This window comes from Triturus cristatus, chromosome 12 (assembly GCF_964204655.1).
Source record: "Triturus cristatus chromosome 12, aTriCri1.1, whole genome shotgun sequence".
In the NCBI taxonomy this organism is placed as follows: Eukaryota; Metazoa; Chordata; class Amphibia; order Caudata; family Salamandridae; genus Triturus; species Triturus cristatus.
This window is the reverse complement of record NC_140595.1, coordinates 853,882,831-854,027,009: the sequence shown is the minus strand read 5'-3', so window position 1 is coordinate 854,027,009 and position 144,179 is coordinate 853,882,831. Positions and strand designations below refer to the sequence as shown.

General features: G+C 44.3%; 2 protein-coding genes and 1 long non-coding RNA gene across 3 annotated transcripts; all 3 read left to right on the top strand.

Moving 5' to 3' along the window:
- The first annotated feature begins 37,596 nt into the window (after nucleotides 1-37,596).
- LOC146783091 (olfactory receptor 11A1-like) lies at nucleotides 37,597-38,604 on the top strand. The gene has a single exon (XM_085637284.1). It carries the CDS (start codon nucleotides 37,597-37,599, stop codon nucleotides 38,602-38,604), a length of 1,008 nt encoding a protein of 335 aa, XP_085493410.1.
- A 14,479-nt stretch (nucleotides 38,605-53,083) lies between these two features.
- Nucleotides 53,084-115,394, top strand: LOC146783089 (uncharacterized). The gene is made up of 3 exons (XR_014972183.1): nucleotides 53,084-53,306; nucleotides 53,506-53,724; nucleotides 114,435-115,394. It is a non-coding gene; the product is annotated as an uncharacterized LOC146783089 (long non-coding RNA).
- On the top strand, nucleotides 81,218-82,159 carry LOC146783090 (olfactory receptor 11L1-like). Its single transcript, XM_085638994.1, has one exon. It carries the CDS (start codon nucleotides 81,218-81,220, stop codon nucleotides 82,157-82,159), a length of 942 nt encoding a protein of 313 aa, XP_085495120.1.
- Nucleotides 115,395-144,179: the final 28,785 nt, after the last annotated feature.

Here is a 144,179-nt window from a genome sequence, read left to right as displayed (position 1 = left end):
CGTACAATTGTGTGTATATCCTACATTGTAAACAGCCCTAGAAGTTACATACCTAATGAAGGGTATATTGCTGTCGTATGCATGAGGTAACCAACTAATGCAGAATATACTATTGTGATTTTGTATGATTGCACCAATATTAAGGAATGACGCAACATCACACTGGCTTCTTCTGTTGCTGGAATGTTTTGTATCTTAACAAAATGCCAATAAAAAATAAAAAAATTGTTCCTGTGACTTGTGGTTGTGACAGAGTATGTACAACAAGCCCCTCTACTGTGCAGCTCTCCTAGTTTAAGGACACACTAGTTGTGCTGCTTGGACATTGTACAACACAATGTACAGCACAATGTGCTTGGCCAGGGAGAACAACCAACTTATGAGCATGATTGTGACATTTTTAATAATCAATTACTAGGCTGATACAGGCCATGATTGGTAATCATCTGATTATCGAGGAAGACTGTGTTGAATATAGTGCTGTGAGTATCAGCCCCTTTGGTGACTAACCGCGCGTATTAGCTTCTGTTTGAGACAGGCCACCGGAGAGGTGGTAACGGTAACTTTAAACTGATTTATGATGGTATATTGTACTGCTTTTGATTTTAGGGCAAGTCATGGATGTCAATGTGATCGCTCCATTATTGCACCCCTACACAGCAGCAACAAAAACACTGACTGAGAATCTGAACTTCAAAAGATTCTTTAACACATATAAATACCCAGAACCCGCAGCCATCTCCCTTCTTTGTTGCTGCTTAGACACACAGATAAGTACCACCACTTCTGAGATTTTACTGTAGGTATGAGAATGAAATATTGAGAGGTTTTAGAGTCTGAATGTAGATTGTGGATTGTGATTATGACAAGGAAAAGTACTTTTAGATAGAGGTATCAATGTTAAATTGCAATGTGGTATAAGTAACGGAAATGGATGTTTTGAAAAGGTTACTATGGTGTTCAGCTGCGTTTTTTAAATAAGGAAGAGACTTAATAGTGTTTAAGTAAATAAAATACAGCGTAAGGATTATTCAGCTGAGTAACAGTTGGCCGAGCGCGAGGCCGGCGCAGCTTATCCATTGAGCTGGTGCTTTTTGGGAGCACAGTGCGGCGTGTGAGTCAAATTCGAGCCACAATGTGGCCTGTGTTGAGCAGGGTTTCTCCATTGTGAACAGGAGGGAGGAGAACACGAGCCATCTGATTTATCGTGTGCCTCTCAGGATACAAGAAACAAATAGATTTGGAATATTGGGGCTACAGTATGCATGCAGATGAGTTGAGTGTGGCGGCCATTTTAAAACTTTGGGATACTTTCCAATAAGAGAAATGGAAAACAGAAAGCAATGATTTGGGGAAATTAGGACTTTAACAGTCAGCTTTTTAGCTATTGTTGTGAGGAGGCAGTTGTAGCAGCTGATAGTGGACAGAACAGAATAATATGTTAAGCGGAACTTGATAAATGTTGGCATGATGACTGAGTCAGTGGAGGAGCAGGAAATTGACCAAAGTGTTGAAAGTTATATGAAGAAGGCATTTGGAGATTTGCAAGATAAGTTAAGTAAGCAGATTGATGGTTGTGTAGAGAGGCTTATGATAAAAAGTGGAAGTTAGAGGATCTGATGGAGGAAGGGAGATATTGGTCAGTTGAGGAGGTGGGTTCTGAGGCAGGGATGTCAGGTGTGATTGGCCATAAAAAGAACTCAAAAGAGGAAACATATTGAGATGCAAAAAGATACAAAGGGTTCTGGGTGTAAGGCTCCAGAAGAAGGAGTTGAAGTGGCAGTAAAAAGTTACAAAGTGGTGGCTTCTGATGAGACTTCAAGTCGCGGACATGTTGATCTGAACTGTTGTTCAGATTTGGATGACTGAGATGAGGAGATCATTAAGCTGAAGAGACGTAAAGAGGAGCCCGTTGAGGTAGGATTAATCCTGGGCAGAGTTTGTGGAGTTCAGCTACGCAGAACTCCGCAAAGTACCCAAAAATGTGACTCTTTGCGTTGATTTTCAGTACCAGGTGTTTTTCCTGCACTGGAATATCAACGCAAACAGTATCATGCACAGCGCAAGAGGGTGCTGCTTTTTCCTGCCACTTGAGTAGATTTTCAATCCGAGCTGCAACTTCCTCAATGCAAACAGAATGTTTCTCAATGCGAACATTCGTGACCACCCACGACTGCCTGCATTGAGAAATGAGACACCAGCGTTGAGAAATTTCAGCAGGAGTTGGATTTTTCTCACTCTCTCGCCAACTTGGCGTTGGGGAGCACGAGCCTGCAAACATCTTGCTGGGAGGTGGATTTTCCTTGCTTGCGCTCACTAACTTGATTTTGGCGAGTGTGAGTGTGAAAACTCCTCAAACTCCACGGGCAGAGCTGAGTTCACCGCCCAAGCTTAGGTAGAATTTGACACAAGAGATTTTGTATATTCCTTGGGGAAGGACATTTTGATCCTCTTTTGATTTAATATTCTTTGCCACCGCAATGGACACCAGCAGAACATGTGGCACGATATGTTGAATATTGGATATTATGAGAAATGCCTAAGGAGATACAATGTGAGAAGTTGGCCTGGTATATGCTGTCCACTAGTTATAGTGGGCACCTTGCACCAGTCCAAACAACCCCTTATTGATGATTGGTTAAAGACAACCTTATTTGAAAGCTATCCTAGTGGTAGCTATGGAGAGCAGCCTTCAGGTTAAGTCTTGAAGGAATGTAAAGCAGCTTGTTTTACCAGTCTATTATCTCTTGAATGACGAAATGAAAGGAGAACCACACCAGGTATATATATAAAATATATGTATTTATTACTAAACACTCCCTACTAGTCTCTTTATGAGGCTAGAGGTCAAAGCACATATGTTACACTTCAAATATCACAGAAAATTTGCACAATATACGATAGGCCCTAGGGGCGAACCAAACCATATTTTAAGAAAGTGGTATAAGAACCACAACTTGACTAGACACAAGGCCTAGAGCCTGTAGAATCTCTGGGACCCCAAGGAACCACCCAAGGTAGTGACACAGGGAATCCACAGGGGACGTGTGCAGAAGTGAGGACACTTAGGAGTGGACTAGGAACTAATCCTTTTGGACTTAGATGGTTCTAGGGCCAACACCCACGGGAGCACCAGAGTACTCGTGTTACCTCAACCAGGGAAGCCGGGTGCATAGGTGTCAAATGGTGTCGGGTTGCGTCGTCGATTTCAATGGAAGGATGCTGAAAAATGCTGCTGCCGGGAAGCCAGGATCGAAGATGTGAAAAACCTAAAAGCAGAGGGGACAGAGTCTGGGTCACTTGCCAGTGATCAGGAGTACGATAGACGAATGCCCACCGATGTTGGGTGCTTCAGGTGCGAAGCGGGGAAGCTTGACTCTTCTGCCATGAGGACCAGGAGGTGTCAAGGACAAGCTGGACTCGAGCTGTCCCATGAAGGATGTCGAGTGCTACAGCGTCGGTGCCCGGATTGGACACAACAAGCCTTGGCAACAGCAACCCACGCAGGAGGAGGAAAGATGCTTCGGTGCGGACCAGCAAGGTTCTGGGGACTCCCCAAGTGAAGGAGAGTCAGGGCACATCTGGAGCAACCAGGAAAACCCAATTAAAGTTAAAGTTTCCTTCACAGGGACCCACCAGTCGACGGACCAGGGATTGCAAAAGTACCTCGAGCAGAAACACGAAGGGCCGGCTCATGGAACACTCGTGGAGTATAGGCCAGCATTCATTAGGGGAAAAGGTGCTCGGGTCTGGGTTACAAGTAACCCAATGCAAAGCCTCAAGGGACGTCGAGAAGCTAATGCACTTGCAAATGTGCACAGTGTCCAGGGGTTCCGGTTCCACGGTGCCCACGAGGGCTACGGGTCTCAGCTTTGATGGGGACTCGGGTCAGCCTCTGGGAAGTCTGGAAACCCACCTCCTGTGTTGCAAATACTTAGGAGTCCAGCGGGAGTTTCAGAGATGCAAACCGGTCAGATGCGTCTTTCGTGCCTGCCTTGCAGGGGAGTAACTCCTTTACTCCAAGGGATATTCTTCAGTCATGTAGTCGTGTAGATCGTCGAAGTTCTGTGATTTCTGTATCAGAGTTTCGTCCAGGTGTAATCTAAATTCCAGTAGCCAGGGGTTCCTTTCTTATACCCAAGGAAGGGGTTGGAAATTCTCTGGGGACCCACCTATGAGAGGGTCAGGAAAGAGGGGTGGCTACACTCATTTCTTTTGTCCAGGTTTGCGCCAGAGCAGGGGCTGGTAGCCCCTGTAACCGATTTGAACTGGACTATGCACAGGGACAAATAATGTGCCTCAAGTGCAGACATCAAAGCACTCCTGGAGTGCATTCACCCAGCCCTAATCCACTAAGGCCTGTCTGGGAGGTGATAACACCTCCCTGTGACAGGAAACCTATTGTCCAGGCCTACCCTGCCGGAGTTTCAGTCAGCAGCAGATGGCCAGACTTGTGTCTGTGGCTGGCAGCATCCATTTTGTGATGCCAAGGCTCTGTTAGCTGGTACTGGGTATACCGGTGCTGTCATGTCTCTCCCTCTAGAAGGGTGGGATCATAATCCCACACCATTTACTAACTGGTGTGGTGTGGTGGTATGATCCAAGGTGTTTGACACCAAACATGACATGTTTTTGTGCAGCCATCCCAAAGTTAGCACTTACCGCGAGGTTATAATGCACTTAAGAGTATATGGTCAGGCTGCATCACAGACAACCCCGGAGAATAGATTCCGAAAGCTGCAGAGGGGCTCTGCTCATGCATGGGCACCCTCTCACATAAAACCAAGCACCCTGCCTTCAGGATTGATAAGACCTGCCATTGAGGTGACTGATAGGTTTATATGTGCAGTGATATGGTGAGATATAGTGAACCTAGATCTCAGTAAGGGGTGCATGCACCACCTTACCCAGGCTGCAGTAGCAGACCTGTGGTGTCATTTTGGAGGGCTTCTTAGGGGAGGCATAATACATGTGGCAGCCCCTGGTAGGCCTCTGGGGTACCTATGCCCTGGGTACATAGTATGCCATATAATAGGGACTTATAAGGGCATCCAATAATCCAATATGTGGTGTACCTAAGGTACATGGAATCAAGTTAGAGAGGAAGCAGCTAGGCTGGGGTAGTAAATAGCAGGGCCCCAGCCAGACTAAAGTTGAAAAACGGTGAAACATCAGCAAAAAGGGAGGGTAACCATAAGAAGCAGATCCTACTCTCCTGCGATAAGGACATGTCTAAGATCGGAGCATCCATCTGGCTGTGATCCCAGGAATGAATTACATAAAGGACTCAAGGTTTGTCAGGATAGGCTCTTAGATATTTTGGGTCCATTGACTAGAGTTTTTGATATGTATAAGGAGGCATATGCAAATAATACAGGAGTAAATGTTGTCGAAATGCATGAATGGATTCAAAGGGTAATTTTTTCTTGGGAAATTCAAATATGTCCCTTTGTATGAAAAGGAGGAAATTTATTCTGATGAAAATTGATCCCAAGTTTCAGGATCTGGAAAGCAAGGAATTCCGAGCAGAATGTATTGGGATGCTTGTTAGAGAAGAATTTGTGGGGGACATTTAATATCGTCCAGAGGGCACAGAAGCATTTAAGGAAGGTTTTTGGAGGGGCCAGAAGAATGCAGGGTTGATTCCTCAACTGTGGACAAGGAATTACTCATGGATCTTTTTCAAGAGGGTATAGACCCTTTGGTTAACAGGCAGAAATTACACATTTTTATCCGCCAAAACAAAGGTAAAGTACTAAAGGGACACAAAGTGAAAGAAGAACTTGAGGTGGAGCAGGTATGACTAAAGCAAGACCATTTGTGTATTCGAGTAAATCTAGATAGCAGACAAGCTCAGTTTTTGGGGCGTTGGAAGGAAATCTCAGCAGATATGTTGGTTTTCTTGACAGTCCAAGGTTATCATATAGATTTCCTAAGCACCCCAGTACAGAAGAGAAGGCATGGGGCTGTTTTAAGGTTTTCAAGAATACAAGAGGAGTTGGTAATGTAGGAAGAGAAGGTTCTTCTAGAAAAAGGAGTGGTAGTAAAAGCAGTGGCAGTGTCAATGAAATTTGTAAGCAACCCTTTTTGGTAAAGAAATAGGACATGGTTATGAGTCCGGTTATAAATGTAAGAGTTAAATGAATGAGTGATTGCTTAACTAGATGGATACCTATTTGACCATTTCAGTGTGTCAAGAACACAGAGATTTCCTTCGGTTTCAGTGTCAAAGAGCACTGTGGTAGTCCAAGAGTCTTCAGACTTGGACTGACCTCAGTGCCTTGGGGTTTTGCAAGGATCATGAGACTGGTGATGGCTTGGTCTAGGTCAGGATGTGTATGCTTTATAGTATAGTAAGGAGCAGAGGGAATTGGCATTTTGAATTCTTCAGTATTTGGTTTTTTTAGTGAAGAAGGAGATGTCATGTTTAAATCTAAGTTATGAGACACTTCTCTTTAGGTTCTCAGATACACATCTTGGAAGGTGTGTTGAGATTTCCAATGGAGAAAATGAGGAAGCTTTGCAGGGAGTTGAAAAGGATAGAACGTGCAGAGTGGATTTCATTGTGTCAGTTTGTAAGGTTACTGGGGTTGGTTTTGGTGTCAATTCGGGTGATTTTCCCAGCTCCTTTACATTTCAGGCTGTGTCAGAGGTTGAAGGCTTACCATTTGTGCATGGGGAGAAGTAGGAGGCACTACGGGAAGTGAATTAGTGGTTGCTCAGTTTGGAAGCTCGAAATGGCGAGCAATGTTTGGGGAAATTCCAGAAGTGGTGATGGAGTCAGATGCAAGTCTGCAAGGTTGGGAAACGAGAAGTGGTCCACTGGCAACGGGACGTTGTTGGTCTGTGGACGAGAGCGGGATGCATATCAATTGCCTAAAGTTGTTGGCAGGATCCTTTGCTGTGAGGAGTTTTCTGAGAGTTCAAGTAAGACTTTGTGTGTTGCTGAAGATAGACAATGTTTTAGAGGTCAGCAGGTTGAGGGGACCTCGATTGAGGGCATTTCAGAGTTGGCAAAGGAATTCTTAAACTATTTTCTCGGTCACATCATTATGGTTCACGTGCAACATATTCAGGGACTGAGCAATGTGCCAGCAAATTGGAATTCAAGGAATTTAAGGGATTCACTTGAATGGGTATTGAACAGAGAGGTGTTCTTGAGACCGAATAGGAGCTGGGGACCACTAGCGATAGATCAATTTTCAAACTGGTTTAATGCCCAACTTCCGGTATTTAACCAATGGAGACCAGATCCGGATGCCAGGGTGGTGGATTATTTTCTATAAAGATGCCTTTTCACCATTTGCCACGATTTAAAGGCTACTTATAAAGGTCATGAAAGAAGGATTTGTTGATGTCTATTTTGGCAGTCTCAGATATGGGTTTCAGATTTGATGAGTCTGTTAATAGATGATTCAGTGTAATTGCCTCATTGTTTTCTGCTGTTGTTATTGAATGCTGTTGGGGAAAGTCACAAGTTGGTTGAAAAAGGTCTGTTGTTAATAATAGGTTGGATGATTTCTGGAGAGTTTGGCAGGTGTCAGGTTTATTGTCAGAGGCTTCTCAACTCATCAAGGAGTTGAGGTGACTAATTATTTGATGGAGTTTTTGAAAGAAGGCTTATCTTATAGTGCAGTCAACTAGAGGAGGTTGGTGGTTTCAGCACAATATGCTCTAGTGGATGGAGAACCAATAGGGCAGCATATACTGGGAAGAAGATTGATCAAAAATATTTGTGTAGAAGCACCACCTGTTGCAAACTATTCATCTTTATAGGACGTAACTGTGGTGCTGAAAGAAATTGTGAGTTGGGGAAGTAATGAGGTACTTTCTTTGAAAATGTTTCTTGGATGGTAGCAATGGTGTTTTGTTTAGTTTCTTTCAGATGGGTGTCAGATATAAGAGCTTTGGAGGTTCATCCTGAAAGTTATCAACCAGAAGGAGCATGTTATAATATCAGTAAATGAACTAAGACAACCTCAAGAACAATTCTTTATCCAAGGATAGAGGATCATGATGATTTTTGCGTGGTAAGGTATTTGAAGGACTACTAGAAAAAAAACATAGGATTGAGAATAGTGGATGGGGACTCCTTTGTTGATCTCTTTTAGACATCTAATTTGAGGAGAATAATCTTCAACCATGGCTAGATGGGTGAAAGAGATTATGATAAAAAGGCAGGTGGGGATGTGAGTCAGTTTGGGGCGCACTCCACTACCTGGGCTATGGCAAGTAAGGCTTTCAAGGTAGGTGATAGTCTAAGCAGTATTATGACAGCAGCAGATTAGGCTAGGAATTCAACATTTAAGAAATTCTGCTTTAAGCCAGTGGAGATGTTTGCGGAAAATATCATGTCAGAGCTTTGAACATGCATAATATTGGCCTCCAGCCTTGCCACAAAATACATCTTTGGTGGGTAGAAAAGCAAGGTTTTATTAAAGACATGGGGGGCAATTTTATCCCTCTCATGTAACCCTGCCCTATTCATGTGTTTTTTTTTCCAGTACAAAGTTAAGAAGAAGATCGAGAGGACAGAGAGAGGTTAAGAAGTTTGTAGTACGATTGAATACAGTCAAGGATGGACAGGAAATAGGATTGCTTTCTACCATGTTCTAGTTGATGAACTTTTGAATTATTTTCAGTAAAGAGAAGGAAGATGGCTGTGGGTTCTGAGTATGCATTTTCAAGACTGTTAAAGAATGTTTAATAGTTCTGATTGTAAGTCAGTGTTGTTTGTTGCTGCTGTGAATGGGTGCAGTAAAGGAACAATGTATAATATTAGCCTTTGTGTCTTTATCAAAATCTTATTTTCTCCCCACCTAAGCTGTGGAAAATCTGCATAAATCAAACAACAAAGGTTTTGTTATCATTAATACTAATATGATTTGAGGCCATGTCTTGCTTGCTGAGCATTCGAACCTTGCTTCCGCCAGCTGTTGCGGTTTACTCCTGAATAACACGTTTGCATCCCTCTTGAATTTATAAATGTTATTGTTGATAATGTGGTGGTCTTTGTAGTCTAATTCCCAATATCCCCTTCTGAATAGGTTAATTGTGGAGCAATTCACTGGAGACCCACCTGCCGTGTATTTAAGGAAAGGGTGCAGCTAATGCACACTACTCGCCTGAGTCTTAGCAGTACATGATAACAGCCTTGCTCAAAAGCACTTTCCTCCTTGCAGCTTTTTCCTGATTTCTATCTGTTCTCTCTAGCACCTTATGATATGAATATTCGAGAATTCTCCTGAATGGGACAAAGTTTGACGCCTTGGATCAATGACACGTGTAGAAAAGGTACCTTCAGCCCCAATCTGCAGCAACCAGATTTCAAAGCACTTTCTGCCCTCATGTGTGAGTGTGTGAATGAGTGAGGCAGTGCATTACCAAAGGATTGAGTCTGATGACCTTGAGTGCAAACCCCTTATGCGGAGTAAAAGAAAGTTGGGGACCCTGAGCCTTGCACTAAGAGGTACACAGTATTGCTTCTTGCAGCGGAGTCTGTGATCACGTGGTAACACCAACACAGATAGTTTAAAGTGACCTTCCTCCCGTGTCTCCCCTCTCTTTATGTTTAATGTTTATAGCGTACAGACATCACAAGTGAATGAGTGACCTGTGCTCCATGTCCAGGGTTATGGACCCTGACCATCACATGCTGACGTGCTTTATTCTTTCTGTTTCTGTACTTTAAGTATACATGCTCAGGATGCACCTGTGGTGTCAGCATCAGTTTCCTGGAACACGCTCTCTTGTTTTCAATTAGAGTTCATTCAATTGTGAGTTTGCATTGACGGGCCTGGGCTGTGGACTGTGGAGCCCACGCAGCTCTGAGGACTGCGCTGCTCCCCGCTGCACTGCTCTGGAACATGGGGTACATGTACAGCAGTCCAGTGTGCCCCCATCAGCATTGCCCTAACGTGTGCTGGGCCACATTGGACCACTAAATACAGACCCCTTCACACTGGGGCGTGGAAGCATCCACGGACACGCGGGTGACTTTCTACCGACACAGGAGCTCAGTCACAGACGCCCTCCATGTTCACCAAGTAATTGGCCGGATTATTTGCTACATGTTCACTCCAAGCAGTGCTTGTGTGTGCCAGCTTTTTGTATTCCGTGTAAGATAGATATGATTAAGTAATGACCAATGTCAATAAGTCATAAGATGTATTTTTGCGAACCTCTGTATTATATAAATGAAGATTTATCCTTTTCAATATAAAGTCCTTTTTTAATATATACACCTGCTTTTAAAATGTTTTTTATGCTATTTGAAAATAACCTTCAATTAAGTTATAATGTCAAGTTTTGACATATTTAAATATTAAGAAATGTATTTATAAGTGTTTGACCAATTGCCTTGTTTGACATTCTTCCCTGTTATATTAATTTTAGATAGTTGACATTTTTCTTCCCTTTGCCATTTGGTGCCTGCTTCCTCACCTGAGTCATATGACTGGGTGTGGTTGACAGTTACACCTTGTAGACCCCTCCCAGATAGTCACACAATAAAGGGATTATGTGTTCCTGAACGGTCCATCCACTGGCAGAATAGGGCAGAGTAGCTGGACTCAGCCCCACTCGCAACTGAATACGCTGTGCTCTGCCTTCACGCAAAGGGCTTGTCACCACTGCATTTTTCCAGCAGCCAGGTTGGAGCCAGGGAAAGGAAGTCAGGAATTACCAAGCACTAGAAACCTGTAGATACTTCTCCTAACTTCAAAGAAGGCACCTGGCATGAAAATAGAGCCCTAAGACGCACTCTTCAGTTCACTTTTAAGACCTACGGAGGGACACTCAGAAGCCTGCTTGCTGCTGTGGCCTGCTGTGTACTCTACAAGACTGCTTTGCTGCACTGGAAGGACTTTGTTGCTGACTGGAGCCTGTCTTGCACCCTCAGAGCCCTACAATTCTGCCTGAGCCCTGCTTCACAACTTGAACCCAGGATTACCAGAATGATTGCAAGGGCTAGTTTGCTGGCCCCCTGTTCACAGCCACTGTAACATAACAGACTCCCACCATCTTGTATCCACTCCTGGAACCAGCCTGTCTGAGTCCTAACCCCACAAATGTTGACCCTCCAGTCCTGGACCCTTGGTGGTAGTGCTACAGGTACCAAGTTAGCCAAAATCCAAAATGTTGGACTTAGGAATTGTTTTGCTAAAAGCTGCTCAGAGACCAAGGGAGTATCAGGATCAACCTGCTCGTCTATTGGCCTAAGATGCATCTCCGGTCGGCCTGACTTGGCGCATGCTCCCGCTATGTTCTTCTCCGAAGCAGCTAAACCTGTTCAATGGTCCTCCGCCAAAGGGGTCTCCAACCCCCTAGAACTGTGTTCAGCTACAGCCTCCAGCCACATCTCAATGGAGATTTTCATCTTCCTAAAAAGTGACTAAGGACCTTATTTAGATCTTGGTGGATGAGTTACTCCATCTCAACGGTGATGGATATCCAGTCTGCGGAAATATAAATCCCATTATATCGATTGGGATTTATATTTCAGTGACAGAGTAACCCGTCCACCGAGATCTAATCATACCCTAAGACTGAATGTATAAATCTTCAATGCATCTTCATTCAGCGGCTCCCCCATTATAACGCTCCCTCTACAGACACCGCCTGCAACCTTGCCCCGCTGAACTTAACCTTCTCAAAACATTTGTCTTATAACATAACATGTGTATTTGTACAGCACACGTTCACCCATAGGCCTCTTGGAGCTGAATAACAGATGTTTATTGTTACCCAACTCAATGGTACTCATTCTATTGACCTCAGATAGATGAAAGGCTGAGTGGACTCACCGGGATTTGATCCTGTGACCATGCGGTTGAACGCCGGCCGCTGCAGTGGATGCATTAGTCCACTGAGCCACCAGACCCGGCTACCCTTCTTGAAAATTCTTCTAAAGGTAAGTGAGGATTGCCCCCAATCCACTTCTTATATTTGACACACATTCCATCGCGGTCAGCCATCTGTTTGGACTTTGGACTATGCCTGGTCTCATGCTACTAGATGTCCCCAATTGGAGCTTTGAAATTTTAGGTGTTCATTTTTACTAAAAAACCATTACAAATTCATGATTCTAGTTCTACTGATTGGACTTGTGTTATTTTGGTGTCAAATAATGTATTACAATTTACTCAATTTCCTAAATTGGTGTGTGATTTTTCTTGTGTTGCGTTTTGTGTGCTGCATAAATACTTTACACATTGCCTCTAAGACAGGCCTGACTGTCTTTTTTTGCCAAACTACCCAGGGTTAAGCACAGGTTAATTTAGTGACTTTTTGTGGTTCACTCTGCCAGGGATTGTGGCTGTTGCTTGACCAGGGCTAACACCCCGATCAACCAGCAGCCCCATCTTTTTACAGAATGAGTGTCTATGCAGTCTTGTGTCAAACTTATGGTATTTTTTTTCTCTCTCCCAGCACTGGCGGGAGACCCTTATAGTACAAAAACGATCCTTTTTTTAGTTTTCTCATTTTGTACATGTGACATACAATGCAGCACACATGCAAAGAGAGAAGAACGAGTAGAAATGAAAACATTTCTCTTTGTTACGCCAGTCTCGAAGAAGTGTAAGGTTTTGGTGCAAATACTTGACCACAATTGTTAGTAGATAGGAATTTGTGTGAAAACACATTGTTGGTTGCATCTGGACAACAATGTACCACCCGTGGAATGTCTCGTGGAAGCAAATTAGCAAAAAGGTGCCCTACTCTGGGATACATTCCAAGGCAAACCCTGGTTTGTGTTGGATGTTAGAACACAGGAACGATAAGAGCTCCTTCGAAAACAATAGAGTAGTTCGGGGCTTATAATGGTCGGTATAAACCCAGGGCTCCAACATTCGAATGTTTTTCATCATATTGTTCCCTTTTTAATATAGAACATTCTGCCCTTATAGGGTGGAATGTTCTAATAGCCTTATATCCCTTCTGCCTCGGGCTTTACTGGTTGTTAAAAACCTCTCCCTCCTTATAGGCCGTCGCCTGCGGTTCGGTCCTACAACTTGGGTTCAGGGCCTTTAACAGCCAGTTTTGCAGGCTCTGCAGTGGGCTATAATGGTATAGTAAATGCCAACACAACAATCTGCACTGGGTTTGCACCACAAAAGTGATGCAAATCTGGAGCAAAGTGTTAGTAAATCTGAGCCACTATGTCTGCTCATTAGTGGCATTGTAGTCTTCATTAAAAAAGTGATGCTTACATCTATGGGAACCTGGATAAACCCTAATATGTTCAAACAGTGCTTCTCATTGGTATCAATTGCACAGTTTCCAATAATCAGTGGCATCACTGTCTGCATTCCATGCATTGAAATAAAGTAAAGAAAGAACCACAGCCAAAAAGAATAAAGGGGCATATGTATCAAACGATTTTTTAATCGCAAACGCTGCGATTCGCAAAATAACAGCGTTTGCGATGAAAAAATCGGTAATCGGGATGTATGAGACAAATCCCATCGCAAAATTAAGGAATTGCTAATTTAGCGATTTCTTAATTTTGCGTAAGCATTTAAGAAATCGCAAATTGCGATTTCTTAAATGAGATGTAAAAAGCACCCAAGTTGTGCAAATTATCCTTAAGAAATCGCAAATTACCACCAACTTCCAGTTGGTGGTAATTTGCGATTTCCTTTCAAAATGCACTTTTTTTAATTTTACAAAGTGCCACATGGCGCTCATACATGCCCTTAGGGCATGTATGTGTGCCATATGCACACACATGCTCATTTCAGGGGTACATCAGGGTGTCATCATGACACCCTTGCACCTTTGAAATTATTCCCAAATTGCGATTAGCAAATTGCGATTCGCTATTTGAGAATTACTTCCCATTCATTCCTATGGGTCTCCTGGCCCATAGAAATGAATGGGCAGGTATTCCTTAATTGCGATTTTGCAATTTGCTAATCGCAATTAAGGAATTTTAAGAAATCGCAAAAAGTTTGCAATTTTTTAAATACATCCCGTTTTGCAATTCTCAAATAGCGATTCTTTAAAAATCGCTATTTGAGAATCGCAAATGGTGATGTTGATACATATGCCCCATAGTATAAGAGACACTACTGCAAAATTGAGAAATCTTTACTGAGTTGAATCTTTAGTTTATTTTTACCTTTTGTTGACAATATTTTGACTCTCAACTCGATATAGTGTTCTCCTCAGGATACTGTTAATAAGGGAGAATAAAGCCCGGCTTGAAATTAGAGGGATATGCTTGTCCCATTTGGTAAAGAAGTGAAGGAGTTGCTTGAATCACCCGCTAGTGGTAAGCTATAAGGCTATTCTCACTCAAGGATAAGAACTCACCCGGAGTGAAAGCACTTGGGGGCATATCTACAACCCGGCGATAGAAAATTATCGCCACTTTTGCGGCCGTTTTTGGCTGAAAAGCGGCGATAATTTTATCGCCTAATTAGCAAGGCCACGCTGACGCGTGAAACCTTGCTTTAGCGCACAAATTCCTAACGCCCAGCTTTGCATCTCTAATGAGATGCAAAGTGGGCGTTCCTGCCCTGACATGACAGGAGAAATGTCGCTAAGCGACATTTCTCCTAGAAGCAAGCCCCACGCGATGAAGCATAGTGTCCCCTGTTATCGCTACTTTCCTTACGCCTGCTTCAGGACTGACTTAGCTATGATATCCTATGGAGGGTGGATATCATGGCTAAGTTTGTGAGTCCATATTAACAAGCTAACGCCACATTTCGTGAGATTATCGTTGGGTTTCCAGCGATAATCTCACGTTAGGCAGTTAGAGCTAGGATTTTTATCGCTTTTGAGATAAGCGTTGCTAATAGCACGCTATCTCAGCGATAAAAATCCACGTTAGCCGGCGATAATGATCCTAGCGCTAAGTGCGCTTAGCGATAATTATCGCCGGTTGTTGCTGATATGCCCCTTGATCGTGTGCTGCAGGAGTGCACCAGTATCAGGAGGGCGGCCAGCCCTGCGCTCACACCTCCACTGATGTGAAGTTTAGCCCCAAGGTATTTTGGGAATACGATGACCATCAGTGTCCAGCTGACAGTGTTACAGTTTATTTTGGGTTTGTGGCTCTCTTCCTTTCACTGGGGGCACATTTCACTGTAACAAGCTGTCATGTTTTTGTTCGCGTGCTTTTAAGATTTCATGGCTGTCTGCTCATGAACTTTGTTTGTCCTTATCTAATCGTGGGTGTTGGTCTTCTATTGTGATATGATAAGCTGTGATTTCATGGAATATTTGAAACTACAAATGATACCGATCAGACCCACTGTTATCAGATATTATTTATTACTTGCTGCATATCAAACTATACAAAGTATTTGTGAAACAAAAAATTGACTTGTTTGTTTCGTGTTAACCTATTCCTGTCCATTGACACTTGCTACATATAACCGCAAGTTTGGCACTAGAAAGCTGGCCTTGAATAGCTGAAGCCTGCTTCTGAACACTTCAAATCTCCGAAAGTTCACAAGTCAGGGTCTCGATGCACCTCCCCAAATGGCTGCTACACACACATGTATGTGACATTGCAAGTGCACGCCAGATGTCTCAGAACTTTTGCGACATCAACATTTAAAGGGGTGCACCGCGAGGCAGATACATTGTCTTGTAAATTTTATGCAGATTTTTATGTTATTTTTTCAAACAAATCTTTGTTTTTATTATTGATTGTAGGGGGGAATGGGGGATTTAATGGGGGAAAGTGAGTTTTGCACTATGTTCAGCACAATTTAGCAATCAACCACAACCATAGAGTGGGACAAACAGGTCAGCGCTCTAGTAGTGGGACTTTAACATTATAAATTGAAGACAGAGCAGCAGGCCCACCACTGGAGCACCAAAGGGGTGCCAAAAGCTAGCCGGTTTGCTCCTGTCTGCGCCTGAAGGATTCTAGAGGCCAGAAACCCTGGGGCAGATTTACAAGCCCCTAGCGCCTCTTTTACGCCGCTGTTGCGTCACTTTTTTGATGCAGCGGCGGCGCAAAGCCAGCGCCATGGTGCGGGGTTCTTACAATGTGCCGCATCTGGGAGATAGGTCACGTTGTAAAGCCCTGCGCCACATGTAGGTGTTCCGGCACAGGGGTGAGGGTGTTCCGGAGCAGGAACGCCTCCTAAAAATGACTGAATGAAATCTACAAGATTTTAAGGCCATGCTGCGTAAAAACCCTGGGCCTGCTCGAAGCAGGCGTAAGGATTGATGCAGCATTTTAAAGATAGGGCACCCCCGAGCCTTGCTGGAGCTGCGTCGCACCTGCGACGCAACTCCAGCAATGCGCCGCCTTTACGGCAGCAGATGCGTCACGCATCTGTCCATTTTTGCCCCATGGTGCGCCGCATTTTAAATGAGGTGCATCCATGGTGGCGGAGCCGTTACGCACAATAACTGGCGCATCGCTGCTGATCTGCAAGGATGCGGCAGTTATTGTAAATCTGCCCCCCTGTGCCTTAACACCCCATGCAGGGACGTATGCAAGGGACCATCTACTCCAACTTCGAAGTTGGCCCAACGATAACTGTCTTCACGTAATGGACTTAACCAGGGACCTTATTTCCCGTATGTACTGCTCCGTCTCCCAGAACTGGAACTCATGAATGCCCCCCGTTTAAGACCAAATTTAAAATCTTCCTCTCTCGCCAAAAGTGGGAAATCATTTCCTTCCTGGAAAACAAACAGCCTGAAATGTGTTTCCTAAAGGATACTTGTCTCCTCGCAGAGTTAGTTCCAGACATCATTCAGGCACTTCCCCCAAACCAATATTTAGTTTACAAGGATAGAATAGACAGAAAGGAGGGGGCCTTGCAATTGATTTGAAGGCCTCCCTTACCACCCTTACCTGCCTCATCGACTCCCTCCTCCTACCCCACTGCGAAAGTCTCATCTTTTCAATTTCCCTGTCAAAGACATCTATGTTCGTGTGTGCTTTAATGTTGGAAAAGCGCTATGGTCAAGGTGGTTGTAAAGAAACCCAACCTTGATCCATCATGTCTGTGAACGTTTGGCCAATCTCCCTGCTCACTGTCATCTTGAAAGTGGTTGAGAAACATGTTAAAAGACATCTTTCAGAATTTCTGGAGTCCAACTCTTTATTGCACCACATGCAAACCGGCTTTCGGCCCAAGCTCAGTACTGAGACTGCCCTCTTGGCAGAGGTGGAAGAAGCCAAGAGGATATTGGACCAAGGGGCCACAGTTGCTATTGTGCTCCTGGACTTGACTGCTGTTTTTGACACCGTGGACCACACCACACGTTTGGAACAGATTAGCAGGGAAGGTGATTCTGGCAAAGCCCTAGATTGGCTGAGGTCCAATTTGAATAAGAGTGCCTTCCAGGTATTTGACAAAGACTGCTATTCAACGTCCTTCCAGTCACCCGTGGAGTGCCGCAGGGATCTTCATTCAGCCCCACGTTATTCAACGTGTACCTGCAACCTCTGGCCAATGTTATCAGTCCCTTTGGGGTTTCAATAGTGTCCTACGCTAATGATACCCAGCTGTTTTTTTATTTGCTCCTGATGGTGACCCTACATTGGGCCCTTGTCTGGAACAGATCACTAGCTATATGATCACATCATGCCGAAATCTCAATTGATCAAAGACAGACCTCATGATCCTTGGGAGGAAATCTTCCCTGGAATGGGCCTTGGGCTAGCCAGGAAGTTTCAGCCCCCCCCAAAGTTATTGACACAGCTATAAAAAGTCTGGGGTGTGGCTTGATAAAACCTTGACTATGGAAACCCAGGCCAGTAAATATTCAGGCAGTAGTTATGCAATCCTTCGCATGTTACTCAAAATTCTGCCTCTTCTCCCTCAGACGGTGAGGAGGCTGGTAGTTCAGGCCTTGATGCTCTATTGCCTGGTCTACAGCAACACTCTGTGTCTGGGCATGCCTTTGTCCGTCACTCGGAAATTACAAGTGGTGCAAAATGCTGCAGCATGCCCCCTACTTGGAATTTCCAGATATGAGTCATCCAGAAATGGTTTGAAAATTCTTCACTGGCTACTGGTCACTCATGGAAACAAATTCGAATCTCTATGTATAGCCCACAAGCTGCTAAATGCACATGGACCATCATCTTACGTCAACTGGTTACCCCTCACAGTACAAATTTGCCACTCAGATTCCCTCGTCCACATTTAACATTCATGCCCTTAGAAAGAAGAGCTAGAAGAGGAGCTCGATCTTTTACTTTCAAGGCAGCGAAGCTTTGGAAGTTCCTTGCCTTATCCATCCACTCTATTGGAAGACCCGTAAGACCTGCCTCTCCAAGAACTAGCAGGTTGATTACGAGAATGGCAGTCATTCACCCCTGTACTCGCGGTGGCACAGTGGTGGTGGTCCTGCAGCCGCCAAATTATGAGGGCCTTTTAAGAAATGGCGCAATGCAGAAGGCCTATAGAATATGCAAGGCTAGACCACCGCAATCCGCCGAGCATATTATGAGCTTCCCCGCCGCCAGCCTTTTCATGGCAGCGCTCTGGCCTCTGCACTGCTTCTGACGTCCCATATTCCATAACTCATGATATGATCAGTGATGACATCACTGTCCCTGATTACATGATCCAAAGAACCACTCACTCACCCACTCACACCCCTAAGGTTTTTGAATGTTATTACCTAACTATAATGTCGCTGTAACCTTTGTTTTTTGAGTGAATTTCTAAGGTTTTTAAAATTTTAATTCCTAGTTGTAACCTGTAATCTCTAAGAGTTTTTTTTTTTTGCAGAGTTTTATATAGCGCGAACTTGACCCAAATCCAATCATGTATCAGAGTGCTTTACATAGCACCAGTTACGTTACATTAAGACACTCATTCATTCTTTGTTAGGCACGGGGAGATTAAGTGATTTGCCCAGAATCACAGGATGTTCAGCGCCATTACCATGACTCAAACCCAGTTCCCCAGGTCCGAGGTCGAGCGCTTTAGCCGTTAGGCCAACTCCTCTCCCAAGAGTTAATGTATGACTGAGTGTATGAGTGTCTCAGTGGGTGCATGAGTGTCTGAGTGGTCTGTGAGTGTGTGTCTGTATCTGAGTGGATCTGTGAGTGGGTGCATTAGTGTCTGAATTGGTCTGTGAATGGCTGTGTGAGTGACTGTATGGGTATATGAGTAGGTGCATGAGTAGGTGCATGAGTGTCTGAGTACATCTGTGAATGGGTGTGTGTCTATCAGTGTGTGTGTGTTTGGGTATGTGAGTGTCAGTTCAAGGTTCTGTGTGGGTGTGGCCAGATCTACGACTATTTCATTTGGCAACTTGAAAATTGCGATTTTTAGTGTCTCACAATTAGCGAGTGGCAAAATGAAATGGTATAAAGTGTCTCAGACAAATTTGCAATTCACAATGGGTTTGCAAATTACCTACCTCATTAATATGCATGAGGTAGGTTCCATTGGCGATCCATTGGGAATGACCTGTAATCACAGGGATGGTGTCCTGCTGGGGTCAGCAGACCACCATGTCTGTCATAGGTTTTTAAATAAAGCATTTGTTTCTGAAATGCAGCCTTTTTCCTTAAAGGAAAAAGGGATGCATTTAAAAATTAAAAGGTAAAAGTTTCTTTTCATTTTTTAAAAGTAGGCAGTGATCCATGGGACAAATGCCTGCTCTTAAAAAATGTTGGTGCCCACATTAACATTGGGGACCTTATGGTTGCAAAACATTCATACATGCCACTGTGAGTCGCTAGCAGGAAGGGACGCTCTTGAAACACTGCTTCCTGATAGCGACACACAAACCCTATTGTGCGAGTCGTAATAGGTTACTAACTCACAACATAGGGTTAGTACATTGCAAAAGCTGTTTTAGCAGTCACAAATGGCTCAATTCACTATTTGCAACAGCTAAAAATGGTTGTACATCTGGTCCCTTGTGTGCATTTGGCAATCTGATTGTTCCTTATATGTCTTTATCCAGAAATCTGTGATGACATGAATCCTCCAATAGAGAGGACAACGGGACTACAAGAGGTAAATCTCTACCAAACAATGATACTACCTCTTATCTATCTGAAGTAAGTGTTACTTTGTTTTGTGGAGATCTCCTCGTATTCCTCCTGCAGGAGTGCCATTTCAGCAGCACGCACTGAGCTGCTGGAAATGCAGCTCCCTGCGTGCAGAAGCATTAAGACAGGGAAAGAAAAGAAATCTCAGCTTCCAGCATGAGGGAGATGTTTGACAGCTCCTGCTTGCTGGAGGCCCAGTGTTTGCTTTTGCATTGCGGGAGCTGCAAAAGCAAAAAGGTATGTCCCGGGGGTGGGCAACCTGGGACCTGAGTAAAGTGTAAGTATGTGTTGTACTGAGTGGTATATGGAGTGTTACTTTGTTGTGTGGTGCAGAATTGGCACTTAAATTGTGTGGTTTGTCAATTTAAGTGGGGTGGTTTCTTGTGGCATTATGTGGCAAGGTTTTGAATTATGTTGCATATTTCAAGGTTGAATTATTTTATGAATTGTAACTATGTGTCTTGGAATTGAGTGGACATCTGTGCTGTGTAAATATGTTGTGTGAAATGTAGGTTGGAGTGTAATTATGTGTAGTGGAATTATGTGGATTTGAATTCTGTTCTAATTATATGTTTTGGAGTGAAGTGGAATTATATACCAGAGTGTTATTATGTGAATTGAAATTTTGTGACATGGAGTGGAGTTGAATTATGTGTAGTTTTTTTTATTGGTTTGTAATTATGTATTTAATGATTTGGATTTAAGCAGAGTGTTACTGTGTATTATGGAGTGGCATGGAGTAGAGTGGAATTATGTGGCATGCTGTTTAATTAAAAAGTGGGCCTTGTATTTATGTGGTGTGGAGTGGAAATATGTGGGTTGCAATTGAATTGTTTGCTGTGGAATTGTGTGGTCTTGAGGGCTGTTATGTGTCGCGGAATATTGTGGCATGGGATGCAGTGGAATTATGTTGAAATCTCAATGAGTACAGCTAACAAATCACACATTATAAATTAAACATGGAAGCACATAAAGAGAGCATATGGAATCAACAAATGAAAAGCTGATGCTCCAGCAGCTTGGGTGATTTATGATGCTTGAGGTCTGCCATGGCATCTTTGGCCATAGCAACCACATCTTGTGAAGTAGAGAAAACTACAGCACACAGTCAGCACCAGAATGCCCCAGTTAATAAAAGACACACATTTATCAAAATATCTCCCATATGAGGGCACCAATACAAGTGTGCCTTGCTTGTGAGACACATACACACCAAACTGGTGTTCATGAAGTGTCCCTCAAAATCCCAACGGAGCTCAAGTGACTCTTTAAATGACAGCACTTTCAGTAAGAGTTTCAACTGTGGAAATCAAACAATCCAATCCAAGAAGTTTCATGGCAGTCTGAATGCTGCTGTAAATAAAGTAGCACAGAGGATCAATGGGCCTGCTACAAAAAATGAAAATTAAAGATGTGTATTTTATATAGCTACATCAGTGCATTACTGATTTATGCATATCAATCCCTTGGTCAGTGAATCATTGGAGGCGGTTATAATGGGGGGGACTTTGGAGTTCGCACTAAGATTGTTGCTTCCGGTGCCACCAATACTAAAGTGGGCCGCGCGCAGAATACCAAAGTGAACTGGGCCAGAGTCGCCCAGGTCAAACAGGATTACTTTAGAAGCCATCCCAGAGTAATTGGATGATCATCCAACTACTGTAGAAGTCATTTTCATGTCATCAGACATCATCAAGGTCTTGAAGTCATCAGCAGAGCTTAGAAACTTGAGCCTGATGATTGCAGGATGACTTGAAAATGAGTATCTGACGACTTCAAAAGCTGTGACTATTCGCGATGACTTCAGGAGGATTTAAGAATGAGCAGCTGATGACTTCACAAGGTGTGACTATTCCTGATGACTTCAGGAGGATTTAAGAATGAGTATCTGATGACTTCAAAAGGTGTGACTATTCGCGATGACTTCAGGAGGATTTAAGAATGAGTATCTGATTACTTCATAAGATCCAATGGTTGTTGATGATTAGAGGATGATTTGAAAATAAATATCCAAAACTCAACAAGCATCATTTATTTTTAACATATTGAAATTCATCCTGATGTTTTGAGAATGATTTGCTGATTACCCCAAGAATGCACCCACTATTTTGGTTTAATTTTTTGTCAGAAAGATCCAACCTGCTGTGTGATTTAGAATTATTTGCTGATTACTACTCAGTGAACACTATTTAGGTATTAAATGAGTTTTCTTTAAATGTAAATTAGCAAACATTAGATATGTAATAACAATCACAGGTAAATATTTTAGAGTCTTTTTTATATTACATCATTTTTAGGGCTTGCGCCCTGCGTTGCAGAGCGCAGCCCTGCTCGCGCAGGCGAGAGCCTTTTTTTCTGGGGTGTGAAAACGGACCCTGGAATCGCACACGCTTGTGTGTGTGCTTTTCCTTTTGGGTTCCGCTATTGGGCTTTGATTGCGTGTTTTTTTAAACAGAGCACGCAATAGGCCAAAGGCGGGCGCATTGCTCCGCCCATGGCCTATTGGTGTCTGTTACGCACACCAAAGCCCATGTGGTTTCAATTATCGAGCCCAGACACGGGCGCGATAATTGAAAACATATGGCTCGCTGTGGCGCGCGCGCACCACTCGCGGGCGTGGTTTTTTTTTGTGCGTCAGTTTCAGGCTTTCCTGTTGAGGGTATAATTAGGGGGAGGCCGCTCCCAGGCAGTAGCTGCTGCTCTAACCTCCCTGCTGCAGGCAGCAGCCAAAGCCCCTCCCCAGCCTTCGACAGCGGTTCCCTCCCTGCAGCCGGCCGTCATGGCCCTTCTCTACACTGTAATCAGGGTGCTGCTGGGAGTCTTCTTCCTGCTAGTGGGGGCATTGAGACTGACGGATCACATATCAGCTGAGATGAACCAGCAGCTGGTGAGTGGAGGGGTATTGTAATGATGATAGGAGTGAGCAGCCGAATGAGTATGTAAGTTTGCTGGTGGGGGCGTGACAGGGTCCTATCTCGTGGGGCTTTTAAAATGCATTGACAGTCCTGTTGTTTGCTGGGCTTTCCGAGGGGGCGTGTGTGCTTCAGCCATGTTGATCATGTGCGAGGGAGGGGTGTGTTTTAAGTGACTCCCCCTTTAACGGACTTATATTTTAATCCTGCAGGGCTGCATGTCTATATTTTTGTCGTGGGGCGGGGCATCAATTTTTTCCCCGCATTTGTTTCAATGCCGTGATTCTTTCTGGATTTCCTCTCCCTCCGTCTATGCCTTTGTCTTGGCGTGTGCTCCGATTGCTCCTCTTGCCTGTGTTTAAACAGGGCTCTCTGCCACCCCCCTTTCCTGGCCGAGCTTCTTGGCTCGGTAGCGACAGGGTCGCTGGCTGCTCGAGTCTACCAGTGAACGTAAGACTAAAACCATGCCCCGCTGCCAGAGCTCAAACACGCCCGCCCCCGACGTACATCCATTAACAACCTACCTATCCTTGGCGATGCATACATGATGAGAGCAAACTCTGCAGTGTATTCCTCACTCGAATGGGTACGTTAGACTTTTTGATGTAGTGTCCTCACAACTAACTGGTGCCTCAATCTGAGGAAGGTGGCACGTACCAACGTAGACCCTACCCACCTCACAAAAAAGTTCTAACTGTTCAAGGACAAGCGGGACAGATTAGGTGCAGAGTTGGTCTCTTCTAGACTTTCCCAGACACCCAGTGGTAGAATGTGCGGCCTCGGGCCAGAGCTGGTCTCTATAGGCAATTCTGGCACGGTGCCTAGCGATACAATCAGCCTCTCCCTCCCCAGGGACACCGGACCTCCCACAGCATGCCCCAATCCGTCCATCACTGCTCTGCAGCTCCTACCCTGGCACCCAAGGCGCTGGAGGCGGGGGTGCTGCACCTACCCTGGTTTGCAAGGTCTTCAGGCTCCTGGGAGCAATAGATAAGCCTTAGAAAATCCCAGGAATCTTGCAAGCACTGCGCCCCCTCCCCCCCCTGCCCACAATACTATTTATAGTATCTATAGGTTTCCATGCTTGTAAACAAACCCAAACACAGTGCTAACCTCTCCGGAAGGGGTGATAAATAAAAATCTTTTCACTCTCAATCCACCATGTCCTCCTCGGGGAAGGGCGCCTATGAAAACAATAGGAGACACCTGGAAGGGCTATAATTGCTGGCATTTAAAGCCAATAAATCACGCTCGTTGTGCGGACAGCCCCGAGCACCTTTGCGCAGTAACATCTTTTACACAAAGGCGTTCATGTGGGAAATGTGTGCCTTCTTATTAATTGAAAAACATGGTTCATAAATGAAATTTCTGAAAATGGCTGGCTGAACCCAGATGTTTCCTCATCGGTCAGCGCTGGACAGCGGTCAAATTGCATCCAAATGCCCCGCTAAATTGAGACCTTTGTGTGCAGGCTTTTCCTCCTCGTATTGAAAAGTTGATGTATGTAGCGCGCAGGAGTGTGACAAAGCTCCATGACGCTGAAAAATGTATTTATTTGTCAAGCAGTTCCTTCCTCTGGGTCCCCCCTTAAAAATAGTCCAGTCCCGGTCCATCTAGCGCACTACTCCTAAAAAATGCAACACAACAGATATGTACAAACCTCATGGTTACACATGACCTTGGAAAATAAGTCTGTTTTTTATAATATTAAAGCTGATGAAAGATGTCTAACAAACACTGCTTTAATTACTGTCAATAACATGTTTTAGTGCCACTCAAATATGTTTTGAGAGTCAGCCCTATTTGTTTATTTTGCCAACTACTGCCAATGGGCAGGATGTTTCTAAACTAATAAAATGTGTAAAATAAATGACATCTAGTTTGCCGTTTTTTTATTACAATTTGGACAGCAGAATCATATAGAGATTGAGTAGTTCTTAATAGTTCACTTGTTGCTGTGTTTTGTTTTTTGCATTCTTTAGATTTGCTGCTGCTCTGAAAAGGGTAGATACACTAAACGGTCATTCAATTATAAAATCTAAGCAACCTCCGAAAATCTGAGTAGAAAGCACACTGTCGCTATCTGACCCGAGTGACCTCACAGGGAGGCAAGTCCCAGGAGGCACACGAACTCGGCTTGGAGTACTCTGCAGATATCCGGGACAGAAAGTGTCACTGGAGACATGAAAGCCATTCCCTCTTTGCAGTGACACGGGACTTTGATAACACAGCGCAGTCCTTTGAGCGCAGATCGAGCTACACTCCTATGTAAGGAATGCTAGCGCTCACATGCACTTCCAGACAGCTCACGTTAGGTTTGTTTGCAGACAGTGCGAGAGTTAACTTCTTGCTTCAGCTTGCCATAGTGTCACTTAAAGTGTCACACATAAGGCAATAAAATGGCACATCGGCAATCCGTTAGGAACTGAATCAGTTTGCCGTCTTGTTGTTACGCTTATGTGTTCAATAAAGTTATTTGGAATGAAATGTATACGGGCTGTCCTGCAACCAACCTTGCCGACCTGTCCCCGCCCTCCTAGGCTCTTTCGGCCAATCAGTGAAGGCAGTTGCGGTGTCGAAACAAGCATGCTCTTACACGACGACACTACGGCGTGCAGGCCGCGCTTTGTCCCATGGAGCTGAAAAGGAGGGAAGTTTGGAGCTGCACGCGCGGAGCTAAACCCGAAGGAATTGCATCGGCTGCCCTCTCTGGCTCTTTAGAGAGACAAAAGAGGACATCTAGGATTTTAAACCAAGTACAGCGTTCTGGCAGGAGGGAAGAGGTTGTAGGAGAGATAGTAAGGAAAGAGGAGATGACCGAGGTGAGTGCAGGCACTGAATCGACCCACCCCCTTGGTGAGAGCTACACCAATTTGGTATTTTTTTAATAGGAGGGTATAGGAATGCCCCTCACTATCGTCCTTTTAGTACGCTTCATTTCTCTCCTATCAGTACATGTTTCTCTTTCGACCTACATCTCGCTTCAGCACGGCATTATTCTATTGACGCTCATATCTAGACATTAAACCATGTTCTATGTTCCTCATGCACTTTTCACCCTGCTGCATCCACACATCTGCGCACTACATCCTTCATCATCCACAATTCCTTGTCTACATTCTGCTCTCAACTTTCCACATACACACTCACAGGGGTGTGGAGTTAACCCCTGCACTTTAGCAGCTACAGTGGCGGTGGGGTTTTTGCTGGGCATCTTCTGTTGTCTGTGACACAGCCCTCCAAGTCTCATAATTAACGCAAGGGGGTGGGGAGGTGAGGGAGTGAAAAGATGGATGTGTGAAATGGTGGATGGGTGGGTGAGTGAAGGGCGGGATGGACAGATGCATGGATGAATTAAATAGTATAAGGATAGCTGAGTGGAAGGGAGGAAGGATGAATGGTTGGATGTGTTAAAGGATGGATGAGAGAAATGATGTCTGGATGAGTGACTGGATGGATGGATTGAAAGGGTAAATCGATGTTGGATGGGTGGAGTGAAAAGCTGGATGGATGAACGGGTCGAACGGATGAATGTAAGGATGGATAGGTGAAAGAATGGATGAATGAATGAAAGGCATGATAGATAAGTGAAAGGGTGGAAAGATTGAAGAATGAGCGAAAGGGTGAATGGATGAGTGAGTGACAGCATGGATGCAGAGGCGTTGTCAACTTCCTGCTTTAGCAACAACAGTAGGGATGGGGTTTTTGATGGCTTTTTCTACCTGCAAGGTGAGTGAGTGAAAGGTTGGATAGATGGATGCCTTGATGAATGAGTAAAAGGATGGATGAATGGATTGCTGTATGTGTTGATGGATGGATGATGAGAGAACGGATAGGTGGGGTGTACGGGTACATTGATGGATGAATGAGTGAACAACTGGATGGTTGACCGATTGAAAGAATGGCTGAATGAGCGAGCGAAAGGAAAGATAGATGGGTGGCTGCGTTAAATGGTGAATAAAAGAAAGGATGGGTGAGTAAGTGAACAGGTAAATGGATAGGTGAGTGAAATGGTGGATTGATGCATGGCTGAATGAGCGAAAGGATAGATTTAAGGATGGGTGAGTGAAAGGGAGGAAGGATGATGGCTGAGTCAATGGGTGAATGGATAGATGGATGAGTGGAAGGTTGGATGGATGAGAGAGTGAAAGATTGGATCGATGAGTTAAAGGGTAAATGGATGGATCAATGGATGGATGGATAGAATAGTGAAAGACTAAATGAGTATAATGGATGAATGAGTGTAAGGCAGGGTAGATGAATGGTTGGATGAAAGGGTGGACGGATGGATGATGCAGATTACACATGTTCTCTACCCTATACAGCAACATATACGCTCCACCTTTTATATCCACTCTCCGTTAACTACATTTTTTGTCCACCCTGTACAGTGGCATAACATAGCCCCACCGCGGTGCGGGGGGCCCCTCAGCAGTGAGCACTGGCCTCAGGCCTCTTGATTGAGTCCAGAGGAGGGGCCTTCCCTGTACTTTGCCACCATGTACATATGCTCCAATCCTCCAGACAAGCTCCCCATTCTTCAGGTACAATTTTCACCCACTTTGCGATCTCTCAGCCTCCATTTCCTCTCCACTGAGTACTTCTCTCTTCAGCCTCCAAATGTTCTTGCCACTGTGCACATGCATTATCCACTCGGTTCATTCACTGTGCAACCTCAAAACCTTTCCTCTACTCTTCACACCAATTCACCACATCTTGTGTGCAGGCTCTACATCCTCTTTTCACCACACACATCTCACAGCCCGAATTCTCTCTCCATGTTGCACTTTTCACATGTTTCCCAATTTCCTGCACCATATTGTATATTCACTCCTCCACCCTGTTGCGACCATCAGCTCTATGCTCTTCAGCTGCTACCTTTACACAGCTGCCCTCAACTCTAGATCTCCACACTTGCTCATCATCCTTCATGTGGAAAAGCAATCATCCATGTGTGTTTTCCACCGTTCGCTTGTACGATTCATTGTCCTTCTATATTTACATCTGTGTTCCACCACCTATATCCCCTACTTATACACTCTTTGCCCTCTAAAACTAACCTCTTTATCCACGCTACACCCAAATGTCTCCCAATCTGCTGAACATCCACTTACTCCCCATCTCTGCTCACCTCCAGCCTCTACAAGCACTCTCCATTCTTGTATAGGTCTCGCCTAGGCACCACTCCGCTCAGCTTTACTCTGCTCAGCTTTACTCTGCTCAGCTTTACTCTGCTCAGCTTTACTCTGCTCAGCTTTACTCTGCTCAGCTTTACTCTGCTCAGCTTTACTCTGCTCAGCTTTACTCTGCTCAGCTTTACTCTGCTCAGCTTTACTCTGCTCAGCTTTACTCTGCTCAGCTTTACTCTGCTCAGCTTTACTCTGCTCAGCTTTACTCTGCTCAGCTTTACTCTGCTCAGCTTTACTCTGCTCAGCTTTACTCCGCTCAGCTTTACTCTGCTCAGCTTTACTCCGCTCAGCTTTACTCCGCTCAGCTTTACTCCGCTCAGCTTTACTCCGCTCAGCTTTACTCCGCTCAGCTTTACTCCGCTCAGCTTTACTCCGCTCAGCTTTACTCCGCTCAGCTTTACTCCGCTCAGCTTTACTCTGCTCAGCTTTACTCTGCTCAGCTTTACTCTGCTCAGCTTTACTCTGCTCAGCTTTACTCCGCTCAGCTTTACTCCGCTCAGCTTTACTCCGCTCAGCTTTACTCCGCTCAGCTTTACTCCGCTCAGCTTTACTCCGCTCAGCTTTACTCCGCTCAGCTTTACTCCGCTCAGCTTTACTCCGCTCAGCTTTACTCCGCTCAGCTTTACTCCGCTCAGCTTTACTCTGCTCAGCTTTACTCTGCTCAGCTTTACTCTGCTCAGCTTTACTCTGCTCAGCTTTACTCTGCTCAGCTTTACTCCGCTCAGCTTTACTCCGCTCAGCTTTACTCTGCTCAGCTTTACTCTGCTCAGCTTTACTCTGCTCCGCTCAACTACGCTCTGCTCTGCTTTACTCCGCTTAGCTTTACTCCGCTTTGCTTAGCTTTACTCTGCTCTGCCCTGCTTTACTCTGCTATGCTTTACCTGCTCTGCTCCACTTTGCTCCACTCTGCTCCACTCTGCTCCGCTTTGCTCCGCTCTGCTTTACTATGCTCCGCTCTGCTTTACTATGCTCTGCTCTGCTTTACTATGCTCTGCTCTGCTTTACTATGCTCTGCTCTGCTTTACTATGCTCTGCTCTGCTTTACTATGCTCTGCTCTGCTTTACTATGCTCTGCTCTGCTTTACTATGCTCTGCTCTGCTTTACTATGCTCTGCTCTGCTTTACTATGCTCTGCTCTGCTTTACTATGCTCTGCTCTGCTTTACTATGCTCTGCTCTGCTTTACTATGCTCCGCTCTGCTATACTATGCTCTGCTATACTATGCTCCGTTCTGTTATACTATGCTCTGCTATACTATGCTCCGCTTTACTTCGCTCAGCTTTGCTCCGCTCTTCTCTGCTCCACTCTGCCCGCTCCAATCCCCTGCTCCACAACTGCACTCCACTTTACGCCACACCACAAAACTCTACGCTACTCCATGCAACACCACTCAATACAACGCCAATCCATACAACCACACCAGGCAATATAATTACAATCCACTTAATACCACTGAACACGACCTAATTCAACTCCACCTAATTACACACTACTCAATACCACATAAATACACCCCACATAAAAACACTCCAAACCATGCCACATTATTCCACTCTACATAATTTGACTCTATACCACTGTTCCATGCCACACTATTCAACCCCACACAAATCCATTCCACACCACATAATTAAAAAAACTACCATTATTCCACCCCACAATTCCCCTACACACCACATATATCAAATTTACAGCACACAATTCAACATCATGCCATAAATTCAACAGCACACCACGTAATTAAACTCCACAACACTCCACTGCACAAAATACCATTCATCATAATTACACTCCATTACACACAGTCCCACTCCACATAACTGCAATACACTCAAACACACATAATTGCTATCCACATAATACAATTGCACATCATGCCACATAATTCCACTGCACAAATCCACTCTACACCACACAATTATACTACACAATGCCACAAAGAATCATTCCAATTCAACCCACTTAATTGCACTACACGCCACATACATCCACTCCAATCCATAACATATAGGTAAGAGACATTTACATTCACAACGCCAATAGCTCAAACTCTGTTTTATTTTTTTTATTTTAACACCCAAACACACCGCTCTGAAGCTTAGCTCCTATCTATTTCTTCTTTTTCCTCACCAAACAGGTAAAACTAGCAATACATTTCCCCACCACACAATTCAACTCCACACTTTTGCAATCTACACCACATAATTCGACATCAAACCACATAATACAACACAATTACACAACACACCACATGCATCTAATCCTCACCACACAATTCCACCCACATCGTGCCACAATATTTAACAGCACACCATATAATTAAACTCCACTACATAACACGCCATAACTCACAATCCCACTACACATAATTCCAGTACACTCAATACCACATATTTACTATCCATATAATTCCACAGCACACCATGCCACATAATTCCACTACACAAATCCAGTCCACGCCACACAATTCCATGCCACACAATTACACAACTAACTAACCCAATCCAACATACATAAGTCCCCTACACACCAAAAACATACAAAATGAGCAAGGGACCCACGTCTGGGCATAATCTGCCAACTTAGGGCAAACAAAGGAAACACAAGGAGATGGACGGAGCGCTGAAACATTTCATACACTCACCCCCCACTCACCCCCATCTTCAAATCTGCTCGCCACACCACATTGCCTTCACTATATCCATAGTCTTGATTCCATGTTGCACTGCTCCACTCACTATTCACAACCACTTCGAGTCTGCTCTGCACATTCAGTCTTCACATCCCACGTCACACTCAACAGTTCTTTGCACTTTTGTTCCACACTCCACAACCCCTAGTCATAGCTACTCCTTCCACTAAACCTCTCTAAGCATATCTTCTCATCTTATACGCTGTCTAGGGCAACATCCACACTTGACACCATCATTTGCACTTACGATCCATGATTATTCAGAAGTTTAAAAAAATTGGACAATTTGTGCTGCCATTTAGAATACTATTCCCTGCATTACTCACCGACAGCCACTTTAATAGTACCCTTACCACTTACCCATCATCCAACAGACTAACGCTCACCCATGTACAATATGGATTCACTTACAGCCAATTACATCATTTGCTTGCCACTCACTCATCCCAAGGCATTGGTACTCACAGCACTACCTAATAGCCCACTCTTACCACCACTTGCTAAGAGGTACTTACAGTACCATTTGCTCACACCCTCTGCTCACAGACAACCAATAGTTCTAATTTTTCACACCATTCATTCACTACAACCACATAGCACCATTCACCCCAAACAGCCACTTGCAACACGTCAATTTTTCTCAGCCACTTAAAGTTCATATTCTCAACCATACATCATCACTCGCATTGCAGTTGCTCTGAATATTATTCTTAACCAGTCTCCAACACCTATTCGTATCAGTCTCCAAAATCCACAGTCGAGACGCCCACTGACAACTCATCGGTGTTTCACATCATATAAATTCATCCACTCAAAATCCCCACTTTCATTACATTCTCTTTACCCTACTCACACTAGCCACTTACAAAACCATTTGCTATGCTGTTCACATGTTTCACTACACCATTCACTTGCATAACACCACAAACTTGCAAACCCATTAAGTCATAATTGACCTGCTCCTTACCCAAAGCTATTTACAATAACGCTCACATCTGTTACCCTCTCACACTAATAATATTACTCACTGGCACTTATCAGAACTCCTATAACATCCTCTGACCACACTTACAAACACCTTCTCACTCATAGCCTCTCTATTTGCTCCTCTCCCACTGTTGTTACCTATCACTGCGGAAATACATCAAGTCAGAAAAGGGACGATGGTTAGGAAGATTGAGATAGCTGGGTTGTAGACATGATGGTAGTTCTCTCTGGTCCTCTGTAACAGATGTTTTAAGTAAAATGCAATAAGGCCATTTCAGTTCATTGAAAGCTGATGGTCACTGTGCATCTTTAAATGAAGTGTACACCTGTTATTCCCCAATGAAATCTACATTTGCAGTTGTTGCAATTAGAGATTGTGTTGATATACTTAGTGAAATTGTGTTATTACCACAACAATATGTCAGGCAGGTATCTGACATTCACTGATTAACGGCCTGTATGTTTTTATTTAACAGTACATTCCAGTGCTGTTAAAGTCTAGTGGAATGACCCTGGGAGAAAGACTCATCACCCAAAGTGAACGCCTTAAAAGGAATCCTCTTGAATTATTACTGGAATGGGGAAAACTATCCAGAAGTCCTCATGAGATCATAGTGAAGTAATAAAACCACACCGTGAATTACACATGAAGTAATGCAAACAACACCTGAAGTAGTAATGATGTAATTGTGAAATAGTCTGCTCCCATCCTCTAGTTGCCATGGAGTCGTCATGAAGTAATCTACTCCCATCCCCTAGTTGTCATGGAGTCACCGTGAAGTAATCTGCAATCATCATCGTGAAGTAATCTGCTCCCATCCCCTAGTTGTCATGGAGTCACCATGAAGTAATCTACTCCCATCCCCTAGTTGTCATGGAGTCACCGTGAAGTAATCTGCAATCATCATCGTGAAGTAATCTGCTCCCATCCCCTAGTTGTCATGGAGTCATCGTGAAGTAATCTGCCCTCATCCTTTTGTTGTCATGGAGTGATCCTGCAGTAGTTAAAGATAATCACACATTTTCCAAGGAAGTAATCAGGAGCTCATCCTGAAGTAGTTACTGTGATGACTCTGGATCTGGAATCATCTCATTTAAATATTCCACCCTATAGGCATACTTCAGGATGGCTTCTGATGACTTCCCCAGATAATTACAGGAATAGCCTGGCTGAAGTCATCGGATGGCTTCAGAATGACTCCAGGATGATCTTCCTTTTTGACTTGGGCGCCCTTCTCGCTTGTCACATTTAATCCCTCATGCTCTCAGATCAGTGTCAGATTACAAATGATTGAACTATCACTTAAAGAGTTTGTATTATCAAACAACAAAGCCAGAGCTTGGCATGCAACTGAAGCAATGTAGCTAATATTGGCGACAAAACTCCACTAGTCAGCTGGCCATTGGCTGAAAGAAGACACCATTAAGATAAACTCAACACTTTTACCAGCACTCGCCTTAGGCAGCATTTTAAAATCATTTACAGCTCTGAAGGTAATAATATCAATGATGCCCCACACTATTGAAGCTCAAAAGAGAGTGCCATACAAAATTAATCAAATATATTTAATGGCATTTAGTAAAATTACTAATTTTTGCCACCTTACTCCCTAAAATACAGCTGCACCCACCGCAGATATTCCACGAGCACAAAATGCAATATGAGGAGTTGCATAATTCAATGCAGGATAATGTGTTTCTAAGACTGTTGATGTTTTCAAGCTACAGATAATTGTACAGAGATGTGAGAAGAATACTAGCAAGCAACATCAGATTTATTCAGCGAGAGGTGATGCACATTTGTTTGATCTTTTTTTCCCTTTATTGATTGGAAAAAACTTCAGTAAAGAGATCTTTCTACTGAGGAATTTCTCAGAACATCTTCAGATAAGAAACGAAGGTGGATATGTACAAGCCCCTATCACCATCACCGAGTCACTTTCAGTGAGGTTGTGATGGCGATAGGAGCCTCACCGTATTTACAAGGCAGAGTTAAGCCACTTAAGGTAGCTCAACGCTGCCTTGTAAATACGGCCCCCATTCACACTTTGCTTAGTGTGAAAGGTGTGGGCAGTGGGTGTTGAGGTGGGTATTCCACCGCAACAGCCATTGTTTTTGACGCTGTTTGTGACGCTGCCCCCTATTTACAAGGGCAGTGTTAATAAGAGGCAGCACCACAATTAAGACCAGGAAAAACCTGGTCTTAAGTTGGCGAAATGCTCACAAGAGCTTTTGGGTGGGTTGTGTATATATGGCAGAGGTGGGCGGAATTTGCGAAATTGACTTTCGCAAATTATCACGAAATTGCGCAAAATCTCCGCGAGCAGGCAAAACTTTCGCGAAGATGCAGAGATTGCTTTTCCTGCCCGTTTGCGATGTGTTTTTGCGTGCTCGCGGGGAAATATATCCCCAACTTGCCCATGCGGTCGCTAATGGGCGCGGCCATCTTGCTTGCGATGTTTATTTCCTGTTTGCGATCGCAATGACGTGTTTGCAATCACAAACTCTCACGGGATAGCGCGACTGGCTACCAACAATCCAACATCTTGTGGCACGCGCGAACGGATAGGAAAACACGTCGGCAAGCGCAGGGACCCGGTAAGTCGCGACCGCGTGCGCGAGAATGCGTTTTTAATGCACGAACAAGAAAAATACTTCCGTTTTGCGGGAGATGTCGAAAGTTTTGACATTTTTGCGCTCTCCGCGGAACGCGAAAATGTCAAAATATCGAAAATTCCGCGAGCGGAACAAAATTTACCGCTCAGGCCTAGTATATGGCTGCTACACATAGGACCGAATGTAGAGTTTCAGGTTACTTACAAACACCCTGTTGCCTTCATCTGTAAGGTGCACTCTATCATTTCGATAAATTCCTTGCATGTCAAAGAGTAGATTGTTGTTATAGATACAGCCCATACAATGGTCAATGAGGTATGCAGAAACAGTTTTATTAACATGTTTCCTGGCGTTGTCATTTGGATTGTACTTTTTTGAATCTCTGAGATTGTAATAAAGTTAATATGATGATGTATTGTCTCTGGATTTGACCATTTCTGTCTTTGGCATATATTAGAGTAATACAAAGACAGTGAGAGGGAAAAGCAACATCAGTTCTGCAAAGGTTTCTTTCCAACCCTAACCCAGTCAATGTGCCTACGTCATTTCCACCACAGTGCACAATCATGAGGTTCATGGGTTCAACCAGTGGAACAGACTCAAGCCGCAGGCCATGCCTCTGAGGGTTCACGGCATACTTCAAGCAGCAGAACAGTCCTTCTTGGCGCAGAAAAGCACACAGAAGTATGCAGCAGGCAGTCCTCTGAGAGTCTTTACAGAAATCCAGAAAGTGAACTTAAGGGTCTGAGGGTCATATTTTTTTAAACCTGTGCCTTTTTTTGAAGTAGGAGCAGTATGTAGGGAATTCCATTTGAATAACTTAAAATCTCCTGCCTCCCTTGCCTTAGCTTCAGACTGGCTGCATGAATAATGCAGGGGTGACAACTCCTTTGTATGAAGGCGGGGCACAGACTATTCATTTGCAAGTGGCTCTGTGTCCAGCTCTGCCCTCCCCCATCCTGCCTGTGATGGTCCATCAAGCACACCTAATCCATCGACTCTGTGGCTGCCTGGGAGGAATAAATAAAGATCAACTGGCAACTGCAACTGCAACCAGTCATGTAACCCAGGAACAGACTGCAGGCACCATATAATTATGGCAGGTAAATGTCAACTTTCTAAAAGTTGCATTTTCAATCTGACTTTACTGTTAATGAGGATTTTAAATGACAATTTCTCAGACACCAAACATTAAATGTGTACCTGTTCTCAATTAAAAGTCAGAACTAATAAATAGGGGTGGGTGGCAAACTCCGCTCCCCTGGAAGAGTTTGCGGAGTTTTGGTCAGTCCATGCTCTGCTTGGAGTGCAGATAAGTTTGGTGAAAAAACTCAGCATATTGCTGGCAGAGTAGAGTTTACCGGCATGCCTGCCGCTTACCCCAAATTTACTGCACAACTAACTGTACACTGCATAACTACAACTGTACCCAAAACCCTCCAAAGTACAAATTAGTCGGTACCTCCGTACAACTTCAACCAAAGAGCATACTTTGTGACCTCAAGTAGAATAATATTACATCTCTGTAGGTCCTGCCTTGTTCATGATGTCTATCTACTGCATTATTCCTGCCGTAGAAAGAGCTGTGTAGTACATGGTTTCCACGCTCTGTTTCAATGTGACCTCGACATCCATGTGCTGACAGGCGGAAACAGTGTGAGTGACTCTTAGGAGCGGTGGACAGAGAGCGCTCAGTCTGCGAGCCTCATGAAGTAGGATGCTGCTGCTCACGGCAGTCTGGCTACAGTTGATCAGTGACAGGCCAAAATGACAAGTTCTACCTGGGTGGCTTGCGACAGAGCACGCACCATGCATTGATTCAAGGTTATCAGGCAGGCATGGGTGACAGAAGGCCCCGCATTGGAGCTCATCCTACTTCTCCATGTCCTGGAAGTGATTATCTGCCTTTCCTGGTTGCTGTTGCAGAAGGAGGGAAAGGGGACAGCTGACAGCATGGTCTGCAGTACAAAGCGCCTTGTAGCTTTTGCAAGCAGCCATGCTCTCCTGCGTACAGGGCATTCTCGACTTAAGGTAAGGGATGCACTATTATCCATATGCATGTGAGCCTTGTAGCCAGCGGTGCCCAAAGCTCAAGGTTGCTGTAAAGGGGTGAGGCAGGGTCCTCTCTCCCAATGTTCATTGTACAGTGCAGTATCCTGGTGCAACTGCGCTTGGTACTCTTCACACACACCTAGGCACTGCCAATTTGGGGTAGCAACACTGGCCGAGCAACACTCCACCTGCCCACGGAACTCCAGTCCTGAGCTGAAACTCCACTAGCTCTGCCCAGGACAACATATTATATAAAATTAGGCAACCCGATGTTACCCTATGGGAGAACGAGGCATCACAGTAGTGAGACATTTATTTATGAGTTTTTCAGTACCAAGACATGTGAACCTTAAAGGTACATGCCTAACCTTTTTTATTAAAATGCACCCTGCCTTATGGACTACCTAGGGCCTACCTTAGGGGTAAGACATAGGATAAAAGGGGAGTTTAAGGCTTGAAAATTGGGTTATATTGCTAAGTCAAATTGGCAGTTTAAAACCACATTTGGGCTGCATTGCCAGGTCTGGGGCATGATTTAGGAAGCTATTTAAGTGGGGGGCACAATAGGTGCTGCTGGCCCACTAGTAGGCTTAAGTGTAAATGACATACCCCTTTACTAGGGACTTATGGGTAAATTAAATATGCAAACCAGTTGTAAACCAATTTTACTATGTTTTACGGATAGAGCAGAGGCACTTTAGCATTGGTTAGCAGTGGTAAAGTACACAAATCCCCAAAGCTAACAAACATGAATTCAACAAAATAGGAGGGTGAAGAGAATAGGTTTGGGAGAAGACCACCCTAAGGGCTGACAGGTCTCACAAATATTTTATCACAAAAGCAGCATATTCTACATTTTGTGAGTTCCTTAATTTCACCTGTGTTCAGATCTTCTCTATTGAATTAGTATAATTCTGCTTTTTTTTATTTCATTTACCATCACAAACTGCTCTTGTTCCTAAATTCTACCATCATATTCGAAAGGAATATTCATTCCCTTAGGAAACTGTGATTGAGGATTAACAAAAATGTACTTCTATGTCAGTTGAATTGCTATTTACTTTTCAAATCATTGCTATTATTGTCATGTTTAAACAACTTCAATCATTGTAACTAATAATGGATCCATTTTCTCTTCGATCCTCTTCGTAGATGATGTACAGAGCAAAGTCTATTTGTTTAGACAACAAAACTGATGTTCCAGGATTTATCCTTCTTGGTTTCCAGATTCTGCCTGAGCTGAAGCTTCTCCTTTTCCTCATTTTCCTGTTGATTTACTTATTAACAGTGGTCGGGAACATCGTAATACTTGTTACAGTGTCTGCTAACAACAGCCTCCACTCTCCCATGTACTTCTTCTTGGGCAATTTGTCATTTTTGGAAATCTGGTATACAACAAACACAGTGCCCACCATGCTGGGTGGATTTTTATCAGACAATATCACACTTTCTCTTGCTGGTTGTGTCATACAGTTAAATATATTTGGTTGGCTTGCAATTACTGAGTGCTTTCTCTTGACGTTGATGGCTTATGATCGATATATGGCCATTTGTTACCCATTGCATTACAGTACGCTCATGAGCCAAAGACTTTGCCTAGTCCTCGTCCAATGCACCTGGGCAGCTGGATTTTGTATTGCAATGATTACAAGCATTTTGATTTACCAGTTGAACTTCCCAGCTCACAATTTGATTGACCACTTCTTTTGTGATAATATGCCTCTTTTAAAATCTGCATGCTCAGATATTTACATAGCTGAGATGTTTTGTGTTGTTGTATCATTCACTGTCACACCAATTCCTTTTCTGTTAATTGTTATCTCATATATGTATATTATTGTAGCCATCATAAGAATACCTTCAGCTACAGGGAGACAAAAGGCTTTCTCCACCTGCAGCTCCCACCTCCTTGTAGTTGCCATGTACTTTGGGACTTTAATAGCTTTATATGTGGCACCATCAACTGGTCATTCCCTCAATATAAACAAAGCTTTGTCCTTGCTGTACACTGTGGCAACACCAATGCTTAACCCGGTTATATACACCTTGAGGAACAAGGACATCCGGGGCGCCATGAAAATCACTTTCCAAATAATTTGTAGCCGTCATGGAGATGACCCATCCCAACTTGTATTTTGTCACACAAAAACAACATTCTAAGGAAAGAGGTGTCGACACATTCAGAAAGTATCTCTTCTAGTTACTATTTTATGATATAACATCCATTGGCAAAGCACTCTCTTCTGCATAGAACACCAGCTGACCTGCATGCAAACCGAGCAACAAAGAAGAGACAGCAGAAACCACCAGAGAGAAGCCAACAACAGTAATGGAAGGATGATGGCATTAAAGGACCATGATGAAAACATTTAAAAACATATGGAACCTGTGGCCTTTAAAGTAATTGAATCATATACTCAAGTTGACTTACAGCTACACTGACAACTCTGTCTCCCAACTCACCTCACCTATCACTAACAACAACTTCAGTGATATTCACTATTCACGTAAAAGGTTTATTCTTGAAACCCCTCAACATGTCAGGCCGCTTCCAGATCTGCTTCTCTTCCTTTTAAGTACAAATCCATGTCTCTGTCCAACAGAAATGTGGATGAGGTCTTGTTTATAACCTTAAAAACTTGGACCATGAAGGCCTCGGTTTGATTTCCAACGTGCCCAACACAGCTGCTGACGCTGACCCATGTATGTCTAACTATAATGAGATCAAGACCAACATTGTTGATGATCTTCCCTCTCTTAAGCCGAAAAAGAAAAAAAATCAAAAATATTGCCATGTGGTTCTTAGCAGAATTAAATCAAGAATAAAAAGAAAACCTTTGGAGGAGAAACAGCAACGAGATCAAACCAAACAGAAAGTACAGTAAACTGCCCTTCCCACTTCAAATGATCATTCAAGCACTGAACCACAGACATTCCTCTAACGCATGGGTACTCACAAACTTTCTCTCGGGGGCCACATTTACAGTGTGGTTTGTGGCCGAGGGCCGCACCGGAGGGGGCGGGGTCAGAGGGGGAGGGGCGGAGCTAAAGGGGAAAAAAATTGTGACCATGAGGTTGAACACAGGTCCCTGCAGCAGATGCCTTCGTCCACTGAGCCACCAGACCCGGGATATAAACATCTCTCTCTCTCTCTCCCCCTCTCTCTCCCCCCCTCTCTCTCTCTGTCTGCCTCCCTCCATCTGCCTCCCTGTCGCCCTCCTCCCTCTGTTGCCCTCTCTCTCCGTCTCCCTCTCTCTCTGTCTCCCTTTCTCTCCGTCTCCCTCTCTCTCCATCTCCCTCTCTCTGAGTCCCCCTCTGTCTCCCTCCCTCTGTCTCCCTCTCTCTTTGTCCCCCTCTGTCTCCCTCCCTCTATCTCCCTCCCTGTCTCTCTCCCTACCTCTGTCTCCCTCCGTGTCTTTCCCTCTGTCTCTCTCCCTCCGTCTCTCTCCCTCCGTCTCCCTCCCTCTCTGCCTCCCTCTCTGTCTCCCTCTCTCTGTCTCCCTCCTTCACTTCCGCTGTCACCCTCTGTCTCCCTCCGTCTCCCTCCCTCCCTCTGTCACCCTCTGTCTCCCTCCCTCTCCCTGTCTCTCTCCCTTCCTCTGTCTCCCTCTGTCTCCCTCCCTCCCTCTGACTCCCTCCCTGCCTCCCTCTCCCTCCCTGTCTCCCTCCCTCTCCCTCCCTGTCTCCCTCTCCCTCTCCCCGTCTCCCTCCCTCTATCTCCTTCCCTCTATCTCTCTCCCTCTATCTCTCTCCCTGTCTCTCTCCCTCCCTGTGTCTCTCTGTCTCCCTTCCTCTCTCTCCCTCTATCTCTCTCCCTCTATCTCTCTCCCTGTCTCTCTCCCTCCCTCTGTCTCTCTCTGTCTCCCTTTCTCTCCCTCCCTCTGTCTCCCTCCCTCTGTCACCCGCTGTCTCTCTCCGTCTCCCTCCCTCTGTCTTCCTCTGTCTCCCTCCCTCTCTGCCTCCCTCTCTGCCTCCCTCTCTGCCTCCCTCTCTGCCTCCCTCCCTCTGCCTCCCTCCCTCCCTCTGTCACCCTCTGTCTCCCACCCTCCCTCTATCACCCTCTGTCTCCCTCCCTCTGCCTCCCTCCCTCTCTGTCTCCCTCTGCCTCTCTCTGTCTCCCTTCCTCTCCCTCCCTCTGCCTCCCTCAGTCACCCTCTGACTCCCACCCTCCCTCTGTCTCCCACCCTCCCTCTGTAACCCTCTGTCTCCCTCCCTCTCCCTCTGTCTCCCTCCCTCTGTCTCCCCCAGACTGCCTCTCTATGTATCCCTCTCTCTGTCACCCTCTTTCAACCTCTGTCTCCCTCCCTCTCCCTCTGTCTACCCCAGACTGCCTCTCTCCCTCTCCCTCCCTCTGTCACCCCATCCCGTGTGTGTGTCAGCCCTCATCCCGGGCTGAGACAGCTTCCCAGCGCACACACACAGCCGCACCCGAGTAATTCACAGGTCTTTAAAAGACCATTTACATGTTAATAAAGCTTTGTTGTATTTCACCTCTTAGCCCCCTGCATCTCCGCTTTGAAAAACCCTGGAATTCCCCGGCCCCCACAGAGCAGAGTCTCAGAGTCCGGGCTGCTGCAACCGGCAGTGTTTGCTAACACTATTGAATTTTTTTTTTTAAACACAGGTAGGATGTCTGCAAGGTCAGCGGGCCTCCAAGGAAGGCTTGCCGGGCCGCTGGCGGCCCGCAGGCCGTACTATGAGTACCCGTGCTCTAACCCTACTCCAGCGATCTCTCATCCTTCTTCTTTTATAAATTTGAGGATTTCGGAAAGTTCTCATGCCCCTTAACATGAATCAACCGCTCCCTTCAATTCAGGATAATTTCACCCATCCACTCATTTACCTTCACTCCTATTGCTCTACGTCAATAACATTTTGAGTTTGTGAGCTTTCAGCCATGTGTTTTTCCCCATCTGTGTCTCCTTACCAAACATACAAGCAATCAAATAGGCCATATGGGAACGGCATTGTGATTTCCTCTCTGCATCTCCTGGTGAATTCATTGCTTGCCTGAAAGTAGGACATGGTAATCCACTACTAAGTAAATCAATTGTCAATTTAGAAAGGCTCAATGATTACCAACACCTAAATGGTCTCCTCTGTGAGATCTGAGATTAATTGTTACATCCTAGGCAATAATCCATGTCATGATGTGATACGATAACGACGTAAAACAATTGGCAAGGTAATAGATGTGAGGTTTGATCACTATACTTATACTCCACTATGAATTTATAACTTGACAATATGGTGTACGTTGATATTTGTGATCTATACCTTTGCAGGTCAATGCTGTGTGAGACATTTTGACATACAGCTCTAATTGTCAATAGTTGAGTCCCTATTCTTGACATGTCTGCTCTGTTTGAATAAGTGGGCCATACCTTCCTCCATGATACATTTAAGAAGTGCATGGTCTCAGAAAGACAATTACTCAATTGATTCTCCTTGAATCTAAATGGCAGCGCTCAAATAGCAAAGATCCTTTCTAGCGTACCTCAAGAGTCTATCGTAGCCCAAACCTTGTTTAAGGAGCTGCTGTATGAAACTATCATCAATTACCACCGACATTCTGAAGATACTAGCTGCAACCAGACACTGGAACAAGGCTCTGATCCAGCCTTTGATCCATTGCATTAATTGTCCATGTTAAATTCTAGCTGCCCAGATGACATCTTCTCGTGCCTACAGAAATCTTCAACATGTCCCTTGCCACCAGAAGTGTCTCTGATAACTGGAAACCAAAGACCATCATCATGTTACAAAAAATGGAGAACTTATAAAGCTAGGTAATGGTATTTCCATATAATTTATTTTGAGGAAACTACTGGAAAAACAATGGCTGAACACATGGTGGCTAAACCACTCTCCTCTTTTCTTGAAGGTACAGGTACCCTTGATCGGCTATGAGTTTTTGTCCAAGGCAGAGAACTGAATCTGTCCAGATTCTGGTACCTGACGAGCTTTATCAAGTCACTGCTGATGTTTGATGTTGGCTCAGCAGATCTCATCCTTCTGCATCTATCTCTGCTGATGTTTGATGTTGGCTCAGCAGGACTCATCCTTCTGCATCTATCTCTGCTGATGTTTGATGTTGGCTCAGCAGATCTCATCCTTCTGCATCTATCTCTGCTGATGTTTGATGTTGGCTCAGCAGGACTCATCCTTCTGCATCTATCTCTGCTGATGTTTGATGTTGGCTCAGCAGATCTCATCCTTCTGCATCTATCTCTGCTGATGTTTGATGTTGGCTCAGCAGATCTCATCCTTCTGCATCTATCTCTGCTGATGTTTGATGTTGGCTCAGCAGATCTCATCCTTCTGCATCTATCTCTGCTGATGTTTGATGTTGGCTCAGCAGGACTCATCCTTCTGCATCTATCTCTGCTGATGTTTGATGTTGGCTCAGCAGATCTCATCCTTCTGCATCTATCTCTGCTGATGTTTGATGTTGGCTCAGCAGGACTCATCCTTCTGCATCTATCTCTGCTGATGTTTGATGTTGGCTCAGCAGATCTCATCCTTCTGCATCTATCTCTGCTGATGTTTGATGTTGGCTCAGCAGGACTCATCCTTCTGCATCTATCTCTGCTGATGTTTGATGTTGGCTCAGCAGATCTCATCCTTCTGCATCTATCTCTGCTGATGTTTGATGTTGGCTCAGCAGATCTCATCCTTCTGCATCTATCTCTGCTGATGTTTGATGTTGGCTCAGCAGATCTCATCCTTCTGCATCTATCTCTGCTGATGTTTGATGTTGGCTCAGCAGATCTCATCCTTCTGCATCTATCTCTGCTGATGTTTGATGTTGGCTCAGCAGATCTCATCCTTCTGCATCTATCTCTGCTGATGTTTGATGTTGGCTCAGCAGATCTCATCCTTCTGAATCTATCTCTGCTGATGTTTGATGTTGGCTTAGCAGATCTCATCCTTCTGCATCTATCTCTGCTGATGTTTGATGTTGGCTCAGCAGATCTCATCCTTCTGCATCTATCTCTGCTGATGTTTGATGTTGGCTCAGCAGATCTCATCCTTCTGCATCTTTCTCTGCTGATGTTTGATGTTGGCTCAGCAGATCTCATCCTTCTGCATCTATCTCTGCTGATGTTTGATGTTGGCTCAGCAGATCTCATCCTTCTGCATCTATCTCTGCTGATGTTTGATGTTGGCTCAGCAGATCTCATCCTTCTGCATCTATCTCTGCTGATGTTTGATGTTGGCTCAGCAGATCTCATCCTTCTGCATCTATCTCTGCTGATGTTTGATGTTGGCTCAGCAGATCTCATCCTTCTGCATCTATCTCTGCTGATGTTTGATGTTGGCTCATCAGATCTCATCCTTCTGCATCTATCTCTGCTGATGTTTGATGTTGGCTCAGCAGGACTCATCCTTCTGCATCTTTCTGCCACTTTATAAATGGTGGATCAGAAGACTCTGAGCAGGGGTGTTCAGAAAATTCCGCTCTGCCGGCTGAGTTCACAGAGTTTTGTCACTCTGCGCTTCGCTTGGAGCACAAAATTTGCTAAAAACTCTGCAAACTGCAGCGTAGCAGAATTTATTGGCACCCACCCCTAGAAATGAAGGGAGAACTTCACTCTGTACAATGAACGCTGCAAACATTAAAAGGGGAGGGGTGTGACATGAGTACTTTTAGTTTTAACATACAGAAGAGACGTGTTCAGTACTTTATTTGAACAACACTAATTAGCAAGTGTTTTGTTATTGTTTTCAGTACTAACCATTGGCATTTGTTAAGCTTGAAAGGAATGCTGAATCCCTTGTAGTAAAGTACTGGGAGAGTCCATTTTGTGCACCTGTTGCTGCAGTCCAGAGCCACAGCGCTGTGCATGGCTGTGGTCTGGTTGCTGGTGTTCTCTACTGTTGTGTCGGTTGGAGTGCATTCATTTGGGGGCCAGGGCTCCCTTTTCCTTCACTGGGGTTTGATGCTCCAAACTGTTGTACCCACCTAAACCCCTTCTCCTTGCCATGTCAGCTGGATCCCCCAGTTGCTGTGGACAGAGGAACCCCTTTTTCCCCCGGGTGAAGCACACGGATCCTCTGTGCTGTGGAGAGCAGGCACCATGTTCATGTGGCTTTCAGGCACCCTGTGGCCACTCTCCTGAGAATGGAAGACCACAAGCAGCAGGTGCTGCACATCAAAGGGGTGGTGCAGCCCTGTGGACGGGAGTGATGCAAGCTGAGTGGCTTTGACTACTCTCAACAAAAGCCAAGGTGAGCCTACCGGGCACTGTGGAGCCTGAGTGATTGCATTGCATTACAGCAGGGTAGTAGTACATCTAGGGGGTGCCGCAGAGCATCTACATGGAACATTAGGATTTGAGGGGTTTGTGAATTGTCAGCGCAGGTCCAGGGTTGCACGGGAATTATATCTAAATGCCTCTGTTGGAGTAAAGGGGGTGGGGCACTAGTTGGTTAAAGATGGGTATATAGGGTAAATAGAAAGCCAGGCCCAGGAATAACACTGACATATGTGTGGTGTAACTCTATAACTGGGCACCACATCACATCACACAGGGCAGCTAGCTAGAGCCCTATTGTTGTACATTAGGACTCATTGACGAGTTATTACCTTTTTAGTGCCTCGAGTACTAGCATCGCCGTGCTGCACATGCAGCCTGTATGCTAGACACGCACCCCCCCCCCCCCCCCAAGGTGCAGTGTGGCCCTGAGAACAGTCACAGGCGCCCAATAGGACCAAGCAGTCACGTCAAATGGCTATCACTAAACTTTTCAATAACAACATATTGAAAACCCAAACCTACAACTGTGTGACCTCGTGGACTCTGGAAGTAAGGCACCAAAGTCCCTATATGTTTGTTTCCCCACTTGAACAAGCTTTGTTTCCTTGCCCAAACCTCAGTGCACTGTATTCAACAAGAAAAAACATTGGAATTTCTTTGCTTCGAATCATTCCAAACCGTATTTTTGTACTTGTTCTCCGTGATTGTCTCATTTTTATGTTCTCTGTGGCTTTTTTTTAAATGCTTGTTGTTGGACTTTGTTATCGCATTGTGACAGGCAAGCACATTTTTTAACCACATAACAATACAATCAATCAATCAATCTGGGTTTGAAAAGCACTGCTACTCACCTTTGAGGGTCTCAAGACACTGTGGAGGGGCGTATGCAGTGTATCAGACTAACTGCTGAGTTCATCTGAAGAGGCAGGTCTTGAGGTTCTTCCTGAATTGTGTCGGTGAGTGTTTTTTCCTAAGGTGGATGGGCAGGGTGTTACATGTCATCGAGGCGAGGTAGGAGAAGGACAATCGTCGGGTTCTGGTCCTGTGGATGCATGGGACGGTAGCCAGGGAAAGCTGGACAGAGCAGAGGTGTCTGTTGGGTAGGTGAAATGTGCGGCGGTGACCCAGGTATGTGGGTCCGGCTATGTGCGGGTGAGGAGTTTGAGGTCATTCTTCTGTCGACTTGGAGCCAGTGGAGGTTGCTGAGGTGTTTTAGTGATGTTGCTGTGACGTGGGAAGTTGAGGATTAGTCTTGCTGTGGCATTCTGGACATTCTGGAGTCTTCAGATGAGTTTCTGAGAGATGCCGGCGTAGAGTGTGTTGCCGTAGTCGAGTGGGCTGCTGATGAGGGCATGGGTGGCTGTCTTCCTGAACTCAGTGCAGATCCATCTGAATCTGTTTCAAAACAGGAGGAGTGTGTTGAAACATGCCAAGGATAAAGTGTTTATCAGGCGGTCCATTGTAAGCGAGGAGTCCAGTATGATGCTGAGGTTTCATGCGTGGTTTGTGGGGGTAGCTTCCTAGAGCTGAACATTCTAAGTGGAGGGGGAGGCTTCAAGGATGAGTACTTCGGTCTTGTCGGTGTTGAGCTTCAGGCAGCTGTCCTTCATCCAGGAGGTGACGGCTTTCATACCTTCATACAAGTTGTTCCTGGTGACAGTGGGTTCTTCAGGGAGGGAGAGGATCAGCTGGGTGTCATCGGCATAGGAGATGATGTTGAGCCCATGGTTCTTGATGATGGCTTCAAGGGTGGGCCATGTAGACACTGAAGGGGGTGAGGCTGAGGGAGGAGTCCTGGGGTACTCCACAGCTGATCTCTGTCGGTTTTGAGAGGTACAGTGGGAGTCTAACTCATTATGTTCTGCTAGTAAGGAAGGTGTGGATCCAGTTGAGGGCCTTGTCTCAGATACCAGCCTCGTGGAGTCATGTGGCTAGTGTGCGTTGGGAGATGGTGTCAAAAGCCGCCGAGAGGTCCAGTAGAATGAGGGCCATGGTTTTGCTCTGGTCGAGGAGGGAGGGGATGTCATCAGTGGTGGCGAGGAGGGGGGCCTCAGGCTACAATTGTTTTAGAATCCGGATTAGGAGATTTCCAGGACGTGGTTGGTTTCGATAATTTAGGTGAGCTGAGCTTTTATGGCCTGAAGTTCTTGAAGTCCCTCAAGTGAGCGGAGGGTTTCTTCAGGTGTGGGTTGATCTTGTTGTGTTTCCAGTCATCGGGGAAGGCAGCAGTCTCATCTTGAGGGAGCAGTTGATGGTTCAGCATACCTCGGGTGCGATGGCAGAAGCAGCTCTGTGGAAGATGCAGTGCGGGCAGGGGTCTTTATGGTGTCGTCCATGGTGATTGGGGACCAACTGTGCAGATTCAGTCGGGCAAGTCGATGTTGGTTGTGGTAGTTGCTGGCTTGGTGATGTGATCCTGGGTGTCAAAGTTGTCATAGATAGTCTTGATCTTGTGGTAGAAGAAGGTGCCAAGTCTGTTGCAGAGGTCTTGGGAGGGTGGGATGTCTGTGGCCTTGCTGTTGGGTTTGGCAAACTCCTTGATGATGCTGAGGAGGTATTTGCTATTGTGTGCGTTGTTGGAGATTCCGTTTTGGAGGGCCTTCTTCCTTGTGGTTTTGATGAGGTGGTGGTATGTGGGGGTGGCTGCTTTGATGGTGGTGTGGGCTTCCGGGGTTTTGTTGTTCCACCATGTCTACAGGTGCATCTAGATTCTTGAAGCACGAGGGTGAAACAGCTTGCTCTCTTGATTTGTTGTTTACCAGTGGCTTTCTTAAGGGGGCAAGGTTGTTGGCGCATTTTGTGATCCATTAGTGGAAATGGTGTTCTGTGGTGTTTACGTCTGAGGATGTCGGTGATGAGGTGTCATTGAGAAAGGTGTTGAGTTGATCTCCTGTAACCCTGTTCCAGCTTCTGCGGGGTAAATGTTGGGTGTGCTGTTGTGCGGTGGGTTTGTTGAAAGAGAAGTGGTTGCAGTGGTGGTCGGTCCAGAGGAGTTCGGTGCTGGTGCTTTACGACATGCTGTTTCCTGCAGCAAAGATGGGGTCGAGTGTGTGTCCTGCTGTGTGCAAGGGAGAAGGGAGTAGCTGTTTAAGTCATAAGTTGGCGATGTTCTCAAGGAGAGAGGAGGTGTTGGGAAAATTTTGTTTTTTCCAGGTCGGAGTTGAGGTCTTTGAGTAAGATGTAGTTGTTGGATGCGAGGGCCTGGGGTGTGATGAGGTCAGCGATGGCATTGATGAAACAGATGGATGGTCTGTAGCTGAAGGTGCTGCGGGTGTGGTTTACGGGTTGGTCTGGATCTGGAAGCGGAGGTGGAGGTGTTTCATGTGGGTTGTTGGTTCGTCTGAGCGGGTGGTCAGGCTAAGGGAGCTTTGTGGAAGACGGTGATGCTTCCTCCTCGGACCAACATACAAACATGTTCCCTCCCATTTCTGTGGTCTTGTAAGGACTTAGTGCTCGGAGCCACAATGACACTCAACTCCTGTCACTCTGCAATGGATGTTTGTTTGGAAGTACCCAAACCTTTGTGTTTTTTTACCCTTGAAGTATTATGTTTCATTGTTTTGTAGGATGAGAGGAACTCCACAGAATATTGTTGAATTTTTCGTAACTCTGTGGAATTCCAGGTAGTCAAACTTCCAGAGTTATGTCCACTCTACCCTACCAAAGACTTTTCTAACAATTTATGGCTCTGTGATCACTGCATCACTTCCCTCCATTTGCAAGCTATGGCTATATAGTGGCTCAGCTCTTGCTTAAAAAGGTCAACCATTCCCTTATTTTCATCAAGTGGTCAGTGGGTCATGGGCCCGAGGGCACAGAACATGTCCCTCTTTGCCTCTCTGAAACTGGGCCACTGTTTATCCCTCTGAGTGGGGAGTTTGAGGCTGATGTCAGTTCAGTCAATGCCTGGCTCACATAGTCGGCCGATTGCATTGCACCCATCAAACCGAGAAACACCACGCTTTAACGAAATGACAGTCTGCTCAATGGTACAATGAGGACCTCAAGAAGCTCTGTAAACATTGCAAAAATTCAAAAGGAGCTGGAGGTGCCTGTACCTGCCAGAGGATTCATTCTGTTACTAGAAGGCTCTAAATATATATAATCTTGTAAGAAAGATAGCACAATCTGATTTTTTCACAGTTCAGATCGATACTTTCCATAATAAACCTGCGAGGTACTTAAAATCACCAATAAATTCACTCATCCTGATGCCCTACAACAGCCACTCAAACTCTCCCTCAAGCTTTGGTTCAAACTTTGGATTTCTTCAACATTAAAATCAATTGGTATTGTTGGATCAATGGTTCCCACAATCCCTGAAACTGGAAATCAGGGACTTCCCAGATGGCTTCACTCTCCCCATGCTGCTGCATGCTGCAGGAACTTGCTCCCATCTCACTTGAGGAATCAGCCCACACACTCAGAGCCTGTAAATCAGAGTCCCTTGATGACCCTTGCCCCCCTAATATTCTTGTGTCCAACTGTGTGGCAATACACCACCCCTTAAACCAGCTACTAAATGTGTCCATTTGGTTGGCTACAGTCCCAAGTGGATGGAAACAGGCCAAGCTCAAATCATTTGTGGAAAAAAAACATCAGCAGACTAATCCAATCCTGCTAATTTCTGTCCAGTCTCCATGTTGCCGGCCTTCTCCAAGATACTTCAGAAGCTCGCCAATAAACATCTCTCTGCCTATCTAGAGCAGAACAAGTTACTCCTCCAAGCTCAGTTGCTGGAGGTGACTGATATGAATAAGTTATCGGTGGATCAACTGATTCACCTTAATCTATCCGCGGCTTTTGACTAGGCCTGGGCTAAATTTCCGTTCCGCTCGCGGAAATTGCGATAATTTGACATTTTCGCATTCCGCGGAGAGCGCGAAAATGTCAAAATTTCCGCATTCCGCAGCTTAGCGATAATTTGTTTCTTGCTCGCGCTTTAAAATAATACATTTGTGCGCGCGCGCGATCGCCTTACCTGAATCCCCGCGTTCGCCGACAAGTTTTCCCGATCCGGTCGCGTTCTCCACAAGATGTTGGATTGTTGGTAGCCATTTGTGCTGTCTCGCGACAGTTCGCGCCCGCAGTAATGTCATTGGTCGCGTGATCACGTCTTTCTTCTCGCGATCATGCACCGCGAGAAGAGTGAAAACAAGATGGCCGCGCCCGCAAGCAACCGCATGGGTAAGTTGGCGAGCAGCGACCATGCAGAAAATACCACGAACGGGCGGGAAAAAGACTTCTGCATCTTCGCGATATTTTCGCGTGTTTGCGGAGATTTTTAACATTTTCGCGATAATTTGCGAAAGTCACTTTCGCAAATTCCGCCCACCCCTACTTTTCACACGATTGCGCACACTACACTCCTACATCATCAGAGACGTGCCATAGGCATTTGTGGGTCTGCACTGACTTGGTTATTCACTTTTTAAAGATAGATCCTAATCTGTTTGGATGACTCAGTCCACCTCAGAACCAAAACCCTTGGGTTATGGGGTTGCGCAGGGGTCTGCACTGAGCCCCACATTATTCAATGCCTACCCCGCGAGTGACCTTGATTGAAAACATATGGAGTACACATGGTATCATATGCCGATGATACACAAATGCCAATGGAGTAACTAGGGGGGGCAGTCCGGCCCGGGCTGGTGAGTTTTCTTTATTATTCATTATATTTATTTTATTCTCCTTCGTTAGTTGTCTGTTGCCACACCCACCTGCTCTTACCTTCACACATACCATCACTGGGTAGCAAACTCAAGGACTGCCCCATGTGGCAGAAGCTCTAGCTACACCACTGACAATTGCTCCTCATTCTACATAAAAACACCCCCAATGCACAGTGCAATTTCAAAGCCTGCATGTCTGCAGCATTGCAATGGATGCGCGATAGCAATTAAAACAGAAATCTGGCTCTTTGGAATTCCACCCCCCAGTTGGGACAACAATCTCTGCCCAAATGATGTCCTGCACCCTCCTGCCCCCACCACCGTGGCTCTCAATCTGGGGGGGGGGGTTGAAAGCTCAGCATCCCTGCCCCGCAGGCGGGTAGCATGGTTGAATCCTGTTTAGGACTTTTAATACTGTTAAAAGTTCCTTTACCTCCTCCCCCTTCTACAGCAAAAACAGTGATCCAGGCCCGGATCTCCTCACTTAAGGCAACGGGCAGTAGTGGTTCCTCAAGAGGAATTCTACCTCACTTCAAATATCACTATGTTATTGTCTGTCCATCAACGTGTGAATATATTATGGAAAAAATGCTTGTTTACGTTGAGGTGCTACATTGGCTCAAACACCCTACTACCAAGAAGGTGCTAAATGCAAATTATAAAAAACTAATATGCTCTAAGATGTATACAATTGAACCATTGGTTAAGCACTCACATAGGTAAGCACCAATGACCATCCAGTCATAAATCACATACGCATAGATAATTCCAATGTCCTTTGTAAAATCACAAATTGCAAGATAAGTGATCTCCTCACTGTTAGACTATGTAAAATGGCGACACTGGGGCTTGCCGGCCCATCATTTGAAGAGACTGCAGCTGGTCCAGTTTATCTATGATAAGGTACCCCCTGTACGTACTTCTAGGTCTGGGAGAAGGGGAAAACCAACAAAAATACAACAAAATACTCCCACACGACCTATAGTGATTTCATTGCGGCTGTCACAAGCTCCAGTGGACTTTCTATTCTGTGCGGATCAAATCCTACTACAAGATATTCATTTAAATATTTTATTCAAAACAAGCTGCTAGGCTTCTTCTTGGAACCTTCCAGGAGAGCCAACACACAACCTTATCTGAAAGAACTGCACTGGATGCCTATCAAGGACTTGGTAAAGTTCAAAGAGCGGGTTCTTACACACAGGGCTTTCTACCGCGCTGACCCTCAGTATTGGTCCAATACACTGAATCCCCACCATCCTTCTAGATCACTCTCATCCTCCAACTTCCTGCTTGTAGTGATTCCTCAGTTCAGAAGGAAAAGAGGGGTGGCAGTTCCTACTCCTACATGGTTGCAAAGCAGCGGAATGCCCTCTCGCAACAGCTTCTTGTTCCCTCAAAATCTGGTTCTTTGTGTCTGCTTTCTAGAATCACATATTAGCTGACGTTTGGGTCTACTGGCAGCATCGGGACAGTCATTGAGCAGCTGTTGCGCTTTACAGATCCCTTACCATTAAAACCTTTAATATTTATATGGCCCCTTACATCAGCAAGTTAAATCCATGGTGCAGCAATGCGCCCTGAGAACAGCAAACTAAATATCAGACTAGACAAAGGACTCCTAAGTTCTTGCAGAATCGAAGCAAACCAGTAGTAGATATCCAAGCCTGGATGGGTCAGAATTTTTTGTAATGATATATTATTATTAGGTAATGACGGTAGGAGAAGGCAAGACTTAACATGGCAGAGCTGCTTGGCTCGTCGCCCTCTCAGCAGAGAGGGTCAAATCGCTGGCTCTATAATGATGATACTCTATCGCTTAATGACCATGTAAAGCGCATCTTCTCCAGTTGCTTTTGTGTTTCTTAAACAAAATCTGGGAATTATTCCCAAGTCCATCCTCAAAGTAGCGCACACTCTCTGCTTCCCTTTGCGCCTGGACTATCACAATTGTCTCAGCCTAGATCTTCCAGCCACAAAGCACTGGACAAGCTGCGATGCATGTAGGCATTGCAAACAGAGTGGCTTCTGAAAGTTTGACCATCTCAGTGAAGCTAGAAGGCTCCACCGCCTCCTAGTGGCACACAGGTTAAAAGCAGCTCATGAACAGAGCCTTCCATCGACTTTACCTTCAAAGAGGGCTCTACCAAATACTATCCTCAGCTGACCCCAGGTCTACCAACCATTACTATTTTAGGTACACAGGCTACAGGGCATGCGTTCTATCCACCAGGACCGACACTTTGGAGCTCTCTTTGCATTTGGCTTTAAAGATAGGAAAGCTCTTTCCCCTTGGGGAGTTATATCTGTTTTGCTTATCAATGGATTGGAGAGCTTAGGCCAGCATTCTTTAGGTGTTACTCTTTCAGAGCCATGACACTTCTTAAAGTGTTTGTGCTCATTGTAAATAATAGCTAAAAAATCAACTAAATAAATAGAAATATATTTGAGTACATCCTGAGCCTGTTTTGATCACTATGACTTTAATATGTTTTAGTTTGAGTCTGAGCCAGCGCGCAAGCGCTGCTCTGGTAATCTGCTGTAGTACAGTACGGAAGTGAATCCCTGCCCACTTTCCGCCCATTTTTTTCATTGGCTTGTGTCTTTGTCCATTGTAAATGGTGGCTACTGATTCTGTAATTAGCTTGTTAGTCCCTCCTTAGTATGGCCATGTCTTCATTTGTAGCCTCTTATGGCTACTGGCCCCTTTACTTGGTTGTTACACGGTACGTGTACTATTTCCTCGATTGAGTTTCTCCTACGTTAGGCACGACGGCGTGCTTTGCTTACATTCAGCGGGGCATGCGGCTTTCACTTTCGAAGCAGCTGGAACAATGGCAGCAGCTTGTTCAATCTCGCACTCGAAAGGAGGGAAAAAACCAAACAAACACACCAATCCGAGATGGGCCTGCCTCTCACACAGCCAGAGGTTGGTTCCTCACAAGCTTGACTTGGCAACCATGTTAAAATGGCAATTATAACAGTACACTCAAGCAAAAGAAAACTATTAAAAAAAGATGGAATGCCTTACGAGTTCTTTATCTTAAAAATGAGAAATGTAGATTTTTGTAAGTAATAGCGTCCAAAAAAGTATTTAAAATATTTTTAAAATGAATCTACTTTCACAGGTATTTTGTGAGATGCAGCGCCTTCACCGAGCCTCATCAGGTAGGAAGGGAGGCCCGAGTTCAGAGGAAGGGTCCTGTGATGGCGAACATGGCTGAGCACCGAGTAAAGGCAGCAGCAAACATCCCGTCATTCGGGGCTGGCTCCGGTTCTTCGTCTTTGTTTCCAGCTCCGGGGGTTCAGAGATGGCGGCGCTCGGGAAGGTCTTTGCTGTTCCCCAGGTGAGTCTCTGAGGGGTAACGGTGGAGTCGAGAGTGACACTCTGTGCCTGAGAGCAGCAGGGGTAACAAGGCAGAGAAGGATAACGGGAGAACCCTCGCCAGATCCTCCTGACGCCCACCTGTGCTGTCCCTAGCCTGCAGTGACTCCTGACCTGGGTGACACGCAGCCCCCCTCGGTGGCTCTTGGCTGCAGCACAGGCCTGAAATTATATTCTAGGGATAATTTATAATTTCACATTCAGACCTGTTCAGTACGCAATGCATTCTGGGAGCTGTAGTCTTCGATTATCTTTTATAGAATCCGACTAAAACACATGACAAGCGTAATCTTGTGAAACAAAAATCAGATTATAAATTTGGGGGAGACTAGTTATCGAAGCAAACCCCAGATTATAAATTCCCCTAGTCCAGTTCCGAAACCCACAGCTATTGAAACGTGCCCAGCTGTCCACGCCCGCCATGAGCATGGTAGTGTCTCCCAGCCTGTGCCTTTGGGGCCGCACAGCTGCAGCAGCGGGCAGTGTGTATACAACAGCTTTGGGGGTGGCACTGCCCAGATCTCTCTTGCTAGCGGCACACGTGTGTGATAGCTAGTTAGAGGCCTGAAGAGTAATCTGTAGGTGTGCATACTGCGGCATTGCATGTCACATACAGATAACCTGCCCTGCTTGCAGTGGGTGCGGGGTGTTCAGATGTTTGCTCTTCTCAGGGATGCTGTGTGCCTGCTGCTGACAACATCCTATCTTGGAACACAGTTTAGTGCTCATTTCCGGTGCTTCTTCCACCCCCTGCTCACCTCCACCCTCCATCCTAGCGCCCCTTGCCAGCCTTCCCCTCCACTGAAGATGGCCAACGTTCTGTCATCACTTCAAAGGACACTTTACATACATGAAGACACTAGAAGGGATTTGTTTGGGAGCGGGAGCACAGCGTGTGGTGTCACATGTTTGCAATTTTTGAGAGGCAAGTTTACAAAATGAACAACTGGTATTCAAACAAAATGAGATAATCCTAAACTTTGATAAACCACCAGTAACCATCTCATACCACCCAGTGAGCACCTCCTGCACAGGGCAGTGGGAACCAGGATCCTCGACATCTAATCTCAGCTTTACCATTTCACCAGCATATATGGGGCCAAACGCCATATTCTAAAGCTGGGCACGGACCACACTCTGGGGCATATTAGCAACGGCTGGCAATATAATTATCGCCGCTTTAGCGTCCGTTTGTGGGCGAAAAGCGGCGATAATTATATCGCAACATCATCAAGGACACGCTAGCGCGTGTTTCCTTGATGTAGAGCCCGTTTTTTCACAGCCTCGCCTTGCATCGCTAATGAGATGCAAAGAAGGCGTGGCTGTGAAAACAACACATGTTAATATCGTGAAGGCAGCTTTGCGATATTAACAAGGAGGTGCAGCGATAAAAAAAATCGCACTACCTCGGCCTTAACTCAGGAATTTAACGTCTGTTAAATTCCTTGCTAAGGCATACTTTTAATGGGATATGGATTATGCTGATAGGACCACAGGGTCCTATCAGCAATGTAATCGCTGTTTTCAATGGAGTATTGCTAGAAAACCAGCGATGTTCCATGGTAAACACCGCTATCGCTGAAATATTATTGCCATAGCGCTATGCGTTGTAAATATAGCGTTATCATGCCGATAATATTCAGCGATAGCTGGCGATAATATTTCTATCGCTATGAACGGCCAGCGATAATTATCGCTGGCCGTTGATAATATGCCCCATAGTGACTTACTTGGGAACAGCAGCCTGTTGTAAGCTTTTCCTTTTACTTCTAAGTTGTTAGGAGTTCACTTTTCATCGATGTATTCCTTCCTCCTATTCTCCTTCCTGTTCTGTACCATTTCCTCCCGAATTACATACTCCCTTCCCCCACCCTGCCTCTCCATGCCTTACGATCTGTTTGGTACGTTCTCGGCTGTCATCTGACATCTTAGAATGTTTTTGAGTGACAGCTGACCTTACCATCAGAATCACTGCCACTCCAGTTGGGGTCTATTGAACTAGTTGGAAATGTGGAACCCGGAAACATGCTTTTTAATTCCAGTGCCCTATTTGGCCAAATTGTGTGCTCTGCGCGAGCACTTTTTCAGCTTATTCCTGCGCTCCCTTTTGCCAAGAATGCATACCTGGCAACATTTGGGGACAGGAAAGTGGGGACTTCCGGAAAAAAAAATGGGGGAATGTGCGTGTCCAATTGACTTCTATTGAAGCTGAAGAAATATTAGGTAAAACAAAGCTAAAAGAAAAAACAAGCATTTACAATGCAATAGGTCTCGCATTTACGCGAGTTTAAGCTATTGGCATTGCAAATGACAATGCCTTTTATTTATGTTTTAAAAACCAAAACTATCCAACACTTTCCCTGCTGTTTCACTCCCTGGAGAGGGAATAGTATTTGTATCCCTCCGCTATCCAACACTTTCCCTGCTGTTGCACTCACTGGAGTGGGAAAGATAATTTTTACCCCTTTGCTATCCAACACTTTCCCTGCTGTTGCACTCACTGGAGTGGGAAAGATAATTTTTACCCCTTTGCTATCCAACACTTTCCCTGCTGTTTCACTCCCTGGAGAGGGAATAGTATTTGTATCCCTCCGCTATCCAACACTTTCCCTACTGTTGCACTGACTGGTGTGGGAAAGATCATTTTTACCCCTTCGCTATCCAACACTTTCCCTGCTGTTTCACTCCCTGGAGAGGGAATAGTATTTGTATCCCTCCGCTATCCAACACTTTCCCTACTGTTGCACTGACTGGTGTGGGAAAGATCATTTTTACCCCTTCGCTATCCAACACTTTTCCCTACTGTTGCACTCACTGGAGTGGGACCAGCCGCGGCCGCTGTAGGTAAGTGCAGTGGGGCCGGGTGGGGGTGGGAGTTCCACAGACGACTACAAGGGAACATTCATTATTTATATATTGTTTCCTCGTGATTGTCAATAGAAATCCCCCCTGCCCGGCCCCACCGCTCTTACTTGCAGCTGCCGCGGCGAGTGGGAATAGTAATTTTACCCCTCCACTATCCAACATTTTCACTACTGTTGCACTCACGGACGTGGGACAAGTAATTTTTACACCTCAGCTATCCCACACTTTTACAGGTCCAGCTTATCCATAAAGGCTATAAGGCTACTAATTAAAGACCTCAAACCCTTCAGTGTACAGGACATCAGGACGGCGTAAAGCAGAGCAGGTTCTAAAGTGTGCACGATCTTGAGCAGATCCTTCCATAAGCATTAATTTGAGCCACTGATGTAAAGAGGAAGCAGGATGGATGGCAGAACATATACCTGGTGCACGTCTCGCTGTAGATCCAAACAAATCAGTGCATTTCCTCCTGATCCTTACATAACAGTTGCACACACTACACACTGTAAGGCCCAAAGAAAAACAACCAGATTCTTGTCCGGCCCCAAGTCAGACAAAATATCCAAAGTTTGCTGCGATTGACTCTATCCAAAGTGCTGCTTGAGTCCATGAAGGAAAGAAGCCGCTTACCCCCTCTGGCAATTGTGTAATTATGGCTAATTCGGTGAAGAATGTGGAATTGTTCTAGGCTGCTAAGCCCTTCTCTAAACCAAAATTGTGCAGCGGAGACCACTTGGTTGAGGTAGTTCACCCCCTCAATCCTGCTATAACTTTGACTTAGAGTCTAGAAGAGAGATTGACTTGTAGCAATGAGGGTCTTGTGTGCTGCCTATCTTTATAAATGGGGATGATCGCGGCTGAGTGCCGGGAGCATGGTATGCTGCTGATAATGACACTCTTAGCCACTCTAGTGACAACGGGTGCCCAAAACTCAATGTTCTCCTTATAGAGATCCGTTTGGACTCCGTCAGGCCTGGGTGCCTTCCTCTCTGATGGACAAGGGAAAGGCAGGTGGCTCTTCTCAACTGCAATCCGTAGGGTTCGCGCAGGATTAAATAGTTTTCAAATGATTAAGGCAAAGTTTAGCGCTGATGGTTGACCCTACACCTTCAGTGAGGGCTACTGTGATTTTGGGGTGATTGACAATCGTTCAAAAAAACTACTTTGTGTCCTTAACTACAAGAGCAGTAGCCAAGTTGTCTCACATTTTCTGTGTCATTGTCCGCTTTTTGTACTTTATTGCTTTTTTATATGTGGTTCGGCAGGCCACCAATTTGGGTCTATCCATAGTCACATATGATGGCTTTGCGTAACCACTTCTTTGCCACTCTGCACTGCTTGTTAATCCAGCCAGGGTCGGAGTTATTACTAACTTGCACCGGACACAGAAGGCTGCCTTTAATATTATCAATCAGGGTGTGAAAAGCTAGAAGGATGGCATCACAAGGTTGGGTTGGCCACAAAAGATAATCCATAAATAACAGTAGGTTAGATTTCATCACAATGGTGACAAATGTAGAAAACACGACATTCCATCATCAGAACCTTAACCCATGGTCATGCTAGGAGATATCCAATCAGAGTAGGTAGGTTGAGGTTCCCCGGAAGGTTAAGAAGAAACTCAATGAGGTTGTGGTTGTTGACCGCACCCTTGCCACTGTCCCCCGCATCCGAAGGGTGACCGCAGGCGGCAGATCATTCTCCCACCTCGCTGCCAAGACATGGAACACCCTCCCCATCCGCCTGCGGCAGACCGAAGACCTTCTAACCGTCAGGAGACTTCTCAAGACCTGGCACTTCGAACAGTAGCAGTGTCCCCTCCCCCCCCCCCCAGCGCCTCGAGACCCTCACGGGTGTGTAGTGCGCTTTACAAATGTTATGATTGATTGATTATCATTCAGATAGGACATCTGGCCCAATAAATTCCAACAGATTAGTTTCAACAAAGTACCTAAGCAACCACCCCCAACAAGGCTGGGCAGAGTAGCTGTAAGGGTTGGGTTAGGAGGCACAAACGCTCCAATAACCTTACTGCATGGAGAAGGGGAAGTCATAGCCACGTAAAGTTAAACCAATTAAATTAGACATACCCCAAAAGGGTTCTGGCCACCTATGAGTACAGATCTATCTTCCTGAGTGCTGTTGACGTCAGTCCATAGCATAAAGGTCTGTCAGCGGATGTTAGAGTAATCAACCTGAATTGAAGTTTTGCGTGTAAGATCCAGGCCATTGTGTGAATGTATGTAAAAGAAACCTACGGGTAGCATGATCTCTGTGAAGCACATTATACTCCTTCTAACAGATTGAAGAGACTTCTGAAGTATGGTGGGTACATTTATTTTAAGGAGAGACTTATTGAGCTCAGGAGTCACTGGAGCCATGTGGACTATTTCTAAACTCATTGCAAGGGCAGAGAGGATTAGTGCTTATAATCACTCTGCTTCTTCAACTGAGTTCGAGGCTAGAGGGCATTTCCAGCACATACAAGCACTTGCCCTATGCATGTTGCAGGCAGTAAGTCTCGGATTTCAAAAAGGACTAAAGAAATGTCTGAGAAACTATTGGCCTAAATCCAACAGATTTCAATTTTGGGAGCTTCATAATCAATCAATCAGGATTTTATATAGCGCGGCTACTCACCTGTGAGGGGCTCAAGGCACGGGGGGGCTGCTAATCGTCTGGGGGTGGAGGTTCAGTCGAAGAGCCAGGTGTTGAGATCCTTCCTGAATTGGGTCAGTGACAGGGATTGCCTGAGGTGGAGAGGCAGGGTGTTCCAGGTCTTGGGGTGAAATAGGAGAAGGATCTTCCTCCTGTTCTGGTCTTGTGAATCCGTGGGACGATGGCCGGGGCAAGTTGGGCGGAGCAAAGTTTTCTGGAGGGTACATGGAAAGAGAGGCTGTGGTTCAGATATGCTGGTCTTCAGTCATGGAGAGCTTTGTAGGCATGTGTGACGAGCTTGAAGGTGATTCTCTTGTTGAGTGGGCGCCAGTGGAGTTTTTGAAGGTGTTCTGTGATTTGGCTGAGGTTGGTTATGTCGAGGAACAGGCTGGCTGCAGCGTTTTGAATGCTCTGTAGTTTTCTGAACTGTTTCTGGGTGATGTCGGCATAGAGTGTATTGCTGTAATTGAGTCTGCTGGTGATGAGTGCATGGGTGACCATCTTGCTGGATTCTGTGGCGATCCACCTGAATGTCTTTCAAAGTAGGCAGAGTGTGTGGAAGCAGGATGAGGATACAGCATTGATCTGGCCGTTCATTGTGAGCGAGGAGTTCAGTATGATACCAAGGTTGCTTGCGTGGTCTGCGGGGGCAAGAGAAGTTCCCAGTGCAGTGGGTCACAAGAAGTCTTCCCAAGCTGAGGGGGTGGGTCCTAGGATGAGTGTTTTTGTCTTGTCCGAGTTGAGCTTGAGGCAGTTGTTTTGCATCCAGGTGGCAACGGCCTTCATCCCGCTGTGAATGTCGATTCTGACAGGTGTGGGTTTGTTGTTGAGGGAGAGGATCAGCTGAGTGTTGTTGACATAGGAGACAATGTTGAGTCAGTAGTTCCTGACTACAGGGCCACAGCCATGGGGGGCCAACAAGGGCAGGGCCCCTCTTTATTTCTGTGTGCACCCCCTAAAAATGACAGGTTTCCTGTTGCTTAACAACAGAACCGGCTGCCCACTTTCAAATTTAAAGCGGTACAAAAGGGGGTGGTGATGGACGGAGCATCAGAACCAATCAAACACTCACACCCAGTCAACAGATCCGGGTTTGATCCATCACCGTTCTTTAGCCCACTCTGCCACCCCAGTTCAGACATGGCCATATGCAAATCAGTCTGACCCTGTGCCTCATGGGAACAGTCCAGCCCGAACTGCCAAGCCATGCCTTCCCTGGACCGGAAACAAGCTTCCTAGGACCGGTTTCTGGCATTTCAGCTGTCTTCAGCCAGGCTTGCTTGAATCCAGTAGCAAAGTGAGCAAGGGACTCACGTCTGAGCATACCCTGCCAACTTATGGCGAACAAAGCGGTACAAAAGGGAGTGGTGATGGACGGAGCATCAGAACCAATCAAACACTCACACCCAGTCAACAGATCCGGGTTTGATCCATTACCGTTCTTTAGCCCACTCTGCCACCCCAGTTCAGACATGGCCATATGCAAATCAGTCTGACCCTGTGCCTCATGGGAACAGTTCAGCCCGAACTGCCAAGCCATGCCTTCCCTGGACCGGAAACAAGCTTCCTAGGACCGGTTTCTGGCATTTCAGCTGTCTTCAGACAGGCTTGCTTGAATCCAGTGGCAAAGTGAGCAAGGGACTCACGTCTGAGCATACCCTGCCAACTTATGGCGAACAAAGCGGTACAAAAGGGGGTGGTGATGGACGGAGCATCAGAACCAATCAAACACTCACACCCAGTCAAAAGATCCGGGTTTGATCCATCACCGTTCTTTAGCCCACTCTGCCACCCCAGTTCAGACATGGCCATATGCAAATCAGTCTAACCCTGTGCCTCATGGGAACAGTCCAGCCCGAACTGCCAAGCCATGCCTTCCCTGGACCGGAAACAAGCTTCCTAGGACTGGTTTCTGGCATTTCAGCTGTCTTCAGCCAGGCTTGCTTGAATCTAGTGGCAAAGTGAGCAAGGAACTCACGTCTGAGCATACCCTGCCAACTTAGCGAACAAAGCGGTACAAAAGGGGGTGGTGAAGAACGGTGATGGATCAAACCCAGATCTGTTGACTGGGTGTGAGTGTTTGATGGGTTCTGATGCTCCGTCCAATTCTCCAAACACTGTCAAAGGTCACGAGCCACCATTACTTGTAGGTAACCTTCCTACTGCACTGGAAACCACACACTTCACTTACAGAGCTCACTTACTTGTGCTGTATAGGGCTTGTATAAGAATTCTTATCAGGGCTGCCTTTAGTGCCCAGCACCACCATGCCTGCATCTGCTGGAGGTTGCATTGTTGTAGGAGAGTAGGATCTGCTTCACATGGGTACCCCCACTTTTTGCTGGTGTTTCACTGTTTTTCGTCCTTAGTCTGGCTGTGGCCCTGCTAATCAGGGACACAGCCTAGCTGCTTCCTCTCTAAAATGGTTTCCATGTACATTAGGTACATTTCTAATTGGATTCTGGAGTGCCTTATAATCCCCTAGTATATGGTATACTATGTACCTAGTGCATAGGTACCTCAGAGGCCTACCAGGGGCTGAAGCATGTATTATGCCACCTCTGGGAAGCACTCCAAAATGGCACCACAGGTCTGCTACTGCAGCCTGGGTAAGGGTGTGTTTGCACCCCTTACTGTGGTATAGCCTACCTATATCGCTACCATTGCGCACACACATAAACCTATGAGTCACTTCTATGGCAGGCCTTAACAATCCTGAAGGCAGAGTGCTTGGTTTTTATGAGAGAGGGTGCCCCTGCATGAGCAGAGCCCCTCTTCAGCGTTCGAAGTGCCTCCTCTGATGCTGTTTGTGGTGCAGCCTGACCATATACTCTTAAGGGCATTATAACCTCGTGGTAAATGCTAACTTTGGGATGGCTGCACGGAAACATGTCGTGTTTGGTGTCAAATGCTCAATTCTGGCGGGGGGGTAGCATTCCACCCTTCTAGAGGGAGAGACATGTTCACACTGGTCTACCCGGTAAGGACTTTCTACAGCCCTGGCATCACAAAATGGATGCCACTGCCACAGACACAGGTCTGGCCTCCTGCTGCTGACCGAAACTTCGTCAGGGGAGGCCTGAACAATAGGTTTCCTGTCCCAGGGAGGTGTGACCACCTCCCCAGAGAGGCAGATGTGTATTGGGGCTGGGCGGGAGCACTCTCTGGTGCTTTGAAGTCCTGCACTGGGGGCACACTTGGTGTCCCTGTGCATAGTCCAGTTCAAACCGGTTGCAGGGGCTACCTGCCCCTGCTCTGGTGCGAAACTTGACAAAGGAAATGGGTGTAACCACCCTTCTTTCCAAACCCTTCTATAGGTGGGTCCCTAGAGTATGTCCAACCCCCAAACTTGTATAAGTAAGGGAACCCAGTTCTTGCGATTCTAGATTACCCTGGACGAATCTCTGCAACATCAATCCTGGACCTTCGACGTTCTACTTTAACTAGAAGACTGAAGAAATCTCCCTTGGGGTCAAAGAGTGACTTCCCTGCTTGGCAGGCACCAAATAAGCAACTGTCTGGTCTGTAATTCAGAAGCTCCCGCCAGATGCCAAAGTCTCTGCATCCCCAGAGGTGTATTTCCAGACTTCCCCGATGCTACCCAGAGTCCACAGCAAAGCTGAGGCCCGTGGCTATTGTGGGTGACATGGAACCGTGACCCCTGGACACCGTAATCTTTTGCTGATCCATCATCTTCTTGGTCTTCCTCGAAGTTGTGCTTTGGGCTCTGAGTAGCCCCAGCCTTGAGCACCAGTGGGCCAGTTTCCAGTGCGATCGCTCGAGACTCCTTTGCAATCGCTAGCCCATTGGCTAATAGGTCCCCATGAAGGCAACTCGTCTTCTGATTGGGCTTTCCTGATTGCTCCAGACATGCCCCAACTTACCCTCGCTGGGTGAGTCCCCCAGACCTTGCTGGTCTGCACCAACGCCCCTTTTCTATTTCCAAGTAACTTGCCGTTACCAAGGCTTGTTGGGTCCAATCTGGTCGCTGACACCACAGCACTCGACAGACTTTGTGGGACAGCTCGAATCCAGCTCCTGGTTGTTGTTGTCGACACCTCCTGGACCTGAAGAATCAAGACACCTGTCAACTCACCTGAAGCACCCGACATCTTTGGGCATTGGACTATCATTCCCTTGGTCACTGGTAAGTGACCCAGACTCTGTCCCCTCTGCTTTCAGGTTCCTTCCATCCTAGATCCGGGCTTGGATCTCTACGGACACTTCTCCTCCTCACAGCAGCAGCACTTCCTGAGCAGCGACGTGACCGGACACCATTTGACACCTATGCACGAGGCTTCACTGGGTGAGGTAACTCGAGTACTCCGATGCTCCCGTGGGTGTTGGCCCTAGACACCTCTACGTCCAAAAGGGCTCGCTCGTAGTCGTCGCTCGTAGTCATCCTCTAAGTGTCCTTAAACTCTTAATTTCCAACCGCGACTTTCCCCATATATGTTAACCGCGATTCGCGGCTGTGTTCTCACACTGCACGCATCCCCCGTAGGTCCTCTGTGTCACTATCTTGGGTGGTTCCTTGTGGTCCAAGCACTTCTACAGGCTCTAGGCCTTGTGTCTAGCTCAGTCGTGGTTCTTATACCACTTTATTGGTATATGGTTTGGTACACCCCTAGGGCCCAAACGTGTATTTGTGCTTTTACTGTTGAATACTGATTTGTAACTTAAGTACTTCGAACTCCAGCCTCTTAAAGAGACTAGAGGGGTGTATTTTATCTTAAATACATATATTTTAAATATATACCTGGTGTGGTTGTCCTTTCATTTGGTCATTCAAGAGATTATAGACTGGTAAAACAAGCTGCTTTACATTCCTTCAAGACTTAGCCTGAAGGCTGCTCTCCATAGCTACCACTAGGATAGCTTTCAATAAAGGTTGTCTTTAACCTATCACCATAAGGGGTTGTTTGGACTGATACAAGGTGCCCACTAGAACTAGTGAACAGCATATATCAGGCCAACTTCTCACAATTGTGATCTGGGCAAAGCATTTTGTTATGTGTGTCATGTAAGCCTGACTGCAGAGTTGGTAACTTTTAGTTTGATAGAGAGTAGCACAACAAGGGATGAACCTGAGTGCCAAGGCAAGGGTGTGTACAAACATGCTCCTGCTTGACTGTCTACGCAGACTGTTATCATCAAAAACTAACCGGGCACTTTTGCCAACAGCTACCATTATCCCAGAGCAGTCTGTGTGCTCTGCTCCATGTATGCAGCAAGTCACATGGGTCTGCAGTCAGGCAACTCACGGATCTTGACAATAACCTCACCCAGCAGGGGCGTGTTCACCGCCAAATCTTGACTACCGTGCTTGCAGTTGAGTCAGTGCATCTGGGACTGGAGCTGGATGGACACCGCTACCAGAATCTCTGGACCAGATTCAAGGTCCACCTTATTATAAGTGAAATGACCTGCTGCCCACAGCCAGCCGAAGTGAGGGGGAGAATAAATGCTCATGAAGTAATGCCCGATGGGTTTCCTATTCCAACTCTGGGCTTATTTGTGTTTGGTATATAAGTTTAATCCTCAACCAAATGCCTTTCTTGAGTCTACCTTGGATTTAAACTGCTAATAAGCATTGCAAACTAGCAAAGATTGCATTGTTTGTATGTGTCACACAGGACTGACTTTTTACACTGGCAACACCAACACTCATTTTTCGGGCGTGGTGCGCAATATTCATCATCAGATTGTAACCCAGATCAAGAAAGAAAAAGGCAGAATTTGGAAAATTAAGCAGGAAGACAAATATAGTGTACCAGGACAAACGAGGAAGGCAGTAATGCCAGAGAACCAGCAGCACTGAGATAAAGAGCCACAAAGTGTACAATGATGGAGGAGGAGGCATGAGGCTGAGTCATGGCTAGGCAACCTTGGGATTCAGCAGCCTCCACTTTCAGCAGTCCAGACGGCTGGCTTCCAAGAAAAAAACTGTGGCCCCCACACTTACTTTGTTAACAAATTACACATCTGATAAGGAATACTACCTGAGGCACTTTTACAAAATGTGTCCTGTCTCACACATGGAGACTTTGTTTTTAATGAATATATTTTGAGGTTCAGTGTTGTTCTTTGATATCATTGGTGGCAGGTGTTAATCTGACCCTACAAGCTATAGACGAGCTATGTTACGCAAAATAGATCCACTTGACGAAAAAAGAGAGCTTCCCTAACACCCCCTCTCCCCAGCCACCGGCGCTTTGATATGGACAGGCAATAACGCTTGTGTTAGCATTACTTCTTGAATAACAATAACATGAGGAAGGCCTTGCTTGGCAGTAGTTCATGCCAGTGGGATTCACATTGAAGTCAATGTTTCTGTGAGTGAACATCTTCCCTGGTTGGCGCATACATGATGGATTGTGTTAGTGCCATTTGGGTAGCACACGCTGTGCATCAGCATGGCCTCGTAGCACTGTCCTTTGCTCGGCTTGCTTCACACAGCCTGCTGCTGCGGAGCACTTTATATTGATAGAAAAATGCAAGAAAATTGACAATTTAGCTCCATTTTTTAGCCCTTTTTCACTAACACTTTTTCATGGTGGAACTCCCAACAACCGACGGTCATCTACTGAGGTCTGTGCTCACTTACTATTGCCCCCAAAACCAGGCACATCTGATAAAGCTTCTAAATGTATGTTCTGTTTAATGTCACCTGGCAGAGGGGTCTCCTCGTCATTTTTCTCTGTTTTACCCCCCTGCCTTAGAATGGCATTACGGCTTCTGGTACTTATAAGGGTCTCTAGTTCTTGGACCTGTAAATCAATAGGGTGGGCAGAATTTGCGAAATTGACAATTTGATGTCCTTCACACCAGAACGTGGTCTTCTATTGGAATTCTCTAGGGCATATTATTAAGTCCCTTATCGTCTCTATTTCTTCGACCTGTAAATCAGGGCAGATGCTTTTTTTAACCGATTGGTGAGAAGTACAGTGAAACAAGGTAAGTTAAATAGCAAAGGCAAGAGGTGACTTTGAATGTGAAAAGCGCATGGGAGCTACTGAACACAAGGGAGCGAAGGCTATGTGTTAACAAGAAAGAAAAATAGGGAGAAAGAAGTGAAGGGGAGATACATGCAAAGAAGCTGATAGAGAGTAACAACCTTTCATAGGTCAATAGGGACAGTGTTTGTGCCAAGTTGTTGTAATTAATCATATTATATTTGTGCAGACAAACCCCTCACATAGGCAGTGTTCTGACTTTATCACGTTTTGTGTACAGAGGTATTTATATAGCCAATGAGAGTCTGCTAAGATCTTTCATGAGTTTGAATCCCTAGCTGGGCCAACTCAGCCTCTTATCCTTCTCAGACCAATAAATTGACTACCATTAATGTGAATAAAATTAATATCTGTCATTTAAAATAATATGGCACTGAACAACTGTGGTACTAGTAGCTATGTGAAAAGTAAGGTATTATTACAAACAAGTATTACTGTGCTTGCTATGTCGTTCAACTTTGTTCATTCCTAAAAGGGCTTGCCAGACTGGTAACCCAGGACTCTGATACATTCACAGCAGGAACCTGTGTTTAATCATTGATTCACAGACTACAATTTTAGGGTCCACCTAGCCGTTTATTCTTCCTCTGTCGATAAAAGGAGCACCAATGAGATGAGTAACATTGAAAACAACTGCACATCTGATGGGCGAGGGGTCCACGTTGGAACAGTCCCGCTTGAACCATTTGTGATCTTTGGAACACGGAGGCACTAACGGTCTGTAAAGGAGAAGACTCCAGAAAACATGTCAAGGCAAGACATGTGCCACACCAGTGTGTCTGACAAGGCAGAGACTATAAAAATATCGGATTATATGATTGAAGCCATGTGGCGAGAGGCTGTATAACAGGCATTGAGCTGTCAGTCGCAGTATAACCGTGAGGGAGGGCCTGACAGGTCGTGGGAGACAAGCGAAGAACGTGATCCAGAAGGCAGCTCGAGGGAGCCACGGTGGCAGAGTGACTATATAAAAATGGTTGAATGGTGCTGGTGTGTGTGCTTGTGAATTTGAGAAAGTGCATAAGTGTGTGCTTGCATATGTGTTCATCCTTGAGGAAAATTGTTCAATTTGTCTGCCCCTTCACTCCTGTTATAATGGCGACCAATATACAGGAGGTGATTCCAGGCTTATTGTGGGAATCCATGGCGTGATGACGCCTACCTATGTTATTATCTTGACCCTGTCATACTGGTGTCCTTACTGTGAGCATCTATGACATGATGGCACCCGCTTCTAGCATAGAGCTGGTCATAGTGTATTGAAGGTATTTTCTTTTATATTATGGGCTCACAATGCTTGACAATCTTATAACATGGGTCCAAATATATTAGGGGCATCCTTGCATGAGATACTGACAAATGAACAAGTGAGGTGCAATCAATCCATTTGATGTATTAGTACTTGCACATGCTTGATGAAAGTCACACCAAACACACTTTTCCTGAAAATGAAAAACTAAGGGCCATATTATCAAGAACGGCAATAACATTATCTCCGTTTTAGCTGCACGAAACTGCCGCTAAAGTGGCAATAAGGGGCTTGATAATATGCCCCAGAGAATTCCAATAGAAGCCCAGGTTTGATGTCCTTCACACCAGAACCTGGGCTTCTATTGGAATTCTCTGCGGCATATTATCAAGCCCCTTATCGCCGCTTTAGGGGATGTTTCCTGCAGCTGAAACGGCGATAATGTTATCGCTGTTCTTGATAATATGCCCCTTAATATTTAAGGATGTCAATTATTATTTATCTACTGATATATTTTTGGGGGAACTGAGATAAAAGCTTGCATTTTATAGTAAACTATGTGGATTTGTATTAACTGAAAACCTGATTGATTTTAGCATTTTCTAATCTATATTGTAAATACCATTTTATTAATTATTGGTGTCACCTTTCTTGAGAATATTCAAGGGAGTTGCTAAAGGGTACTGGCACGGAAATATGTTGTTAGAGGACTTGGAATATTTGATTAGTTTGGCATCTTTAAAGACCTATTTATTGATGGCCAAAGATAAGGTACTATCACATACACTGGAACCCACAGGAGCTGGCACTAATGTGTATCAACTCCAAACCCTTTTCTCTATTAGGATTAGGTCATCTATAGAACTGATATTGTACCATACCAAGTGCATATATTTTACTCTTGGATTCCTTAAAGTAGTAACTCCTGGCCTGCAAACTTGTCTGTTCATTCTGTCTCATTTTCAGCAATGTTACTGGCTGATTTTACTTCTAAATTTGTCACTACCCTCAATGTTTTCAAACAATTATTAGGTTGGAGGGTATATCACCAAATCACCTGTAAATATGTATTTAAGTTATTTGCAATATTTTTTTATTTTAATTTATATAAATTATTTGAATTACAGTCATTCACAACAACATAACTCATACTAAGTGCACCACATTGTTCTTACAGTACACTGGACAGTTATACAGCATAATGTTTGCTATACGTATGTATGTATGTAGGCAGGCACATTTATAAAGCGCGCTGTAGCCCTACAGGGATCCTGGCGCTGCGATACATGTGTGTTACCAACGGGGGATGCTATAGAACATAATCAGAACAGATTATATTCTGGGAAAGAGCCAGGTCCTAATTTTCTTACGGAACATCATCACATCCTGTATCTGTCTCAGCTCCATGGGGAGACTGTTCCAAAGACGAGCAGCTGCCACTCCAAATGCTCTCCCCCCATTGTTGCTCATGTTATCTTAGAAATAACTAAAAGATTGGCTGATGAGGAACGAAGGCTGCGTATAGGAGCATACCATCCAAACCTGTTCTGTATTGGTTTAGGCCCAAGTCCATCTAAAGCTTTAAATACGATGCAGAGAGACTTAAACTATACCCTTTGTACCCTTATACAGCATAAAATATTCATGAAAGGAGCAGGGCTTGGTCAGAAGAGCCACCATCAGGCAAGTCATCAGGCGACTGTTCACATTGACTTGTCAGCAAGTATGCGGTAAAGGGGGCCCAAATGTCTTTAGGTCTAGACAGTACGGGAAGTTCTTCGGCATACTGGGATAACTGACCCCTACAATATGTGATATCCACTAACCATTTCTGCAACTTGAGGACACCTCTGCCTTCCCAGTTTTGAGCCACTTTCTATTTTGGTAATAAAAGTGCTATTGTCACTAGTCTCTGGTTCTGTGTCTTTAAGTGTTCAATAAGTCCCAACAGACACACTGGCGGTTGCAACCCACAGGCTCCAGGATCATATCAGATAATGCCTTAGTTACCTGTACCCCAAATTCTTGCACTCTTTCACATTACCACACCGGGGGGCATATTATCAAGAAACTGCATTAATATTATCGCAGCTTTGGCGGCAGAAAACTTCTGCTAAAACGGCGATAATGGGCTTGATAATATGCCCTTAAGAATTCCCATAGATGCCCATGTTCTGGGGTCAACATGGGCTTCTATTGGAATTCTCTGCGGCATATTATCAAGCCCATTATCGCCGCTTTAGCGGCAGTTTTCTGCCGCTAAAGCAGCGATAATTATAACGCCGTGCTTGATAATATGCCCCCAGGTGTATGAAATCCTCATCTGGCCTTTTGCATCGCTTACAGCTGGCTTACTCTTTCAAACCATATCTTTGTAGATGCTTAGTTGTACAGTACAGTTGTATATATTTAAAATTAATAATGTACAAATTACAGTTAGCTGTTAAATATCGTGTTAAGATGCAGCAGTATTCCCAGTCTTTCCCTGTTAAGGGAGTGTGCAGCACCTCATTCCACCTCTCCAACCCTCTACAATGTTGTGGGACAGTGTCTACGTTATGGCCATGGTTATTCAAAGTGTGCAGGAGATGTTGATCGCCTAGAACTTGGTCAGTTACATTGCATATTTTTCAGTGATTCTTTAACTGCACCCTGCTTAGTGTAAATCTTTGCTTTGCTCTCGTGAGTGATTCTTAGATGAGCAGGGTACATCATTGCATATGGAATGTCTGCTGCGCAAAGTTTCTTCTTGACCATTACAAACTCTATGATCTGCAACAGTAAAGTCAGGGAAAAAAGCTACCTTGTTCCCTCGATAGCTGGTGTTCTGCTTTTCCCCTGCCAGCCTTAAGACAGTCTCGCGATTGAGAAAGTTAAAGAGCCTGGCTATGATGCGCCTAGGGGGGAGCCCCGGTGGCGGTCTGGGGCCAAGTGATCTGTGTGCTCTCCCTATGATTAGGACCTGGTAGAGATGCTCTGGGCCAAAGACTTCCTTAAGCAACATTGTCCTCTAAGTGGCCTGTGTTAGTGCTTTCTGGGACCCCCATGATGCAAAGATTATTGCGCCGAAAGCACGCCTCCAAATCTTTATTTTATTTTTCACTGTTATAGCTTCCAGGATATTCTCCATATCTCAGCACTTGCCTGCTGTCTCATGGGATTCATCCTCTACTGTGGAAATGTGCTGTTCCTCTGTAGCAAGGCGAGCCGCCTGTTTATTCAACTTGGGAGCCATGCTATCCATACGCAGCATTAGCGTATCAATCTTGCCATTTATGGCCTGGAGGCTCTGCTGCATCACCAATAATGTGGACTCTAGTAGGGGTGTGCTCAACTGCCCGACCTCCATTTCTGTATTTGAATGTATCGATGCAGGCCGTGCCGAGCACTGAGATTCAAAGGTTAACGGTGACAGCTGTTTATCGGTTTCTCCCATACTTGCAGATCACTCAAAACTAACTATCAAGCAACTAGTTGTAAGCCCCTGTTTGTCCAGATGCCAATGACGGCTGCAACTCACTCGCAACGCACAGCAACTCCAACTGCCACCAGTCTCCTGCACACCACATTAGCACAGCGGTAGAACTCGGGGGTTTCCTTGAGTGAAGCGGTTACCTCTCCCCACAACTGTCCACTAATCCATCAGGTGCAGTCTGCTGTATGTGGTAGGGTGATGGGGGAGGTGCACCGTGGTATCCAGGCCACAGCATCGACGACCAGGCTGCACAAAGCCGCTATGTAGGCTCTCACCATCCAAAGATGGCAGAGGGAGCCCTGTGCTAGTTTCCTTAGAGCACACAGGGGGCCGTGATCCACAGCAGCCATCACAAACACCCCTCAAAAACCCTCTCATCACCTTGAAGCAGATCTCTCCTGCAGGACTGATGCAATTATCACTCCGGAGGGATGCACATTGCCTGCGCTGGTGGTATGTAGGAGGTAGCATCCCCCACCTCTTGTTCCACCACTCTGCTCTCTGCCCCCCCCTTAGAAGAAATGGATGCATTGTGCAAGGTCTCGGGCTTCAAGGTCATCTGGGGTGTACTACTCCTGAATACCTAATATTCCCACCTGCCCAGGTACAAATGCATGGGGGCAGGGTTAGGGTTACTTCCTCCTTTGGACGGCAGCCTGGTTATATATCACAGGCTGTGCAGCTTTTGAAGCTCACTGCCTTGATGTGCCACTTCACTAGCCATCCTGCCTGGGAGGGAGGTAAGAACTCCTTCCCATCCAGGTGATTTTTTCTGACTCCTGCAAGAGTTCATACCTCCTGTTTAGGGGGCCTTGTTCCTTTCTATGTGGCAGCAAGTGCAGGCTGGCAGCCAGAGCACAGGAAAGACTGGGGCAACTTTAAGGTAGCGACCTGGGCGCATGCCACATTATCCTCAACACAAGATATGTTTCGGGGGGTATGAGGCACATTGTTTGATACCAAACACAACATATATTAGGTGGTACCATAATGGAGCTGCAAGCCACGGGTTTGCCTGGATGCTGCCCCATATTGTACTATGGACCGTGTATCACTTATAGTGTCCTTTAATGGTAAAGCCCACTATAGGGACATGTCAGCTACATTTACATGTGAATACCCTTAATATTATGCACCCTTCTGTAGGGGTGCCTGGCATATATTAAAGATAGTGCATTGACTTTGCCTCAGATGGTGAGGCCAAAGTTGAGCAGTTTGCGCTGCTCCTGCAGTCGGCAATGGCAGGCCTGATGTCAGTAGGTTTAGTTTCAGGGTGACACAAACAGTGCTTCAGGCCCTGGTGAGCCCTTTAACACCCATGCCATGGGTACCACTGGTACCATATACTAGGGACTTATAAGGGGGTTAAAGTCATTTGCCAATTAGCGTTACCAATTTACATGTATCAGTTTTTAGGGATAGAGCACTGGCACTGGGGCCTGGTTAGCAGGCTAAAGTGCACTGCCAGAGTTGAAAACCAGCATCTAGTAGTCCAAACGGGGGCTAAAAGTGGGGGGCACCTGCAAAAAGGCCATCTTTCTAACACATCTTCAATGTATACAGGTGTGGCATTCAGAATCCCAAAACATAAAAAATATGTACTTAGTTCTGAATATCTTAGTTGTAGGTATTCTAGGTAATATTTTTTCAGACACTATTTGTGTACTTTATCATCTCTCATATAATCTAAAGTTTCACTACTCATCTACAGGGAGTATTAGGTTGGGGGAAGATTAAGAGGTCAAGTAGGAAGAAATCGAAAGAAATTCTAGCAAATTTTCAATTAGTCTCTTTACTTGTTTTGTCATCAAATTTTCTATTTTTTTAGTACACAGCTTCTGGACTGTGAAATGAAAAATATTTAAGTGACTAAAATATTTTGAGATTCATAAACACAAGTTCTTTGGTGGGTAGAGTACAAGTCCCAGGGCATCTCATTTTATGAAGAAGATGAAAGGCTGTCCCTTGGCACAAGTATGCCCCAGAGGTGACCCACAGTGTATAAGATGTTGCTCTTCCAGATTGCCTGTTCAGCCAGCAGCTGGCTAACAGGAGAGATCACCACATTTACTAAATATTACCGGATATGCAAGACACTTCCTGGATGGAAGGTGGGGTCTGTAGCACCACCAGTACCCTACCCTTGTGTGCTCTGCTGACAGCTCCAGGGACATATCCATCATAATTCACCGTAGGTGGCTGAGAGTTTAGCAATCTTGGTCAAGTTTGGGGCGTCAACCAAGAAGGGGGTTGGAAATGTTAACCTACTCAATAGGAATTTGTTTGAGTTTATTTTTCTTTACATTAATGCTCTCTTGGATTGTGAATAAACAAGCTTTAGAATCTTTAGTCTTGAGTTTAGTCTTAAGTTTTATTACAAGAATAGTCTTATCTTGTATTGGTGAACATCTTGCACTCTGGTTTCCCTTCTGCACAGTAATGCAAACGTGGCTTTGTACAAATGCATTACTGCATCCATGCGAGTACCTATTAGCAGAGGGTGGGAGAAAGGGCTTGTTGGTTTATGGGGATGTTATATAGGGGTGTCTGTATACCAGAGATGGGAACACCAGGGGACGGTGGACAATCTCACTCACAGGCCTTGACAACACTACTGTTAGGAGCCTTCACTTTTCCACCTCCTCTATTGTGGGAAGAGAGAGTGCCATGAGGTATGAAATAATTCCTTCCTAATTCTGTGAGAAGCTTGACCTAAGGTCTGGGTGTTGGCTGTAGATTAATAGGTGACTCCACATCCATGCAGCATATTTCCCTCATCAGGTGGATTTTCATGTCCAATGGTCCAAAGCCCCTTAACAAAAGATATTCAGTGACTGCTGAAGTCACAGGCACCAAGTCATTCTTTCCTATGTGGCTCTTCACCCATTGTCTCTAAACTATCTTACTACCTCAGCTAATAGTCACAATACTCTTTTGATGGTTGATCTGCCAGATTGATTGAATTGCTTTATGACTATCAATACTTATGATTATTTACCAACTCCATCCTTGAGTGGTTCCCTAGGCGAGTTGTTTATGGCGAGTGTAGAACTCACCCTTGTTTAGATATAGTGAAGATTAGGTGTACATAGTATTTATTCAGCTAGTGACCCCCATGGGTTGGCTTTTCTATCTTCATTTTTTAAATCATTTTTGGCTAATAATTTTCCATAAGAATAATGGAAATCTCAATTGCTGTACACCTGTTCTTTTTAGGTCTCGCCTTGGCAGCGCATGCGCTGCATGCGCTGTCTCAGCGAGACCTAAAGTAATCTCTATATGTTGGCAAGCAGCAGGTAGCTTCTCCTGCTGCTTGCCATTGGCTTAGTGTTGTTCTCGGATTTCTTACTTTTGTTTTCAGTGGCCCAACTGACTTCCGTGTAGTCCGGAAGCAGCAGCCACCAACTACATTTTTAGTCCTGACTGTTCGGACTTTTTGTTTGTCTTGCACTTCGCTGCCTGACCTAAACATGGCAGCAGAGCATGCGCAAAAAGCCGGTGTGCGCGAGGGGTGGGCAGTGCATGCTGCTTGTTTCTCTCTCCAGTCAAACTGGAGGCACATAACTAGAGTATGTTGTGTTTATATATTCTGCTTGAAGCTCGAGACATGTAGGTACCCTTCTCGCTAGACGCTCTCAGGAATTTCAGAACTAATATTATCTGTGCTTGGAATTCCTGAGAGCAGTTGCTGGTAGGAACTGTGAGGAGCAGTGTATTGCTGCAGTGTGATCCTCTGGGTGTTTCAGACATGGACCCGAGCTTCAAGAAAAAAAGAAATTCTGTTGGACATTTGCTTTACAGGGGCCTTACCTCCCGCCAGAGGACTCTTAAAATCGGATTGCCTGTGATATGCGTCCGATTATAAACGTCTCGGCATTAGGACTCCAAACCGACTTCAATACACGAAGACGGTGAGACGCAATTGAAAAGCTAGTTTCTAGTAATTGAGAGGCAAACAAAAGTAATAAGAGGGACTTCATGACTTTGCGGCTCTTAGAATTCTCTGATTGGTAAGAAAATGGCTACCCGGAAGAACCAGTACACCGGAACAAAAATATCCCACAGCCCGGAAGAGGTCAATCTGTCACCTCCCCCCACACACAAGAGCCGTTCTAAAATATTTCCTATCCCAATTGAGAATTGTAAATATCTTTATTTATCTTCCGTCTTCGGAAAATAAACTGGCAGAAACAGCAGTCTTCAGAGCTGTGTTTCTTGCCGATCGTGTTTTTAGTCCACAGTAATTGCCATTTTAACGTTAACGTCGTTATTACACACATTCCGTGGTTGTGGCTATGTGAAGTTACATTTTTGTTTTAGATGAGTTGCAGAGCTTGATTTGCAAGGGTTCACTTGGTCAACACGCTGGCGGCTTTAAGACAATGTATACACTAGATAGGAATTGCACTTTTCAATAAGTACACCAAGAAGCGAGTGTTTGGTTCTATTTTTATTTGGATTGTTAATGCAGTAACTGCAAGTGAATTCCATACCTATTAAATTATTTACAGCTTGTGCTACTCTGCAAGTTTGTTAAATTTTTTAGACTAATCTTTTAATAAAGTTCTTTATATAAGTCGGCGCAAAATCAGGGAAGCATGTATTACTTAAATGTTTGCTTCAATATTATTGGCAAGTACTGGATCAAAAATGGACAAGGAGGCATTCGTTTTTACCAGAATGTGGACCAGACTCGCACCCGCCTATGCTACGACATGCACCATATAGATTACATAGATGATCCCGTTACCTTCACATATTCAATGTTTTTTTAGACTTTATCTCCTTCCTAACCGCCCATGTGTTTACTCCGCCAAGTTCACGGATAGCTAGGAAAGCAGGAAGTGCTGGGATGGCAGGCCTAATTTTGATCATCTGCTTCTGAAGTTTGGTAAGGAAATTATTTTTGTCAAAATATGCAACAACAATATTGTCTTTAATATCAGAACACGAGATCGTATGCACAGCTTCCTAGATATGAGTCAGCATAAATAGTCGTGATACATTTGGGGTACAAATAAGTCTTATGGAGCTTTAAGTAGCAGTCGTATTTGGCAGGTTGCAAGGTGTGTTGCCTTGTTCGAAGACAGGACTGCCTAAGGTCCAGGGAAAGGAATAGATATGGCTGCCTCAGTATGACATCTTAGATCTTCAAGGCAATAGGTCTCGCATTTGCGAGAGTTTAGGCTATTGGCATTGTAAATGACAATGCCTTTTATTTATTTTTTTAAAACCCAACACATAAATGAAAAGCATTGCCATTTACAATGCCAATAACGCAAACTCTCGCAAATGCAAGACCTATTGCATTGCAAATGCTTGTTTCTTTATTTTTGGCAAATAAAATGCTGTTGACTTCTTCTGCTTGTATATTTAAAAAAATAGCATTCATCTTGGTATTATCACTTAGGCCAGTACTTTTAATTCTTTCATAATTGGCATAGAGCATCACTCATTTCAGCCATTCTAGTTCCTCCTCTGGAGATATATTTCTTGGATTATATATTCTGGAGCATATTTATGAAAAATCACGCAGTGTAGCACAGTGCAGCAAGTCATTGTGTTGTGCTGCGTGATAGGGAAAGGGGAGGAAAGTGTGGTATTTAACAAAGTGCTGTATTTAACATAATACTTGCATTCCTGTCTTTCCCCTGCGCTAGCTGACAATGTGTTGCTCAGCTCCAACACAGGCACCCTTGCAGGATGGAAGAAGGGCACATGCATATTCCTTCTAATTACAAATCCCCCAGGAGAGGCGTAGTATTTTGACACATTCCCGGGTCTACCAGTAATGGTAAATTTAGGTATGTGTCAGAGTCCATGGGAATATGCACGGAAACACCCACACTCCACCAGTGGAAAGCCTTCCTGGGTCAGAGTAATGCAACGCAGTGATTTGCACTTTGTTGCGTAGCTCTATATTTATTAAGCCATACAGGGCCACACAAGGTGGCTTGATAAATCTAATATAAGAGTTGCGTTGCTTTTGTGCCCCATTGCGTGGTGCAAGAGTGATGTAACTCTTTAATAATTATGCCCTATATATTTTAATTCTCTCCAGGCTTAATATATTTTCTTTGCATTGAATTATTACATGCGAGTGAATCTGTAGGATCACACTTTGTGATGTGGTGCTGCTCAGGATCTGAATATTTTTTTCTGATTCCGGATATCTTGTTCATTTGGATGTTCATTGTCCTGGTTTCTTATTTTTAGGTCTCGCCTGAGACAGCGCTTTAGCGCTGCTCTGGCGAGACTTATAGTAAGCGAGTTTTGGAAGTGCAAACAGTGGCTTTTCAGGCCTCCAAATACAGTGCATGTGCGTCGGCCGGACGCGCGCACCATTTGGAGGCCTGAAAGCACTCGTTTGCTTTCACTTTCGCGGGCCGCACGGCCGCTTTGATGTGATCGCGATCGCAATTACTTTCACACACGCACATACCCTACCACGGTCAGTCATTCCCTCGTGAGTTTAGCAGAGTGCACTTCAACCAGCTTGTTTCGTTTGACAGTGAGAGTACCAGCACTTCTCAGCACTGCTGCAGTAGATTTAATGCGAGAGTCCTGGCACTTTTCAAAAGCAAACAGGCACTCTAACGAGTGAGTACCTGACCTAGTTATTCCAAATATATTGTAGCAGTGTAATCAGTTAAAGACCACTAGACTCCCACTAGGCAAAAAAGCTAAAGCTATTATGTGAATACGTTTTTATCTTTGAAGGGGCAGCACAATTTTCGGTCTGTAAGCCTTCAAGGTGTTCCTGCATTCACCTGGCTATAAAATGGCAGCATGCTGGGAAGTGTTGTCGTGTTTGCACCATTGTAAAATCAGGGCTGCAAATCCCAGAATGCAAAGCAAACAAAACAAAAACAACAAGCATTTACGATGCAATAGGTCTTGCATTTGCGAGAGTTTATGCTATTGGCAGTAGAAATGACACTGCCTTTTATTTATTTCAAAAACCAACACATTAATATAAGGCATTGTAATCTACAATGCCAATAGCTCAAACTCTAGTAAATGCGAGACCTATTGCATTGTAAATGCTTGTTTCCTTTGCTTGCCCACAGTTGCCACCCCTCCCCCAACTCCCCCACTTTTTACTCACCAACTTTAGGTCCTTAGGTAACCTTTTACAATATAAAAATTTAAAGTATACTCAATTGTGACCCGGAAAATGCCCTTGCCTCCTGGTGGACCAAAGGTTCATTGTCCTCTCTCAGCTGGGCTAGTGCCTGTGCTTGCTTCACCGCCCATCATGTTGCCTAATCTGCCTCCCCTTCCATCATATCCCACTACAATTCCTTCACCTTGCGTAGACTCTCTTGCTTTTTCCCAGCCACATGCACTATCATATGGCTCTGCACCACGGTCTTCTAGGCCTCTCACAGCATGACCCCCATAGACATTGTCTTCTCATTCTCCTGAAAATACTAGGCTAGTCTTTTCTGTGAGCAGGCACCTGATATCCCAGTCAGTCAGCTGCCAAAAGTCCAGGCACTACCTGTGTTTATTTGCACTCTGGGCAGCCACAACTCTATGGTGATTGGGAGTGGCTCAAAATCCTCCTTGAAAGGTAGCACATGTTCCTATATCTGGAACACTGAGACCCCAATTTCAAAAAATATCAGGATGGGCCAATGAGCAAGAAGCGTTGGCTGCTTGGGAAACTGATGTGCGGCCCTCCACTTGACCTGCAGTCCCATGGCCCCAAAAAGGAGCAGAGACGTGGTCATCCCTGGGTTTCCCCGTGTGCACCATACAATCCATCTCACCATGAAGGGTCAGATTGAGGTCTCCCAATCAGCAGCGTTGGCTCTGGAGATTCAGTAATCCATTTCCCCAATCCCGCCAGGCTTGGCCCCTGTAGCTCAAGAGGCCACAATCAGAGGCTCCACATTCAAACACCCTCTACAGCTGCCCAACAACCTAAAGGATCCACCTATGTTTTTGTAAATTGAAAGGGGATGGACCTCTGGACCAGAATTCCCACTCCTCCGGGGTCGGGGGAGTAGCCTGCATGTAGCAGGCCCTTGTAACTTCCCTGTCCTAGAAAGTCACAATGGGAACCCGGCCAATCTGTCTCCTGAAACAGGATCAAATCCGGGGAGTGCCGTAACAAGTAGCGAAGTAGTCCTCCCCCGGAACCACCCCTTGTCCATCCCACGGTGCCTCCTAGCAGGAGCACCTTGTTAGCCTGTATGGGGGTGACCCTTGAAAAAGACCAGTTCCCCTATGTCCACCTCTGACCCCACTGATTTCCCCGCTGACTTATCAACATCATTGCGGAGTAGCTCCCACCAGTTCCCGGACAGCCACAACAACATGCCTTGCTGCAGCTCCATGGCCACCTTGACCCTCTCTGTATGTGAGTCAGTGTTGGTGGGTGTGGACCTGGGCCTCCAGCGTGAGCATTTGCTAATCAAAGGAGCACTCGCCTCCCTAGTCCTGTGGCAGCAGATGGCCTTCTTGCTCTAACCATTCCCAAACCTCCTTTGCCTCAGTAAAGCAGTGGATAACATTCTCTGCAGTGACTCTCAAGTGAGTTTGAAACAGCAGGGCATATTGGAGGTTTAGGTACCGCACGTGCATTTTCACTGCAAGGAAACTATCCTACTGGTGCTGAACCAGAGTGGTGTAGTCTGGATAAATACTCACCGTGCACTTCTCGATCCATCTGAGGCCCATGAGAGTGCACCAGCTGCAAGATCTTGTCTCGGTCTCCAAAGTTGAGCAATCGGGCCATAATAGGTCTAGGCTGTGCCCCAGGATGGGGGCCTCCCCAGGACCAAGTGCACCATTTCCACTGAGAAAACTGTTGATACACCCCCCTCCCCAGAACCTCAGAGGGCAGCCACTGCTCCACAAACTGTTCTGCCAAGGTTCCCTCTGCACTCTCCAGCACTCCCACCAACCGTATACTGCTACAAAGGGATCGGCCCTATGTATCTTACACTCTAGCTGATAAGGCTTCCACTTCCCATTGTAGCTGAGACAATCTGGCCTTGTGCGCCACCACTTCTTAGAAAAAATCACCTTGGCAAGGTGAATCATAACAAAACACAGACACATATAATAACCATCAAATGCTTCAGATGACCACACACATCTTGAATGCACAACAACCCTTAATCAAATAGATTTGTTTTTATTTTATTTTTTTATTCTTTATTTTGTTTAATAACAATAATCACTTTTTTATATATAGATAAAACACAATTGATACAAAAAGATGTCTATTCAAAACAATTTTTCTTGTAAAAACAGAGTTGTTGCAATATACATACATTTAATACTGATTAGTACTCTCGCATTTTTTTCTTTACACAAATCTATCTGTACAAGTATTTTAGTCATTTATAAGATGACATTTGAGCATATTCATTTCATTTCATCCTGTAACGGCACCATTTATCTCATTTATACATTCAATACTTTTCTTGTTTAGAGGAGACTGTTTGTCCGAAGGTAAGCACTGACCAGGCCCAATCCACATCTTGAATCCTAACTGTTTGTTCCATCGCAGTCAGCCTTAACTTTTGACTTTGACCCAGTCTCACACGAGCAGACTCTCCCTATCTATATGATGGACCCAGAAGAGTCAGCACTCCTGCTGGTTCCCCCTGGGGGAGACTCTCCCTATCTATATGATGGACCCAGAAGAGTCAGCACTCCTGCTGGTTCCCCCTGAGGGAGACTCTCCCTATCTATATGATGGACCCAGAAGAGTCAGCACTCCTGCTGGTTCCCCCTGGGGGAGACTCTCCCTATCTATATGATGAACCCAGAAGAGTCAGCACTCCTGCTGGTTCCCCCTGGGGGAGACTCTCCCTATCTATATGATGGACCCAGAAGAGTCAGCACTCCTGCTGGTTCCCCCTGAGGGAGACTCTCCCTATCTATATGATGGACCCAGAAGAGTCAGCACTCCTGCTGGTTCCCCCTGAGGGAGAGTGAAAGAAACACTTATTATGATCCACTTTATGGAACACGGTGCAATGTGGCTTGTCACCATCATCAGAGCCAATGAAACTAAAGATCAAGAGTGTGGCAATGGAACCACAGGGGTCATCTATAGCACTCGGCCTCCACATATTTTGTTTAGCCTAAAAGGCAATTCTTTCATTTCTATTATTAATTCAATACTTCAATTGTTTTAAAATGTTACTTCTTAATTTCGCAGAAGCCCATCATGACTCCTACAATGTGTTCAGAAAATGTTACAAGTGCCAGCGAATTCCTTCTTCTGGGACTTCACGTCATTCCAGAGCTGAAGCCCCTCCTCTTCCTGCTGTTCCTCACCATCTATGTGTTAACTATTATTGGTAATAGCCTCATTGTTGCCACGGTATCTGTTAGCGAACGCCTCCAGTCCCCTATGTTTTTTTTTCTGGGCAATTTCTCTTTTCTGGAAATCTGGTACTCCACAAGCACAGCTCCCAGCATGCTCTCGGGCTTACTGACAAACAGCAGCTCAATTTCCTTTGCCGGTTGCCTCATGCAGTTCTATTTCTTTGTTTCCTTGTTGACTAGTGAGTGCTTCCTTCTGATGGTCATGGCTTACGACAGGTACACCGCCATATGTTTCCCCCTGCATTATAGCACTCTCATGGACCGGGCAATTTGTGTTAAGCTACTTGCTGGTGCTTGGGTTGGGGGGTTTACACCCCCATTTGTCACAGTAATACTACTGCAAAGATTACGATTCTCAGGTGAAAAAGTTATAGACCACTTTTTTTGTGAATTTGCTCCAATTCTGAAAACAGCCTGTTCGGAAACCTCTTACATTGAAGTGTACGTGTTCATCATGTCTTTTCTAATTTTATCAATTCCTTTTCTGCTGATCATCTTGTCTTATGTTTACATCATGTCGGCCATCTTGAAAATCCCATCAGCCACTGGGAGGAACAAAGCATTCTCCACCTGCAGCTCCCACCTCGCTGTGGTCAGTACATATTTTGGCCCGCTGATTGCAATCTATGCCACGCCAAAAACTGAGAGCTCCCTTAACTTAAGCAAAGCCTTGTCCCTCCTCTACTCTGTTGCAACACCGCTGCTCAATCCTATCATATACACTCTGCGGAACAAGGAAATAAGGGAGACCTGGATGAAGGCACTGCACAAGATATCTTAATCTACAGAATCCAAGCAATGTCTGTTAACTGACTGTTAACATGGATATAAAGAAGCTAGTTATTCAAATATTTGTTTGTGTTTTTCATTTACAGTTGCCTTTTTAGATGCCATAATGCGTCACATGTGAAACATTCTATTACACACCTTAAATTCTTGATTTGTTTACATTATTATTTTTCTAACCATAGTTATATACATTTCTAAACTCACATTGTCTCTTTGGTTCCCTTTTGATATTCCCTACTTTGTTGAACATGTGAATGAATGAATGAATGAAGATGTTCTTATATAGCGCATGGCTACCCGGAAGCATCCCAGCGCTGCGGAGAGGGCCAAGGAGAAGGTGGAATTTAAGGGAATAGCCAGGTCTTAAGTTGTTTCCTAAATGCCAGATGGTTGGCTTCCTTACGGATCGAAAGAGGAAGGGTGTTCCAGAGTTTGGGGGCATTATAGGATAGCAGGCGACCTCCTGATCGAGCCTTTCTGATTCTAGGGACTGCTGCCAGATGAAGTTGATCTGAGCGGAGGTTTCTTGTGGGTTTGTAAGGTTTGAGGAGGTTCTTGATAGAAGGGGGTTCTCTGTTGTGAAGTATTTTATGTGCAATACAAAGGGTCTTGAAATGGATTCTTTCCTGTATGGGTAGCCAATGGAGTGTGTGCAGGGCGGGCTTGGCTGAGCTACGGCTGTTAGTTTCAGTGAGAAGCCTGGCTGCAGAGTTCTGCACAATCTGTAGTTTGGCAATCACTGCTTTTGGTGCCCCCAGATAGAGGGCATTGCCGTAGTCCAGCCTGGAGAGGACAAGGGCCTGGACCACAAGCCTTCTTGAGTGGGTGGGTAGAAGGGGGAGTACTTTTCGTAGCGTACGGAGTATACCATAGCAGGTGGCCGCCGTTTTCCTTGCTTGGGTTTTTAGGGTAAGCTCATGGTCTAGCCATACGCCCAGACTTTTTATTTCATGTTTGGGTGCTGGTGCAGGTCCCAAGCATAGTGGCCAGGATGTGTTCGGGTTGAAGGCAGCTTGATGACCCAGTAGCATAATCTCTGTTTTATCGCCGTTGAGCTTAAGATGGGAAAGGCTCATCCAGTTGTTGATTTCTTTGAGGCGTAAACAGAGATTGCTATGGGAATGATCTTCCTGATTCAGAGCCATGATGAGCTGAGTATCATCTGCGTAGGTGACCAGCTGGATGCCGAACGGGGAGACTATCTGAGCTAGTGGGGACATGTATACGTTAAAAAGGGTAGGGCTCAGAGAAGAGCCCTGCGGTACTCCGCACTGTAGGGGAACAGGTTGGGACTGAGTGTTCTCGTCAAACACCTGGAAGGATCTGTCTTCCAGAAATGATTCCAGCCAGGATAGCGCTTTGCTTGTCACTCCTACATTTCTGAGACGGTGAATAAGAATGTGGTGATTCACCGTATCAAACGCAGCGCTGAGGTCTAAAAGGATGATAGCTGCAGAGCCTCCCATATCCAGAATCTTTCGAGATTCTTCTACTACCGCAATAAGCGCCGTCTCGGTGCCCTGCCCGGGGCGAAAGCCTGTTTGCGAAGAGTGAAGCATGTTCGAAGTTTCCAGGTGGGTCGAGAGTATTCGATTGACATGTTTTTCTGCGACCTTGCTGATACCAGGGAGCAGCGAGATGGGCCGGTAGTTGCCCAGATCGGAAGGATCCAGGTGGGGTTTTTTTAAAAGTGCCCTAACCATGGCCTTTTTCCAATCCTGTGGGACTGAGCCTGTAGCTAAGGAGGCATTAATTAGGTTGGCAATGGGGGGGATGATGATGGGCGAGGCCTGTTTGAGTATTTTAAAGGGCGCTGGATCGTTGGGGGAGCCACTTTTTATTGTCTCAATGATGTGGCAGAGGTGTTCCTCAGCGATAGGGGGGAAGGAATCAAGCTGTCTCTTGTTTTCCAAGGGTTCTGGGTTCAGAGCATGGTTCACCGTAGTGGGTGGTAAAAGATTAAGGATTTTTTTGATTTTAGTAGAGAAGAAGTCTGCCAGGTCCTCACAGTGATTGCCAGTGGGATCAATTGTCTGAGGGGGATCTGGGATAAGTGTAAGTTTTTTTATGATGCGAAAGATTTCTTTGGCAGAGTTGGAGGAGGCTTGGAGTGTTTCCTCAAAGTAGGCCGCCTGTGTTGCTCTGATTTCTGCTTTATAGGAGGCAATCGATGATCTATAGGCCGCTTTTTTTTCACTTGAGTAGTCTTTCCTCCAAGCTCGTTCTAATCTTTTACATTGTTGTTTTTGATTACGGAGGTTCGTAGTGAACCAGGGGCATTTATTAGGGCCAGTTTTTTGAAGACTGTTTTTATAGGGGAGTAAAGTATTGAGCGAGTTTTCAATCCATGAATGAAACTTTCTGTTTGCCACTATAGGGTTCGGGTCGGGACTAGGAATAGTCCGTTCCAGTTCATCGGTCCAGTTCTTGATATTGAGTCTGGACCAGTGTCGTGCCCAGGTTCGTGACGACCTCAAGGGAATATGTATATGGGGCGGGTGCCATTTAAAAGGGATCAGATAATGATCTGACCAAGAAAGGGGGATGGGGTCTAGTCCCTCTAGTTCCTTGATATTGGAAAAGATGGGATCAAGGAGGTGGCCCTTCAAGTGTATAGCTTGATGGTTTTTCAGGTGGAGCTGATAGGCTGCGAGGTCGTGCATAAGGTCAGATGTCACTTTGTTGGAGAGCTCATCCAGATGTAGGTTGAGGTCTCCAAGCACGGTGAAATTGGACGAAGTGCTGGCCAGATTTAATGTAGTTTCAAGTAGCGAGCTACAGAATTTTCCCGGGGTTCCTGGGGGCCGATATACAAGGATCCCGGAGAAGGTGACTAAGGGGGTCACTTGTATAGAGAATTGGACATTTTCGCAGTCTAACATAGGGCTGTCTAAGAGACGGCAGACTAGCCAATCTTTATAAATAATGGCAATTCCTCCACCTCTGCTGCCTGTCCTATCTAGGCGTTGGATCCTGTAACCCGAGGGGATTGCTTGGATCACGTCAGGGTCCGAGCTAGGTGAGAGCCAGGTCTCTGTAAGAAAAATAATGTCTAAATCTGACTCGTCTAGTAGTAAGGAGATTTCAATGGCATGCTTTGGCAGGGATCTGCAATTCAGCAGAGCCATGTTCAGTTGTTTATTTGCGGGGGACGAGGTGTTGGACATAGGGGCAAGGATGTATCCACAGTGTGGGCATTTGTTCATGGGGGCGCCCAGGGACATTGGATGGACGCAGCATCTCTTAGAGAGGGCCCTGATGGCAATCAGGTTTTCTCTCGAGTATGTGGCGCGATTTGGGGTGTCTGGTCCAGAGTTCCTGGGCCCTGGGCCCGGTCGGCCGCGGACGGGCGCAGACGGGCTTGCCTTTGGCGCGCCTTTGGCGCGCCACCGGCGCACCCGCTGCGCGCGTCCGCTGCGCGCTTCGCCCTGCATCAGGTTTTATGGCGTAGGGGGAGGAACAGCTAGAGCGCTGACCCTGAACCGGAAGTCTGCTCCCTCCACACAATCGGGATAAGGACCCGTGGTGGACCGGGGAGTAACCGGAAGGGCTACGCGCTGGTTGGAAAAGCTCAGGTAGGAGTTCCTCGTGTGCAAAGTACAATTTTTATATTATTAAAAATGTTTTTTTTGTGCTCAGCAAAATACGTGACAATCAATGTTTAAAAAAACAACAACAACCTTTCTGAGAAGCGAAGCGAACAATCAGCTAGCGCCAGGTAGACTGACTGGCAAACAACAGTGTGGTCACCTTGACGCGTCCGCTGCGCGCTTCGCCCTGCATCAGGTTTTATGGCGTAGGGGGAGGAACAGCTAGAGCGCTGACCCTGAACCGGAAGTCTGCTCCCTCCACACAATCGGGATAAGGACCCGTGGTGGACCGGGGAGTAACCGGAAGGGCTACGCGCTGGTTGGAAAAGCTCAGGTAGGAGTTCCTCGTGTGCAAAGTACAATTTTTATATTATTAAAAATGTTTTTTTTTTGTGCTCAGCAAAATACGTGACAATCAATGTTTAAAAAAACAACAACAACCTTTCTGAGAAGCGAAGCGAACAATCAGCTAGCGCCAGGTAGACTGACTGGCAAACAACAGTGTGGCCACCTTGACGCGTCCGCTGCGCGCTTCGCCCTGCATCAGGTTTTATGGCGTAGGGGGAGGAACAGCTAGAGCGCTGACCCTGAACCGGAAGTCTGCTCCCTCCACACAATCGGGATAAGGACCCGTGGTGGACCGGGGAGTAACCGGAAGGGCTACGCGCTGGTTGGAAAAGCTCAGGTAGGAGTTGTTTTATCGATCATTTTTATGTTCCCCTGTTCAAGTACAGTTTCTATCCACACAATCTATTGTATCATACATTATTTATATTAAATTTCACACACAGTTATCATTCAGTATTTTTTACAGCTCTATGTTGCTCTGTTGTGTCTGTCATTCAAGTCATAGTCTGAGGCCATTCTCAAGGTAGATATGTTGCCAAGTCAATCAATTCCTGAAGGGTTGTACAAGTGGCCTGGCTAAGTTTCATTTGTTCAAAATATTCATTTATTGAAAGTTTCTTCATCTCCCTTTTAATGGGAAGGGGAGCTAGGATGGGTACAGATTCTTTAGAATTCATGAACAATGAAACACTAAAAAAAGGAAACAATTGTGAGTGGAGAAAAGGAGTTTAATATTTTAATTTATAGGAAACAGGGTAATTAAAACTATAAAGGAAACACCACATTGTGATAGGTAGCTCATCCACCACATGGCCAGGGAAGAAGAAGACATGGAAAACAAAGACAAATTGACCACCAAGAACACACTTGCTGGCTCCACAAAATGGTGGTTACTGCATTGTCAGCAAAGAATGAATCATAAAGAAAAAGAGACAATGGTGGCCCATGGGACTCCCGTGGATGGTGATGATGTTCAGGGAAAATTGAATAAATAAATTAAATATTTCCTGCTCTCCATTCAGGGCTCATTGGACTCCTGTTGGAGGCAGGGGGGTGCAGAGACATATCGAATAAATTGATTAAATGTTTGATAGTGTCTATCCAGGGCACAGAGGATTCCTGTGGGAAGCAGGGGATTCAGGGAAAAATCCAATAAATAAATTAAATAATTCATGGTGTCCACCCAGGGCCCGCTGGACTCCTATGGGAGGCATGCGGTTAAGAAAAAACCTAAGTAATTAACTAATCGTTGGTACCCTCCAGAGTCCATGGGACTCCTGTGGGAGGCAGAGGATTCAGGGAAAATAAAATAAATAAAATAAATAACTATTAATGTCCATCCAGAGTCCATGGGACACCAGTGGTAGGTAGGGTAATTCAGGGGAAATCAAATAGATCATTAAATATTTGCTACTGCCCATCCAAAGCCCACAAATCTCCCTTGGAATTTACTCAATGGGTTGCAATGCCCACTCACAATGGAGGACATTTAATAGATTTAATATTCTCTAACTTTGATCTGTCCTTGTTGGACTCCATTCCTTTAGTCCAGACAGATCACTTTTCGATCCAGTTGAATTGGTCTACCTCCCGTCCAAACCAACAGGACAATGTTACAAGGCCACTATTTTGTCCTTTCTCTCAAATTATTGGTGACAATTTGCGGGCGGCTTTGAAAGTTACTATTCCACCCCTCTCAGGTTCCATTGATTCCACTGTGATGGAATGTGATCATTGGTTGTGTACTATGGTGGAGACACTTGCCCCTCTCACACTTCCACTAGAAAAGAGGTCTCTAGCCTCTGGTTCTCTGATACTCTTATACAAGGGAAAAAGCTATGTAAAAAGGCGGAGTGAGCATGGAGAAAAAATTATAGACTTGAATCAAAAATATTATACAAAATAGCTTAAAACAAGCTGTGACCCTGATAAATCTCACAAAGAGTAAGTATTGTGAGGGCTGTATAGAAAAAGCTGCAAACAAACACAGGGAAATCTTTAAGATTGTGAGGGATGTTACAAATCCCGTGGCTAGTATCCACCGATGAGTTGGTGTGAGCAATTTGCACTATTCTTCCACAACAAAGTCTAAGTAATACAGAACAGTCTTCCCATATTTTCTATCTTGGATGAGACTCTTGGTTGCACAGGTCAGATGGCTATACCGGTTTCCTCTGACCACTCGGAGCTCAATACCATCTCTAGGACAGCGATTTTAAACCTTATATCAGCCTCTCCTAAAGATCCTTCGCCTCCTACCATTTTGGTTTTAAGTGTGGACATTATCAACTCCATTCTGAACGCGGTGTTGAATAAGTCCCTTGTCACTGCTATGGTTCCTTCATGTTAGAAGAGAGAAAAAATTGTTCCTCTACTAACAAAGCCTAGCAAGGATTCAGATGTCCCAAGCATTATAGGACATTTTCCCTCCTCCCAGCACCTGCTAAAATAGTTGAAAAATGTGTCAATCAACAGCTCTCAATTATCTAGAGGCCAAAAAGCTTTTTTATCCAAGCCAGTCGGGTTTTAGACCTCGGCATAATACTGAGACTGCCTTGGTGGAGATCTCATATTGTATAGGATGAACCATTGATGCAGGAAGCAGGGCAGTCCTGGTATTGTTGGAAATGTCAGCAGCATTCAACACGGCCCCACATGACAGGCTGCTCGCACATTAGAGATAATGCCTGGCTTAGGTCCTTAATTGAGGACAGGAGACAGGAAGTTTGGCTGCCCCCCTATTCTTCTACCAGTCAAAAGGTGTCAGTTGGAGTCCCTCAGGGCTCTACATTTAGTCTCAATATGTTTAACAAATGTTTGTCCCCCTTATCTAAGGTGGTGGAATCATTTTGGGCTAAGATTTTTTCCCATGCAAAGCGGTTTTTCAATGGCTGACATGCAACCACTTGAAATGCAACACAGAGAAGACAGAGGTGGTGCTTATGTTATGTTAAACAAATGTACATAGCGTAATGTATACATGAGGGTGTCTTGGTTCTGATAGCTACACAGAATAAATGGGCGACCGCTTAGGACAAGAAAGCTAACAATTGGAAAGCTAGGTTTAAAGAAGTTTTCTGAAAACCTGTAACAAAGATCTGGATTTAATGTGGAGAGGCAGCAGATTCCAATGTCTAGTGGCTCCAGCAAGGAAGCTGTTGACACCCCGTTTCGTTTTCTTGAATCTAAAGGTCGTCCTTTTAAAGGTTCCTAAAGTTCTGAGATGCCTGCTAGGGGCATACCAGGAGATAGCTTATCTCAGGAATTCAGGACTCATGCCATGCAGGGCCCTACAACTGAGACAGAGGGCTTTGTATTAAATCTAATTCCTGATGGTGAGTCACTGCAGTTTCTTGATGGCAAGGGATACTGAGCGATGCTTAGGGAGATCAAGGAGTACTCTGGCAGAGGAACCTTGGAGAACCGGCAATTTGTTAATGTATTGTTTTTGTAGATTAATGTATAAACCATTGCAATAGTCCATTTTTTAAAGAATGAGGGAGGATATGACTGTTTTGCTATAGGTATAGATATATAAGGAAATATTTTCTTGATGGTTCTTAACGTTTTGTAAGAGGTGGATACAGTGGCATTAACTTGTCACCCCCAAACTCTTGACTTTAGGGGTTGGCATTGGGAGTGGACCCATTTCTAATGGCCCGCTATCAGGAGTCCAAAAGTGAGGATTATTTCCGAAGAGAATAACCTCTGTCTTATCCAAATTAAACTTTAAGCAGTGCCTGTCCTTCCAGGTGCCGATTGCTCTCATACAGTTAATGAAGCTGTGAGTTGGTGTGTTTGACTCATTTATTGCAGATAGCACAATTTGTGTGTCATCTGCGTAAGAGATAAGTGATTGACCAAAGTATCGAATCAGTGGGGCAAGTACAGCTACATATACGTTAAAAGGGGTGAGACTGAGCGAGGACCCCCGTGGAACCCCGCATGGTAGTGAGAAGGTGTTGGAACTGAAGCTGTCTAGCATCACAGTATTTTCCCTATCCTTTAGAAATGATCTGAGTAGCTCTAAGGCTGTACCCTTTATGCCAGTAGCCTTTAAAAAACAGCAGAGTATTGAGTGATATACAGTGTCAAAGTCTGCGGTAGGTCCAGAAATATCAAAGCAGCATTGCCACCTTCATCTAGGATGGTTTTAAGTTCAGTTGTGGCTTTGGTGAGTGCTGTCTCGGTGCTGTGTTCTGATCTGAAGCCGAACAGAGTTAAGTCTAACAGATTGTGCTCTTGATTAAACTGTGTAAGTTGAGTATTCATGATTTTTGCTGTGATCTTACCTGTAGAAGGGAGTCTGGAGTTAGGTCGCTAGCTATAGGGGGCGTCTGAATCAAGGTTGGGTTTTTGTAAAAAGAGGAAGCATAGAACCTTTTTTCTATGAAGAAGGGAACATTCCTGAACGGAACATAGAGTTAAAAATGTTTGTTAAAACCTCTGCTATTATTTCAGAGATTTTTTTAAGCACCGAAGGGGGAAAGGGATCATTCGGAGATCCTGAATTCATGGTCTGAATAAGAAGCTCAACCTGAGTTGTTGAGGCTGGACTGAAACTGGCCATGTCGACCCAAAAAAACTAATTTTGACTCTTGTCATTCTTGATGCTGTCCTCTGCTTGTGGCGTGGGGTGCTTGTTTCCGTTGGCACTGAAAAGATAGTAGATTTGGTCAACCTTGCCCTTGAAGTATTGAGCAATGTTGTTGTAAAACGATTGATTGGTAAGTTTGTTAAAGTACACTGTTTTTTCTTTAGTCAGGAGAGTTTTATATTTGGATGGAGAAAGTCTGTACAGTTCCTTCTCATGGGCTTCATAAGTGAGTCTCCATTTTCTCTCTGTCATCTTCCTTTGTATTTTTATAGGCGAAGGACCTCTGAATACCAAGGCACCAAGGGTTTGCTCCTATTGTGTTAGTTTTGGACATAACCGTGTCTTTAACTTAGATGTCTATTAGCCTCCAGGGGTACCTTCACCAGACACCCAACCTGCTATTGTAAAAAACTTAGGGATCAAATTTGACAATAAAATGTCATTGGTTGGCATTTGGTTTGGCATCCTAGATGTGGCAAAACATTTTTTGAATTTGTAGTACCATTTTTTCAATGAAAATTACTGTGGTATTGGCCTGGTGATGTCAAGATTGGACTACGTCAACACATTATATGCAGGGTTGCCAAAATATCCCCTGAATAGACTCCAGGTCATTCAGAATGCAGCAGCACGACTGGCCCTGGGTTTGCTAGGACGTGAGCATATTTCCTGTCATTTGTGCAATTTGCGCTGGTTCCCCCTTGGAAAGCGGATTCTTTTTAAAGTAGCGCTCTTAATGCATAGGGCTCTCCATCATCCTGGACCGGACCATCTCTCGGCTAGGATTGCTTTTCATAGCCCTCCGAGAGTGTTACGATCATCTGGTAATCATCTGTCCAAGGTCCCGGAGGTTCGCCTGTCCACTACGTCAGGTCGCTCTTTTTCTTTCCTGGGCTCTCTATGGTGCAACAAGCTCCCCTTTGACCTGGGTCAAACAAAGGCTGAAGCTGGTTTTGAGAACAACCTTAGGACCTGGCTTGTTCTCAGTAATCACCTTCTGTATCTGCATCTTTTCACGGACCGTATAGCGCCGGGATACTCTTGAGTAGCTGTGCGCTCTATAAATCCCTTCACATTCACATTCTGTCATAGGTAGACGGTGTAGGGAAATATTAAATAAATGAATTGAATGATTGGTAGTTTCCGTTCAAGGCCATTGGGAACCCTATGGGATGCATGAAGGTGCAGGGAAAACCGAATAAATAAAAAAAAATAAGAACACTGTACTACAATGATCCACAAGCACAAACAAATCAGGAATACAGGAAACAAATGAACAAAATTTACATGGGCTTCTTCTATTCAAGAAAATAGCTTTTAAAGGTGAAATAAAAGGATTGACTCACACTGGCTGCACAAAATGATGGTAGCTCGCTGACTCTATTCAAGTAGGTGCAGCCAGTAAACGTGCTAGAAAACAGAATACTTCCTAAAGATAGTTTTCATCAATATTGCGCACAACCATTGGTCTCTCATGTAGAATTAGTCACTCCACGTAAAAGGTCAACAGGTGAAAAAAAGACCACAATATGCAATCAAGTGTAAATGAGGCTAAAAGTATTAATTAGTTATGCACTTTACAAACAAAAACTATATTTGCATAGAGTGTCATGGATGGTACATGAGTGTTCCCATAATGTCACCCATGGTGCATATCAGGTCAGTTCTAAAACACTGCTCAGAATCATTGTCCTAATGCAGGGCCCTGGGCGGGGGGGGGGGGGGGGGGGGGGGGTTGCCACCCTCTCTCCCTAGGGAAATGTGGGAGGAAGAAGAGGCAAGAATGAAATGACAAGACGGCCACATGGCTGCTATGCTTGAGTCACCTCTTCTTGACTGCACCAGGATATGTGCTCGGAGGAGCGTGTGCTCTCATGATCCTGGGAGTGGCTGGCAGGAGTCCAAGCATCAGTGCCCAGGAGTTTCAGGGCCAGGCAGGTAGGCTCAGGAGGGCCGCCTCTGCTGGGGTTTCAGCAGCAGTCTTGGCCTATGGTCCATTCCCCCAGGATGACCAGGAGTGCTGCCATTTCTATTGTTGTGTCATTAACACCCTGTTGAATAATAGCAGCGAAATGTATAGAAAAATGGATACATTTATTCGAGATACAATAAGGAGGCACAGCACGAATGCAAATCCCAGATGCACTGTTCAACTGTCGACCCTGGAACATGGAACATCAAACGCACAACGCATGTTCCAGGCTTAGTGAATGGAGAAAGAAATTACACTGAGCATATAAAAGCAAAATGTAACACATCTCACCCCTAACAGAAAACAAAACAAGGCATAATAATCAAGTTAAATATCTACCAGGTAACAATCTTGGACGGGCATTGTTTTTGACTCTTGCAGCTACAGAAGGTGTAGGTACAAAAGTATCAGAGGACACATTCTCAGAATTGCATAAGGAAGACGAATCATTACTGTTCAAAGCCTTACATTTAGCAACTCTTCTCAGATTCCAAACCCTACCATCTTGGGTAATAACACTATTCTTACACACTTTCACAATCTTAATAGGCTGATAGAATTTGGAATAACCTTTTACCAAAAAAACAGGGATTTTGATTCTTACCCATTCTCCCACCACAAAACCATGAGGTTTCACTTTCATTTTAGAATCAAAAGCTAATTTCATTTTGTTTTGTTTTTCTTCTACCCGTTTAGCAATCATGTTAATGTCAAGAGTGTCATTATTAGAATTAATCTTCTTTATCCACCACGGACAGATATCAGAAGAGGGTTCTCTCCCTTTCAATAGTCTAAAAGGACTTACACCAGTCACAGAATGTGGAGTGATGCGATAAATCCATAACTTTCTCCTCACTGTATCCATCCATGGCTAAGAAGATCCATTAGCTGACTGAATACTGTCTTTAAGAACACGATTAAAACGTTCTACTTGACTATTTTCTCTTGGTTCATACAGAGACGTGGTATAATGTTTAATACTACACAATAGAAGAAAATCTTTCATTTCTTGTGAAGTAAGTTGAATCCCATTATCAGTCACTAACACTTCTGGAGCACCTTCACGGGCAAAGACTTCTTTGAAAAAAGTGATAATTACTTGAGATGAAGCACTTGCTACAAACTTAACCTCAGGCCACTTCGAGTGGTAATCAACAATGACTAAGGCAACACGTGCATTCAAAGGCAAATGTTTAAAAGGACCAGATATTTCAAAAGCCACTTTCTGCCAAGGATAAGCAGGCCAAGTGACAGGATTGAGAGATGTGAAGTTGTCTCTGATTAGTTAAGTATAATAATTTTAGTAAAGTATCTGTAGATGTACCGCCAAATATGTGCAGATTACGGAATTTAAAGCGTTTGTTTATGGGCAGTAGCGGCAGCAAAGTCACAACTGTTGTCGTTACCAAACAAAGTTTACCATATGACGTCGTTACCAAACAAAGTTTACCATATGACGGAGAATCTCTCTCCAATGTTGCTAGAAGTTCGGCGGCGTGAGATGAGCGTAGGGCAAAACATCACTCCGGGTGTCTAAGCAACCTCGTTGGCAAGGTGATGTAACGCGAGAAGCGCGTAGTGAAAAGCGTCACTACTGGTATCTAAGCAACCCCGTTGGCCAGGTGACGTCGTACTCGGAACAAGGAAACTGCCAAAAGTAGTAGAAATTCCATAAGATCTTGTCAATAAAGCGTTGAAAGACGGGATTTCCTCCAATCGATATAGCAAGTGAAGTAGGTAACTCACATCCGAAGGCTTCCCGTCTCGAAGACGAAATCGGGTCCAGAAAACTCTACTTGACCTGTGGCTCAGGAACGTGGTATGTAGAACCTTCTTCCACGCGTCGCCAAATTTGTTGAATAATAGCAGCGAAATGTGTAGAAAAATTGATAAATTTATTCGAGATACAATAAGGAGGCACAGCACGAATACAAATCCCAGATGCACTGTTCAACTGTCGACCCTGGAACATGGAACATCAAACGTACAACACAGGTACTGTGTTCCATGTTCCAGGCTGAGTAAATGGAGAAAGAAATTATACTGAGCATATAAAAGCAAAATGTAACAAACCCCTCCATCACAGGATGACCAGGACAGAGAAGTGCGATTCCTGAAGATGAGAGACGGACCCCTCCCCCCCACTAGTACTATGAGAAATGTCAAGGCAAATGTGACACCCGATCAGTAACTATCCTGAAGAAGGTCCAAGGCACCACCCCTTCGGTTAGGGGGAGCGCAATGGGTGAGCAAGGACTCTGAAATGTGGCCAGTGCAGTGCAGAATGGGATTGGTCCATGGAACTCACAGGACTGCAAGACCCGGCAGATAGACATGAAGCACTGGATGACTGTAGATGCCCAGGACCCTCCAGGGCAGACCTGGTAAGGTTGGAGAAGGAGTAGAGTGGGGAATGGGACGTGCACTCACACCGCAGATGAATTCAGGATGTGAGCAGTTAGCTGGACACATGAAGAAGCTGATGTAAGGCACGCCTGTTGCAAGGGATCTCCCAGGTGTGGTGCTAGATAGCATGGGCAGATGGCCTGTACAATGGTCAAGAATTGTGGAATGAAGGGACAGAGGTTAAGAGACAACCACGGCCCATGTGAGCAGTAAAGGTAGCCATCATGGGGCAGCTGGTTCGCAGAAGCAAAAGAGGGCCCCCTGCCTCAAAAATATAGCCAGCACAAGAGATGCAGGACTCTGATGTGGATAACAAAGGTAGTGAGGGGTGTTCAAGGGGGGTGGAGACAGATCAATTATGTGATCAGCAGTTGTGGATGTGCATAGTAAAATTAACAAGAAGAATGAGGAGAGGGGAGCAGCACAGCCTGGCAAGGGTACAGGTTTGGTGGCATGGAACAGTTGTTAGGCTGCCATCTGGGTCAACAGATGGGGAGGTGGTGGGCAGACAACCCTAAATTCTTTAAATGCAAAGAGGGGCTCACACAGGATGTTAATATTTGGGTTAATGGTTGACTGCATTATGAGCCCTGGTCAATCAACAAACACAATCCTTGTCAGGGTAAGAGGCAGTCAGCCTAAAATTAACCACGCTCACCCTTTGGTAGCTTGCTATAAAGCAGTCAGGCTTAACTTTAGAGGCAATGTGTAAAGTATTTGTGCAAAGCTTCAAACACTAAAACTGTGAAAACACCACACAAAAAGATTCCACCCCAGGTTAGAAAACTAGAGCTGAATTTAATGAATAAAACAGGATCAAAGCTACAAAAATCCAATAAGTAGAACTTGAGTTATGCATTTTTTAAGAATAAAGTTTACAATAGAACTTAGAAACAAGAAGCTCCAACTGGAGATATCTGGTAGCACTGGACTGGATAGTAACTGCACCTCTGTTACTGCCAGCCTTGCTTCTCGTATGCAACCAATATAAGTACAAAGTGAATATTTACGTACCGCGTGCAGGTTATTAAAACACAGAAATAAAAGGCATTGTCATTTACAATAACAATAGCTCAAACTCTTGCAAATGCGAGACCTATTGCATTGTAAATGCTTGTTTTAAAAATGTAGAGTGAACGGAGAAATGAAACCAAAAGCCACTGCCCAGAAATTATATAAAACTTCCAAGGGCACTGGTGTTCAGAAACACACACTGAAACACAGTCTCCATGGCAAGTTCTCTTTAGAACATATTAATTTGCAAAAATGACTATTTGGAGTATTCTCCAAGGCTCCTTTCACAGCCACGCTTGAATGTTCAGTAACTATTTCCACAGAAAACAAGCTTTTTGTTTTACTGATTGCCCAGCATATAATGAATCCAAACAAAAAATTGGCAACTGTCAGTCCCACACACCTCAGAATACTTCAATTAAATTTCATCTAATTGGTCAAAGTGGGGTGAGTTTTAATTAGCGTGAACCTGACCTGAGGGCATTGCCTTACATGAGCACCAGTTGCTTTACAGATGGACACGTTCCTTTTTGATGGGCATGGGGAGATTAAGTGATTGCCTAGAATTACAGGATGTTAAGCATCCCTGCTAAGACTCGAACTAGGTTCCCCCACTTCAGGGTCGACCGCTCTAGCCATTAGGCCACATGCTATTGATCCCATTGTCAGTGCTTTCTTTGTAAAATAGTAAGTGCCCATGCCCAATGCGCTGCTCAGACATCCATGGTCAAATGCAAAATCAACGGGCTGGACTGTTCCCATGAGGCACAGGATCAAGACTGATTTGTATATGGCCAGGTCTAAACTGGGGTGGCCTGGTGAGCAAAAGAATGATGGATTTAACCCAGATCTCTTCACTGGGGGTGAATGTTTTGATTTGTTCTGCATTCCGTCCATCAATTGTGTGTTTTTTGCTTTCTCACCCTAAGTGTACCGGGTAAACCCAGTGGGTCCCGGGCTCACTGTGCCACTGGATTCAAGCTATCCCAGCTGAAGAGGGGTGAAACCCCGAAACTCTTTCTACAATGCTTGCTTCTGGTCCAGGGAAGACCTGGCTTGGCAGTTTGGGCTGGATATTTCCCAAGAGGCACAGGGTCAAGACTGATTTGCATATGGCGAGGTCTAAACTGGGGTGGCATGGGGAGCAAAAGAATGATGGATTTAACCAGGATCTCTTGACTGGGGGTGAATGTTTTGATTTGTTCTGCATTCCGTCCATCAATTGTGTGTCTTTTGCAGACATCCATGGTCTGCGCTATAAATGTCAGAGTGACAACAAACTAATCTACATAGTCCGGAATCCACCTCAGGCTTTTTTTTCGCTGCCTGACATCCCTGGGCTGTTATCTCACTCTTACAGGCTGCTACTGTCTCCTTTGCTGACAGGTTTTCAGTTTTTCTCTTCCTGTTTATTTCTCCTTTCTTTATATACTTATCACTCTCATACTTCAGGGCAATGTCAAACGCAGAAAAATAAGTGCCAGTCCCCAAAAATATGTGCCAATGGCTTCCCATAGCAACCACCGGCTCAAATTAAGCACTCCCCATCTTAAGTCTAATTGGGATTTTTCTTCTTCAATACGTTAGTGAAGCATTGAACAGGTTGACACTAAACTTGATATGAAGTTAGAAATTTAATTGGGATTTTTGTTCTTCAATACGTAAGTGAAGTTAGAAATTTACTATGAACAGATCTTTTGTGTTTGTTGAAAATCCGCTCTGTAGTTTTTGAGACGATTACAGAAAAAGGTGTCAGTTGGGCTTCAAAGAATAATAATAATAATAATAATAATAAACCACATCTGTAAAGCGCGAACAATCACCCGTAAGGGTCTCTAGGCGCTGGGGGCCGTCGGGAAGATAGAGCAAGCTATTGTCCAGAGTCACAAGGTGCCAGGCTAATCTGCCGCCGGTGCCGGGGATCGAACCGCGATCCCCAGATTCCAGAATCAGTCGCCCTGGCCGTGGCGCCACACCTCTTCCCCAGCGACGCCACACCTTTTCCCCTGCGGCGCCACACATCTAAAATGTCTGTGTGGGTATTTGTACAACTTAGTTCCTGGATATTTGGAAACGTTTGGCTAATGTAGTGTTCACAAACAACATTATCAATTTGAAATTAATCTGCAGACATTAGAGCCATATGCAAACGATTTGCAGACCCGTGTAATTTGAATGTCTGTACAGGTTGGACGTTATTGTTATGTCTGTTGTTCTTTGACGCGTGGCGGTATATGAATGCTTACAACCCCGTGTCTAAAAGGTGGGCGAGAATGAGAAATAGATGTGAACTCTTTGAGGACTTTTTTGCAATCAGTACAGGCCCACTGAGAGATCACAGGTTGTAATTCAAAATGGAGGTGGTCTGAGAACTGTAAAAAAAAAAAATTGTTGTACCCATTTATTTGCATTGAAGCTGAGGAAAATAGCCTTAAAAGAGCATGTGTGTCTAAGGGGGAGTGAGGGTCTTTTATACTAAAGTGGTCACTCCTGGGTTTTTCTAGAATCAACATGTTTTGAAAACATTCGCTAATCTCCTGCTAATACTTTTCTAAACAAATATGATCATGCACAGCTGGCTGTTGGCCATGGATGAAAGAAAAGGGTGACCCTTGTACAGAATAAATCCACGGTGCCTGAGAACATGTTTATGTACGTCAGGTTCAGGGATTAAGATATGGTACCAAGAGCCTGAAGTCGGAAAGACAGAAATAAGCTTCTAGTTAAAAGGTCACCTGTGTAAGACCATTATGTTGTGTGAATGGGATGCAATGAATGTAATCAGTATGTACATGATGGGACTAACCTGAAGGACATGACACCCACTCCTCATAAAAAGGTAAACAAGGTCAGCTAGGTAATGATGACAGGTTCTAAAAAAGGCATAAAAATCTTTTATATTAAAAGCATACTAATAAGCACTATAAAAATGTCCATAAAAGCTAGGTCTATATAAAAGGTACTCTTCCCTAAACAGTGTTCATAAAAGGTCCTCTGTATTTTAATATAATGTCATTGTTTTTCTGAGTACCTTGAAAACCACTATTTCCAGATAGAGCAGAGAAGAAAACAACGTCTGTTGCCCAAACGGTTCCCAGCACAGGAAAGGCCAGACTGTTTAAGAATCCTGAGCTGAAGACTCAACATCCCTGTAAATGTCATCCACAGGAGGCAGTCCTTCCAGTACCTCTAGTATGATATCAAGTGAGCAGAGGTGGTCATCATCGTTGTTTCCCACTGTAGCCGTCGGGTAAGAAGTAGATGCCTGCGTGCCTGATGCTGATGCTTGCACATCCGTTGAAGAGCAGTTCTCCGGTCCAACAGGAGCTGAAGCGCCCCGTGGAGGCTCAAGGAACGCCATCATCAACATCGGAATGTGCTGTTGACAACTATGCACACGGGCCCATAAAGGAACCAGGATAATGTCTATGTCCGGCGGCGCAACTGATGGAAGTTTCAGACCGAGGTCCAACATGCGTCTGAATCCGCAAAAGAGGCAGCGGAATACTGGTAGGATGCAGTGAAGCCAGGCCGGGCTGAAAGACAGTAACCAATCCTCCCTCAGCTCTTGAAGACGAGGTAACCCCAATAAGAACACCAATCGCTCACGATAACGTTGCTCCAGCAGTGCTCTAGCAATGTCTTTGAGTGGTGCTGACATCCATTGCGGAGCAATAGAAGTAAAACAACTATACCAATTAATCCTGTCCTATCTGGCACTTGTTGGCCCTGCTAGTCAGGCCTGCCCTCTGCAGAGCCTGAAGCACATCCTTGTGGTAGCACACATGGTCCACCCAGCTAGAACTGAAGACCGCAGGATTTTCAAGGTAGGCAGCACTGAAGTTCTCAAACCCAGTGAGGACAAGGTTGAACAACTTCTGCAACTCAAGGTGACCTTACTATGGCCCCCTCAGTAAAGGCATTTTGCCAGTACTCAGATGTTAAGTCAAACATGCTGAGGATCTTGGCAGCTATTAGCCAATCTGTGACCTTCTCGACTTGGGGGATGGGGTGTGCATCAGTGTTGGTGACCTCATTGAGCCCACAGTAGTTCACACAGAACTTAAATTTGGGTGTAACATCTGAAGTTGCCGCCTTAGAGACCAACACCACTGAGCTGGACCAAGGGTTGTTTGAGGGCTCATTAATCCTTAACACCAGCCTCTTGGAGACCTCCTCCTTGATGCTGGCTCTCATCTTGTCAGACAACCTGTAAATTGTACTCTATACAGGCATGCTGTCCCCAGCATCATCATCATGGATACCTCCTGTAGTGAGTCCTGGGTAAGGAAGAATAGAGAGGCAAGTCTCACTGTTAGTCTAGTGTCAGTTTAGGGGGAGGCTGATACCCTCCGTTGACCCATCCTCCTGCCCAGAAGAAAGGAGGTCGGGATGGGTTCACTCTACCCTTCCATCCCATTATCAGTGACTTATGGTTAGCTCAGACCTCTTAAAGCTAGGCTTGAGGCGATTGACATAAAGAACCCCCAAAGGCTTTGTGGGAGTCTTGAGGTTCAGCAAGTTGGTAACATCACTCTTTTGCTCCTTCACGTCATAAGGCTCAGACCTGTGACCTTGCAAGGCCCTTGGCTCCATGGACTCTATCACCCACAACTTTTGACCAGGCTCAAACTCGACCGCAATGGCATTCTGGTCATAATGATGTTTCATGTCCTCCTATTTCTAGAGTCTGGAAGTGCATTGTATTGTTGAGAAGTGGAAGCATTTAGCTGACTACATCCTGGAAGCCTTCCTAGCCCTCCTTCACCAAACTGAGTGGTCCTCTCAGAGGGCGCAGAAGTTCAAAGGGGCTGAAGCCAACCCCTTTCTGTTGTACCTTCCTATAGAAAAACAAAAGGCATGGCAATGGACATCCCACTTCCAACTCTTGGGCTCTTGCAGGCCCATATTCATGCCCTTTAGGGTCCTCCTGAACCATTTAACATGTCCATTGGTTTTGTGGGTGGTAAGGAGTCGAGAACTTATAGGTTACCCCACACTCCTGCCAGATTGCCTTCCTGTACACTGACATGAAGTTGGTATCATGCATCAAATGACCTGCTAGGGGACATCATGACACAGCTGCAGTAGGAAGGCCCTGTAGCACTGGGGGCCCACCAGCACATGGGTTGAATCAGGCTTAGGAACCTTAGACTCACTATATAGGAGTTTATTCTGCCAGTAAATCAGGTAATCACCAGAGGTTTTGCCAACTGCCTGGGTCTCAGCCTGCTGCAGAAGTCCCACAAGAGTAGAGATTCCTTCAATGCCTTGCAGAACTTATCCCTGGTGGAACCGCTTCCTGCTGCCAATTGGCCAGCTCAGGCAGGTTCCCCAGTTTGACCACATCCTCCCCTGTAGGCTCTGATGGATCCCCCTCAGTTCTTCCCGAACCGTGGGAGTCTCAGGAGCAGGTTTCTTCTGCACGTTGTCCATCTTCTTCATGATAGGCACCTGGGATATTCTTCCAGGACCTCCTGACTACCCTCTCAAACTGCCATGGACTGTGTGGTCAGACACCCACTGAGGCAACCAAAATATCTCCAAGTGAGGCCTGAGCTCTACCTCCTTCCAGGCGGTATGTTCCAGGTCATTGCCAAGCAGACAATTCACAGGCATGGCGGACTCAAAGCTACTCTCATGGAACCCAAAACCCTCCATTCAAAGGGAATCAGAACCACTGGATAGTGACTCTCACGGTTGTCAGCCGCAACAACTTCGTGGAATACATTAAGGAGTACCTGCTCTGACGACACCAGAAGACATATGAGAGTTGTCATGCTGGTTCCAGTGTCTCCCAGAGCCTTAACCCTCTGACCATTGATGGTGACCCACTGCCTTTATTTTATAGTATTACTAGGCATTTGAGTTCTTGGCACCATCTCTCCATTAACCAGGGACACTAGGGTATCCTCTACTCTGTCCCCTATACTATCTGGAAAAATCTCCTCCCCACGTGCTACAGTAGCCAACTTCAGTGACTGCCCACTGGTGGGAGGCTGGCAGCCCCCTTGAAGGCATTAAGGGGGTGCCCTACCTGGAGAATTCTTCTGTCATGGATCCATCTCTTCTTCTTTTCAGTTAGGGATGGCAGTCCCAACCTAAGGAACTAGTTTGTGGCCCATTAGGAAACTCCATGTGTTTATTTTGTATCTCCATCAAACTTGAGTGTGTCCCCCTGGGCACACTGGTAGGTCTCCTGTTGGAGACTTAATTTGAAAAAAATGGGTTCAGTTGTTCATGTTTATAGCAATTTTATTCATTGCATTTCTCAATATATATATATTCATTGATGCTTTTAATTCATTCTTTTCTTCAAAACATGTAGGACATCTTGTAACTCAGATGTTTGCTTGTGGTCCAATGCATTTCGGGTTCCCTTGAACCCTTCATCAGGGACAAACCTGGGAAAGCAATCATAGTGAGGAGGCTAGTAAATGTATAGGTACTGGGTGGTTATCAAAATACTGGCATTCATTTTATCGTTATGTGGAAAACGCTTTTGTGCAGGTTATATGAGGGTTATTAGCCAGGTTCTTGAGAATTCCAAATTCTTTTTGCGTCAAGTTGCTTTTTCTTTTTTTCTCATAATTAATTTTCGTCAGTTCAGATTGTACGATGTTTTCAAAGGTGTCTAAGGTTTTGCGGCTAATGGGTGCCATGTATGTACTGAGGGGTCTTAGTCCTAGCAATTGGTCCGGTTCTTCTGAACTTTGGTCTGGTAGTACATTGTCAAAAAAGTGTTGTAATCTAAGTTTCCTCATAAACTTGAAGAGGCTGATTTCTAGTTCCAGTTGATTGGTCGATGATGTCGGTACATAGGATGTACCCTTTTGGAGTAATTTGAGTTGTTCATTATCAAGGCTGTAATTAGATATATTGATAACTAGGTTTGTTGTGTTTGTTTCTTGCCCTTGTCCTTCTTTGTGGTGGCTGTGGTACTTCTGGTGATTGGTGTTCCTTTGTCTTTTGCTCCTCCGGGGTCGTCTTTTTCTAGGTGTCCCGTTTCTAAAAAAGGCTCCGCTGTTGTGGATTTGGATACATTTGTCGTTGATGTTGACGGTTCATCTCGATGTGTGGTGCTATGTCCTTGTACTGGGGATTGTTCCGCTCCACGGGTTGTTACGTGCCTTTGAAATCTTGGTTTGTTGGACATATCACTACCAGAAGACGATGTATCTGTTTCTTGGTGGTAGGGTTTGTTTTGTCTTCTACGGGCATATATTTCGGCCCAGCTGTATACCTCTCCTAGTTTATAGTCAACGGTATCACGTCCAAATTTACGGATCTTGCGTTTATTTCTTGTGAGTGCTTGGTTAATTGTTCGTTGATTTCTTCTACGACTTTGGTCCATTCATCTGATGACATGGAGTTGGTTAATTCGTTGGTAACTGTAACAATTTCTTTTGATAGTTCATCAAGGATGCTGGAGAGTTCTTCGATAATCAATAGAATAAGATCGAGGGAGCATTTGTTAAGAATAGCGTACCAGCGGTCTTTTAATTTTTGGGCGTTTTTGCATAATGAGGGTTTAAGTGGGATCCGCAATCCCCTGGGTATTCTTTGTGCTCGATGGTATTTTATTAGCGTGCTAGCGTGAAGACATTGGTTAATTTCACGTCTGGAAAGGTATAATAATTGCTTGATATTTTGTTCCTTGTTCCGATTTGTACTTTATTGCGTAGTCTCCTCATGTATGAGAGCATAAATTCTAATTGCTTCATCTTCAGCAAAGGTAAAGGTGTCTGCTCTGATGTCGGTAATGTTGGAAATCTCTTCATATGCCATTTTTTGGTGTGTGCTGCGCACGTTTTGGCCGAAAGAATCGTAAAGCTGAGTAGATAGTGCGCGCGACAACAATTTGAAATGGGTTGTTTGATAAAGTTTTGTATTTTTAAGAAGGATTTGTATCTCCCCCACTCCTTCTGATGGGGACCCTCTTCACACATGTACTGATCGCACCAGGTACCTTTTTGTGGACCCTGGAAATGAGCTAGTGGTCTCCTTAGCAAGCTCCCTGTGCTCAGTGAGTTTACTATCAATCAAGTGCTGGTGCAGATCTGGAAAACAATTACTGAACATGTGTTCTCCTGCAAATAGATCAACCGCCATTTGTAATCATTCACATCACTGTCCTTCAGCCAAACATCCACTGCCTTGCAGAAGGAATCCATAAATTACACCCAGGGCTGCTGGGGCAGCTTCAGGTATTCCTGACAATGAGCCTGTACCTTTCTAGGATTAGACAATACTTTCTGAGAAGGGCTTACATCATGAGGAGATACCTCATTCTGCCATCCTTTTCTAGGACCAGTAGGGTATCCCACCCCTCACTAGAGATATGCCTCCACTGACTAGCCACTCAATTCCCATCAGGGATCTTGTGTATCTGCAAGGCAATCTCAGAAGCCTCAAACTACTTGTCGATGTTGTTTCCCACAACAAAGTTATACACCAGACATTTAGGAATGTAGACCCTCTTGTCTCCAGAGGGCACTGAAGTGCTGCCACCATCATTGCTGCACTCTGCCTGTCTGGCCTTCATGTCCAGCTCTTTAAGTCTACACCCATGAGCCAAACCCTCAAAGGCAATTCCCTCAGCCATTGCCAGTTTCTCTTGCTTGGCCTCCATGGCTAGCTTCACATGGACCAGCCATCTTGTTTTTGCTCTGTTTATGGCACTAAGGCAGAATTTTCAATCATTTCATAATGTTTTCATCCTACCACTTTTTTCATTTTTTGCTTTACTTTCTCATTGTATTGTCTTCCTTCCTTTCTATTCTTTCTTATCTTCTCTTCCCCCCACCTGGTGCCGTGGAGCTGTAGCACCAGGTTTCCCCGAACCACCCGTAGCACCAGCTGACTACCTTGCAGTCAGTGGAGCCATGAAGGGGTGAAGCTCTGCACCATTTTATCAGAAGTGGAGATGGCTGCATTAGTTTTTTATGTGAAGCACCACCTTTCCTCCACCTGAAGCATCGGCAGGGCTTCAAGAGGGTGAGCCAGCTCTGGGGACAGGCACATCCAACAACAGCTGACAAACCTGCTGGGCATGGAGTTTGCCGGCTTGATGAGTAATATTTATTTATTTATTGTGTTCAATGCTAATATTTCTTTTCCCCAAATAGCAAGCATGCTGCTCACACTCATGTAAGTTAAGTTTCTGTTATAAATACTATCTGATCATCACCTAGACAGGTGCTCAGGCGCTACCTAACTCTACATGTTGGTGCTTGCTTGGGCTGAATATTTAAGAAGTCATGCAGATACTCCTCTGTCTTGTCACTAAGCTAGTGGTAGATATTAGTATTAGAGATTTAGTGTTCTTTCGCTTCTATGTGCTTTTCTTTTTTGTAGCTCGTACAGTCCCTAGCAATCTCCCAGTGATGTGTATGCATGCACCTATGCATTGAAAACAACACAGGCTGAGTTGGCCCATCAAAGGGGGTTGAGATTGAGAATGAGATGAGAAGCAAAGATCATATATCTTATCGACTGGTGGTACTATAATTAGTCTCAGAGAACTCATATTAAGTCAGGCACTCTACTGTGAAGATTGCATGTCCAAGTAAGGTATTCTACACACATTGTTGAGAAGGCTTTCTTTGTCTAGTAAACCACCAGAGTGGTCATGGTGGACCTTCAATGCTGTGCATGTATTATTATCATTGTATATTATAAGTTGGTGACAGCGTAGCATGACTGGAAATATGAGGAAGATAGCCCATTGCATTCACCAACCAAGACCATATATCCTTCATTGACTAATTATTGCACCCCTACATTGCACTTCAATAGTCCAGATTCATCATAGCTCTGCCCCTCTATTACAAAAGGTTTTTGGTTGGCTTGACTACCTGGATTTTCAAACTTTGCCACCAACTCAAACTCAATGCCCAATGTGATATTTTGATAGAAGATACTGTAACCGAACTGTAGTGATGTATTGTGGTTGTACTTTAAAAAAAAAATAATAAGGGGAGGAGTATCTGGCATGTAGGTTGTGTAATGTTTTTTTCTAGCTGCACAGACCACCAGTGCCGGCACCGTCAGCGAGAGCTCCAGCAGTGCAGAGGTGGCAGCAGCAGTCAAAGGGGGGCTACCAGCGGCAGCAGGGATGGGCAGTCACATTGCTTGCCTATTCACAATTAGTAACATACTCATTGCAAGGGTTTTGACTCGTGAACACCCTGCTTTAGCAGATACAGTGGGAGTTGAGTAGTTAAAGGCCTCTTCTATCTGCAACTCAGCAGACAACGGTTCATAAAGAACTTTAACAAAGATGGGTTAATGGAAAAGGGATGAAAGGATGGGTGAAGTCAAATATGAATGAAAGGATTTGTGGGTGAAAAGATGCATATAGGTGGGTGATAGGATGCATGGGTGGGTGAAGGATGGATGAAAAGGTATACCAGTGAAAGGATGCCTGCCTGGGTGCATGAAAGAGTATGGGTGAAAGGAGGCCTGCCTTAGTGGGTGAAAGGAATGCTTTGGAGGGTAAAAACAGGATGTGAAAATGGGTGAAAGGATGCGTGGGTGGGTAAATGGATATTGGTGAAAAGTTTGATGAGAGCCATGTTTGGATGGTTGGAAATATATGGATGGATGGTTTTCAATGTTGTAAGACTGTACGAGAGAATATAAAGCTTAAATGGTGTGTATAAAAGACAAGGGTGAAGATAAAGAATACCACAAGAACAATGCAATAATGAATGGATAATTACTTGGATGAAGAAACAAGGGAACTCTTCTGGAAAAGGGTGTGCTCACCTACTTCACATGCTTGGAATAATTTTATCAAAACTTTGATTCAAAGGATTGGGGTGGTACTTCTGTCCACTCCCTTGACTCAGAGACGTTTTTACGTGACACAGATATTACGTATCCCACCCATCATCAGTCATCACCTCCCTCCCTAGTCCCTATCCATGGCATTTCAACAGTGCCACCCATGATGACTTATCTGCTGTGTGGCTCAATTTGGCATTGCAGTGTTGGTTGTGCAATGTGTGTCTGCTTAAGTTAATGTGGCATTTACAATGTTTTCAATGAATGGCAATGAGAGGTGTGTTTCCCTTTATTCCTGTTCCCACTCCTAGTACGTCACTCCTTTATTCTTTCCTAAGTTCTGTCCCAGACTTCCCAAAAATGTGAAAAATCCATCCTTTTCATGCACCACATTTTTGTGGCCAAATGATATATTTCATCATGGCCTCCATAATGGATTTAAGCCTGTTATAATGTCTCCATTTCAACATTTGTCAACCGCAGTGACTCACTAGCCAAAGTTTAGGCACATGAAGTTGATCAGTAAAATGTCTACTTACCCAGCCTAATCCCTCTAACTTGTCCAGCATTAGAGTAAGTTAAAGTTCTTTTCCTTACTGCCAAGTAAATGAATTTGTTGGAAAAAAGAAGATACAAGGGTGAGGCCGGGGAGTAAAGTGGGACTAAATAGTGCCTTCACTTTTGTGGATGGGATAGTCTGTGACAAATGTGCCAAATACAATCTATATCCTGTTTCTAGATCCTTTCCCTGTACTACAGTGCATCGCTTTTCCTGCCGTCTGCATATGGTCGACAGGATGTCCACATGATTAATGTTATACTCGACATGTATTATTCAAATTATTCATCTGCTTTGTAGTCAGGAAAAATTGAAGGCCATTTTGTAGAAGAGCAGGGCCATTTGAATGAGATAATTGTTTATTACAGCTACCCCAGCTGCAGACTGCAGAGAATACTAAAGTACAACTAACAAGCATGTCTAGGGTGCCAGATGAGCTAGCATGAATTAATTAATGAATGAAACAGCACTTATAGAATGCACGGCTACTCCGGAGATTGTTGCGGTGGTGACAGGAAGTCTACACACCTAACTGAGCAAAGGTACTTCAGTTGCTGAATAGCCAGGTTTTTCGTTGCTTCCTGAAAGTGGACAGAAGTGAAGTGGCCTGAAGTGCCATCGGGAGTTGATTCCCGGCTTGGGCACCCAAATAAGTGAAATATCTACCCCCGGTTCTAACCTGGCAGACCCTGGGAATGGTAGCAAGATGGCTAGAAGATTACTGTAATGTTCTCAGGGGGTCATAGTATTATGGCTTCCTCCTAAGGTAGATGGTGCCATTTCCATGTTGGGCTTTATGTGCCAAAACCAGTGCCTTGAATTGTATTTTTTTTACAGGTAGTCAATGCAGGCATCTAGGCGTGGGGACATGCAGCTTCTAGGAGTAAGATTGAGAATTAATCTAGCCACTGCATTCTGAACCACTTGCAGGCGGCTCAGGAGGTATTCCAGCAGACCCAAGTATAGAACATTTCTATAGTTGAGTCTGGAAGTAGTTAGGGCCTGGATCACTATTTTCCTTGTATCAATTGAGAGGAGGGGTAGTGTAGTATGTCAATAGTATGACATACATTTACTATGCCTCATCTTATAATTGGGTGTTAGCTTAGGAATGTTAGTAGTGTCATCTGTGATGTCACTGAATTCTATGTGCAGAGATTTGGAAGTAAACTGGTGGAGTTGCTGTTTATGCCAGCTTCTGTATGGATGGGATCTCTATGGATTAAATCTACTTCAATCAACTTACCTGTGTCCTGATGTCATTTAAGAGGAATACTTCACTGGCGTAGTCGGCAGGATGCCATGTGAGATCTCAACACTGAAGGCTGGTGAGGAATTCAGTGATTTTAAAGAACAGGTCTATTCTCAGAATGAACTCAACATATCTTCCTAAAGACCTTTCTCATTTGATTTAAATAATGTGACTGTGAGTGTTAAGGGAACTCCTGATAACTCAGATTTTAATAAGATTAGTTGGAAGCTTATTTTTGCTGAAGATTGGGAGCTTCGCCGCATGTGTATTGGATTCTGAATACATACATAACCGATCAGGCTCATCTTGGTGCTGTTTGATGTTCTCTCATTGATAGCTTGGCTTATGAGTGACATTTCTAGTATTGGCAGCATTTGATCGCGCTGAAGACAGTTACGGAATATATCAGCTGTTGGAAATGGTTGCAGTTTCAAACCTTATTTCTAACTGCACTCTGTGTTTTTTCCTTTTGAGTTGCTAACGTTTAATAGAAGAGTCTGAGAGCCTGGTAGTTCTCATATAAAATGGAAAAAGTGGAAAGTTGTATTTGAGAGTTATGCTAGGGTATGTGGCCCTTCACTAAGCGCAGAGAGGAGGTCTGCTTTACTGTTGCACTGTTTGGTGTCAGAGGGGCAAGACGTTTTTGACCATCTTCCAGATTTATCATACGAGGAGGCGAATGGGCTCAATGACTATGAAATTTGCATAAAAAAATTAGATAAACACTACTTACCAAAAGTAAGCACCATCTTAGAAAGATACATGTTTGCTAAAAGAATGCAAGGTGATGAAGAAACTGTGGAAGGTTATGTAACTATTTTAAGGAAACTCGCATCTTCATGTAAATTCGATGGTTTAACTGATGAACGTATACGTGACCAGTTCATGGTTGGATGTAATATAGAAAAAGTCATGGAAGAGTTATGGTTACGCGATGAACCTACCTTGGATGAGGTTCTCGTTGTAGCCAAAAGAATAGAACACTCTATGAAATGTGTCGCTGTTTTGAAGAAAGATTCCATCAAAGAATACAAGGTTCAAGAGGTGAAAAATAAAAGCAAAGTGGACTATAGAAGTAAAGACAAGACTCATAAAGAAGCCTTGTCAAACAAAGAAAAAATTAATGAAAGATGGATTAATAGTAAGTGTTTCAGGTGTGGGAAAATGGGACATTTGGCTAATAATTCAAAGTGTCCTGCTCTAGGCTTGACATGTCCTAAATGCAAGAAGAAAGGTCATTTTGCCTCAATGTGTAATAGTAAAAGCGTACCGAAAGTGAAAGAGGTTGAAGTTAATGATTGTGACTATGATGAATCTAACTCTGAAGATTATGAATGTGGTCAGATAGTAGTGCAGATAGTGACTGGAGAAAAGAAGAGAAATTCTCCATGTGATGAAATTTTAGTTGAAGGAGCTAAAACTAGAGTTCTATTTGATTCAGGAGCTAAGATCACAATAGTCTCAAGTGGGCTTTATATGAATAATTTGAGAGGTAAGTTTAAACTTTTAAAGCCCGACATAAGGCCGTTGGCTTATGGGGGGGAGCCCATCAAATTGCATGGATACTTCATTGGTCTGATAGAGTACAAGGGGAAGTTGATTTCAGGAAAGATTTATGTATCGAAAAAGGGTAATAGCATCATCAGTTGGATCCATCAAGGTGATCTCTGAGTCTTCCTTGATCCCAATGCTGATCCTCCCATTCAATTTAAAAGCGACATAAACTCTATTAGGAAAGCAGAGGGTGAGAATTTGATTGACTGATCTCAAGAGAGATTATCCCAGTGTTTTCAGTAAAAAGCTGGGCTGTCTCAAAGGTTACAAGCACAAGATCATACTTAAAAAGGATGCCATTCCTGTATGTTGCAAAGTGAGAAATGTTCCAATTTCGGTAAGGGAAGACATGCAAAAAGAAATTGTAAAATGAAAAGAGGGGGCATCATAGAGGAGGTTGAAGGGACCGAATGGTTGGCCCCAGTGGTGGCAGCACGCAAACCCAATGGGGACCTGAGACTCTGCATTGACTTGAGACAATTAAACAAATGTGTAGTGATTGATAAATATCCTTTGCCAAACATAAATGAGTTACTATCTCTGTTGGGTGGAGCCAAAGTCTTTAGTACAATCGACTTAACTTGGGCATACCACCAAATAGAATTGGAGGAGTCGTGTAGGGACTACACTTCTTTCATAACGCCATTCGGTACATATAGATTTATACGCATGCCCTTTGGTTTAGTATCGGCCTCTTCTGTGTTTCAAAGGGTAATGGAAAATATTCTTCAAGGTCTATCTGGTGTTTATGTTTACCAAGATGACATTCTGATTTTTGGGGAGGACACCTGTCAACATGACTCTCGCTTGAAGTCGGCCTTGGGAAGACTTTCAGATCATAATTTGACAATTAAAGCAGAAAAATGCAAATTTAGAGCTAACTCCATTGATTACATAACTTGTGATGGTGTGAAACCTAAAGTTGATTTAATTAACACTATTCAAGAGATGAGTTCACCGTCCAACAAGTGTGAACTCATTAAGTTTTTAGGGGTAGTTGAGTATTACTCAAAATTTGTAAAGAATTTTGCTAATTGTGCGGCAAACATGAGATACCTATTAAAGAAGGGTGTGTATTTTAAATGGACTGAATGTTGTGAAGAGGAATTCAAGGATATCAAATGTAAACTCAAAGCTGCGCCATCTCTTGCTAGCTTTAACCCTATGATCAAACCAATACTCATCACTGATGCAAGTGAAAAGGGTTTGGGAGCTGTCGTGCAACAGCAAGGTGAGGATGGTATGCAAACTATTATGTGCTTGTCACGTAGTCTCAAAGATCCTGAAACTAGATATTCTGTTGTAGAACGTGAGTCACTTCTTTGGGGCATTAATTTTGAGGTGAGAACAGATCACAAGCCTTTGGTAGAGATATTTAGCAAGAAGGGTCTAGATTCAATATCTAGCAGGATTACCAGATGGGTGATAGGGCTACAAGAATATAATTTCATGATAAAATACATACCAGGAGTCGAAAATAATGTAGCAGATGTCCTATCACGTCTCACACCCATAAATTTATCTGATAAAGATGATTGGGAAGATTCTGATGAATTAGTTTGTGTCATTGATCAGAAAATTATTTGTGAAAAAAGATGGTGTGATGAAATGACTATGGATATTGTTCTAAATGAAATCATAGATCTGGTTAAGAAGGGTTGGAACAGCTACAAGCAAGGATCTGAGGACACTAAAATGTTTTGGGCAGTGCGTAACGAATTGTCAGTAGAGAATGATCTCTTATTTTGGGGAACGAGATTAGTTCCTCCCAATAGTCTTAGGAAGGAATTGATAGATCTAGTTCATTCCTCTCATGCAGGTATTACAAAGTGTAAGGAACGTTTGAGGATGTCATATTGTTGGCCAGGCATGGATATAGAAGTGGAACGTCCAATTCGTGATTGTATCCCATATACATTGAGTGATAAGTCCAAGATCACACGTGTCCAGCCTATGGTTTTAAGGAGACGTCCTTCAAACCCTTGGTAAGATATTGCCTTAGACATTCTTGGCCCAATTCACTCAAATGGGTCTCAAACCTTTATTTTAGTGGTAATTGACATGTTTTCACGTTGGCTTGAAGTTTTCTTTTTATCAACCATTGACTCAACTCACATAATTAAATATTTGAGAAACTTGTTCTCTAAAGAGGGAATCCCTGAATCCATATTAACGGATAATGGAGTTCAGTTGGTGTCAGATGAGATGAAGAATTTTCTAGCATCTAAAGGTATTGTACATAAGAAGTGTTCTCTTTACCATCCCGAGGCAAATGGAATGGTGGAGAGATTTAACAGAGTAATTAAAGAGACAATTGCATTATCTAAATCCATGTCTTTAAATTGGAAAGATTAGATTGTCTCCTCATTCCACCACTGGTAAAACACCTTTTCTTTTATTCTGAGGGAGAGTTCCTAATACCAATGTTGAACCTACATGGGTTAATAGATATGAGTTGGGTAAAGGTAAGGAAAAGAAATGTAACAACAACATGATTCAAAAAAGAGAAGAAGAAAAAGGAAAATTAAGAAAGTGTTATTTTGATGTTAAGAAAGCTGTAAAAACAACTAAGGTTGTGATTGGTGACTTGGTGATGGTTAAACGTCCTTGCTTGATGGGTAATTCTGTTGCAAAGTTCATGAAACCCATGAAAGTCATTAAGGTATTCAAAAATGCTATAAAGATCATAGAATTTGGAATTTGAATAGAGTAGTAGTAATAAAAGGAAGAGTAGGTGGTTGTCATGATGAATGTAATGATAATATTCATCCAAAGAAATCCGAAGGTGATAAGAATCGTGCTTCATCTAGACTTTGTAGAAAATCATCTTATCTTTCGCACTATGTTTAGAGAATTTTCTTTATCTTCTGATTTATATTTATATGATACAATTGCATTTAATTTTGTGTAACGAAGGGAGGTGTGTAGTATGTCAATAATATGGCAAACACTTACTATGCCTCATCTTATAATTGGATGTTAGCTTAGGAATGTTAGTAGTGTCATCTGTGATGTCACTGAATTCTATGTGGAGAGATTTGGAAGTAAACTGGTGGAGTTGCTGTTTATGCCAGCTTCTATATGGATGGGATCTCTATGGATTAAATCTATTTCAATGAACTTACCTGTGTCCTGATGTAATTTAAGAGGAATACTTCAGGTAGGAATTTTCTCAGGGCATATAGCAGCCCAAAGCAAATACCCACAGAGCTTGAATTCAGGGTTTCATGGTCAAAGCTTCATCAGTTTTGATTCCAAATTTTTTACTGAATCCTGGAAAGTAGCCGGAGGGGGAGTATCCTGGGTCCACCATGAGCTCCAGATCTCAGAATGTGGGGTTCCGAAGAAAACGATCTCCAATTTGTCTGGATTGTATTTAAGTTGGTTTATAGACAGCCAAAAGCCTTTGAGAGGCATACTCTGAGGTTATCACCCTCAAAAGCTGCGTCTTTTTAACACTTAAAGAGAAGCTGTGTGCTGTCTGCATAAGAAATTACTTTGGCTCCTCATGATTCAACCAGATCAGCGAGCGGAGTCAGGTAGACATTAAAAAGTGTAGAGCTCAAAGCTGAGTCCTTTGGGACACCTATCTTCAGATTCTGTATTGGGGATGTAAACTAGAGAATCCAGACTTCTTGACTTCTATTGTCCAAGAAAGAAGTCAGCCACTTTAGAGCCATGCCTACAATTCCGATATTCTGTAGCCTCTTCAATAATCTGTCATGGAGAATGGTGTCAAAAGCCACCAAGAGATCAAACATAAACAGGACGGCCTTGCCCTCACGATATGCCTTCGTTAATTTAGCATAAAAAGAGATAGACTACTTGTACTCCATAGTTCTTAATGCCATACTCATTACTGAGAGGTCATTTAATTTATTTTTTACACACAACGGGCCTGTTTAGTTTATACTAGGAAATCTCTTAAAAGAAAAAAAAACTGTTTTTTTTAAACAAGTGTGCTGTGTTTATTCTGCCTTAATAAGTCCTTTCAGACAATTAGTGCATTTGACGTTTGCCTTTAGTCTGTGAGGCATGTGCGGGTAATGGCTGTGACTCTAATCACATTAAAACTGAATGGCCTTAGGGGAACAGCAATGGTTTGCTACTGTGCCACTACATAATTTTAAACAAGAGGTTTGCAGAGAGCATTGTTTACAATTTGTCTTTTTTCTTTCTTGATATAGCTACTCCTGTTGTTAAATATCGGAAGGATATAGCAGCCCGGCAGCAAAAGCTGGAGGCCATACAGGCAGAGTACCGGTGGCTGGTGGCCTGGGGAGGAGGAGGTAGCTGCCCAGGGCCCCAGTGAGCCTCCAGCGCCTTCAGTCTCTCAGCAACAACAACGCCACAGTCATCTGGCAACTGTCCACCATCATTCCATCACTGCTGCCCTCCCTCATTTTCAGAATGAACCTTCCAATGCCGCGTCCTGCTGAGGTTGGCACGCATAGAAGCAAAGCAGGCACAGATGGAAGGGCTCTTCAGAAAGCTCCTTGCACACTGTGTTTAGTGCCCTCTTCTGCCCCTTTTTAAACATTTGTTTTGGTGGGTGGGACTTGTGGGTGGAGAAGGTGGGAATGTGGGAGTTGGGACAAGGACAGTTTGGACTTGTTGGACAATGGACATTTTGGACATTGGTTGGGGATGGGGAGATGTTTTGGGTAGAAGGGTGGGTCAGTTGTGGGTGGAAAGTATGGGTTTTAAAATATGGTTAGGGTAATAAATATTTATTTTATGTTATTTATTCCTCAAATCTTTTTTGGGGGTATTTGACTTGGCACTGCTGCCTTTTAGAGAAGCCTCTTTTTAAAATCTGCAGATAGTGTATGACAATTAGTAATGCAATACCCTTGTTCCACTACTCTCCTAGTCTTTGCTGTCTGCAAGTATATGGACAACCAAGGGGGGAGGTTGCATTGCCTATATTGCCTACAAGTACAACAAGGCTCCATAGTTTTTTCTCCCTGAATAGATGACGCAAGGGCTGCACAGTTTCCCAAGGTGCCAGGGTGATGGTAGTAGTAGCAGGCTAGCGCACTACCAGTGAAGGAAACAGAAGCGCGGTCCCACTCCCACCTAGGTGAACTCTAACTGTAGGAATAATCAGAAGGATTATTCATCACAGGAAACTAAATTGAAATAAAAACAGAGTTAGTGGGTCATTAATTATTATATCATAGCTTTACAAACAATTGAATGAAATCATACTACTACACAACAAGGAATACCTGATAGTGAAGATATAACGATTAATACTAAATTATTCAGAGCAATGGTGAAGTAGTATTTCAATTAATACCAAAGTTATGAAAGACTTGAGTGTACTAGTGAGGACAAGATTAAGCGTTTATGCTCAGAATGCCTGAATGATGAAGCTAATGAACTATGCTCTTCTATACATAAAATATTGATCACTTTTTATGCGTGGGTGGGTAAATGGAGCCAGTGTGGGCTATTGTTTAGGTAATAGAACTGAAGATCTTGCACTCGTTTGGTGTTGCTTTCACCACATCCACCCCACCAAGTTTGTGATCAATTAATGGTGTAAACTAATAAATCACACCTCAATATATCACACAAGCCTGGGGGAAGAGGGTTAGGTGTTTCATGAATGGATGGGAAAGGGTATTTGGGGAAAGGTATGACAAAGACAAACACTACACAAAGACAATAGTCATCTGGGCAATGAGCAATCAACCATCATTAATCTGTTGTGAGATGAAATGAAGTAACGAATATGGCACTGTAAACTTAAGTGCATTTCAAACAGGGCGTCAGCCCCAGAGAGATCCATGTTATTATATTATTATATATTTAAATGTTCTGTCATCTAGGTGTGAAAAAATGTAATACAAATTATGTAGGACTGAAGCGAGCACATACAGTTCTAAAAAAAGGATTATTAAAAGAAAAATGATACTGTCGCCAAATTGGGCAGTCCATCTGCAGTATTATTGGATTGTCTGTTAATCTTGGGTGCCTGCCTAGCTGAAGTGGTCCGGTAAACTGAACATGTGTGTTATGGTGCTTTTGCCTTTTATGCAGGAGAAAGAAGGCCTGAGGATTGTAAAACAGAAATGATATTATAAAATTGAGAAGGACAGAAGGTAATCTTCATGAGGAGTGTACCAAGAAGACTCAGAAGCAGAGGTGGAGTATAGTCCTCTGCAATCATATTTTTAATGACTGATGGGAGATCAATTTTTTGAGAGCAATTACAACAATCAACAATCAAAGACAAGTGGCTGAATATATTGGGCTGATCAAACTTGCAACTGTCATGATCATCATCACAACGTTTTAGCCCAGCATGTTCATAAGGTGATGACGATGTGACGTTTTCACATGTCTGTCTCCAGTTACCTACAACAATAAATCCCCCACCCAACCACATTGTTTCAAATTTGAGCCAGCCACCACACACACTCAGCCGTATTGCATTTCCCAAATCAAGTAATCATTGCGCTTTCACCAGTTCACAGAGTTGAGTAGGCCTCTTGAAGTCATCAAAACCATGTTGATTTCCGTGAAGTTGATAATTTCCTTGTTCTGGCAGTTGTTGAAGTGCTCATGCCCTGAGTCCTTCCATCATCTTCCTGATTGAGTAACGAACATGTCCAACTCCGTACCGACTCCAGTCCCGACCCAAATGAGAGAGATCGACCTGTAGTGCAATGCTATCGATGGACAACAAGAGAAATATTGAGTAAATTGTTTTGTGCCGACAAGATTTGTGTTGGTTAGCTAAATGAACGGGTTGGGTCTTTGAGGAATGTGAACCACAAAACAAAGCAGTGTGGACCCGGCAAACAAACCTCACCAAGTGTCAAAGGGGAAAGAAGAAATCACCTTCAGGAACAAATTGATCACCCATTAGCCCACCAACATTGCAAATAATGACAATCAAGTTCAATAAGCATAGTTAAACACCCCCTCTCACTGTCTGCCACCCCATGAATCATCTCAGCACTCACAAACAACAATCACTCATATATCACTCATTGGTGAATTACTTACCTGTTCCAATTCAAGCAGGGTGGTACATTGCCGATCCTCTTTGATTCACGAAACACAGATTGTCCAGTCTTGTAATTCGAATGTTTTGAAGCAGTCCTGCTAGGGAAGTAAAGAAAGGATAGGCACGGGATGAAGGCAGGCATTGTCTCTCCAATGTACTTGAAGGGAATGGGGGAGAGGTTTCATCACTGCACAGTGGTCCAAGTCCAATCTGGCCACACATGTGTCTAAAACAGTTGTGCTGCATTAGTCAGGGAGCCACTAACAAACCTAATAATATAATGTTCCCCTAGCTATATCCTTTTTTGTCAAAGCAGTTTGGGAATAGAAAGTTCTATGAAGGCCCAGGCCTATTCAGTAGTCTGGGAACTAGAGTTCATCCTCAAACTCAGGTAGTTCACCCAGAACTTTAGTCAGCTAGCACACTATCATGATATGAGTCTGACCAATCACCCTCTTCCTCCTTTGATCATACTTCAGGTATTGTATAATTTGGTGGTATAACGTGCTGATTTATTTTGATCATGGTTAATAGCTCCATGTTTTCTGTCAAGAGACTTGTCCTTCTCACTGTCTGTGACAACTAGACCAGCTGTACTGAACACACATTCAGCAGACACGCTGGCTACCGGGCAAGCCAGATTCTTTATTGGCAGCCTAAGCACTGGCCATTGCCTCTTCCCATAACAATACACCAATAGGTTTTGAACCAGATAGACCTCTGTTGGGTCATCTAGATAGGCCTGGACCATTCTCTTAATAGTCTTGGTGCTCCACCTTTCTCAGCCTCTTTTGCTTTTGCCTCTGCACTTGAAGTAAGCCCTGCCTTTAGTAACCAATCAAATGCAAATTTTGGGGCCAATGCTCCTGTTCCTGTAGATGTTGCTCCCGTTCTTGCTGTTGTTGTTTTTGGCTGCTTTGTGGCAACATACCTACCCTCAAGCTCAACGAAAGTTGAAGGCTGCACCACAGAACTTGTGCCCTGGAGTGGATCTCAAATTCTCAGCCGATCTTTTTTTAGGTCAATGGCTTTCCCAGTAGTCTACTTCTTGCAGTTTGAAACATCATTGTCTGAAAAAGGAATAAAAGTGGCCAGTAATTGTTTGTACCATGGATAATTGATTGTGGCACAGATATAATGTTTGGATGACACAATGTCTCTTTTCAGCCTTGTATTAACAGATAGGTGAAAGATTATGCTTTCAACTCATGCGCATCTGTTATTTCGTCCACACCTGCGTACATTTCAGACACCTCCTGTAGCTGTTTCTGTAGCATATGCAACAACAGGATAGCTTGGCCTGTGGTACTGTCCTCCTTGCTTCCCATGTGGAAACCACAAAAGGAATCAGCATCTCTATCAAGCATTTGACTAGGCCCCATTGGTCCATCTCAATAATCATGCCTTACAAAGTTACATCCCCTCTATGAATTACATATTTATTGATCTGTCTGTACTACTCAAAAGATGGAACATGTAATAAGTTGAGTTCCAACATGTTGGCACCTCCTTTATGAGTGCTTTAACTGGTATTCTATTATCATTCTGAATGATCCTCAGCTGCTTTTGGCCTTTGAAAGAAAGGCTGAAATGAATGCAAATTCTTCTTCAGGTGGACAGTAAGTTACTGACTCAGTCTTCTGTTTTTTAGAAAGTTTTGCACAATGATGTTGATGCAGTGCACAAAACACATGAGCCTTAAAAAGCCACCGTCTAACATGGTCTTAACTTTATCACTGTCATTGTTGTGGCAACAAATCCAATCTTAAGCCCTCTGGGTTGCAGCCATACTGAGACTTTATTGTTTAAGTCATCCAAGATGTTTGCAGCTGTATGGGACGTTTTCATGGCGAACATTGCTACTGTTGCATGCCTCCGAGCGCCATTAAAAATGACGGCAGTGTCAGCACCTGCAAATATCATTTCTCTAACCCCCACAAAAGAGATCTAGTGAGCAGTGATGCTCATGTAATCAGTGGCTTGGCATCTGTTCTACGTCTGTCATCGGGTGAATAGTATGAACAGCACTGTGCTGCAAAGCTTGCCCAACCAATTCCAACACATCATGATGTAGCACTAGAACAGCAACTCTGGCAAAATAGGTCCAGCTGGGAACCTTCAATTTCGGGCAGATGGTTTCCACAAGTTCTGAAAAACAATTTATTCCAAAAAAGAAAAAGAGAGGAGGTCCAGCGCTAACATTTTAACCAGCTTCCTGTTGTACAAATGTGACGTTGGATGGGTGTATTCGTACTACCCCTTCTGCCTAAACATGCCAGGAATAGCAGTCTGGAATATTTTCTTTTCTGGGGCCACTGATGCAGGCAACTTCCTGAGAGTAGAAGGTGGTAGGCTCAATGTGCTTCTCAGTGGTACAGTCACTGCATGCTCTTGCCTTGGTGTCTCGATCTGACTCTGAGTCTTGTGCCATTGTGATATTGCTGATGTGGACAATACTGCTGCACTGCTGGGGACAGGGCTGATTTGCATAACAAAAATGTCACCCTCTTCTTCACCTTCACCTTACACCATGATCAGGTCAGATTCCCTGCCCTCACCACCTTCTCTATTACCACTTGCAGTTTTTTTGCTGGGGTGCACCTCCCAGGGGATTGCGTGGTGTTTTCTCAAATGGGTTGTTTGGCCTCTGGTACCATAGTTTGTACCAATTGTACCCTGACTAACATTTGCTTTGCAAATGGAGCCTACTACAATGTTCAGTTCCTTATCTCTAATGGTAAAGAAGTCCCAAACTGGGGAGGTCTACTTTCTGACATTGGTGACATTGCCAATATCAGAAGAAGTGGGGGTAGGTGGGTGTTTTGATGTTTGCCGCTGTGCAGTGTCTACTTCTACTGAGGTGATTGTCTCCACTGGGGCTGGGCTAACATCCATAATGACTAGGTCGTCATCATCCTCCTCTTCTTCATCCATAACTCTAAGGCTTTCAGGAACCTTCCTTTTTGCTAGCCTCTCCTAGTGTCTCAGACTGGGGCGGCATCCAAGTGGAGTCTTGATCATCAGACGGGGGATTGGGGAAGATGATGGTGGACTACCCTTCCATTTTCCTGCTGGAGATAGGAAGGCAATGGATTTTTTGAAAGAGGGGTTACTCCTACTTCCTCAGCATGAAGTCAAATCTCCTGAAGTGCTCCTACTGTGGAAGAAACTACTATTGCTCTCTGTGGCTGTTGTTGTCTACTTAGCTCAGTTGTCTTACTTACTTTGCGAAGGAGATAACTCCAATACGACGTCACTTCTTGTCCATGTTGCCTTGATTAGAGTTGCTGCCTCCGTGCCAGACATAGGCTTGGACCTATGTTTCGGTGGGGCTGCTCCCTACTTGCTCCCCCGAGGCAGGTACGACAGGCTCATGTTTTTGCCCGTAAAAGGTCTGGGGTGACATGCAAGTGGTGGTAAGCTCTTTATTATCACTGGCCACTGTCTTGGTAACACCTTTCTTTGGGGCCATCTTAAAGCTGTCAATTGGCAGTGGCACTTAGCTTCGCAAGCTGAAGAGATGTCCATGTTGTGTGGTCACGTGCCATGTTGTGCACAGGCCTTCTGTCTGGCAGTACTGTTGGTGATGTCTCTTCTCAGTGCACCTAAAAGCAAACAAGCAAGAAGAACATCAGTGAAACTTGGCATTGTTGCAGTTGAATTAATAGTACAAACAATATCATTTAGTGTTGTTACTTAAGCTATAAATAATTAACAAAAATTCAGTGTAAAACCACACCAACATGAACCTTCATGTACACTGTCAAGACCTCTGCAGTCGTAATTACGTCTGGAGGTCAGGGAAGGAAAATCAGTAATGAGCTCAAAAAGGCAAGCAAATACCCAAGATGGAGGAGATTACGATCATCAACCAGTCAAACCTTGAAGACAAGGGTCATTTGTCTTCAGAAGCAAAATGGAGAAAGAATCAGGTCAAGACCGATAAAGCTAGGTCAGCAGTCTAGTGTTTTGACCCTTGCGCCCTCTAGCTGGAAGAAAAGCTCTCGCGCTGCGAACTCTCAGTGCACTTCAACTGACATTTGAGACACGATAACGTCTCTCTGCAGTCTGGCTTCTGACAGAAATTCCTGGAAGAAGATTTCAGCTGTATTTTCGACTATTTCCTGTCACCGCTTTGGCTCTGAAAAGCTAAGTAATCTTTCCGGATATTTTCTACACGTATTTAGTAAAACTGGAAAAAGACATTTAAACTGGTGTCTGGCATTCTTCATGCCTAATTGGTTCCTGTCAAGAGAAGTTAGGAAATAATAATTTCACAGTTTAAAGCGCATTCAGTTAAACCTGAAAAAGTCATTCAGGCAAGCATCTGGCATTCATCATTTTTATGAGGTTCCTGTCAAACTGGACTTAGCCTGGAATTCATTCAGTGTTAATGTGTGTACACTGCAACCCTCGAAAGAATTATTTTCTAGTAGTCACTTTTCCACTAAACAGCAAGAGAAGGTTTCACTGCACATTAACCAAGTTCAGAAGTTTGTGAAGAACATTTTTTATGCTAGCGCGCTAGTAGGGTTTTTCTCCTAACTGAAATATTTTTCATAACTAATTACCTTCTTTTCTTCGGAAGAAGCATAGTGGAACATTTTGGTAAGCAGTTCAAAAGGCTAATATTTCAGCAAGAAGATAAGGTACAACAATTTTCTTCATTGTTTCATTGCTGTGATACAAGACTTTATTTTTGTAATATTCAGAGGAGAGTTTCTTGGCATCCAAGCTACAAGAACATTAAAACAGTATACTCATCCTCCTACAACCTCAGAAAAGTTAAAATAGAGAGAAGCAAAAGCCTTGACTAAATGGGTAATTTCATAATTGTATTCTAATATATATATATATATATATATATGTATTTAAGAGATGTTAGAGTAGATTGTTAAATGCATTGTCATTACACAGGTGCTGAGTATCCAGACCCAAGCAGAGTAGTGGAGACCAGAAGAAGCATTCCGAGTCTTCGTGTTAAGGCAGTCTCTCTTTCTGTCCACTTCTCCTTTCCCCCCTGCGGTTGCGCCATTCCAGAATTTACTTGCTCTGGAGGGTGTAGCAGCGGAGGGGTGTTGGGACCATCCTCGACTCCTGCGGTTCAGTCTGGTATCTTGACAGATTGAAGTGCCAGCATCTTGCCGCCTGAGTTGAGAATGGCTGAAGGATTGGATGTGAAGGCCTTGGCCGGAATTCTTGAAGGCTTACAAATTCAGCTAACTAAGACTATAGAGGAGAATAAGAGTTTAAGAGAAGAAGTTAAAAGATCACAACAAGAGACACATATGATTAGGCTAAGAATGGATGAATTAGCTGCCAGTTCCTCCTCTCTTCCTGGTTTAGAGTCTAATCGCAAAACAGCTGCTGAGGTTGCCACACAAGTAATCCATTCAGTTTCACCCATTGTTCCATTGGCAAATCCTGAAAGGTATAATGGAGATCCTCATAAGGCCCAAGTTTTCTTAACGCAGTGCTCCTTGCACTTCCTATGTAGGTCAGTGGTTTTCACAGAGGATCAAGCTAAAGTTGCTTTCGTGCTGTCTTACTTGAGCGGTGATGCAGCCGCATGGTCTATGCCCTTGATTTCTCGCAATGATCCTGTTCTTTATGATTATGAGCTCTTCAAAAAAGAATTTTTGAGAATTTTTGACAGGAGAACTGCAAATCAGGCTGTAGACAATGAGCTATTAGATCTTAAACAGGGAAACAGAGAATTAATTGCCTACATTGCTCAATTTAACAAATTAATCGTGGAAACAGAGTGGCCCGAGAGTAAGAGATCTGCAATTTTTTATCGGGGTCTAAAGGATGAGCTAAAAGACGCCCTGGCACAAATACCTCACAGACCGCAAGACGTCTCAGAACTCATTGATCTGGTGCTTCAAATAGAACATCGTCTGTTCGAGAGAAGATCTGAAAAGAAGAGAGATTTTCGTGTATTTGTTCCACAATTAGACAGGGCAAAGATAGAAGCTAACAAGTCAGAGTCAAGTTCAAGTGAAGAACCTATGCAGATAGGATCCATTCGAGGTCCTCTTTCTAAAGAAGAGCGAGAAAAGAGAAGATTGAAGAATTTGTGTATGTACTGTGGAGCGTCTGGTCATTTTTTGAAGGACTGTCCCAAGAAGCCCAAGTCTAATCAGGGGTTAAAAGACAGATCCCATCAGTAGAGGGAGTTGCCCTGGTGGGAAATAAAAAAGAGACAACTCCGGAACACCAACAAGTTATCAACACCTTGCAGTCTGCAGCCCCACATTTATCTGTGTCGTTCACTGCGAAATTTGGATCCACTAAAATTAAGAATGTATCTGTGATGATTGACTCAGGAGCCACAGGCAATTTCTGTGACTTGAAGTATGCCAAAGAAGTTGGAATCCACGCAATTAAAAAGAAACATTTGGAGGTGGTCCGGGCAGTTGATGGTTCAACTCTTACTTCTGGTCCAATCACAGAAGAAACAGAGACCATCGAATTAATTGGGATTCAAGGACATCGAGAATATCTAAGATTCAATCTAATCGACGCTCCTCAATTTCAGTTGATTTTAGGCTTACCCTGGTTAACTGAGCATAACCCAAAGATCGATTGGGAGAAACGCACTGTGGAGATGTCCTCTGCATATTGTCAAAGGAACTGTTTTCATGGACAAAGAGTTCATTCAGTTGGTTCTCCCGCAACAAATTTGGCTCAGTTAACAAACACGATTTGCGTCATGGATTTGAAAGAAATTCCAGAAGAATATTTAGATCTAGCCAGCGTATTCGATCAATCTAATGCAGAGAAGCTCCCACCTCATCGTGAATACGACTGCAAGATTGAATTAGAACCAGGAGCGGTCCTTCCGTGCAGTCGTATTTATGCGCTCACTGAAGCAGAAAATCTTTACCTCAAGACTTATCTGGACGATTATCTAAAGAATGGCTTTATACGTCCTTCTCAATCTCCTGTCTCGTCGCCTTTGTTTTTTATTCCGAAGAAGGACGGGAGTCTTCGCACCTGCATTGACTTTAGAGCCTTGAATCAGGTCACAGTAAAAAATAGGTATCCACTGCCTTTGATTTCTCAGCTGCTGGATCAGGTTAAAGGGGCAAAGATTTATACAAAGCTTGACCTAAGGGGCGCGTATCATTTGGTAAGAGTGGCCGAAGGCGATGAGTGGAAAACAGCTTTCCGCACTAAATATGGCCTTTTTGAATATCAGGTCATGCCATATGGATTGAGCAATGCGCCAGCGGCTTTTCAGCATTTCGTAAATGATGTCTTACGTGAATTCTTGGATCGAGTAGCAGTTGTCTATATTGATGACATTCTGATATTCTCTGAGAACATGGAGGAACATGTACTACACGTGCGAGCAATTCTACAAAAATTATTGGAAAACCACCTTTTTGTAAAGCTGGAAAAGTGCTCTTTTCATACTAAACAAGTGGAATTTCTAGGATTAGTTTTGTCTGCAGATGGAGTGGCGATGGATCCATCAAAGGTGGAAGCTATAAGAAATTGGTCTACCCCTAGAAACATCAAAGAAGTCCAAAGCTTTATTGGGTTTGCCAATTTCTACAGACGATTTATTTCTAATTTTTCCGCCAAGGTGAGTCCTCTAACTCAACTGTTGAAGAAAGGAAGGAAGTTTTTGTGGTCCGATGAAGCAGAAAAGGCCTTTCAGTTTTTGAAGGAAGCGTTTACCTCTGCTCCCATCCTGATGCACCCAGATCCAGATCAGGCTTTTTTTGTCGAAACTGACGCTTCAGATTTTGCCACGGGTGGTATACTTTCACAGAGAAATAAACAAACTGGCCAAATGCACCCCGTGGCCTTTAGATCACGAAAGTTATCGGACCCAGAAATTAACTATTCAATCGCCGATAAGGAATTATTGGCTGTGAAGGAAGCTTTTCAAGATTGGCGACACTACTTGTTGGGAGCCAAGCACTGTGTCACTGTATTTACTGACCATCGCAACCTACAATTTTTAAAATCAGCTAAAACTCTTACTCCGCGACAACTTAGGTGGTCACTATATTTCTCTGAGTTTAATTTTGTAATCACCTATAAACCAGGAGTGAAGAATGGAAAGGCAGACGCTCTATCGCGAATGAACATGCCAGAAGATTCAAAGGGTCCATCAGTTGAGTCAATCATTCCAGCTAATAAAATCTTGGGAGCAACTCATCTAGAAGAATTCACACAAGAAATACAACGATCAAACTCAGAAAAGAGTTTAGAAGTTTGGGCAGCAGAAGATGCAAAAAGAACGATAAAAGATGGACTTCCTTATTATGAAAATGCCTTATACCTTCCCACGAATGAACTTCAAGAAAAGGCATTGAGGAGCTGTCATGACGATCGATTAGCGGGTCATAAAGGCATACAAAAGACCTTAAGTTTATTGAAAAGACATTTTTGGTGGCCAGGCATGGCGGCTCGAGTAAGACAGTACGTTTCAACCTGTGAATTGTGTATCAAGGGGAAACCGAACAGACAGGCTCCTCAGGGTTTATTGCAGCCTTTACCAAATCCCCCTAGCCCCTGGCACACAGTGTCAATGGATCTAATTGTTGATCTTCCAAATAGTCATGGTTACAACACTATATTGGTGTTTGTGGACTCCTTTTCGAAGATGAGTCATTTCATTCCAATAAAAAATATTCCCACTGCCTATCAATTGGTTCAACTGTTTAATCAACACATCGTTCGAACTCATGGTGTTCCACAAGTAGTGATCTCGGATAGAGGCTCTCAATTTGTGTCAAGATTCTGGAAAAAATTCATGCAAAATCTGGGTATTTACACTCGATTTTCCACCAGTTATCATCCGGAAACGGATGGTCAGACTGAGAGGGTGAATCAAGAATTGGAGCAGTATTTGAGATTGTATTTGTTAGAGCAAGAAGGGAATTGGTCAGACTTGCTTTGGACAGCTGAGTTTGCATATAATAATGCATTTCATGATTCTACTGGTTACACTCCCTTTTATTTAAATACGGGTAGACATCCAAGTTTAATGTTAGGAGAAAAAGACAATTCAGTACCAGCGGTAAAGGAGTTAATAGATCAATTAAAAGACTCTTATCAAAAGACTCAAGACAATTTAGTGAGAGCAAAAGAATCATACAAAAAACATGCAGATAAAAAGAGAAGACAAAGTCCACCTTATGTTGAGGGAGATCAAGTTTGGTTGTCTACTCGCCATCTTAGGTTAAAAGGAAACAGAAAATTTCAGCCACGTTTTATTGGTCCTTTTAAAGTTAATAAGGTGATAAGTCCAGTAGTAGTAAAACTTCATCTTCCAAAACAGATTAAGGTACATCCAGTGTTTCATGTATCACTCTTAAAGAAAAGTCCTCCAGACGTCAGACTAAAGAGATCCCCTTTACCAATTCGAATAGAATCAGAGGACGAGTTTGAAGTTAGCAGCATTCTAGACTCTAAAATCTCTCAGGGCAAGCTATTCTACTTGGTGGACTGGAAGGGGTTTGGCCCAGAGGAGAGATCATGGGAACCCTTTTCAAACATTCATGCCCCTAGGCTAATAAAGAAGTTTCATAAGATTCATCCAAAGAAACCAAAAATGGGAGAACCCTTTTTGGAGGGAGGTACTGTCAAGACCTCTGCAGTCGTAATTACGTCTGGAGGTCAGGGAAGGAAAATCAGTAATGAGCTCAAAAAGGCAAGCAAATACCCAAGATGGAGGAGATTACGATCATCAACCAGTCAAACCTTGAAGACAAGGGTCATTTGTCTTCAGAAGCAAAATGGAGAAAGAATCAGGTCAAGACCGATAAAGCTAGGTCAGCAGTCTAGTGTTTTGACCCTTGCGCCCTCTAGCTGGAAGAAAAGCTCTCGCGCTGCGAACTCTCAGTGCACTTCAACTGACATTTGAGACACGATAACGTCTCTCTGCAGTCTGGCTTCTGACAGAAATTCCTGGAAGAAGATTTCAGCTGTATTTTCGACTATTTCCTGTCACCGCTTTGGCTCTGAAAAGCTAAGTAATCTTTCCGGATATTTTCTACACGTATTTAGTAAAACTGGAAAAAGACATTTAAACTGGTGTCTGGCATTCTTCATGCCTAATTGGTTCCTGTCAAGAGAAGTTAGGAAATAATAATTTCACAGTTTAAAGCGCATTCAGTTAAACTTGAAAAAGACATTCAGGCAAGCATCTGGCATTCATCACTTTTATGAGGTTCCTGTCAAACTGGACTTCGCCTGGAATTCATTCAGTGTTAATGTGTGTACACTGCAACCCTCGAAAGAATTATTTTCTAATAGTCACTTTTCCACTAAACAGCAAGAGAAGGTTTCACTGCACATTAACCAAGTTCAGAAGTTTGTGAAGAACATTTTTTATGCTAGCACGCTAGTAGGGTTTTTCTCCTAACTGAAATATTTTTCATAACTAATTACCTTCTTTTCTTCGGAAGAAGCATAGTGGAACATTTTGGTAAGCAGTTCAAAAGGCTAATATTTCAGCAAGAAGATAAGGTACAACAATTTTCTTCATTGTTTCATTGCTGTGATACAAGACTTTATTTTTGTAATATTCAGAGGAGAGTTTCTTGGCATCCAAGCTACAAGAACATTAAAACAGTATACTCATCCTCCTACAACCTCAGAAAAGTTAAAATAGAGAGAAGCAAAAGCCTTGACTAAATGGGTAATTTCATAATTGTATTCTAATATATATATATATATATATATATATATATATATGTATTTAAGAGATGTTAGAGTAGAATGTTAAATGCATTGTCATTACACAGGTGCTGAGTATCCAGACCCAAGCAGAGTAGTGGAGACCAGAAGAAGCATTCCGAGTCTTCGTGTTAAGGCAGTCTCTCTTTCTGTCCACTTCCCCTTTCCCCCCTGCGGTTGCGCCATTCCAGAATTTACTTGCTCTGGAGGGTGTAGCAGCGGAGGGGCGTTGGGACCATCCTCGACTCCTGCGGTTCAGTCTGGTATCTTGACATACACTCAGGAAAGAAAAGAAAGAACACCAACATACAGATTTAACTGTTTGCTTTATGTGCATCAAGTTGGAATGTGGCATTTAGGGAGTTGCATGTGAAAATTACCTAGTGACAATGGAATAATCCTTAGAAAATTAATGCTGTTGTGCAATTGTGTGACTATGGCAGATATAGGTTTGATGATGACTGTTACGAAAATGGGAAAATTAAAATAAAAAATGAAAACATTTAAAATAAATATATATATATATATTAAGAAAATATGTATGTATATATATATATAATATATATAATTAATAAAAAATAATTTACATTTTGTTTTAAATTGTAAAAAAATTACATTAAATAAAAAAAGTTTGTAAAAAATTATCAAAAATAATCAAAATAAAAAAAATATAATTGCTGATGTATTAGAGAAAGGGGACTACCATGAGAAACCCAATGGGATTTGGGAGGCAAGGAGTCGTGCAGGTAAAAAAATGCAAAAAAGTATATAATAATATAAAACACTGTCCATACAGTACATTTAGATTTAGTATGAGCATTGAGCTACTAGGACTCAAGCACAACATACAAAATGTTCCCCAGCCATATGGTCAAACACCAAGGAGTAGGCATGGCCACATAAAAAAAAAAACACATGCAGGCCTATGGAAAAATCACACTGGCTACCTATACAAAATGGCTAAAGCAAACACAAGGAGATGATGGATGGAATGCTGAAACTTTTCAAACACACATCCCCAGTCACAGATCTGGGTTGAATCCATTATTGTTCTTTATCTCACTTCGCCACCCCTGTGAGAAGTTGTCCTGGTATATGCTGTCCATTAGTTATAGTGGATACCTTGTACCAGTCCAAACAACCCCTTATTGATGATAGGTTAAAGACAACCTTTATTGAAAGCTATCCTAGTGGTAGCTATGGAGAGCAGCTTTCAGGCTAAGTCTTGAAGGAATGTAAAGCAGCTTGTTTTACCAGTCTATAATCTCCTGAATGGCTAAATGAAAGGTAATCACACCAGGTATATATATATAGAATATATGTATTTATTACTAAACACACCCTACAAGTCTCTTTATGAGGCTAGAGGTCCAAACACATAAGTTACACTTCAAATATTACAGTAAAATAGCACAAATACACGTTAGGCCCGAGGCGCGAGCCAAACCATATAATAAAATAGTGGTATAAGAACCACGACTTAACTAGACACGAGGCCTAGAGCCTGTAGAATTGCTGGAACCCCAAGAAACCACCCAAGGCAGTGACACAGGGGACCCACAGGGTCGTGTGCAGTGTGAGAACACAGCTGCAAGCTCCTGTTAGCTTCTACGGGGAAAGTCGCGGTTAGAGTTTTAAAGATTAGGGACACTTAGAGATGAGCTAGGACCAAACCATTTTGGGCTTAGGAATTTCTAGGGTCAACACACACGGGAGCACTGGAGTACTCGAGTTAACTCACCCAGGGAAACCGGGTGCATTGGTGTCAAATGGTGTCGGGTCGCATCATCATTTTCTATGGAAGCTGGCGAAGAAGTGCTGCTGCCAGGAAGATGCAAAGTGTCCGAAGAGATCCAAGCCTGGATCGATGATGAGAAAAACCTGAAAGCAGAGGGGACAGAGTCTGGGTCACTAGCCAGTGACCAGGGGCACGATAGACGAAGTCCCACCGATGTCGGGTGATTTCAGGTGAAGAAGGTGAAGCTTGACTCTTCAGCCATGAGGGCCAGGAGGCATCGAGGACAACCAGGAGCTGTATTCAAGCTGTCCAATGAAGGATGTTGAGTGCTGCAGCGTCGGTTCCCGGATTGGACACAACAAGCCTTGGCAAAAGCAACCCAAGCAGAAAGGAGAAAGATTCTTTGGTGCCGATCAGCAAGGTCTGAGGGACTCACCACATGGTGGGGAGTCAGGGTACGTGTGGAGCAACCAGAGAAGCCCAAGGAAAATCAGAGTTGCCTTTACAGGAACCCACCAGTCGACGGACCAGGGATCGTGAAGGAGCCTCGAGTGGAAATGCAAGAAGCGGGCTCATGGAACACTCATGGAGTGTAGGCACACAATCTTTGATGCAAAAGGTGCTTGAGGCTTGGGCTACAAGTAACCCAAAGCACAACTTCAAGAGACGTCGAGAAGTCAATGCACTTGCAAATGTGTACGGTGACCAGGAGTTCCGGTTCCACATTACTCACGAGGGCTGCGGGTCTCAGCTTTGCTGGAGACTCGGGTCAGCCTCTGAAAAGTCTGGAAATTCTCTTCCTGGGCTGCAGATACTTCGGAGAGTGTCGGGAGCTCCGGAGATGCAGACCGGCAACTGCTTTATTGGTGCCTGCCAAGCAGGGGAGTCACTCCTTGACCCCAGGGAAGATCTCTTCAGTCCTCTAGTCTTGAGTAGAGCATCAACATTTCAGGATTCAGTTGCAGAGTTTCGTCCAGGGATATCTAAAGTCCTGTTGCCAAGAGCTCCTTACTTATACCTAAGAAAGGGGTTGGACTAACTCAGGGGACCCACCTATGGGAGTGTTTGGAAAGAGGGGTGGCTATACCCATTTCCTTTGTCCAGTTTCACGCCAGAGCAGGGGCTGGTAACCCCTGAACCGGTTTGAGCTGGACTAGGCACAGGGACACCAAATGTGCCCCCAGTGCGGGACTTCAAAGCACTCTCAGAGTGCTCCCACCCAGCCCCAATACACATAAGCCTGTCTGGGAGTGTAGTGGAGACGGGGTTCTATATAGACACATTGCTATGTTAGCATAAGCGCTATAGATGTAAAACGCTATCTTGCAACTTTGCTGCTTTTGCACAAGACACTGCAGGTAGCTGTTATTACAAGTAAAACTGCTTGCTTGCTTTTTCTTCACATGAGAACGGTCTGTTGTTCACATCCCTAGACGTGCACCGCGACCTTAGTCTGAACACTGTGTGCAGAAGCCGTCAAGGTCAAATAACAATGTATGCTGTTGAATTCAGGTTGATCGGCCCATGCTCTAGACACAACACGCACACAGCTGCAAATATCTGAAACTCGGGTGCCTTTAATATTGCATTTGCATGCATGATTCAGACACTTGGAGAAAACCTTTCCAGACACAGAGAGCAGAGCTGATCCTGTGATGTGATTCACCTAAGCTGATATTTGAGGTATGTGGTTCCCCATTCAAGCCTAGACCTTCTGTTAGTTTATAGAACTAGTTTCCTAGCCAAGGGAGGGTGGTTCACTTAGTATTATAGGACTACTTTTCCACTATCATTTTAATATGATTTCTCCCTTCATTTTCTATGGTATTGTAACAATGCTGATGGTTTTGTTTTTTAATCATTTGCCTGCTTATATTAGCCAAAGTACTGCACCTTAGAGCACGTAGTTAAAAATAAACATTTTTAACTTTTCCGTGTCTCTGATTACTCTTATTGTGGACTGATATGAGAATAATAACAAAAAGGTGTTTCTGATTCCCTCCATTCCTGAGAGTACTCTAAGTCGCTTGTTCTGGGTTGTCTAATCATTGGTACGGAGAACGAATGAGACACTGATGCTAGTCGGATAGGGGTTCTGGGTACTGAGGTGAGTGTTTTGGTACACCACAATTCACTGAGGTTCTGGTTTCCTGTGCATAGTTCTGTGCATGAGCAGAGTCCCCGCAACAGGAGGTGGTTACACCTCCCTGTGACAGGAAACCTAATGTTCATGCCTCCCCTGCTGGAGTTTCGGTCAGCAGCAGGAGTCCAGACCCGTGTCTGTGGCTGCAGAATCCATTTTGTGATGCCAGGGCTCTTTTAAGTTGGTACCGGGTATAACGGTGCTGTCAGGTCTCTCCCAGTTACTGGTGTGGGGTTGTGATTCCAAGGTGTTTGACACCAAACACAACATGTTTCAGTGCAGCCAGTCCAAAGTTAGCATTTACCGTTTGGTTATAATGCACTTAAGAGTATATGGTCAGGCTGCACTACTGACAACACCAGAGGATGGATTCTGAAGACTGCAGAGGGGCTCAGCTCACGCCTGGGCACCCTCTCACATATAACCAAGCACCCTGCCTTCAGGATTGATAAGGCCTGTCATAGGGGTGACTGATAGGTTTCTATGTGCAGTGATAGGTGAGATATAGTGAACCTATATCTCAGTAAGGGGTGCATGCACCGCCTTACCCAGGCTGCAGTAGCAGACTTGTGGTGTCATTTTGGAGGGCTTCCCAGGGGTGACATAATACATGCTTCAGTCCCTGGTAGGCCTTTGGGGTACCTATGCCCTGGGTACATAGTATACCATATACTAGGGACTTATAAGGGCACCCCAGAATCCAATCTGTGGTGTACCTAAAGTACATGGAATCAATTTAAAGAGGAAGCAGCTAGGTTGGGGTCCTGAATAGCAGGGCCCCAGCCAGACTAAAGTCGAAAAACAGTGTTAAAGCAGCAGTTCAGACCCAGTTGTATTCAAATAAGTCTTGACCCTTTGCCTCATGGGAACAGTCCAGCCGGAACTGCCAAGCCAGGTGTTCCCTGGACCAGTTTTGGGGTAACACCCTTCATCATCCAGGCTAACTTGAATCCAGTGGCAAAGTGAGCAAGGGACCCATGTCTTAGCATACCCTGCCAACTTGGGGCAAACAAAGCAAACACAAGGAGCTGATGGACGGAGCACTGAAACCTTTCAGGCAATCATCCCAGACACAAAATGGCTGCCAGTCACATGGTCAAACAACAACAACCAGAGTGAGGCTTGGTCACAACAAAGAACATATGCAGGCATATGGTAAAAGCGCACTGGCTGGCCACACAAAATGGCTACCAGCCACATGGTCAAACAACAACCAGCAAGGCAGCATGGCCACAACTAAGAACACATGCAGGCCTATGGCAATAGCAAACTGGCGGCCTGCACAGAATGGCCACCAGCCACATGGTCAAACAACAACCAGCAAGGAGGCATGGCCACAGCAAAGAACACATGCAGGGCTATGGCAAAAGCATACTGGCTGTCTACACAAAATGTCTGCTAGTCCCAAGGTCAAACAACAACAGCAACAAACAGTAGGCATGGCCACAACAAATAACACAGGGATTCCTATGGCAAAAGTACACTGGCTGGTACGCAAAATGGCTGAGAGCGACATGGTCAAACAACAACAAGAAGAATGAGGCATTGCCACAACAAAGAACACATTCAGGCCTATGGCAAAAGCATTCTGGATGGCTACATAAAATGGCCACCAGCCTCATGGTCAAACAACAAGCAGGAGACATGGCCACAACCAAGTGCACATGCAGGCCTATGCCAAATGCACACTGGCTGGCTACACAATGTGACCACCAGCTAAATGGTCAAACAACAAGCAGGAGGGATGGAAAACAGAGAACACATGCAGGCCTATAGCAAAAACACATTGGCTGCCTACACAAAATGGCCACCAGCTACATGGTCAAACATAAAGCAGGAGGCATGGAAAACAAAGAACACATGCTGACCTATGGCAAAAGCACACTTGCTGCCTACAAAAGAAAACAAGGAAGACTATAGACACTCACTATACAATATAATGGCTTCTGACCACATGACATGGGGAACAAACACAAAGATAAGTGGTGGCCTATGGCAAGCACACTCAAACACTGGCCAGACACAAGAGGCATGGTAACACAGGGGAAAACAGCTGCAATTCAGCAATGGCAAAAACTTAAATGGACCGTGCTAAAACATGTTCTCCAAAAACATCAAATATATTACTCCACCTATATACGGTTTGCAGAAACAAATATGAAATACCCCACAAAAAACATTTTGTAATTTAATCCAGAAACCACAGAAACAGTTATTTCATGCACCAATGACTAGTACTAGGCCTAATGGCTGGAAGGCCCATTGGCAGACTAGGCCACATAGGGGCACATGTATCATTGAAAATACTGGTCGCAAACGGGCCGATTCTGTGAATTGGCCCCTTTGCGACCTGTATTTTTGAATTTGGGTTGCATCAACCGAAATGTAAAATCGCAATTTAGGGAATCGCAAATTTTGCGATTACCTAACTTGCGAATGCATTTAGGGAATCACAATTTGTGATTTCCAAAATGCAATGCATCATGCACTTCCAAATTGCGATTTTGGAATCGCAAATTACCATCAACTTCAAGTTGATGGTAATTTGCAAACAAATGCACAAAAGTGCATTTTTCAAAGTGCCATGTGGTGCACACACATGCCCTTGGGGCATGTGTGTGCGCCACATGTGCTCACATGTCAATTTCAGGGGTGCATCTTGGTGGCGTTTTGGCCCCCTTGCAACCTTTAAATTGCATGCGCAATTTGCGAGTACCTATTTGGTACTCGCAAATTGCGCATGCAATTTCCATTCATTCCTATGGGCCTCTAGGCCCATAGGAATGAATAGGAAGCTATTCCTTGATTGTGAATCTCAATTTGCAATTAAGGAATATGTAGGAATCGCAATTTTTTCGCGATTCCTACATGCATAAGGAATTGCGATTCCTAAATAGCGATTTTAAAAAAATCGTTATTAAGGAATCACAAATTCTTATGTTAGTGCATGTGCCCCATAGTGAATTAAATTAATATTGCAAATTTATATAAAAAATGAAGAACATTTACTGAACAGTGCAACATTTTTCTTTTATAAAAGAAGAAAATGTATATGCAAAAACATAACTAGGCCCCTAAAGGACCTAAAAGGCAACCCACCACAATACAATAAAAAAAAACAAAGAAAAGTACATATAAATCCCGGTGCACACACTCTATCAAACAAACAGCACCCTAAACAACAGGTTTTGAACATACTTGTGATATCACAAAATCAAAGTCCTCAAAATCCAATGGTATATATGCAGCAGACAAACAGAGTGTATCCTACAGTGCAAAATCTGAATAAAAAGTGACCAGGAGGTGGACAAAGCACTCAAAGGAGCCTGTTGGAGCACTTCCTCCTTGCTGAAAAAAAGTCACATAAAAAAAGTGATCCTCACACAAAAAACCAACACATTTGACATGTTTTTTAACTCCAAATTGTCTTTTTGAGGAGACTTACCTGTTTTTGAGGAGAGAATATTCTCAAGTTTGCGCGCAATCATGCTTGCCAATGACAAAAAAGAAGTGCTGGAGGTCGCTGGAGGTCACTGGTTCAGCTTAAAGCTGAGCTATTGGCCGAAAATCTCATGTGAGCTGGTGGGCGGCTAGAAACTCTTGTGGTGGCCCGAGTGCCCGACAAGTCTTTTCTCATGCTCCCAGGGTGCCCAAAACAACGTTATGAGCATGCCAACTGAAAAAATGTCTGCTCTTTTGCTGAGTGTGGAGTTTATCAATAACTCCACGTTCTCCACAGAATGAATAATTGACTAATTCTGCAAACTCCGGGAGTAGAGTGGAGTTTTACACCCAGGCCTAGACAAAACCTTGTTACCCCTGGCCATGGTGTAGCTCTCCGGCCGGCTCAAACTCCATCTTTGCAGGTGAGGTCACAGACACTATAGCCAAGTAGAGAGAGAATAAGTTTGGAAAAAGCAAAAAGGGCAATTAAGTAAAATTTTATCAAATTTATCTTACATGTGGAATAGAAGTGTACACCAAATCATTGCATGGCACTACACAAACACAAGTCCTTTCCTCACCACTGATCACCAATATTTGAACTGTGTTGCTGGTTGACTGGCGTATCAGTCCTGGTCAAGCAGTAACCAGAATTTTAGTCAGGGTAAAAGTCAGGCAACCCTAAATTAACCCATGCTCACCCACTGGTAACTAGGTACAGAGCAGTCAGGCTTAACTTTAGAGGCAAAGTGTAAAGCATTTGTACAAAACGTCAAACAGTAAAACACCACACAAAAAGATTCCACACCAGCTTAAACAATAGAGCATTTGTTTAACCCCTTCCATGCCCATGACGGAACGGTTCCGTCATGAGCATCGGTTGCGCTGTGCTCATGACGGAACCGTTCCGTCATGGCCCCGCCCGCGCTCGAACCCTTCAGCACCGCGGGGGAATTCCCGCCGCGCTGAAGGGGTTAATAAATAAAACAAGACCAAAACAACAAAAATCCAAAAAGTATAACTTGAGGTATGAATTTGTGAAGAATGAAGTGTAAAATAGCGCTTAGAAACAAGGAGCACCAACCATTGAAATCTGATTGCGCCAGACTGGAACAAAGTCAAAAGTTAAGGCTGACCGCGATGGAGCATGGGCCGGCTACAGGAACCCAGTTAGGCCATCTGAACCAAAGTACCTTAAATCTTACTTGCGGAGCATTTGTGCGGATCTGTGTTGAATATGCGTCATGAAGCAGTGTCAATGCGTTGGTTCTGAGATGCAACGAGGGTGCGGTATGAAGTCCGGGTGCATAAAAATTGAGGATCCTGTTGACGTGGCTTGTGATGCAAAGGCTGGTGTCAAGGATGTGAGGCACAGCGTAGATGGTGCGTTGGTTCCAATTAGCGATGAAGCTGTGATGCAGAGGTTCATTGTCAACTTTGAGGCTGTCATTGACTATGGATGCAAGGAGCACCGGGAAAAGAGTTCTGAAGGTGATGCATTGGTTCCAAGATGCGAAACCCAGTGGCAATGCAAGTCTTTTACGACGGGTCCAATCCAAGCAACAGCTGCAATTTGTTTGTTTTTTGCAGATGCACCACTCTGCCAAGGAGATCAATCCATTCTGCTTGGGATGCATTGCTCTGAAAAGGATGCATCAGTTCTGCTGGAGAAACACATAAGACCCACTTCCAAGGGTCCAGGAATGGGGTGGCACCACTTGACAGGGCAGGCTCAAAGATGGCAGAGTACAGGTGCAGAAGCGGGTTGATTGGAAGTATTTTATGGTTCTGAGACTTCAGATCAGGAGGCCAGCCAACTGATCCTTAGAGTCACTCAAGGTTCAAGTGATGCAGGTCCAGTCCCCTCACCCAGGCAAGAGTGCATCAGGCAGTAGGTCAGCAAGGCAGTAGTTCAACAAAAAGGCAGTCCAGCAGAGTGGAAGTTCTTTCAAAAGCACATAAGTCCTTCTTTGTGGCAGAGTCGTCACAGGTCCAGAAGTGTACTGAAGTGGCGGTGTCAGATGTCCAGTACTTATACCCAGTTGTACCTTTAAACTGAAAGAGACTTCAAAGGCATGCCTTTGGAGTACACAGAGTCTCTGCCCATCCTGCCCTGGAACCGGACTCAATATAGGGGTTTATGCATCCCTTTGTGTGTAGATGTATACCGCCTATTCAGGTGTAAGTGAGACTGTGCCCAGCTCCTCCAACCCATCCTGCCAGGATGGTCCATCAGGTCACACCTAAGCTCCCCCTGTCAGTGGTTGTCTAGAAGGAAAACACAAAGCGCAATTGTCAACTACCCCAGACATGTGATCAGAGACAGTCAGCAGGCACCACATGGCCAATGGAAGACAATGCCAGCTTTCTAAAATGGCTTTTTCAGAAATCCAATTTAAAATCTGACTTCACCATAAGTTGGTATTTTAAATTGTGATTCCAGAGACACCAAACTTGAATCAGTCACACCTTCCCATTTAGAAATTACTCATAAAATGTAATAAGTTAATCCCAATATTATCCTTTGGGATATATAGGCCTTGCAGTAGTGAAAAATTACTTTAAGAGTTTTTTACTACCAAGACATATAAAACATAAAAGTACATGTCTAACTTTTTAAATCCATTGCACCCTGCCCTTGGGCTGTCCAGGGCGTACCCTAGGGTTGACATATATGAATTAGAAAGGAAGGTTTGGACCTGGCATGAGATTTACCTTGCCAGGTCGACATGCCAGTTTTATAACTGCACCTGCAGGCTCTGCATTGGTAGTCCTGAGACATGTTTAAAAGGCTTCATACATGGGTCACATAACCAGTGCTGCGGACGCACTAGGAACATTTAATTTACAGGCCCTGGACACATGTAGTGCACATAGAATTCTAAGTCTGAAGGCAAAAGTTAGGGGGAACCATCCCAAGGATGCCAGGTATATCATACATCACAAACAGACTAAAAAGGTGGGATGGGTAGGCAGGCATATCCTTTCACAGCCCCTCAGGTGGAGGATCTTATCATCTCACCAGTTTGTCAGGTACATAAATCAAAGATACAAGAGAACTACAGAATGAAATACCACCTGTTGAGGTTAAAAGAACTGTCGATTAATCACCGTATTGGCATACACAAGTTTAGTTGAGGCGGTGGGGATGGTGCAGAAGTGTGAGATTGGAGCCAAAATGACTGACATAAATTCTGCATTTAGATTGTTAGCAGTTCATATGTAAGGCATGCAGCTACTGTTAATGCAATTCCAGGGAAGAATTGATATTGACAGATCCATCCCAGAAGCCTGCGCAGTATCAGGAAATGTAGCAAGTTTGTGGAGTGGGCAGTGAGAGAGGTTGCAAGATCAGAGCATGTATTGCACTATCTCAATAACTTTCTCATGATAGGTCCAAAGGAGAGTGTTTTCGAGGAGGTTACAAAACAGCTGGGTATACCTTTGGCAGAAGAAAAAAAAAAGCCCCCTCCATATCGTTGACGTTTTTGGGCATTGAACTCGACTCAGTGGGAATGTAGTCACTCTGCCATACGAAAAATTGTGGACACTATAGGAGCTTGTAGAGCAGGCACTAAGCAAAGAAAAGGGTCAGATGTGCCTCCTAAAACAAATACTAATCACCTCAACTTTGCATACAGGGCAGTGTCCTTTGGGAGGGCCTTCAGTAGACAGGAGCTTTTCCCATGGAGTGACGGTATAGCATTATGGAGACCACTGACTTGTGCGCTCAAGATATTCTTGAGCATCAGGAAAAGGTGTTTTGGAATATACTGGTGAAGGAGGTGGGGTGCAGAAGCATGGCCAGGGACACAGAGGAAAGCATGCTACAGTTTCCCCTTCCAGGAATTATTACAATGGCAGAGGCAGCAGGACTGTCATGAGTTGAGCTATGAGACAGGAAAGAGACTTTGAGCAGTAGCACATGTAGTGAGCAGACAGACCACAGATGACCAGCATGTGCTGAGTCTGTGTTTATGATGTAACATAGGTTTCAGGGCTAGGCATATCTGGGGGTTGGAGGATTTAGCCTCTGACTCACTGTCTCTCTTAGTGGGATGGGTTTTCTCCAGAGGTGGACAAGTCAGTAATGGCTTGCCACCTGAGTTGTGACAAATTGGTTGAGTGCTAGTAATCTGATAGAAAGATCTTTTGTAGATTCCATGAGGTCTGTCATCCTGGACGGCCTGGAGTGAGTTTGTGAGGTAAGGAGAAAAAAAAAGAGGCACAGAACAGTAGACAGGCTGCAGTACAGACAGGAAGATGCAGTGATATTTGTGATGAGAATGATTAAGAAAGGGTGTTTAGTCCGTGGACATAGCATTTTATGGAAAATATTTTTGGGGCTATGAGCCGGGGAAGAAGGGAACTGGTTAAACGGAAACTGGAGGGATGGGCATGGGAGATGGCCTGTCACTGAGGACATATTGTTTAACATGGTGGAGCATGTGAGATTGGCATGCAGATCCACCTGGGAGTTCCATCTGGTTAGAGTGGTATTCACACTCATGTTTTTTTTTATTCATTCAGAGTGTCTCAGATAGTAGGGACAACATTTTTATAAGAATTCATTGGGATATTGTAGGCATACAGGACTGCAAAGTGTGGGTGAGGCTGAAAAGGATCAGGACGGGTCAGAAACAGTAAGGCAGTATGGTGTATGTGAAGGCCACATGCCTGGTGTGGGTGATGAGGCGTTGGATTGGAATATGGAGAGACAGAGGCAAACCTTGTTTTGGCACCCCGAGGGGAGCACGGTGATGACACTGTGGGTTTTGGGGAGCTGGAGGAATGACTGGCAAGGGAGCTTGAAGGGGGAGGAATTTGGCATGAATTTTCCTCAAGCATCCTGTAGGTGGGGTGAACAGAAGTAAGCCCTTGAGGGGGGATATTCTGGTGGCAGCTTGGAGGGCGGTAAGGACAAGACTAGGTGAACAGTGAACAGAGCAATGGAATTAAAAGGCGATTTAGGGAAGAAAAGGAAGGCAGACTTGGTCCAGGGGTGGGCAATCCATTGAAAAGGAAAGAAAGACTGGAGGCAAGCGAAATGCAGAGGGACCTGAACACGACACAAACAGGAAGTTGTCAAATTGAAGTCAAAGAGTAATAAGTTAAATGTGGGGTAGGAAATTGAGAATTTGGGAGATTGTTAATTGATGTTTATTAGATATTTTTTAGAACATTTTGAAGGCATACTAGTCTGTGCAGCTGGAAGGCAAAGAATGTTTTTTTCTGTGGCCAGCTGTCTCCAGAACATAGCAGACTTTAGATAACAAGAAGGCGAAATGGTGATCTTCCTCAAAGATGGTGAGCCAGGTTGTGCCACTTGAAAGTGCAATCTGAGTAGGGTTGTGAACTTGGGGGTTGTGCGCGCAGGGAATGATGAACTTTGACTGCTCTTGACATCCACGGTCTGTGGACAAAGAAAGGAATTTATCACACCCTTGACAGTAATGTGCTCTCTGTGTGGGATAAGCTGATCCTGAAATAGAAGAAAGAGGGACCACCATCAGCAGCTCACACCTGCGGCTTCAGTCTCCAGGACTTCTGCAGATTCTTACTTTAACAAATGGAAACTTCAAGGACTCCTTGTAGCGTCAACTGTGGCTGTAGTGGAGACAAAGCATGCACACTGTGTCATGTGGCCCATAGCGACATTGTCGTCTTTGCTAAGTTAGCATGAGCACGTCGCAGCCTGACTGCTGCTCTGAGCATGTTCCTTGATGTCTTTACTTTTTACAATATTTTCTATGGCTGCTTTCACATGAGAACTCATGGCTGTGATCTCTCTCTTCATATTCCTGGGATTTTTACTGAACATTATGTGCTAGGTGTAACAACAATGCCCCTTGTTATTTTGTTCTGGTCAGACCTGAGCCCTTAGACAAAACATACCGATGCAGCTGTTGTTTGAACAACGTACTTTGATTTTTAGTGGGTACACAAATTAGGTGTGACACACTTGGAGAGGGACCTTTCCAGGAAGGAGAGTGAGACAACACCTATGATGTAGATCTACCATCTATAGGCTAAGGTATGGGGTCTGCTGACAAAGCCCAGAACTCTTCCAATTGTCTTCCATTGTCTTTTTATGATGACATCTAGCTTTATGATTTATGGACTAGCTGCTATCCTGACTATATTTGTATTATGTCTTTTCCTGCTTGTTGTGGCACACATGCTGCATGTTAGAGCACGTTAGTTAAAATAACTATTTGAATGTATTTCCCTGTCAGATCGTATTGTGGACAAGTACAAGAGTGCGAGCGAAAGGGTGTGTCTTGTTACTGCGATTCCTGAGAGATCTGGAAATGTTGTGTTCTGGGGTGTCTAATCATTTGTTTCTCTGTGAGTGAGTAGGAGAGCAAGTGAGACACTATAGCTAGTCGGTCCTGGGCTCATGGGTAGTAAGGTGGTAGGAAGACCCAGTCCCTATAGACCAAGGTCCCATAATCCTGCGCATAGTTCTGTGTTTGTGCAGAATCCCTGCAACATGGAGCCACCAACATTTGGTTTGGTACTTATTCACGGGACCCCTAAGTAGTGCTTGTGCTTTTCCATAATTCCCTCTCACTGATTCCGGAGACGTCCATGATGAGGGAGCTTAGCCTCCTATATTTGTATATTTATAGGTTTTTCAAGATAGAATTTTACAAGGTTTTTCTTTAACCTATTTTGCGCTACCGTCCTCTCTGATTCTTTGTCCCTTTTCTAATATGGCACCACCGGTCTCTAATGCGGCACCTAACCACGTGGCGGTTACAGCATTTTTAACTCAACTTGGAGTCCTGAATGCGGGGGCTGATTTTATATTTGTTTTCAAAGTGGACTCTGCTTACCGCTTCAAAGTTTTTTACTCTTGGATTACGTTTTCCGCAGTGTATGGAAATGATAATTTATTTCATGAATATACAGCAGCCAAGGTTCAGTGGAATTATCACGCTTATGCATTACTTGAAGTTCCATTGACAGCCTAGGAGCATACCATCTGGTTTAATGGCGCCCTTCCTCACCTGTTTCTGTGGTCTGTTTAGGCCCCTTATCAGTCAATGGAGCCACCTGGCCAGTTTTAGCTGGTTTCATGCCACATCCAAATTATCTTCATGTTACACTTGCAGAGTTACGTCAGCTACATACATCATTAATTCATATACACAGAAGTGTCATACAACCACTCCTCAGCCGCCGGGACATGGTGGTGGTCTTGTCATTAGTCCCATTATGACTAATTCAGTGATGAGTAAACATCCTCAGAATAGAGATGATTTGCCATATTGGCTGGCAGAAAAATTTGAGCAACTTGAGGCTGTTATTTCGCATACTACTCCTGTTGAGAGACACAGGATCCTGACAATGAGTTTGCCGAGCGGTATTATTCCCGCTTTAGCTGACTGCACCACCTGGGGGATGGGGTTTGCTGCAGTATACACATTGTGCTTCAGCACCCCCTCCATGAGTGTTTTACAGAGCGTTCTAAAGAAGGTGCAAGGGTGGGCATGGCCAAGATGGCGGTGGAGTAACAGCATTTTGTTTGCTAATAAAGGGGTGTGTTGTTGGTGGGAGCCGAGTGATATAATTGATGCGGGGGTTTGCTCTTGGTTCACAGCTGCCCCCGACACTCTCACCCTCTCAGAGAGTCCACGTGCCCCTGCACTGTCTGCACCACAGTGTATAGCAGGGCAGTGGTGTAAATGTGTCTATGCTTGTGATCCGGTGGGCCGAGTACAAATTTCAACAGGTTCCCTATCGCCTCCACATTAGTTACCTGCAAGAAAACAGAAGCAGAAGAAACACTGTAACAAATCAGGACAAAATATATAGAGGTCTATGTGTCAATCAGGAACACTATTGTTCACCTGACCACCACCTACATTATTCCTAGTCTGGTTCCTGTGGGTCAACCATCTTCTATACTTCATATTTGGCAGGAACAGTTGTAAATGTTCTATGAGTCTGGATGTTAAACAACCTCATCTAGCAATAGTGTCCTGTAGTTCTGAAGCATGGTGGCCTGGTATGCCTACGTTGTTGGTTCTGGAGCCCGTATTTTGTACCAGCACTAGTACTTTGCCAGGTTGGGAGGGAGCCTGGGACTCCTACCCCCAACAAACTTTGTGCTTGGAGGCACTGCGTCACGCTCAATGCGCCGGAGGCGCATAAAGGAACCCTCGGGATCCCACGGGGCGGGAGCCCGTATTTTGCATCAGCACTAGCACTTTTCCAGGTTCAGAGGGAGCCGGAGACTCCAACACCCAACGACCCTTGCGCCTGGAGGCACCATGTCACGCTCAACGTGCCAGAGGCACATAAAGGAACCCTCGGGCTCCCGCACACTGGTGTGCCTGGGCCGCGTCTGGGCAAAGCCCGGGCCAAGGGTGGGCCCATCTGTACCCATCAGTGACTGGAAGAGGCGGGGCCACCCCCTTTGGATGTGCAGCAAGCTGTTTCTCTTCTTTTGCTACAGTGGTGGGTTAAATTGTCTCCAACTGGTATTTATTCTTTTTCCCCTCTATTACAATTTCATGTTTTTCTAATGCAGACGCAAAACCACAGGTAGGTAGCCATCCTCTTTTTGTGCATGTGGGTTTGGTGCCGGTAGTTGGGTATTCCCCCTTCAGAGCGCTGAGGTTGAACACAGCTTCTGAGGGGAGTCCAGAAAGATGGGTACAAGAAAAGGTCAGGACAGGGCCCAGGATATAGAAACTCCTAAAAGGAAAAATAAATACCTTGGTGCAGTCTGTCATGAGACCATGGACCAGATAGAGTCAATCTTGACTGAGTGCCAGGAAATGTCTGATGCCAGCCCACCGAGTTCCTCTTCTCAGACATATAGTCTAGTCAGAACAGACACAAGTACATATATAAATCCTGTAGCAATGTTAACC

Coding starts and splice junctions, on each gene's coding strand:
- LOC146783091 (XM_085637284.1), top strand. CDS start 37,597: ATGATGTACAGAGCAAAGTCTATTTGTTTAGACAACAAAACTGATGTT.
- LOC146783090 (XM_085638994.1), top strand. CDS start 81,218: ATGACTCCTACAATGTGTTCAGAAAATGTTACAAGTGCCAGCGAATTC.